At 40.3% G+C, this 144,179-nt stretch overlaps 4 protein-coding genes across 4 annotated transcripts; 2 read left to right on the top strand and 2 right to left on the bottom strand.

Annotated features, from left to right (window-relative positions):
* Positions 1–24,759: 24,759 nt before the first annotated feature.
* On the bottom strand, positions 24,760–32,214 carry TSPAN6 (tetraspanin 6). The gene is made up of 8 exons (XM_012464050.3): positions 31,803–32,214; positions 30,752–30,940; positions 30,372–30,446; positions 29,160–29,258; positions 28,645–28,779; positions 28,072–28,155; positions 26,343–26,450; positions 24,760–25,578 (listed from the first exon to the last, which is right to left on the bottom strand). Exons 1-7 carry the CDS (start codon positions 31,887–31,889, stop codon positions 26,382–26,384), a joined length of 738 nt encoding a protein of 245 aa, XP_012319473.1. The 5' UTR covers positions 31,890–32,214; the 3' UTR covers positions 24,760–25,578; positions 26,343–26,381.
* A 6,872-nt stretch (positions 32,215–39,086) lies between these two features.
* Positions 39,087–66,882, top strand: SRPX2 (sushi repeat containing protein X-linked 2). The gene is made up of 11 exons (XM_012464049.3): positions 39,087–39,439; positions 41,130–41,341; positions 46,063–46,143; positions 56,932–57,123; positions 59,536–59,712; positions 60,004–60,130; positions 60,297–60,418; positions 61,555–61,734; positions 62,076–62,209; positions 64,322–64,443; positions 65,834–66,882. Exons 2-11 carry the CDS (start codon positions 41,260–41,262, stop codon positions 66,012–66,014), a joined length of 1,398 nt encoding a protein of 465 aa, XP_012319472.2. The 5' UTR covers positions 39,087–39,439; positions 41,130–41,259; the 3' UTR covers positions 66,015–66,882.
* Positions 66,883–68,835: 1,953 nt separating this feature from the next.
* Positions 68,836–123,309, bottom strand: SYTL4 (synaptotagmin like 4). The gene is made up of 18 exons (XM_064362608.1): positions 123,206–123,309; positions 122,608–122,707; positions 95,723–95,902; positions 95,254–95,469; positions 95,016–95,125; positions 94,698–94,797; positions 85,404–85,499; positions 84,855–84,936; positions 84,359–84,449; positions 84,155–84,243; positions 83,197–83,298; positions 81,958–82,136; positions 81,570–81,672; positions 80,880–81,041; positions 76,144–76,252; positions 74,265–74,364; positions 73,330–73,538; positions 68,836–71,117 (listed from the first exon to the last, which is right to left on the bottom strand). Exons 3-18 carry the CDS (start codon positions 95,830–95,832, stop codon positions 70,969–70,971), a joined length of 2,007 nt encoding a protein of 668 aa, XP_064218678.1. The 5' UTR covers positions 95,833–95,902; positions 122,608–122,707; positions 123,206–123,309; the 3' UTR covers positions 68,836–70,968.
* A 13,038-nt stretch (positions 123,310–136,347) lies between these two features.
* Positions 136,348–136,777, top strand: LOC105725111 (small ribosomal subunit protein eS26). The gene has a single exon (XM_012464051.3). It carries the CDS (start codon positions 136,370–136,372, stop codon positions 136,715–136,717), a length of 348 nt encoding a protein of 115 aa, XP_012319474.2. The 5' UTR covers positions 136,348–136,369; the 3' UTR covers positions 136,718–136,777.
* Positions 136,778–144,179: the final 7,402 nt, after the last annotated feature.

Raw genomic sequence — 144,179 nt, 5'->3', positions numbered from 1 at the left:
GCCTTCTAAAACACAATTAAGGCTCACACCCATATCAGTCATCAATGAGCCGAAAGCAAGACACCTGCCAAGGGCAAGGGATTTAGGGTACAGGCCCTAGCCATAGTTGAGTTGCTGAAGTAGAGAGTAAAAAAGCAACAGTGCGACTATTTAGAAATAAAGCACAAGGATTTGAACTTGTTTATTTTGCAAAGGAGCCATGTTGCATGTCAATTCACAAATTCACTGTGTCCACTGAAATTTGTTCTTAAAGGTGGGGGTTTTTTCTACACAGCAATATTGCTCCAGCCATGTGTATCTGGTGAGCCACTATGATGTAAATCTTCCATGTTCCCAATAATAGCTTTTGATGTTTGGGTTATGCTAAATAATATCATGCTGAATCAGAATGGTTTGTGGTTGACCTTTTATATTTCCTGTTCCTCCAAACTACTTCTCTTTTTGAGAGTTTCTTCTTACCAGGGCATGTCAATCTAGGGAAATTGTTAAACTAACATGATCAAAAGGATATGAAGAATCCAGAAACCTGCTACAAACTGTGATATGGCAAATAGAAAATAGGTTATCCTCTGTTACTAGTCATTTACAAAATATTTTGCATGATAAAATCTGCGCATTTTAAACAATTGGAAAGTATCAGCCGGGTGCAGTGGCTCACACCTGTAATTAATCCCAGCACTTCGGGAAGCCAAGGCTGGTGAATCAGAAGGTCAGGAGTTCAAGACCAGCCTGGCCAATATGGTGAAACCCTGTCTCTACTAAAAATACAAAAATTAGCCAGGCGTGGTGGCGTGCGCCTGTAGTCCCAGCTACTCGGCAGGCTGAGGCAGAAAAATCACTTGAACCCGGGAGGCAGAGGTTGCAGTGAGCCAAGATCATGCCACTGCATTCCAGCCTGGATGACAGAACAAGATCCTGTTTCAAAAAAGAAAAAGAAAGAAAGAACAAAAGTGAAAGAGAGAGAGAGAAAGAGAGAAAGAAAGAGAAAAAGAAAGAAAGAGAAAGAGAAAGAAAGAAAGAAAGAGAGAAAGAGAAAGAAAGAAAGAAAGAAAGAAAGAAAGAAAGAAAGAAAGAAAGAAAGAAAGAAAGAAAGAAAGAAAGAAACCAAATTCTTTTCAGAAGGATTCAGGAGAGCAAGAATTCTTCATGTGCTCTCAGAGACCAAGAACTTCTGTCCCTCAATAACCAACAGTGATGGTTTTCTCAGAATCAGCCTATCAGTTATGCTCAGAGATCTGCAAAGCCTTGATTTCCCAAAGATATTTGTCTTACTGTTAAAATTAAGTTTAGCTGCATATGAAAGGAAATCCCAAAATGATGTAACTTAAACAAAGTAGTAGATAGTCTAGGTTGTCCAGTCAACTGACCCATGTACCTATCTGTCTGTTCTACCATCCTCAATATGTAGTTTCCATCCTCAAGGTCACCTAATGGTCAAAGATAACTCTAGTTCTAACCATCAAGTCTACATTCTAGATTGGCTTCAGAAAGAAGTTGGACACCACGAAAGCACACCACCTAACTTTTAGGGAGACTTCCACTTAAACGTCACAAGCCTGAACTTAGTCATATGGCCAAACATAGCTTCAAAGGAGACTGGTAGTATTCTTTGTTCTGGGTGCATTATCACTTCAAATGAAATCAAGATTCCGTCACTGAGGAAGAAGGTGAGAAGACATGGTGGAGAAGGTAATTGGCAATCTTGACATCTAGTAACCTGTCACAGGATTTAGAAACCCTACTATTAAAAAGTCATCCTTTTTGTATTAAGTTGCTGTCTCTCAAATTCTCTGTTAAATGTAAATACATTACTTGGAAAGTGATAAAATATTAACAAATTAGGGCCCATTCTCACATGATTACAAACCATTCAATGAGATGACCTTTTCTCTGAAGAATTAGAGCATAAATAAAAAGAACTAAAAATCCTAATTGAAAAATAAATAAAGGATAGGTTAATGGAAAGCATCTAGAGGACTCTGTAAAGTCAAGACACTACAGGTCAAAAGGCTGAGGGTGGGGAAAAGGCCAAAACCAATTTTGTTTACATCACAATTTTGCTGTAGACAAGCCACACACATTTGATTTGATATAATGGTATGGAATTGCTACAGTCTGCAGATATTACCCAAAGATAGTATATCACAAGGCAAACAATTCCACTTATTATCTTTTGCAAGATTTTTGTGTTTTTAATTTTTACCAACCAAGGGGGAAAAGTGGTACTAGTAGATATAGAACTGATTGGATAAGGGAGAGAAACAAAACTTTCTAATAACTATAGCTCTTGCTCTTGAATCAAATAGAGCACCATTTTGAAGAAGAGTACGAGGACAGGCTTTTCTTTTCAAAAATCCCTGTTAGTTTTTGGAGTAAGGCCTTTATAAAATGAATATTATTCATGATAAGGGTTTTGATTTGACAGACTTGAATTGACTAGAGAAAGTTCAAGTTCTACATTATGAGGGATCAAAATGTGTCTAGTAGAACAGAGTAAATTTCATGACACATCATACACAGCGCAGATGTGAGAATCTTAGGCCAGAAAAAACAAGTTCTATTTTACTGTCACCCAGGGAAATTTCCCTTTTCCTTCAAGTAGCCAGTAATCCACACTTCTTTTTCTAAATCTTCATTTTTTTGCACCATCAGTGGATCCCATCAGTCATGGCAATGAATATGGCTTTGGAGATAATAAAAGGCTGTAACCAATTTATAGACCAATCCCAAAAGCATAAACGTTTATATTCAGAGAAACTACAATGCCTATTTAGGCCACTAGAGAAAAAAATAAAGAAAAAAAATACTAGTTTGAAATGTGTTCACAGTTTTCAGGCCAACCAACAGAAACTGATTCCCTACAGCACATTCATTCTGAGCACTCAATAAACATTAACCAACATTCCCCAGTGTTTTGATCCAGTATTACATTTAGGCATCATAAGAATGAAGACTACTTTAAGTACTGAAATTTTGCTTCACAGAAATTCTATTTGTCTTGATATTTAATCAAATTCTTTTTACGCTAAACCTTCTTTTCCCAGTGCCTACATTTTATTAATCAACTGGTCCTTTACTTTAAGCTTATGAGAAGTTGTTCAGAAAACAGTGAGAAAAGTTTTCTTTCATTTGAGGGTATTATTATCATGGTCTCAGATATTTTAACTTTGGGGACTTGAGGGAAGGTTAAAAAAAAGCTAATCCATGTTTTAGCTGTTCCCCAAACCCTCCGAACTATTGCCTGTCCAATTTCCTTTTAGATGATAATTAAGCAGTCTGCTGGAGCTGAGAAAAAAGCACCTCAAACTGCAGAAAATTGAAATCTATGTTTTATCAGGCATGCAAGTATTTCCTTTCGGGTGTCTAATTCCACATGTCAAAGCACGTTGTTTTCAAAAATAGAGTAATTCAACATCTCACAATTTTTCCTACACATTTCTGTACATTTCATACCCTATTCCAAAGTGTTCAATTGGAGTGCAGTTTACTCATGAAAGAAGTGCTCTATTTCACTTTATGGAGTGACATGTCTAGGAGACCATATTTTTCAGTTATAAAAGTTTTAGATGGGTTTCATTCTACGTCATCTTTGAAAAATGAGTAATCCCACCCCGAGGGTCACATTCCTACCCCACACAGAAGTGGCCCTTGTCTCTAATCATCCAACCAGAAGGATAAGATTTCCATACTAAAGAGAAAAAAGACCATCTCAGACTTCTTTGTTATACAAAGCTTATCATCAATAGACTGACTGTGCTCTCTACTGGTAAAATCAAGAGCTACAACTAGTATCAAAAATTTACAAAACCCTTACGGAATTGGGAATTCAAAAATTGTTTACTGTGCCCAGAAATAGGATATCTTGTCAATTGAGTTCAAAAATTACAAGAAAAGATTATTCTTTAGCCTGAGAGCAGAAGCAAGTATAGTCAGAGCAGCTCCAGGATCAAGGTGAATACAGATTCATATACTCGTACCATTTGATATCATTGTCAGTATGTTACTAGTTGCTTAATGTGTTCTGACCAAACACAGTGGTCCAGTGGTTCTCAAACTTTAGTCTGTATCAGAAGCTCCTGGGTTGCCTGTGAAAATACACAGACTTAGATCTGAAGTCCAGAAATTCTGATCCTGCAGCTTTGGGATGAAGCTCTAGAATTTGCATTTTATTAATTCTTCCCTCCCCTGGTGATTCTGGTGCAAGTGGCCCAAGGAATACATTTTGAATAACATTTATAGATTTTGCAAAACACCCTTGTCAGAGGCGTTTGAACAAGAGGAGTTCCATCTTGAATAGGGACTGCGTAAAATAAGGCTAAAACCTACTGGGTGGCATTCCCAGACGGTTAAGTCATTTTTAGTCACAGGATGAGACAGGTGGTCGGCACAAGATACAGGTCATAAAGACCTTGCTGATAAAACAGGTTACAGTAAAGAAGCGGGTCAGAACCCACCAAAAACAAGATGGCAACGAGAGTGAACGCTGGTCATCCTCACTGCTACATTCTCACCAGCGCCGTGACAGTTTACAAATGCCATGGCAACGTCAGGAAGTTACCCTGTATGGTCTAAAAGGGGAGGCATGAATAATCCACCCCTTGTTTAGCACATAATCAAGAAACAACCATGAAAATGGGCAACCAGCAGCCCTTGAGGCTGCTCTGCCTATGGAGTAGCCATTCTTTATTCCTTTACTTTCTTAAACTTGCTTTCACTTTAATCTATGGATTTGTTACAGCAAAGGGGTCCCAATCCAGCCCCCAAGAGAGGATTCTTGGATCTTATGCAAGAAAGAATTCAGGGCGAGTCTGCAGTGCAAAGTGAAAGCAAGTTTATTAAGAAAGTAAAGAAATAAAAGAATGGCTACTCCATAGACAGAGCAGCCCCAAGGGTGGGTGGTTGCCCATTTTTATGGTTATTTCTTGATATGTTAAACAAGGGGTGGATTATTCATGCCTCCCCTTATTAGACCATATAGGGTAACTTCCTGACGTTGTCATGGCATTTGTAAACTATCATGATGTTGGCAGGAGTGTAGCAGTGAGGACGACCAGTGGTCACCCTCATCGCCATTTTGGTTTTGGTGGGTTTTGGTCAGCTCCTTTACTGCAACCTGTTTTATCAGCAAGGTCCTTATGACCTATATTTTGTGTTGACCTCCTATCTCATGCTGTGACTTAGAATGCCTTAACCGTCTGGGAATGCAGCCCAGTAGGTTTCAGCCTCATTTTACACAGCTCCTATTTAAGATGGAGTTACTCTGGTTCAGACGCCTATGACAGATTCACCTCAAATTATTTATTGTGCAAGATCCAAGAACTCTCTCTTGGGGTCCAGATCAGGACCCCTTTCCAGGAACACCCTGATAGTGTGGTCAGAATAATTACAAACTAGTATGTCAGCAATATTATCTTCGGAACTATGATCTCTCTGGTGGGACTGAAGGAAAGCCTTTCGTTTCCTTGGTCTCATAGTTGCCAGCTCTCTGCCTCTACCTGTTTTACTGACTCCTGTTTGCTGTTTGAGCAAAGGAGAGTATTTTTAGTTAATAATAATAACTAACACTTATTGAATGCTTACTATTTGCCTAGTACTAAGTGGTTTTCTTACATTAATTTAATCCTTATAGCAATCCTATGGATGAGGTAGAACTATTATTATTACTATTTTACAAATAAAGAAACAGAGACATTGCCCAAGATTACACACCCTGTTAAGTGGCAAAGCCAGGATATGAAGGCAAGTAGTCTTCTCCAGAGCTCATGTACCTAACCATTCTCTATACTAACTATATGCATTTCAAAGGGAAAATACTAGCCTTCTTCTCTTTGTGATTATATTTTGACTTTACCCACTAAGGTACAAAATTATTGTGAGTAGAAAAAAGGTTTTAAAATTTAGTCCTTTATCAGTGGCTTACTTGATCAAGTTCAGTTTCCCTGAAAAGTATGTGATCACAACAATATCCACTATGTCAGAGGCATTCAAACCAGAGTAACTCCATCTTGAATAGGGGAATGGGTAAAATAAGACTGAGACCTACAGGGCTGCGTTCTCAGGAGGTTAGGTAGTCTTTGTCACAGGATGAGATAGGAGGTCAGCAGGACTGGTATCCTGCTGATAAAACAGCATGCAATGAAGAAGCAGGCCAAAACCCACCAAAACCAAGATGGCAACAAAAGTGACCTCTTGTCATTCTCATTGCTTGTTATACATTAATTATAATACATTAGCATGCTAAGAGACATTTCCAGCAGCACCATGATCATTTACAAATGCCATGGGAACGTTCATAAGTTACCCTATATATTTAGAAGCAAGATGTAGTCAGAAAAAAAAGAAGTTACCCTATATAGTCTAAAAAGGGGAGGACTCAGCTCAAGGAATTGCTTGCCCTTTCCCTGGAAAACTCATAAATGATCCACCCGTTGTTTAGCATATAATCACGAAATAACAGTAAGCATAGTCAGTCAAGCAGTTTATGCTGCTGCTCTGTTTATGGAGAAGCCATTCTTTTTTTTTTTTTTTTTTTTTTTTTTTGAGTCTTGAATTGTCACTGGGGCTGGAGTGCAATGGTGAGATCTTGGCTCACTGCAACCTCCACCTCCCGGGTTCATGCGATTCTCCTGCCTCAGCTTCCCAAATAGCTGGGATTACAGGCGCACACTACCATGTCTGCCTAATTTTTTGTATTTTTAGTAAAGACGGGGTTTCACTATGTTGGCCAGGCTGGTCTCAAACTTCTGACCTCATGATCCGCCCTCCTCAGGCTCCCAAAGTGTTGGGATTACAGGCGTGAGCCACTGCGCCCGGCTTTATTTTACTATTTTATTTTATTTTATTTTTTTATTTTTTGAGATGGATTTTTTGTTTCTTTACTTCTCTAATAAACTTGCTTTCACTTTACTCTGTGGACTCGCCCCAAATTATTTCTTGTGTAAGCTCCAAAAACTCTCTCTTGGGGTTTGAATCAGGACCCCTTTCTGGTGGCAACTACAATGCTTTTATAATGCTTTCTGTGTTCCCTGCAAATTCATTGCCAAGACATTGAAGCAACATTTCTAAAGTCACCAAGGAGTTGATGGCAACAGTGAAAGAGCCCAGGGAATTTCACTTCAAAATATGTCACCCTGCTGTGTTGATTATTTTAAATTAAAGGCCCTTGAAGGTCAGTAGATACTGGAAGAGGTTTTAATCCTTCATCTGCATTAAGACAGAACCTGCAAAAAAGAACACAATTGCCTTCCATTTCTTCCCTGAAATTTCATTATCTATCCCAGGAAAGAAGACGGAGGAATACAGCCACACCTGGCCAGACTTTTTACAAAATGTCTGTTTCTCAGGCTGATTCAAATTCCAAAGAGTCATTTACAAGTTAATTTCTGTCTCCCAGGCCCATTTATTCTCCCTAATAGTTATTTACTACCCCTCAAAAGAATTGCCTATGTTCCCCATCTCCTGCTCCCTTATGAAGAAGGGTATATACGTCTCTGGTCCTCATAGGTTACTGGGTAATCACACTTCGGTGATTTCCCCACCCTCTCGTGCATGTTAAAGAAATTCTATATGCCCTTTTTTCCCATTAATCTGTCTTTTGTCAGTTCATTTTCTACGGCCCTTCAGATGGCTTTCTCTCTTTAACCCTACAGCAGTGTAGTAATATCTCTACTCATCCTCCTTTTTTCCCCTCCCCACCCAATCCTTGCATATTCAATCCCTTTACATACGAGTTTGATTTGAGTAGCATAATATGCATAGCCCAGGAATGGCCATGCATATGATATAAAAGAACAAGCTGTGTATTAAGCAAACTTGTCATGACTTTTGAAAACCATGCTAGTAGTGCCCAATAGACAAACAACATAGTTGAAGACGTCAGGCTAGACAAAAGAAGTGTTCTCTTTACTGTTGTCATAATAAATCTCTCTCTGAACTTTACTTGGCATTTAGGTATATTAGGCCTTCAAGTGCAGACCTTTAATTTCTTCCCCGTCTTTTTAAACCTCACATTAAATATCACTATTTTCTTCTCTATACCCCCCTCAAAAATACTTTTAAAGCAACTTGGACACAATAGTATTCTTCTCCTGCCCTCTACAAACAGCTCACGAGCCCAAAGCATATGCAGGTCTTTCTAGTTGCAACTATGAAAGAAAAAGGTTAGCAGTAGCTAGCTAAAATATTTGTGAGCAACTGTTAAGTTCCAGAGCAATTTGCAAGAAGGGGCTGCATTTATATCCTGAGTCATCATGCCAAATTCCAAGGTGTAGAACTTCATATTTCCATCAATTGCCATGAGTCTTGCGAGTGTGAAGTTACCCAAATTCATGAAGCAATGGTAATAAAAGGGATTGATTGTTAGCTTTATCCCCAGACTGGCTTTTATAAACCACTGGAAAAACCATGTTGGTAACAGGGTATGCTCTGTGATGGTCCCACATCTAAAACCGTTTTTTTTTCTCTCTCCTCTTGCTGTAGCAAAGCCTCAATTCAAAGTAGTTTTCAAATCATGTGTAAGGTAAATAGATATCCTTATCCTAAGGTAAGTAAGTGAATTGATGGAATAAGGCACTATTATTTATTTATTTATTTATTTATTTTGAGACAGAGTCTCACTCTGTCGCCAGGTTGGAGTGCACTGGCTCCATCTCGGCTCACTGCAACCTCCACCTCCCAGGTTCAAGTGACTCTCCTGCCTCAGCCTCCCAAGTAGCTGGAAATACAGGCATGCATCACCACTCCCAGCTAATTTTTGAATTTTTTAATAGAGTCAGGGTTTCACCATGTTGGTCAGGATGGTCTCGATCTCTTGACCTCGTGATCTGCCCGCCTCGGCCTCCCAAAGTGCTGGGATTACAGGCGTGAGCCACCATGCCCGGCCATGAGGCACAATTTTATGAACTATTGAATTAGCAAAAATTAAGATTTTTAGTGCTGGTAAATATAGGTTAAGAAAGACACTTTGATATAGTAGTAACAGGAGTGTAATTAGTGTAGCTATCTTGAAGGCAATTTGGGAATATCAGTCAAAATTAGAACTGCATATACTCTTTGACCAGCTATTATTCTTCAATTGGGAATCTAATCTAAAGATATATACTTTCAATATATAAAAAAATATAATTCTAAGGGTGTTCATTGCATTGATTGTGACACACACAAAAAAAAAAAAACTGGGAAAAAACTAAGTTGCATTGATTGTGATAGAAAAAAAAAACCTGGTCTAATAATAGGGCATGGTTACATAAGTTATGTTGTGTCCCTACTCTGGACCACTACAGAAGATCAGCATGACCAGGTATTAAGAAATTTTTAAGAGGCATTTTTAAATGTGAAAAAAGCAAGGCAAGGAATGGCTTGTATAATAAAATAATAGCTAACCAGGTGGGACTTCTGAAATGGCAGACTGAAGATCTCTATAAATCCACTCCTCCATAAAATCAATGAAAATGCTGGCAAAACTAGAAAAATCAACTTCTTTTGTACAAAACTGGAAATTAACCAAAGGTCTAAAGCAATCTGAGGAGGATTTATTCAAGAAAAAACACTGTACCTATGTAAGAAAACTTTACAACATTTTTAACTTGGCCTACTCCCATGTTCCTCTCCCGTACTCCACAGTTCCCTTGAAAACCAGCCAACTCCAGCCAGAGGAGCTGTAAAAACAAAGCAAAACAAAACCAAAAATCAAAACCAAAAAAACAGCAGCCTTACAGCCACTAGAGGGGGCAGACTGCGTTTGGAGCGCCTCAAAAAACTTGTATCCCACAGCATTGTTACTGTTTGACTTGTCTCATATCTCTCTGGGAAAGCCCCATTTATGCAGTGCTTTCATACGTGACCTGACTCAGCTTGCTCAACAAGAAAAGCCCTATCTGTAGTGCATTTATCAAAAATAATCAGCACAACTGTTTAACATCACAACTGCCTGTGGTGACTATACCAGTTTGGGCAAGCCAGGGCCTGTCCAAAAACCTAAAAGAAAGATCTAAGGAATGCAATGTTTGTAGTGGGCTTTAAAGAGCTTGAGGCTGGCCTGGCCAACATGGCAAAACCCTATCTCTACTAAAATTAGCCAGGTGTGGTGATGCATGCCTGTAATCCCGGCTACTCCAGAGGATGAGGCAGGAGAATCACTTGAACCCGGGAGGCTGAGGTTGCAGTGAGCCAAGATCATGCCACTGCACTCCGGCCTGGGTGACAGAGCAAAACTCCATCTTAAAAAAAAAAAGGATTTACAAAATGCAAACAGAAATTACGAGTTGCAAAGTACATTAATTGCAATGAAAGATTCACTACAATTATTTAATAGCAGATTTGAGCTGGCAGAAAAAAAGAATCAGAGAACCCAAACATAAGTTAATTTAGGAAATTCAGTCTGAGTAATAGCAAAAAGAACAGTGCTTCAGAGACCTGTAGTATACCATCAAGCATACCAATAGACATACAATGTAAGTCCGAGGTAGGTGGGTGTTGAACAATGAGAACACATGGACACGGGTGGGGAGCATCACACACTGGGGTCTGTCGGAGGGGGGGAAATAGGGGAGGGACAGCGGGGGATGGGGAGTTGGGGAGAGATAGCATGGGGAGAAATGCCAGATATAGGTGATGGGGAGGAAGGCAGCACATCACACTGCCATGTGTGTACCTATGCAACAATCTTGCATGTTCTTCACATGTACCCCAAAACCTAAAATGCAATTAAAAAATTGAAGAAATAATAGCCAGAAATTTCTCAAATTTTATGAAAATCTTTGCTCTACACAGCTAAAAGAGCAACAAACTTTAGGGTCAACACAAGGATATCTACATCCAGTCACATCATAGTCAAGCTGTTGAAAGACAAAGACTCTTTAAAGCACCAAGAGAAAAGCAACTCATCATATATAAGGGACTCTCAATGAGATTAACAGTGGACTTTTCATCAAAAAGGACAGAATGCCTTCTTGCCTCCAAGGAGGACAGAATGCATTGGGATGGCATCCTCAAAGTCCTGAAAGGAAAAAATTGTCAACTAAAAATTCTGTATTTGGCAAAACTATCCTTCAAAACTGAAGGAGAAATTAACAAATTTCCAGAGGAACAATAACAAAGATTTTTTCACTAGCAGATCTGACCTATAAGAAATACTAAAGTCCTTCAGTCTAAAGTGAAAGAACTATACAGTAACTCAAGTCCACACAAAGAAATAAATAGTACCAGTAAAGGTAACTGTGTAGGTAAACATAAAAGACAGTATAAATGTATTTTTGCAACTTTTGTCTTATCCTATCTTATTTAAAATGTAATTGCGTAAAGAAATAATTATAAAATTGTGTTGACAGACTAATAATATAATAATTTCTATGACAATAATAAAAAAACAGAGAGGGAATGGAGCTATATTGGACAATGATTCTGTATACTATTAAAATTACATTTCTATTAAACTGAACTAGATTTTTTTTTGAGACAGAGTCTCACTCTGTCACCAGGCTGGAGTGTAGTGGCAGGATCTCTGCTCACTGCAACCTCTGCCTCCTGGGTTCAAGCGATTCTTCTGCCTCAGCCTCGCAAGTAGCTGGGACTACAGGCACGCATCACCATGCCTAGCTAATTTTTGTATTTTTAGTAAAGACGGGATTTCACCATGTTGGCCAGGATGGTCTCGATCTCTTGACCTCATGATCTGCCCGCCTTGGCCTCCCATAGTGCTGGGATTACAGGCGTGAGCCACCTTGCCTGGCCTGGATTTTTTTTTTTTTTAGACGGAGTTTCACTCTTGTTGCCCAGGCTGGAGTGCAATGGCTCTACCTCAGCTCACCACAACCTCCTCCTCCCGGGTTCAAGCGATTCTCCTGCCTCAGCCTCCCGAGTAGCTGGGATTATAGGCATGTGTCACCACGCCAGGCTAATTTTGTATTTTTAATAGAGACAGGGTTTCGTCATGTTGGCCGGGCTGGTCTTCAATTCTTGACCTCAGGTGATCCCTCAGCCTCCCAAAGTGCTGAGATTACAGATGTGAGCCACTGCACCTGGCCTAGGGTTTCCAATTTTTTTTTTTTTTTTGAGATAGAGTCTTGCTCTGTTGCCCAGGCTGAAGTGTGGTGGTACAATCTTGGCTCACTGCAACCTCCGCCTCCTGGGTTCAAGCGATTCTCCTGCCTTGGCCTCCTGAGTAGCTGGGACTACAGGTGCATGCTACTATGCCAGGCTAATTTTTGTATTTTTAGTAGAGACAGGGTTTCACCATATTGGCCAGGCTGGTTTCTAACTCCTGAACTTGTGATCCACCTGCCTCGGCCTCCCAACGTGTTGGGATTACAGGAGTGAGCCATCGTGCACGGCCTTAGATTGTTTTAAGATAATAATTGTAATTCTCAGAGCAACCACTAAGAAAATAACACAAATGGGCTGGGCGCAGTGGCTCATGCCTGTAATCCCAGCACTTAGGGAGGCCGAGGTGGGTGGATCACCTGAGGTCAGGAGTTCAAGATCAGCCTGGCCAGCATGGCAAAACCCCATCTCTACTAAAAATACAAAAATTAGCCAGGTGTGGTGGCGTGTGCCTGTAATCCCAGCTACTAGAGAGGCTGAGCCAGGAGAATCACTTGAACCTGGGAGACAGAGGTTGCAGTGAGCCAAGATCTCACTATTGCACTCCAGCCTGGGTGACAGAGCGAGTCTGTCTGAGGAAAATAAAAGAAAGAAAGAAAGAAAAGAGAATAACACAAAGGATAAAAGGATATATGGTAAAAGAAATGACCAATTAATTAAAACAGGACATTAGAAGATGCATATTTGTTACAAAGTAAGGAAGTAATGGGAAAACGGAGGTACAAAAATGATATGACATACAGAAAACAAATAGAAAAATGGCAGATGCCAGTCCTTTTTTAAAAATCAGTAATTACATTACATGTAAATGGAGTAAACTCTCCAATAAAACATAGAGATTGACAGAGTGGATAAAACAAACACAATTCAACTATATACTATATATGAAAAAAATACTTTAAATTTCATATGGAACCAAAAAAGAGCTCATATAGCCAAGACAATCCTAAGCAAAAAGAACAAATCTGGAGGCATCATGCTACCTGACTTCAAACTATACTACATGGCTACAGTAACCAAAACAGCATGGTACTGGTATAAAAACAGACACACAGACCAGTGGAACAGAACAGAGATTTCAGAAATAAGACCAAGATGAATTAAAGACTTAAATGTAAAATGTATAATTATAAAAACCCTAGAAGAAAATCTAGGTCATATCATTGAGGGCATAGACACAGGCAACGATTTCATAACGAAACTGCCAAAAGCAATTGCAACCAAAGCAAAAATTGACAAATGGGATCTAATTAAACTAAAGAGCTTCTGCACAGCAAAAGAAACTATCATGAGAGTGAACAGGCAACCTACAGAATGGAAGAAAATTTTTGCAATCTATTCTTCTGACAAAGGTCTAATATCCAGACTCTCCAAGGAATTTAAACAAGTTTACAAGAAAAAAACCCCATTAACAAGTGGGCAAAGGGGACATGAAAAAAAACTTCTCAAAAGAAGACATACATGGGGTCAGCAAACACATTCAAAAAAGCTCAACATCACTGATCATTAGAGAAATGCAAATCAAAACCACAATGAGATAGCATTTCACACCCATCAGAATGGTGATTATTAAAAAGTCAAAGAACAACAGATGCTGGTGAAGTTGCAGAGAAAAAGGAACACTTTTATGCCATTGGTGGGTGTATGAATTAGTTCAACCACTGTGGAAGACAGTGTGGTGATTCCTCAAAGACCTACAGAAAGAAATGCCATTTGATCCAGCAATGTCATTACTGAGTATATACCCAAAGGAATATAAATCCTTCTATTATAAAGATACGTGCACACATATGTTCACTGCAGCACTATTCACAACAGCAAAGATAAGGAATCAACCTAAATGTCCATCAATGATAGACTGGATAAAGAAAATGCAGTACATATACACAATGGAATACTTTGTTGCCATAAAAAATAACAAGATCATGTCCTTTGCAGGGACATGGATGGAGCTGGAAGCCATTATCCTCAACAAACTAACTTGGAAACAGAAAATCAAACACTGCATGTTCTCATTTATAAGTGGGAGCTAAACAATGAGAACACATTGACACATTGGGGGAAACAATACACACTGGGGCCTGTTGGGGAGTTGGGGGAGGGAGTGAGAACATCAGGAAGAATAGCTCACAGATACTGGGCTTAAAACCTAGGTGATGGGATGATCTGTGCAGCAAACTACCTTGGCATACATTTACATATGTAACAAACCTGCACATCCTGCACAGGTACCCCAGAACTTAAAATAAAAGTTGAGGGGAAAACAAGAAAGCATTCTTATTGTCAATTATGAATTCATCAAATATATCAACTATAAATTATATTTTTAGATTAATGTCAAACAGAACATGTAACATGTATAATGTAAAAAGGGTACGTGAGGAAAGATGAGTAAGTAACCACTTCTAATAAATATGCTGGTTTAAAAAATAGTGTGGAACTCATTACCTTAGAAAACAGAAAATCAATAAAATCAACAAAATCCAAGCTGGCTTTCTGAAAGGATCAACAAAATTAATAAACCTTTAGCTAGACTGACAAAGAAAAAAGAGAGAAGATTCAGATTGCTAAAATTATAAATGAGAGCACAGGCATCACTACCAACTTTAGAGAAATAAAAACATTATAAGGGAATACTATGGACAATTGCATGGAATCAAATTAGATAATCTACATGAAATGAACAAATTACTAGAATAACACACAAACTACCAAAACTAATTCAAAAAGAAACAAAAAAAAACACAGGTTCAGATGGCTTCACTGGTTAATGCTATCAAATGTTTAAAGAAGAATTAATACAAATCCTTCATAAACTCCTCCAAAATTGGAATGGGAGAAAACACTTCACAATTCATTCTGAGGCAAATATTACCCTGATGCCAAATTAAAACAAAGACATAACGCGAAAGCTACAGACCAACATCCCTTATAAATATACGCACAAAAACCCTCAACAAAATACCAAGAAGTCAAATCCAGCAATATAAAGAAAAGTTTATACATCATAACCAATTGGAATGTATTCTGGGAATGCAAGGTTGGGTCAACATATAAAAATCAATCAACATATTATATCTAAAATAATCAATTAGACTATTTTAAAAGACAAAAACCACATCATCATTTTAGTAGACACAGAAAAAGCTTTTAACAATGTACAATACCTTTTCATGATAAAAATATCCAACAAACTAGGAATAAAAGGGAACTTACTAAACCCGATAAAAGGTATTTACAAAAAACCCACAGCTAAAATCAGACTTAAATGTAAAAGACTGAAAATGTTCCTCTAAAATCAAGAACAAGACAAAAATATCTGCGCTCACCACTTTTGTTCAACATTTTACTGGAAGTTCTATCAGGAGAATTAAGCCAGAAAAAGAAATATAAATCATCCAGACTGAAAAGGTAGAAGTTCAATAACTATTTGCATATGACATAGTCTTGTATATTGAAAATTCAGGCCAGGCGCTGTGACTCACACCTGTAATCCCAGCACTTTGGAAGGCCGAGGTCAGGAGTTCAAGACCAGCCTGGCTAATATGACAAAACCCCGTCTCTACTAAAAATACAAAATTTAGCTGGGTGTGGTGGTGCGTGCCTATAATCCCAGCTATTTGGGAGGCTGAGGTAGAATCGTTAGAACCCGGGAGTGGGAGGTTGCAGTGAGCTGAGATCGTGCCATTGCACTCCAGCCTGGGAGACAGTGCAAGACTCCATCTCAAAATAAAATAAAATAAAATAAAATAATATCCAGAGAAATCCACAAAACAAACAAAAACTATTAGAGGTACAACAAGGCCATAGGATATATGATCAGTGTATGGAAAAGATTATATTAGACCCTCATCTCACACCACACAGGAAAATTTATTGAGAATTTTTCATAGACTCAAATGTAAGAGCTAAAAACAATAAGATTTTTAGAAGAAAACATAGGATGAAATCTATAAGACCTTGAGTTAGGTAAAGGTTTCTTAGATATGACACCAAAAGCACAGTCCATCAAAAAAAAGAATTGATAAATTGGGCCTTAGGAAAATTCAAAACTTTTGCACTTCAAAATGACACTATTAAGAGAACAAAGAACAAAAAGACTGGAATAAATATTTGGAAGAACAAAAAGACTGGAATAAATATTTGCAAAACATATGCAATAAAGGATTTCTATTCAGAATACAGAAAGAACGCTTGCAATTTAATAAGCAAACAACCCAATTTTAAAAATGGACAAAACCTACAAGCATACTTTTCATCAAAGAAGATCTACAAATGGTTAATAAGCACAGCACAAGATGCTCAACATCAGCCATTAGGATAATGCAAATTAAAACCACAATTAATACCATTTTGTACTTGTTAGAATGAGTATGAAAAGTAAAACAAACAACAACAAATGTTAGTGAGAATGTGCAAGAATAGAAACCCTCATGAAATGCTGACAGGACTGTAAAATGGTACAGCCACTTTGAAAACAATTTGGCAGTTCCTCAAAATGTTAAACATATAACTTCCATACAACCCAGCAATTTCATACCTAGATAGCTATCCAAGAAAAATTAAAACATATGACTACACAAAGACTTGCAAGGAAATGTTCACAGCAGCATTATTCATAGTAGTCATATTTTGGAAACAATCTGAATGTCTATCAACTGGCAAACTGACAAAGTACGGTATAATAGAATGCTACTCAGCAATAAAAATCACAGACTACTAACACATGCTATGTCATAGATGAACCTAACAAATATTTTGTGACCTGAAAGAAGCCAGGCAAAAGAAACCACATATTGTATGGATTCCATTTACATGAAGTGTCTATAAAAGACAAATCTTTGGAAATGGAAAGTAGACTAATGCTTGCCTAGGGTTGAGGGTGAGAACAGAGATTAACTATAAATGAGCAGGAGGGATCTTTATTAGGAAGGTGAAAATGTTATAAAACTGATTGATGGTGATGATTGTACACTCAGTAACGTTACTAAAAATCACTGAATTACACACTTAAAAGGGGTGAATTTGGCTGGACACAGTTGCTCATACCTGTAATCCCTGCACTTTGAGAGGCCAAGGCAAGTAGATCCCTTGAGCCCAGGGGTTCAAGACTAGCTTGGGCAACATCGTGAAACTCCATGTTTACAAAAAATACAAAATATTAGCTGGGCATGGTGGCGCTTGCCTGTACTCCCAGCTACTGGAGGGGTGAAGTGGGAGGATCACCTGAGCCTTGGAGGTCGAGGCTGCAGTGAACTGTGATTGTGTCACTGCACTTCAGCCTGGGTGACAGAGTAAGATGGTCTCAAAAAAAAGGAGGGGCTGAATTCTATAATATGTAAAATATATCTCAATAAAGACCCTTTAAATATTAGACTGACACTTATATAACACTGTTTAAAGTGCCTGGAATATAAGCAACTCATTTAATCCTTATAACACCCCTATAAAGCAAGTAATATTATTTATCTTTTCATAAATGAGGAAGCTGAGGCACAGATTAAGTGACTTGCCAAAGTGGTCACAACCAGTAATTGGTAGAGATGGAACTATCCCAGACAGTCTGGCTCTAGAGTCTGTGATCTTAACCATGGCTTCCATTTGTGAGAATAAAAAAAAAAGACTGTACAAATACACATGCATATGACAATGTATGAAAGGAATCATAAGGCACTTTTTTTTTTTTGAGATGGAGTTTCCCTTTTCTTGCCCAGGCTGGAGTGGAATGGCACAATCTCAGCTCACTGCAACCTTCGCCTCCCAGGTTCAAGCAATTCTGCCTCGGCCTCCAGAGTAGTTGGGATTACAGGCATACGCCACCACACCCAGCTAATTTTTTTTTCTTTTTTTTGAGGAGTTTCGCTCTCATTGCCCAGGCTGGAGTGCAATGGCGTGATCTTGGCTCACTGCAACCTCTGCCTTCCAGTTTCAAGTGATTCTCCTGCCTCAGCCTCCCGAGTAGCTGGGGACTACAGGCGCGTGCCACCACACCCGGCTAATTTTTGTATTTTTAGTCGAGACGGGGTTTCACCATGTTGGCCAGGCTGGTCTTGAACTCCTGACCTCAGGTTATCCACTCGCCTCAGCCTCCCAAAGTGCTGGGATTAAAAAGTGCGTGAGCCACCGCGCCTGGCCCAAAAGGCACTTTAATCAGTGATTCTCTCTGGAGAGTGGGAATGAGGATGGGCAGCAAATCAAGACTTTCACTTATTACTTTATATTTCTTTGAACTCTGATTTTTTTATACATTCATTTTCCATGTTCTTTGGGATATGTGTGTCTTCGGGCCAAGTTCTCAAATAATCACCATGGCATGTTTTCTGCTACATTTTGTCTTGCCAGTGTCAGAGTCCCAGGATGGGACTGAGGCCAAAAAGGGTTGGGTAAAAGGCTAAGGAAAACTTCATGAAAGAAGGGCCTGTGTTGCTTGCTCTGCTTGGGCAAGACTGTGATTGGGCTGGATTCAAGGCTGCACTGAGCTGTAATGTGCAGCTCTGAACTCCCTGGATCCCCTGGGGCACTCTAAGCAGGGCTGGTTGCTTCGGAAATTGCTTCTGTTCTGTAGGGGACTAGATTATCTGCATGCATGTGCACATGTGCGAACAAATCCATTAAATGAAAGCAGGTGTTTGGACTTGTGCCTAAAGGGTAGGAGTGATTCTACCCCCATGTGTGAGTGTGTAGCCTAGGTATTTTTGTTCTTGTTTGTTTCACTTAGTATTTAAAGATACTGACAAGGGAATATGTTGTGAAAGCAACTAAGGGTGGAATATCTTTACTAACATAGGAAATGCCAGTTTATAAACTTCCTAAAGTTTATAAACATTAGACTGTCAAGATGCTTAAAAGAAAATCAGAAGGGTTGATGTTTAGACTGTGACTAATTCTTTGTAATCATTCCCTTGGTTCGATAACCAAGGGAATGGGGTTTGTTATGGGGCTGAGGAGTGATAACGGGGTTTGTTGGTTTTTTCATATGTACTTATTGTATGCTAACACCCTACAAAGGGCATATTGTGAGAGAATAGGATATTCTTTCACGAAGGTTTTCTCTTTAAAGATTTCATAGTAAATGAAGACTAATTAAAAGATATTTGGACAGGTCAGGCAGTGCTTCACGCCTGTAATCCCAGCACTTTGGAAGGCTGAGGTGGTCAGGAGTTCGAGACCAGTCTGGCCAACATGGCAAAACCCCCAACTCTACTAAAAATACAAAAGGTTAGCTGGGGGTGGTGGCATGCGCCTGTAATCCCAGCTACTTGGGATTACTGCTGAGGGACGAGAATTGCTTGAACCTGGGAGGCAGAGGTTGCAGTAAGCCAAGATTGCACCACTGCACTCCAGGCTGGGCAACAGAGTGAAACTGTCTCAAAAAAAAAAAGAAAAGAAAAGAAAAAAGATATTTGGAGGAGAAGAGAATCTTTTTGTTTCTTCCTTCCATTTTCTGGCTATGGGCCAGTGTCACATAATCCCCTTTGCTAGCAAGATGCACCAAAATCCAATAAAAGAAGCATGGGCTTCAGAGTCAGATTTCAGTTCAAATCTCAGATCTGCCACTCATTAGCTGTGTGACTTTGGGAATGTTATTTAATCAAATCCTCAACTTGTTTGCTTTTGGGGAAAGTGAGGATGAGAGTACCTCCCCATACAAGGTAGTCTATTGAAGCAATTAGTAAATGCTCAATACACATTAGTTATCTTACCTCCCCCCATAGGAAAAGAAACCGAAAAGGGGCTGGGCTCGGTAGCTCATGCCCGTTATCCCAGCAATTTGGGAGGCCGATCACCTAAGGTCAGGAGTTCAAGATCAGCCTGGCCAACATGGTGAAACCCTGTCTTTACTAAAAATACAAAAATTAGCTGGGCATAGTGGTGCATGCCTGTAGTCCCAGCTACTCTGGAGGCTGAGGCAGGGAGAATTACTTGAACCCGGGAGGCGGAGGTTGCAGTGAGCCAAGATTGAGCCACTGCACTCCAGCCTGGGTGACAGAGCGAGACTCCATCTCAAAAAAAAAAAGACACAGAAGAGGGGAAAAAAGGTCTTTGTTCAAATGTCCTACCTTCTTTTATATGCCACTTTCCTGATGAGGAAGTACATGGCCTTTCTAGACAGGAAAATGTGTGCAGAACCTCTTATGCTGTACCCTACGTTGCCCTGTGTACATAATGTAGCTACTTTACCTTTCTAGTCATGATTCTGAGTAGTTGTCTACTCTGCTATACACTGTATACACCCATTGGTGAATTGTCTATATCCTGGCAAGTGCCATATCAGTTTTATTTGCTTTGTGGATGGTGCTAATAATTTTGTTTTCCCCGAAAAAAGGTGGTGAGAAACTTCGGCTGGAAGAAACGAGCCTTTGCAACTCACCACTTCATTTTTTTAATGAAAATTTTGAGGCTATGGTAATAAGCACACCATCAGATGAAGTATGACACTCCCAAAGAACTGATGTGTACCTGATAAATGCTGGTGGTTGGAACAGCTGACTCATTTTCCCCATATCCCACACAGCATGTCATTCCTGGTGAAAGAGCCAGGTAGGTCAATGTCAAATAAGTACTTACTGTTCATACACTAGATGTTATAGGAGGAATATTTTTAAATGTTTAAGTGTTCAGAATACTACTAAACTTTTAGGTATTAGAGAAGGTAGGAATATAAGCAAGCTGCTATGACCAACACACAACTAAAGTGCATGACCCAAGAATAAGAGTTAGGCCTGATGATCATGCACATTTAATTCCTTAAGGTAAGGTCAGCATAATCTAACAGCAAAATGCCAAACATAAGCCCTTGGGGTCAGTCACATTTGAAAAGGAGGAGGAAATTCAAACAACAAAGTAAACTAGAAAGAACAGTAAAAGGGAAGAAAATCAGGATGTTACACAGTCAAAACAAAAAAGAAAAATATTTTTAGTGGTACCAAATGCAGCAAAGAGTTCAAGAAAGAGAAGCAGCAAAAAGTGATTTGACCAGGAGGAAGTTAGCAGTGGTTTCCGAGGTTAAGTGGTTTCTGACTGGGCAGGTGGTTTCTATTATATAAATGGTGGCTTATATAGAATGAGATGTTTAGATCATCTATCTCATACAGAACTTTAAAGAGCCATTGTAATTAGACTCACTCATTCATTCATTTATTCCATTAGCATTTACTGTGCTCTTACAAGTGCCCGACGCAACTAAGCTCCATGGGGTCAGGGTACCTAATAGAAAAACCATAATTAAATCATAATGGCTTCTCTTTCACAAGCAATCTGGGTGAAGTTTTAAAGCAATGACTTAAAAATGAAAGTCTTATTTCCCTATAGCTGTTTCAGTTTATATATTCTTTTCTGACACATTAGCCTTTTGTTTTCCTTTTTAAATTAGTAAGGTTTGGTTTGCCACATCACAAAGTGTTAACCAAGAAAAGTAGCAAACTGAAAAAAAAAAAATCAAATCTCAAACTATCTTATATATGCTGTAAGGAAAAGTAGAAATGGTATTAATATCTTAGGTTATTTTTTTTTCTACAAACACAAAGCCCTCACAGAATAGTCCAAAGGAACCAAAGTTTACTGTTTCATGAGAAAAATGCATATATTGGCTGGGTGCGGTGGTGCTGGGCTCCCAAAGTGCTGGCAGGCAGAGGTGGGCAGATCACGAGGTCAAGAAATCGAGACCATCCTGGCCAACATGGTGAAACACCGTCTCTACTAAAAAAATACAAAAATTAGCTGAGCGTGGCGGCATGCACTTGTAATCCCAGCTACTCGGGAGGCTGAGGCAGGAGAATCACTTGAACCCGGGAGGCAGAGATTGCAGTGAGTAGAGATCATGCCACTCCATTCTAGCCTGGTGACAGAGCAAGACTCTATCTAAAAAAAAGAAAAGAAAATGTATACATTTCTTTGTGTCTCATATTTTAACAGGTTTGTTTGGGTGCGTCACCAACTTGGATTCTGATGGGAGATTAAAAACATCAAGTCTCAAAGATTCTTTTATGAGCTCTGAGGAAAACCAGAAATGGTATTTATGTCTTGTGTTAGTTATTTATTTCCCCAAAAGTTTGATGCGTACAACGTAAACCCAACAACCCACCTGGAATAGGCCATGGAAATCTCCCAAGCTTTCCGCACTTTCAGAAAATATACCTAGAGATCTCTGCTTCTCAAAATGTCACCTTGCAGTGAGCAACCTAGTCCGTGGAAATAAGGCAACCCACAGGATACATTTGGGACATCAAAAATGAATTATTTTAAACATGGATATACAGTGAAGTAAAATGTAAAATTCTCAGATTCCTATAAAACAAAACTTAAAAGCTCAGAACCCCCCGCCTGCGCCACTAAGGGAACTCACTCACTCTGCCATTAGGATTGTAGTCGTGGAAACGAGCAAACGTACTGCCGCCAGTGGAAACTGCATCTCTCTCAATCTAGCGATCCCTTTTTCTACCCAGCTAGGCTAATTAGCAAAGTATTAAAGACACGTGAACTTTCCTTTGTACCAGTTATCATCAGGTGAAATGTTTCCTCATTACTTTCAGAATTAAGTATACAATTCAGTATGCACATACACACATCAGCTGTAAGAGACTTTTCTAAGTGGCTATCCAAAATAAACCCATCTTAAAAAAAAAAACCAATCCACCTGAAGAGTGATGTGTGATGCTTTTCCTCTTTCTACATTCTATATTTTAATTTTCTATAGTTTTTCCTTTTTAATAATGAGGGAAAACTTTTTTTTTTTTGAGACGTTTCATTCTTGTCGCCCACGTTGGAGTGGGTGACTCCACTTGGCTCACTGCAACCTCCGCCTCCCGGGTTCAAGGGATTCTCCTGCCTCAGCCTCCCAGGTAGCTGGGGTTACAGGTGCTAGCCACCATGCCCAGCTAATTTTTGCATTTTTAGTAGAGACGGGGTTTCACCATTTGGCCAGGCTGGTCTAGAATTCCTGACCTCAGGTGATCTGCCTACTTCAGCCTCCCAAATTGCTGGAATTACAGACGTGAGCCACTGTTTCCAGCCGAGGGAAAACATTTTTTAAAACTCTAAATATAACCTTAAAAGATTATTCAAAACCATTGCAGTGAAAAATACGTATTTGAAAATTGCTCTGATAATCCTTTAAATACTTGCTTCTTCAATCTCAGTAGCAAAAAATCTGACTTGCTGTACTTAAGAGTCACTATTTTTCAACTTAATTTTATTTTATTATTATTATTTTTTTTTTTTGAGACAGAGTTTCGTCTTGTTGCCCAGGATGGAGTGCAATGTCGCAATCTTGGCTCACTGCAACCTCTGCCTCCCAGGTTCAAGCGACTCTCCTGCCTTAGCTTCCCAAGTAGCTGGGATTAAAGGCATGTGTCACCACGCCCGGCTAATTTTGTATTTTTAGTAGAGACAGGGTTTCTCCATGTTGGTCAGGTTGGTCTTCAACTCCCAACCTCAGGTGATCCACCTGCCTCAGCCTCCCAAAGTGCTGGGATTACAGGCGTGAGCTACTATGCCTGGCCTCAACTTAATTTTCCTATCACCTTATGTCAAAAGCTACCCATTAAATGTTCTAATGGAGAATATCCTTTTTCTCAAATGACTCCAAGCATTTTAAAACACATACTCAAAATTCATGATTATTTAACTAGTAGTTTTTGACCGTTTTTTTTTTTTTGTACTTTAGGTTCTGGGGTACATGTGCAGATCATACAGGATTGTTGCATATGTACATACATGGCAAGGTGGTTTGCTGCCTCCATCCCCCTGCCACCTATATCGTCATTTCTCCCCATGTTATCCCTCCCCAATCTCTCCAACCCCACTGTCCCTCCCTTAGCCCCCCACAACAGACCCCAGTGTGTGATGCTCCCCTCCCTGTGTCCATGTGTTCTCACTGTTCAACACCTGCCTGAGTGAGAACATGTGGTGTTTGTTTGGTTTTCTGTTCTTGTGTCAGTTTGCTGAGAATGCCCAGTTTTTTTCTAGCTGTAACTGACGTCCCCTTACCATCAATTCAAGGACTGTGGCAATCAGAGACTAGATAGGTTCTACTAATGGATGTATAAAGAGACCCAAAACCAAAGAAATGATTATCTGACTTCAACTCAAATTTTAATAATTATTATTTTCCTTATTAATTTCCTTATTATCCTGAAGATACAGGTTACATCCCTCCCTATGCAACTTTTCAATGCAAACTATACAATCAAAAGAGTCTGATCTCTAGGAGAACACTAATCATATGCTATTTTATAACATGGAATGTAATTTTTTCACAGGGAACTTTTTTTTTATATTTGCACTTTAAGATTTTTTTTTTTACATTAAGTTATGGGATACATGTGCAGAACGTGCAGGTTTGTTACACAGGTATACATGTGCCATGGTGGTTTGCTGCACCTATGGAACAGTTTTTTAAACAAGAACATTAAATTTTTAATAAAGGCCTCAGCCTTATATTTCACATCTAAAAACAGTACTCTGAGTAGAAATGTAGGGCTTAGCTTTCTCAGTGGAAAACAACCACCATCCCAGCGGATTTTTTACAAGTTAATTTAAACACGATCTTTTTAGAGGAAAACAGTATTTATTGCATACGAGTTATACTTGTTAATCAAAGGCACAAACCAAAACTAAGACTTCAAGTTGACCATAATATTGACAATTAAGTCATATAAACCCGGTACCAGCTAAGTTTAATGAAGATAAGTTCCACTAAATTCCTAAGGAAAATACAGTAATTCCGACACAATTGAATAATTAGAAACTTTCAAACAAGAGGGAAAATATGAACATCATAATAAATGTCCCAATTGGGAGGCGAAGAAATGTAAAGTGTGTGCTGAAACCTGATGTATCACAGAACATCAATAGTCCCTCTCAGTCTTGGATGCCTCAGACCCAAGGCCTTAGACTGTTATCACCATCTGGCAACCCTGATGAGGGAGGCCATCTAATGACTGACTGAAATTAAACTACACAATGCAACTCTCTGCTTGTCAGCAGAACAGCAAGTGATAAAACATTTTAACTTCTTGGTGCAAATTATACAATCAAACCAGATAACCTTGACTGGGAAGGAGCCAGTTCAGAGAGGTCAATTTTCTATCACACTACATCAATAGCAAAGTCAGAGGAATCAATTTTCCATCTTGTAACACTACATCAAAATAGCAAATTCACAGTGCCTTCCAAAGGCCCCCAACTAAGAAAAATAACAGTCAAGAGTAACACAGTATTCATTTACAATTTACTAGCTCTTCCAGTGTTTCAGAGGGATACAGGGTTTCAATGATCTAACATGAATGGGACAGAAGGTGGACTCAGAACATAGCAAACACGCATCTTGATTGAATCAGCCTATTGGTGTAGTTTCTTGTTCCACATACATCTTGATTGAATCAGTCTACGGGTGTACTTTTTCGGTCTATCAGTAAGTAGTGTCGTCAGTTCTCCAGCCAGGCAATTTTCTAATTCACGGGGGGAACTCTAAATGTCCTAAAATTAAAGAAAAAAAGTTAATTTACTTGTTACACATATTTCAACATCTGTATTTGTTTGCATACATTCTAATCTATTCCTGCTAATGAAGACCTTCCTATGTGTTCCCAGTCAGTGGCTCAATTAAAATGCAAAGTGTGCCCTAGGGATCAATTCAGCCAACAACAGTTCTCACAGTATTTTACCACTTAAATACTAAAGCCATTGAAACACACGTCTTCCCAAAATCTGGTTCCTATTAGACCAGATGAGTTTAAGACTTTAACGATAGCCCACCAAAAACAGTTTTTACCAAGAAAGCAACGCTCTCAATGACTGACTAAAACTGTGGTAAATGAAAACTAGGTAAAGGACTATGGAAAATGTCAATATTGGTGAGGAACAGAGTGCACCTGCCAGGGAACCTCACAAATAAGGTCATTATTGGGATTCTTTGTTTCCCCTCTCTGTAGGCTGAAATATGTTAGAAAAGGGACCACTTACGATCTTTAGGCTGACATGTGTATGTAAATATATAAACTCACACAGGTACTCTTCTGTTGCATAACTTTAGAGAGTATGCACAGATAAGCTATAGCTAAGTCAGTACTTTCTGACCATGCCTTGTGTATAGAGACCTAATCTGCCTACACAGGGCTTATATAGCACCAGCTAGATTTAAATATACTAAAGACATTCTTGACTAACTTAGTTCATGTATCACATACACAGGCTGGAGCAGACATCAACACTAACAGAGTTGAGGACCAAAATGAACGTACCTTAAAGGTAGAGAGGAACAGCCCCGAAGATCAACTGAGTTACACTATCTCATACTGGTTATTTGTTATGGCACGAGAGAGGCAGTAGGCGAGAAAGATTCCAATCAGCTAGAAATAAAATAGAAACAAAATTAAATACTACACAAAAGAGCTTGAAGACCTCAGACTATATTCTCCTCTCACCTGTAATTCGCTTATAATTTTCTTCCTGGAGTTTTTCTAGACAGTTATGTTTAATACTCTGCAGCATCTAGATCACATTCAAAGAATGTAAGTGAAGTTTTATTGCTACTATGACCCAGAATTTCACAACTCTCACCAAAGGAAAATCCAGCAAACTGTCAATCAAGGAAAATTCGGTCGCAAATTTTGGAGAAACTTTTCTTACTCTCAGTTCCCAGAAAAAACAAAGACATCGTTTTGAATAAGTATCTTAACAAGTTAAATCTCTATCAAGGAGGGCAGAGATTTTCCTGGAAAGATCCAGAGCAGTGCTACAATAATGAAAATGTTCTAGAACCCCTGTACTGTATGACATAGTAGGCAGCAGCCACATGGCTACTGAGTATTTCAAACCTCCAGCAAACTGAGGTTTTAATTTTATTTAATAATTATAACCATTCAAAGGTGGCTAGTGGCTACTGCACTAGCATAGATTTAGATATAGCTATGCTTGCTACTTTAAAAATATATTCAGACTAAACTTGAATTAGTCTTATTTCTAGTGTTTAATATAAACAAAAAATCCCCTGAAAAAAAAAAATCGTTCAGAGCCACAAAACAAATGTCATGCTACAGTGAGAAACACAACTTGCGAAACACAATTTGACCTACTACATGGAATCTACCCAAAACAACTGGTGCATAATGAATCTCCCAATCACAAATCAAAATCAGTATTACATATACAAAGTAAGTCCAATCAAAACTCCACTATAAGAAAAATGAAGTATTTTCTCTTTTTTTGAGATGGAGTTTCACTCTTGTTGCCCAGGCTGGAGTGCAATGGCACGATCTTGGCTCACTGCAACCTCCAACTCCCAGGTTCAAGCGATTCTCGTCCCTCAGCCTCTCGAGTAGCTGGGATTACAGGCGCCCACCACCACGCTCAGCTAATTTCATATTTTTACTAGAGATAGTATTTTCACTATGTTAGTCAGGCTGGTCTCAAACTCCTGACCCTAGGTGATCTGCCTACCTTGGTGTCCCAAAGTGCTGGGATTACAGGTGTGCAACACTGCGCCCAGCCCAAATATTTTTGTACTGTGACCAGTAACTGAGTTTTATGAAAATGCGACTTCTCTAAAAATGTCCTCACTATCCAGGCCCCTGAAGCAAAAACTTTAAGCCTTAAAAGTGAAAATCTTGCCAGGCACGGTGGGTCCTGCCTGTAATCCCAGCACTTTGGGAGGCCGAGGCGGGCGGGTCACTTGAGGTCAGGTGTTCGAGACCAGCCTGGCCAACACGGTGAAACCCCATCTCTATTAAAAATACAAAAAAAATTAGCCAGGCATGGTGGAGCACGCCTGTAACCCTAGCTACACATGAGGCTGAGGTGGGAGGACTGCTTGAACCTGGGAGGTGGAGGCTGCAGTGAGCCTATATTGCACCACTGCATTCCAGCCTGGGTGACAGAGTGAGAGTCCATCTCAAAAAAAAGTGAAAATCTTCTAGCTTACACCTACAAGATGTAGGATGAAATATTTCTTAAGTAACTACAAAGACTTACCTGAAAGCAAGCAACTCCAAACGAAATTCCTGCAACGACTCCCATTTCTGACTCTATAATGGTCATCACCTTTATAAAACAACCCTAATGGGAGGAAAAAAAGATTAAGTAGAGCACAAGCAGCATGTACTTTTCTTTATGGTAATAAGCACTTTGATCATACACCTCTGCAGAAAGATGTATGTATCATAGCCTTTGGTTGTCATTTTATTGAAATCTACTCTCTTCCGTATGTTCTCAAAAGAACAAATAATTATTCCCAACTATTTCCACCTTTTGGATCATACATTTAAAAGTGTTACTTTACTGGAACCAAGGAGTTCAAGGCTGCAGTGAGCTACAATCACACTACTGCACTCCAGACTGGGTGACAGAGACAGACACTGTCTTAAAAAAAATACTAAATACTAAATAAACAAAAAGTGTTACTTGCTAGCTGTCTGAACTCAAGTCTTACCCACCCTATCTCAGCTTACATTTATTAATATGAGGAAAAATTAAAAACTGAGTCAATTTTGCATTCAGTTAAGTCCTCAAACACTGTGAAACAGAAAGTTTTAAAAGGCACCTTACTTCACTGTTTACTTTATCTGCATCTCTCTGTGGAGTACAATCTTCAAGTTTACAGCAACTCTTGGGAAATCCTTTTTCTGCGTAATAATTAGTATCTGTCCAATCTCTATAATCGGTGACACCACAACAATGCAACTGAAAAACCCAACAAAAGCATTTACAGTTCATATTACAACTTTGTAAGCAAACATTTAACCTAATATCCTCTATTGCAATTTGTGCTCAAAACATTTACTATACTCAATGATCTCTCTCCTGAATTGATTCAAAAGATCAGCACTGGGTCCTTGATTACCACCATGCATTACAGTTTTGTACTGGCCTATTGTTAGTTGGTACTAACAATACTTGGACTATGATATAAGTGGGGAGGGAAGAGGACAGGTGCACATGTGAGGAAAATGAAACGTGTCACTTCTTTCCTCTATAAGTGGATAACATCTAGTACCAGGCTCTACTCTTTTCTCTGAGGCAACAGGGAGCGTGTTCTCCTCTAGGTGGTGGTTGCCACTTACCGTATTTTGGATCTTGTCTACTGCATTGCTTCTGTAATCTCCTGTAGAGTTATACTGCTTCAAAGCCTTCTCATAATTATTCTTAAAGCTGTTCTTAATCTATAGCAAATAAACATAATGTCAGTAAGAAAATCCTCTAGAAAGTTCTTTTGGTTTCAGGTAAAAAAAGTTCTTAAATCTGACCAATGGTCATATCTTTGCCAGCAGCAACACGTACGGTAATTAACTTCCATGGTACAATCTTGTCCTCTAAGGGATATGGGTTTGCTGAGGGGACTAGTAAGCAAAGCATTAAAATATAGGATGAGAACCACTACAAGTTCAAAGTGCTGTGGGAATATGTATTTATCTGTGTGGCAATGCAGTATTGCTGTATTCTGCACCCTGCTAATTTTTCTCTACTTTAAACTAAGTACAAATTCGATGCCTATGGAATTTGTAAGCTACAAAACCTTACTTTGGGAGACTGTGCTACCACTTTATAAGAACTCTCATTGATGAGCCTTCGTTACTCACCGAATGATATTTGAACAACCCCAAGTTTACCTGATTTTTAATTCAATATTAAACTTTTGATGATTTGCATTAAGTATATCCAATCTTTTCAAAATGCAAGGCATAAGTGAAGAAGGTTATCAATTTTGTGCTTTGAACATTTTCCTATCAGTAAAGTTATAAATTGTACTATTTCCATTTTAATAGGTATTTACACACAGAAAAATGACAGGAAATACAAGTAAATAATTTTCTTCTGGTGACTGTCAGTCTTTACAATCTTCTAAATTATTTGGTAGGCTAAGGCGGGCAGATCACCTGAGGTGAGGAGTTCAAGATCAGCCTGGCCAACATGGTGAAACCCCATCACAACCAAAAATACAAAAAATTAGCAGAGCGTGGTGTCGGGCACCTATAATCCCAGCTACTCGGGAGGCTGAGGCAGGAGAATTGCTTGAACCCAGGAAGTGGAGGTTGCAGGGAGCCGAGATCCCACCACTGCACTCCAACCTGGGCAACAAGAACAAAACTCCGTCTCAAAAAAAAAAAATTCTAAACTTTATTTTAAATTAGAAGTGGGCCAGAATTTTTACAAGACGGCCATTATTGTCAGCTACAGGTTTAAGTACAGAGGTCTAACTCTTCTACTTAAATAAATCCATTTTTATCTCTTGGAGGATAAATTTAACATGCTAAGCTTCCCTAATTCAGGCTTACCTCATGTCTGAAAACAAATCCTACGATGGCAGCGACCAGTTCGACCAAAAAAATGAGAGTCAGAAACATTGCATACTGCAGGATAAGAAAGAAAGGCCAAGTCAGCATAAATAAGATACAGCACAGCTGCAAAGGAAGTCAAAGAAAAAATAATGGTCGTCTTCTCAATTAGTTCATCATGTTTTCATTGAAAACGGCAGGGAAAATAATAACATGTCAATTTTGAAAGTGGTAACTGGCCACTGAACTGTTACTTGGTAAGTTTTCATAGGCAACAAGAAAAATTGTAAAGGGCCATGACCAATTTCAAGAAAGGATTCCTACAACATACAAAACTTTTCTAAAACCAAGAATCAATTCTAATGAAAACAAGGACTCACCAATTTTAGCATCCATGCAGAAACTCGGCAGGTAGCAAAACAACCAAACGTGCCCAAAAGAATAATGACGGTACCAGTACCAATGAGCACGAAGGGGACGTTGGTGGCCTTCTCATTTAAAAGAGAAAAGTAATTCTCCAGGCTCACCTTGCCCCAAATGCCAACTGCGAGAAGGATAACGCCAGTGATCTATGTGGGAAATTAGAAAACAGAAACAGTTATGCACTGTGTACAGCAGCATCTTCAAATCACAAAGCATGAGGTTATATTTAAGGCATAATAGGCGTGATATGCTGGAACATGGCAGACAAGGGGGAAGAGTAGAAGGGGTTAGGAGGGATCTGCACACAAGAGTAGGCTGTGGACAAGGTATCTTTTCAAAATTCTTAGAATTCATCTTTTGTGTGTAAACACAAGCCCATGGCATATTTGCCCTACAGATCAAAACTTCCTTAATTGTCTTACTCCAGCCTTAGGAAGAAAACCTTGAAGAGAAACAAAAAGTGTTTTTATGTGTTCCAGAAACTTTCCCCGTCCTCTCCAGTTAGGGATGAGCACAGGGTACAAAGCAATGGTACACAAAAGCAAGCCCAAGGATAGACTGGCGGGAGTGGAGGCATACCATACTTACCTGCGAAAAACTCCTCTCTTATGAAGCAGTGAAAAGAAAGACACTATTATGCAAGAGTGCTCTCAAAGGGGCCGGGCAAGCCTTGCTTGCCTCTGTAAAGGTCCTGGGTCACCGTCTGCGTGCTATAGGGGCTTAACGCCCCAGCTCGCCTCCTGCATCGAATTCAAACGCTGGCACGTCTGGGTCCCAGCTCAGCCTCTCGGCTGCCTTCGTCCCGCACTCCGACCCCAGCGCCGGCGAGATGCCTGAGCATTTAGCTCGGGGCCCAGTACCTCGTCGCCGGCGTTGGGGTCCCAGGCACGATGGCCGCCCAAACCCCACCCCATCCCCGACCTGAACTCCCGCCGTTCAGGGTCACACCCCCCCACACACCTAAAAGCCCGGGATCCCCTGCCGGCCCCAGGCGCCTCAGTCTCTCACCCAGAAAATGAAAGTGTAGATTATTAGGACGCTCTTGAAACAAGTAATGACTGGTTTAGTCTGCAGTCTCCGAGACGGGGACGCCATGACCAGCCCGAGACCCTGCACCACCGCACTGGGCGATCAGAACAGAGGGAGCGAGACGCGGAATTCCCGAGTCTCCCCGGAAACTGCCGAAAACTTACGAGCGTCCACAACTGAGAAGGGCCGGAAACACTGTACAATTTTCTAGAGGGTAAAGTCCGGGAGGCTGTCCGGAAAGTGGCGACAATTTCCGAGCGCCCCCTGCCGAAGGTTACCGAAAACTATATACAAAGGTTCTAGTGTCGGAAATTTCATAGGTCTTTAAGTGGAGCTTGCTTCATTGTTTTGTTTTGTTTTTTTTTTCTAAGCTAAGGAATTTTTCCCGCCTCCCACCCCTCCCCTCCCCTTATAACTTCACCACATTGTTTCTATCACCAGCAGAGCCCGCAGCGCTCTGCGACTGGGCTTCCCTGGCCCCTGGTGCCCTAGAGAGAAGGAAAAGAATGAAGAGGTTAAAAGTGACCTAAGAAAATACATGGGAAAATACCCACAAGAAATACATTTGCAAAAAGAAAGCTGATTGCAAAGCAATACATACAATCACATATGCTTAGACAAAAACTGAAAGGAACAGTGAAATTTACCTCTGGTGGAATTAGACTGATTTTTTTTTTTTCTCACTTGTCTGCTTTTCAGTTTGTGAACATTGTTTTATGGGGTGGAGAGGGGAGATATGAACGAATTGAGGGAAAATAGTCACCACGTGTTGAAAGAATTTCTAAGGTAGGTATTAAAGATGATAATGACTTTTAGAATTTCCCTGCAGGGCTTTGCAAAACCCCAGTATTCCTCTACTCTTTTATCTCCTAAGTAATTTGGAAAGTGGAGGAAAAGTATTTTAACATAATAGTGAAATGTAAGTTCAGCTATTCGCTGCGAACTTTTAAAAAGGGTGCTATGGAAAATGCCTGGTGAGTGTGACCTCTAAAATGTTAAAACGGAGAGTCACTGTATATTCCAGCCACCTGTTTTTTCCCATCAAAACCCAGCTGATCACAGAGAGGTTAAAACCTAATGTTATGTATTATGAACATATTGGTCTATGTTGTTACAGCACAGAAGGTGTGTTAAGGTCTGATTTCTCAACTAAAGTGTCAGCTCTTTGATGGCAGAGACTGAGTGTTAAGTGAGTATGTGTTATCTCTAGAGGAATGGGGTTAGAAGGCTATATCAGTTCCCTATGCAACCCAACACTTTGTCATTGACACAAACTTGACACAAGTGGCTATTTACTCTGTTGCCATTGCAAAAAGACCTGCATTTGTGGAGGAGAGAGGAATACTCAAACTTTTCTGCTTGAAACATTGCTTTAAACATACACCTCAGGACCAGAATGCAGGAAAGTTCCATTGACTTGGTCATACAGAGCTTCCCTGTGCTTCAAATATTGACCTAGGACCAGTTCCTATAACATCTCGCCAGACGTCTGAGGTGCAAGACAGCAACTATTGGAAAATGAATTATTGCACTGCCAGGCTTTATTCTAAAATTTTTTACTCAAATTTGAAAGGCCTAATGCACAAATATATAGAGAGAATAGATAAATAATACATCTATATACAACTACAAACAGTTTGAAGTCATCAGGAAATAGCCGATAGTCAACATTTAAAGTACCACATAAGCCATAGTCACATGATGTGAGGTGGAGAGGGGTGTCTAAGTATATGCAAAGATTTCTCCCTAGGCTAAATGACCCCAACTGAGGGGTTCGTATACTAAAAACAAGGATCAAGGAAAGTCTTGCTAACTTCTTGTCATCTTAAAAAGAGGTTTCTCTGAAACTTAGATTTGTACTGTGTCCTGCAAGGGATTTACAATGTGAGCCCAAGAGCAAAGAAATATATCTGTAGCTGAAGGAAAAATAAAATAGCAAAGCAAAAGCCACATCTTATTTCCAAGAATATGTTGACTTTCCTCCTCACCCTTCCTCTGCCACTCACAACGCTGCTTTGTTTGAACAACACTCGGTGCCAAATTCAACCAAATGCTGACATGGAAACTCATATTTCTATGGCCACAACACCTTGCACCATTGCCTCCTACTCTGGTACACCCACTTCCACCTCCCCACCCCCACCATGCCACCAAACCCAGAAACTAAACTTAGTTCAAACCTAGGCCTGGGTCTGTGTACAAACCCAGACCAAAGGGGCATCTAATCCCATTTAAGGCAATTTAAGAAATGTTTCCCTAGGCCATTAGATAAATGTATTATTTTAAGTATTAATAATGACTGTGATAATGAGCATTGACTATGTACCAACCACTATTGCTAAGAGCTTAATACACGTTACCTCATATGCATGCATCACAAAGACCCTATTATGAGGTTGACACACCTAGCACCTTCATTTTACAGATGAAGAAACAGGTTGAAAGAGGCCAAGTAAGCTGCCTAGGACTAAACCTGGGCAACTTCTGTGTCCTTCATCAGAAATGGGGCCCACTTTGTGATGAGACATAGCTGCTGTTGTACACACAGCTGTCTCGGCCCAGAGTAATCCAAGTAAAGACTGCTGTTGCACAGACATTTAACCACAAACATTGGCTCCTTGGAGCCCCTGAAGCTTAAGAACCTCAATGATTGCCACAGTTCTGCCTTGCACTTGGGTTTTTGGGTTGAGTTTGACTTTTGCCTTCACTCCAATAGCCCAGTCACTTAGGAAGTAACCCTATCTGCCCCAGAGTGATGAGGTAGAGAGTTCAGTACTTTTTTTGGTCCAACCTCTTAATTTCTACCTCTTTCTGAGCACAGAAACACAATATGATGCCAACAATGTAGGGAAAAACGAAAATACTTTAAGTGTTGTTACTGCTTGTTTTACATTGAACATTGAGTAGTCTCCCTTCCCAATTAACTTCCTGCAACCCTCAAGATTAGGTATAAATGTTTTTCATTGCCAGACATCAGGCAAGGGAAATGATATAAACAAGGGCTCACTGTTAAGTCAGACCTCCCCTGTGCCACCTCCAACCTCCCCCCATACCTGCCAATCTCCTTATCCCAATACAATCCCAACTAATTTCTTACTGCTTTTCCAAAGTGAATTTTCTGCTCCATACCAAGTCAGCATGATCACCCCCCCAATAAACAAGTACTATTCCCTAGTCCCTGCCCACCCTCAACTTCACTCAAAATTTCTGCTTCTACTGAATATCCAGCTCAATCCCAGCTCAGTGAAAACGTCCCTCCTCCCTCATCTCTTTCTTTAACACCGTAACTGTCTTAACTACACACTCACTCCCATTAAGTCAGACCTTTAGTCAATTCCTGCAGTATCTGCTTTGCATTTCTACTTACCTATTCTACATCCTACCATCTAGATGTTCAGAAACTACTGAAGAGCTAGTGTGACAGGGCCCCTACACTCCTCTTTTATACTCTCCTCAGTACCCTAGGACATAATGCCCAATTGATGAGTTCATTTGCTGCTTGGCCAATCCCTGTTAAGCTGATTGCTCAATGAGATCATAATTGGTCTCTGGGGGTAACCACATAGCAGTTACTCAGGATTGATTGCAGAAATTAAATAAAAAATTAAATATCTAAGCCATCCCAGTATCATACTATCATAAAACAGAAAAAATTAAATTGAGCACCTAGATAATGTCTAGGGACATTCCTACTCTCTCTTAGGAACCACTAAAAATAAATAAATAAATAAATAAACTGTATCACTCAGAATACATCTTATCTCTTATTCACATGATAACTACCATTTTCATTTTCTAATCCCTTTTCTAGCATCCTTTCAATTACCTTTGGCTAAGTGACTATCATAGAATTTAAAGGCACATCCTACTTATTTTTTTAATATCTCATATTTTGTATTACAGCCATCAGATACCTCACTATTTAAACAGTTAATTCATATGTACAGTTTTAAAAATCCATTTCCTTAATAGACTATCTCTTTATTCCTATTGTCTCTTGTGCATTCCCATTCTCCTTTTCTGAAATCCTATTTTGTCTATTTTTATTCATTTTTTTCATCCACTCCTTTCAGATGCTCTGTGAATCCTTTCCCTCCCTTTACTTATCTCTGACTCCAACTAGACTATGAGTGCTTAGAGGGCAAGAATCCTCTTTCCTTCTTCAAAAAAGCTCATAATATACAGTTTGGGACACATAGACATGAGAAATATTTTTAAATGGTGTTAAACTTCACGATTCTATGTCCGTTTTCTAAGAAAGTTGTTTCTAGTCTAGCCTTATTGAGCTTTGCTGAGATCTCAACTAGGGAAGTCAGCTTCCATATCTAATATTTCTTAAAACAATACCTTATTGACTGCTGAGGGGCTTCATATTGAAAGTCTTAAAGCTGAAAATGGTACTGAACTTTAAGAAACAAGAAATTGAGTATGCCTGGATGCTATCAGTCACCTTATCTACCTTGCTCTTATCTTCCCCACCAAACCATGGGGAGAGGTGTTTTATTTCACTTTATATCCTCACAGTGTCTAACATTGTGTTTTACACACTGAGTACGTGCTGCAGAAATGTTAGGGTTATTATAATTAACCTTACTTGTTTTGTGTGAGCTCTTTATATTATTAATCCCAATGCTTCACAAGAATACTGTCCCCATCCTTGGACATATCCCCTTACTTTGATCTCCCTATGATTTCCATATTCTCCCCCTTCACTTTCTTCTTTAACCTCTCTCTGCAACCCCTCTGTCCCACTCCTTCCAGTTTTCAGTGGGATTGAGGCCTTATGCAGCATCTTCACCCTGGCATGTGCTAGGCTTTGTGTTGGATGGCTGGGGATATGAAGAAAACTAGGATAAGGTTCTTGCCCTCTTAAGTACTCATAGTCTAGTAGGAGTCAGACATAAGTAAAGAACAACTCCAATAAGTGTGACAAGTCCTAAAATTGAGATGTGTACCAAGTGCTGTGAGAGAAAAGGAAGGCAAAGTTAACCATCTTGGGCTGGGATGGGCTGGGGGAAGCTTCTTAGCAGCAAGGATGGATAGAGTTTCAACAAGTCAAGAAAGGAGGGAAGGGACTACAGAGCAGAGTGAACATGTCTGTGCAGAGGGACCAAGGTGCTAAAGGAAGAAGAAGCTCAAGGAAGAGCAAGAGGCTGAATGTGTCCAGAATGAGGAGGCATGGGGTGAGTGTTTAAAACTAGGCTAAGGACATAGGTGGGGCTTGCTTGTGAAGAACATGGTATGCAATGCTAAGGAGTTCAGACTGTACTCTATGCAAAGAGGGAGCCAGTGTGGGGGTTTTTAAGAAAGAAAAAACTACGGTAGAATGTATTACTTTGCTTGTTCCCTGTCTCTCATATTCCAGCCCCCCACTCTCTCCCTCTGTCTCTCTCTCTCTCACACACACACACAGACACACACATTTAATATATTCACTATTTTCTCACACACGAGTTTAAAATAAACTCCTATATCTTATTTTCTGGCCCTACCCTATTTATTCAACTTTGTTTCCTATCTCTCCCTGAAACCTCTTAGCACTCACCCCCTCCCTGTCTGACCTAACAGTGAGCTCTTGTTGATGACATTTCCTATGCCTGAGACTAGACCAAAGCCCCCTCTTCCCAAGTGCCCCTTCTCCTCTGACCTCCTCCTAGAGTCCTTAAAGTCTGTAACAGACTTGTGGCAGTTTATCAGCATAGGGAGTTGTACTGTTTTCTAATTAATTGTGTCCCTCTTTTCTCCCCCTACTAAACATAAACTCTGTGGGAGCTGTAGAGTAAGCTCCATAAGATCAAGAATCACACATTACTTGCTCACCACTGTATCCGAAGTGCTTAGGTTATAGTAGATGACCAATAAAGTTTCCCTAAACACACACAATTGTAATTAAGAACATGCTTGTTTCATGTCTGTTTCTTCCATTCCATGAGAGCAGGGATTTTTGTCCATGTGTTCACTGGTGTTTCTCAAATATGTAGATCCATGTGTGGCACACAGCAAATGCTCAATAAGTATTCATTGAATTAATTATGGATTACAATGCCAGGGATTTTGTCTGTCTTGTTCACCACTACATCCACCACTCTTGACATGGTAGATGCTTGATAAATTTATGGAATGAATAAGGCCACCATCATGTCTTCTTTACATAGCTATTACACTGTTAAGCACATGGTGGATACTCAATACATATTTGTCACAGGTGGATTGGAAATGAAGCAGACTCAAGCTTGCTTTTGAACTTTGTATTCTCATAAGTACAATTCTTCCCCTGATGACTGAGAAGGGGTTACCAATTTGCTTGCATACACAGGAGAAACACCCTTTCTACAACAGCTTAAAATTTTTCCTTCTCTAACCACTGATTTTCCAAGAGGTGGAAATGTCAACAGTGAGGGGAGGGAGATTGTAAGTAGCTGGTCTGTACTATGACAGAATAGTCTCATTATCAGATCTAAAATGAAAAAAAAGCTTGCTGAGTGAAATGTAGCCCTCCATCAGAGACCACTGGGAAACAGCTAGATTTGCTCAAACAGCCTCCCACTAAAGCCTCTCCAGGCATGCTTTCCCTCCATTGTTAGTATGGGAAATCAGTCTTGATTCTCCAGGCAAGAAACACATGATTTTTTTGTAAACAATATAATCTTTTTTTTTCTTTTTCTTTTTTTTTTTTTTGTCTTTTTTTTTTGAGACAGAGTCTCTGTCGACCAGGCTTGAGTGCAGTGGCACGATCTCGGCTCACTGCAACCTCTGCCTCTCAGGTTCCAGCGATCCTCGTGCCTCAGCCTTCTGAGTAGCTGGGACCATAGGCACATGCCACCATGCCTGGCTAATTTTTTGTATTTTAGTAGATACAGGGTTTCACCATGTTAGCCAGGATGGTCTCGATCTCCTGACCTTGTGATCCGCTTGCCACAGCCTCCCAAAGTGCTGGGATTACAGGCGTGAGCCACCGTACCAGGCCAACAATATAATCTTAACAGAAACTGAAGTCCTGAGAAGTTAGGTTACTGGCATGAGGTGAAAGTGTATCTGACCCTGTACCATATAGATTGCAAGATAGGTCAGAGTTGGGAGTCTAAGGAATTACAGGCGAAATTTTAGGGAATGTCAAAGTCAGCTACAGTCTTCCCCTCTCTTTGGTGTTTGTGAAATTCCTTTTCATTCAATCCTGATGTAATGCTGAGTCATAAAAAGAAGTGTTCTTCAGTGCAACACATCTCTGGAGGCTGCTTAAGCCAGCCTCTGTGTTAGTCATCACTATACTCACAGGCTTGGAGCCAGTGCCATTCACATTTCCCCCTGTTCTACAGCAGACGGACTGAATGAGTTCCTCTAATCCCTGTGTTCCTTATCCCCCATCTCTCTAAAACCCTTCTCTGAAAGAAGAATAACTATAGCTTCGGGGATAATATAGCTTTAAGGAAACTTTTGGCAGATGCGGACGTCGTAACATCTGGGCAGTGTTAACAGAATCCCGGAGGCCGGGACAGACCAGGAGCCACTCGTTCTAGGAATGTTAAAGTAGAAGGTTTTTTCCAACTGATGAGAGGAGCAGAGAGGAAAGAAAAAGAGGAGGAGAGAGAAAAAGGGCACAAAATACCATAAAACAGGTAAGATCTGCAACTAACCCCTCCACACTCCACTACCCCAATTCACAATTGTGAAGGGGATAAGGAGATCCAGGACTTGGGCAACATGGCTGGGGGTGGAGGTCGGGGGAGAAGTTCTCTTATGAAGCTGGATCATATGCTGCTTTTCATTTGTGCTGTGACGTGACTGCAAACACATGTTCCCACCACCTTCTCAGCCCACAGCAGAAGGATGGTTGACTCTCGTGAGTCAAGTATTCAGCCTGAGATTGGGGAGAAGCTGGGCAGGTAAGAGGTCACAGGTTCAGAGTATTGGGTCTGAAAAAGGAATGCCCCTGATCCAGAACAAAGGAACTGGTTGGAGGCTAGATGTGGGAGAGGGGTCAGTGATTAGTTATCTAACTGTTCATTTTCCTGGAGCTCTCTTTAGTCTCCTCTTTCTCCTCTTTTTGTTGCCTCTTTTTGCTTTGATCCATCTCTTTCCTTCAGCTCTGTCAGATCTTCTTTCCTTCCTAGCTTCCTTCCCACATCTTTCTACTTCCCTTGCCTCCTTCGCTTACTCTCACTTTTTTCCATCCAGCTTCCCTGTCACTTTCTAGACAAAATCTGAAGCCAAGTAGCAATTAATTAGAAAATGATTTTTTCCCTTTCTTGGGCTTTGCATGTCCCTTAGGGACTCTGGCCAGAATCTACCACCTTTTTTTCCCTCTATTTCTGGGACTGACTCCTCCCCTGAGCATGGCATTTCATTGAAAGCATGTGAGTGAATGTGTGCTTGCTGAAATGGCCAGCGGCCAGTTTATACCAATGGGCAGCAAGTTTTAATAGTGTCATTTATAAATAATTTGCCCACTGGGAACCACAAAACCCTCATCCCATTAGAGTGAGGACAGGGCATGAAGTGAGAGGGCAATTAGAGATTGTTCGCCCTCTCCTCATGTACCTTAGTAGGTCCTCCTCTACCTTGCTGACTTCCTGCTGGCTCGGCAGGGTAAAACTAGAGGTTTAGGCTGAACTTGAAAGCCAGAAGCCACTACCAAACCACTAAGCCTTAAAACCCAAAGCTAAGAAGAGAGTCAAAGTATAGTCACTGCCTGGGAGACTAGAGAAGGGAAACATTCAGTCCTGTCCAATACAAAGTTGGTAATAATATTGTCTAATATATAAATTACTTCCCTATATGACAGGCAATAATCAATTCTATGAAGTGGACAGTATTATTATTCCCATTCTATAGATGAGGAAATGGAGGCTCAGATAAATTAAGAAATTTGTCCAAGACCCCATAGCTAATAGGTGACAGAATTGAATTCACATCCAGACCTGTGTAACTTCAGTGTTCAAATTCTTAGACCATATGTGCTAATGCTTTCCCAGATTAGTGGCTAGGAAATGTTAGTTGAATGAACGAAACCTAATGGCAGCCTTTAGACTGTCAAATAGAACCACGTACCCTCCTGGTTCTATTTGACTTTATGTTGGCCTTTTCCTTTCTCAGTGTCCCTCTCTGTAACTTGGACCATGAAGCATTTGCATCTGATCCCACCAGGGTTAATTGAAGATTGGTTGTTTTATGTCCTCCTCCTCCTGGGAGGAAAAGGGACCATAAATAACAAAGAGAGTCTTGTTATTCAATGACGTGAAAGATCCTTATGAGGGAGATAATATAAAAGGCATTCATTAATTATAAAATCTCTCTTCTTCCTCACAGATCCGATATTTCTGCCTCCCCTCATTTTTGGAAGTTAACTGATGGCTGACTTCTGAAAGTCACTTTCCTTTGCCCTGGTACTTCAGGCCATATACATCTTTTTTTGTCTCCATAATCCTCCCTTTCAAGGATGGCCAGTCAACTAACTCAAAGAGGAGTTCTCTCTCTGCTGCTCTTCCTAACTCCGGCAGTGACACCAACGTGGTATGCAGGTAAGTTCTAGGAGCTGTTGTCTATTATTTCCAGGAAGGGTAGGTCCTAGACCAAGACTTCGAGAAGGAAGAGTTAGAGCACAAAAAGAGACTCTTATTTTCTATACAGAGAAGTATTAAAGAACAAACAAGATAGTTAAACTTTGCAACAGACTACCAAGGGAGGCTTTTAAGGCAGCCTAACAAGAGCTATCTGAAATAGGTCACACTAGTGCAAACGTGGGGAGGTTGGACAACATCACCGTTGAGGCCATTGTCACGCCTGTTTGTGCACTTACCTTCCTGAAAACCATTTTCTAATATGAAATCCTTTATGAGTCAAATCGTTATGAATATTAATTCTTTTATGAGTCAAATACCCTTGTCAAGACCACAAAAATGGACTTAGACCACATATCTCATTTGGAAAAAATAAGGGGGGTAGGCAATCTATTCAAGTGAAACAAAAATCCATCAGACTTCTTCCCTCCCTCCCTTCCTGAACTTATTTATAAAATGAGATTTTTATAGCCCTTTTCTGCCAAAGCTGTTAATGGCAATACAGATCACATCCTTTTAATCAGGAATTTCCCAGTTTCTTCTCATTTGTTCTTTACTTCAGAAGGGATGGGGATTTCTGGATTCCTGAACATTTCACTCTTCACCCAGGGAGCCAAAGAGAACGAACTCAGTGAGAAGAGGGAAAGGGGAGGGGGAAGGGATGAGGGCAGGATAATGAAGTGGCATACAGAGGTTTTATATGAGGCCCAGCTGGCATTCCAAGTCCTAAGAATATTCTGTGGCCTGCAGTGTCTGCCCTCACAGGGGCCGGTGGGGAGGAGTGCGGGAAGGAGACAGGCCCAACCAATGGGGTTAGGAAAATATCCAAAGATAAGTAAATAACAAACTGCTCCCATCAGAGCCACAGTCATTGCAGCTAAAATTTTCCACATGCCCTTAGCTCCTGGTGGAGGCCTTTGGCAGTAGCTCTGTTTGTCTGGAACAGCTGCATCAAGCTTTAAAACAAATATGCAAACTTCTTCCCCTTTTTGGCTTAACCTGGCTTTGTAGGGGGTGAAGCACAAGGGCTGACATTGAGATGAAAAAATTCAAGTCAAGCCCTTGGCAGAGCATATCCTGTTTGGGGTTAAAGGCACCCCAAGTCTCCAGGAAATAAATATGCAACTGTCCTCCCCAACCTCCACTAGCTTCAGTTCAAGTACAGAGACCAAAATCCAGCTAAAGACCACAGGACTAAAGGAGTGGAGATCAGATGGCTTGAAGCCCAATTCTGAACACCTGTATGAAACCTCATGGCATGCAATGGTCTTTACCTTTCCCAAAACAGAAGCCTGAGCTGTTGGAGTCCTGAGGACAGAGCAGTGTTTTAAAACTTAGATTCAACTGAGGTTCTCAAAGGGCTATTTGCAAAGGTGGAACTCCCCACTTCCACGTGAATCACGAGTCACCAGTCCTGAGGAGCTCAGGTTGGTGAGGTCTCTGCCAGCCCTACAATCCCTCTCATTCTTCCCTCTTCTATGCTTAGGAGGTCACATAATGAGAGACATTTCCCCTACATTGCTAGCTCAGCTGTTGGGCTTGCCTTCCTGCATTTGTTCATTCATTCCTTCAACAAATATTTATTAAGCATTCTTTATGCATCTAGGACTGTTTTGTTCACTTCTACAGCCTTGTCTTCAAATGGGCATGGCACAGGAAAGCAGTCAAATGTGGATCCAGAACTGATCAGAAAAAGGGTCCAGAAATAATCAGCAGGTGTTGGGAAAGGATAAGAATATAAATGAGGCCAGGCACAGTTGCTCAGGCCTGTAATTCCTGCACTTGGGAAGTCCAAGGCGGGCGGATCACAAGGTCAAGAGATGGAGACCAGCCTGGCCAACATGGTGAAACCCTGTCTCTACTAAATATACAAAAATTAGCCAGGCATGGTGGCACATGCCTGTGTCCCAGCTACTCAGCAAGCTGAGGCAAAAGAATTGCTTGAACCTGGGAGGCAGAGGTTGCAGTGAGCCGAGATCGTGCTACTGCACTCCAGTCTGGTGAGAGAGTAAGACTCCGTCTCAAAAAAAAAAAAAAACAAAAATAAGAATATAAATGAAGCAAAGAATGGGTTAAAAGTGTATGTTGGCATATATGTGCAGCCCAGAAAGTCAGACTGCATTTCTCATCATAAGCCAAGGATTAATATGAATCTTAAAATAGTCTTTTAACTATCAATTACATTTCAAACTATACTTTTGTGAAGGGCAGTGCTTAGTGGGCCTGACTGTGCTGTAGAGGTTGGAAGAACCCAGTAAAAGACCACACAGTAACCAAGCGCTGATTGATCTAAAGGAACTGAGGAATGATCCCCAAGTCCTTCCCCTAGGGCTGAAGAGGGACAAGCAGACGGAATAATTTAAGGAGTGTTCACCTTTAATTTCATTCTTATACCCATCTTAGTATTCCACCATTTGCAAAAAAGAAAAAATACTCAGAGATAGACAAAGAGGGGAAATGGAAAAATGGAAAGGTTTAAAGTGGCAAGGTGGTCTGAACCCTTTCTCCAACAAAGCATAGTTGGCACTGGTCCAGCTACTTCCACGTCTTGATGGAGGCTGTAATTATCTTATTGAGTCTTCCCCACAGTTTTCCTACATCCCCTGTAATTTTGGCATGATGTAAAATGCTAGGTGGTCTTCAACGCCCCCCCACCGCCCCCACGCACAAAGTAAAAAAGCTGTATTACAAAAAAGATTTTGGACTTTTACCCCAGTTGGATATTGTCAAAAGCTCTCCCCTAACCACAATCTTCAGTGGAGTGTCTGAGTTTGGTATCTAGCGGGTCAAGCAGACCTGGGCTGGAATGCCCACTCTGCTACTTACTAGCTGGGAGACCTTGGACAACTCCCTTGGTTCCTCAAGCCTGTTTCTTCAGCTTTATATTTGAGAACATTAGTAAAGCCTATCCTGCCGACATGTTATGGTGACATAATGAGCTAATATATGTAATGTGCTTAACACAGAAGATGAGCGGAGTGATGTTAGCCGTCATTGTCATAGTTGTTGTTGTTACTGTTATCTAGCTGCAGGGCTCTGACACTCCTGTTTTCTTTTCTGGTAAACAGTCCTTTGCCCCCTGCTGAGCATTTCTTCACAAGCTGGACTCTGTAACCGGAGCAGGGAGACCTAATACTTTAGGGAATCACACACATCTGGCCTCCTGTTTACAGGACCTATAAGGCTTTGAGGCTAATACTGAACTGAAACAGCTGACGAAAATTCCATGACCGCCCCCCTCCTCCCCCATGACCGCCCCCCTCCTCCCCCACGCCCACCAAAGAAACTCCCATTAGGGGAAAAGAGAGAGCAAGGGAGACGAGGCCTGAGGAGAAATAAATCAGTTAGATTGGAAGCCAGAAGAAGAACTGAAACTGGAAAACAGAAAAAAAGAAAAAGGGAAAAAAGAAAAAATGAACTCTTTCCTCTGGAATGAGGGCAAACCAACGAGGACATGATTTCATAAGGCAAACTTTCAATTGATTCATTCCCTTGTTCACCAAGTTGGACTGGTTTACCAATACCTCACCTCCCCCACCCCCAGTCTGGACTTGTGGGGAACAGAGGAGCTTCGTCATCCAGCTTTTTGCTCCACCCTTTAGTACAGGGGGCCCTGTGCCTCTTCCCAAGAGGAGGCAGGTGAGCTTGTGGCCTGAGTGTTTATATGGGCCAAAGGGCTCCAGCACTAAACCCAGCCCTGTCCTGGAAGCACACCCTCTCCTGGAAATGGGGAATTGTCTCTTGACTCCAACACAGCTGGCTACCCTATTCTTGTGCGTGCATGAGGTCTCAGGGAGGCTGGAAGGAGGGCTTCCGGAAACTTCACTCCGGAAAGGACCAAGTTGTTTTCTAATTAGTTCGTATTCATGACCGATTTCCTGCCGTCTGGTGGAACATACTGTTTAGTCTCCCAGACAGCCGCAGACCTGCCTTCATTATGGACTGGGCCACTTAAGTGGATGGAGGTAGATTAGGAATGTTCTCTAGCTCAGCAGCTCCCTGTTGAAGTTTCTTCTGATTAGAGAAGCAGGAAATTTATCTAAAGGACTCTGCCTGCCTTTTCTGTTCTCCAAACCAGGACATCGTGCTCACAAAACTGCTCTCATTTCCTCTTGCCTTTAAGTCATTCCTCTCGGCCTTGGCATGCCACCCCCTGCAATAGTAATTTGATAGCAAAAAGACGTGTGCCCTGTGGGCTAGTGGAAGCCTGAGTAATTGTTTCTCTTTGAGGGCTGTGAGCAGGCCTGTCACTAGGGGAAAGACACAGGTTCTGTTTTTTTCCTCCTATCTGGAACCACAGTCCATTCTCAGAGCTTAGTCCCCAGTGTCTTACCAAGACTCATGTGTTGCTTCAAGGAAATGGGTCATTTATAGTCCAGATTGACAGGATTGATGTATGGTCAGGTTCAATTTTTTTTTTTAGGTGGAGTCCATTAGTGCTCCCAGTAACTGGCCCCCACAACCATGAGCCTGCCCCGCTGTGCAACTGAGGTGCTGAGATTCACCCGTAATAGTTCTGCTGCCTTACAATGCAGGGTTTTTCCCACTAAATATCCACCTGGCTCCCCACCCATGGAGTGCCATGTCCTAAGGAAGTGACAGAGCTGTATGAGAGGGGAAACTTGGGAAGGACTTGAGTAAGAAATCAAGACACCATCTTGATATTGTCTTCCTTATTCTAGGTTCTGGCTACTATCCGGATGAAAGCTACAATGAAGTATATGCAGAGGAGGTCCCACGGGCCCCTGCCCTAGACTACCGAGGTAATGTACCCTGCTTCTCAAGCCCAGAAAAGTTCTTTTCTGGCCTCAGACCTAGGCCCTTCCCTGAAGCATCTCCATCAGGCTTGGCTCACATGTGCCAAAACTGCAGCACAGGGAATCAGGGGCTATGATTTCGAATCATGAACTGGGTTACTGACTTACTGTGTGACCTCACCTCTCCAGCCCAAAGGTTGCCCGTGCATTATTAATCATTAAATATTGACTAGTTACTCTCTATGCCTAATCCTGTGCAAGGTAAGCCTGTGGGTGACATAAGGTCTCAGATAGGGTTTTGTCCCCATCAAGTAGCTTACGTTCTGTTGGGGGTGATGCGGGGGTTATAAAATCAGCACATGTAGGGCAAGTAAGTGTGAAGCTATGTCATGGCAGTAAATGCAATAAGGTTTAAGAAAAAGATGTCGGGAAAGGGGTCATAAAAGATGACATTTAGACTATGCTCCTGGATGGGATTCTGAGAACTGGAAAGTGGAGGGGAGAGCATTCGGCAAAGCAGATGGCTAAAAATATGAAAGTAAGAACAAAGCTGGTAGAGGAGGGAGCTAAGAAGAAACCAGCCTGATTGCAGGAGATAAAATGTGGAGGGAGTAGTATAAAAGAAAGCTAAATATAGGCCGGTTGCAGTGGCTCATGCCTTTAAACCCAGCACTTTGGGAGGTCAAGGCAGGCAGATCACCTGAGGCCAGGAGTTTGAGACCAGCCTGGCCAACATGGTGAAACCCCACCTCTACTAAAAATACAAAAAATTAGCCGGGCATAGTGGCACGTGCCTGTAATCCCAGCTACTTAGGTGGCTGAGGCAGGAGAATTGCTTAAACCCTGGAGGTGGAGGTTGCAGTGAGCCAACATGGCACCACTGCACTCCAACTTGGGTGATAGAGCAAGGCTCTGTCTCAAAAAAAAAGGGTTAAATATAAAGAGTGAAGCCAAATTAGGGAAGACTCCATGATATAGGGACAATTCTAATGAGAAACAGGAAAACTATCTGTGATGAATGCTGAATAGTGACTGATTCCTGCATTAAAAGGGAAGTTAGGCCAGGTGATATCTAATAGCCCTTCTATTTCTGATTCTTTGTTTCTTTGCTTTTCAAGCCATGCAGAAGTTTAGCTGTTGTACTAGGAGCTATAGGGAGCCCATCACATGTTTTTGCACAGGGGCATGACACAGTAAATTGTCATTTTAGAACATTATCCTGATTATTCTATGCAGAAGTAGAGGTTCAGTGGTAAACCTGAGTCAGGGAGACTCTCCAGGAACCAGTTACATTAATGTTGGCTAGAGATGACTAAGGGTGGTAGCAAAGAAATGTAGGGTACAGATTAACCCCATAGATGTTTCAAAGAAAGAGATGACAAGACTTGGTACAGACTTGATGTACCAAGAGTGAAGAAACAAACATGTCTGAAAGCACTCAGACTGTACACCTGAAAGAACCGTAAGACCCCTCTCAGAAAGACAATGTTAAAAAAGAAAACTGGTTTGGTAAAGATGCTCTACAGGCAGTTGGAAGTGGAGATGAAGCTGTGTGAGTTATCAGCTTAGATAGATGGGTTGTCTGAGGGAGCAGAAAGCCAGGGTCACTGCTTTAGAAGACATCTGTAGACATGAGTAGGAGAAGAGGAACCAGCAAGGGAATAAAAGGGAATTCGTGGTCAGTTATGTACAAGGATATCTGGACAGTACCTGTCATATTATAGAAGTCACAGGAGAAGAGAGTATTAAGGAAAGGAAGGGGTAAGAGATCAATTGTATCAAATATTCAAAGAGATCAAATTGAGGGTAGAGGAAAGATTTTATTTGGCAAGAAGGAGGTAATTGGTGACCTCTGAGAGAAACAGTTTCAATTGAGACATTATCAGAGCTTTGGGCTCCTCTAAGCTCCTTTGTAGCTACCTTCTACTCATGTTCTTCTCACTGCCAAATGGTCTGTCCATACTCACTGCCTGTCTCTCTCAGCACCCACTAACTCCTAAACTCTCTATAGTGTGTTTCTTTCCCACTCACATATCTACAACCTGAAATGACATCTCTTGAAGAAAACAGTTCTCATTCCCATGACCTTGAGCTTGTCTGTCAGTTTCTAGCAGCAGTGAGCACCTTCCTTTCTTGTTAATCCCCCTTCCTTGGGCTCCATGGCATCTTACAATTCTGGTTAGAGCTGAAACTGGGAAAGGAGATGGACTCTCTGGTGGTGACAATAGAGAGAATGAGGCTGGGATCTGGGATCTGAACTTGGGTCAACCCAGACCTGTCTCCTGAGCTGGTGGAGTACATCTCCAACTACTGCTACACACATCCATTTGGAGATGTCTAAAACAAAAGTATTTCATCTCTCCTGAAAAAGGTTCTACCCACTGACCTTCCTACTTCTGATAATACTACCATCATTCTCTTAGTTACTTGGACTTCAAAATACTTCAGTCACCTCTAATCGGCCCTGTCACCTTTTCCTCATCACTTCCTGCTAGTCAGTCACCAAGACCTGTCATTTCTTTATTAAACCATGGGATTAAAACTTTGACCTCACACATGGATAATACAGTTGCCTCTAACTGGATTATCTGACTCATATTTCCCCCTCCCCCACACGTAGTGGCCCACAATGACCATTTTAAATCACAATCTGGTCTCAGTCTAGCTTCACAGACTGACAACCTCCTACCAGTTCTCCCCACATGAAATCTGTGCTTCAGTCAGGCTGTGTTCAGTACTGTGTTCCCAACTGCTTTAGCCCACACTGAGCTTGCCCTCACCCATTTATTCTTTCATTGAATATTTATTGAGTACTTACTAGGTACCTCTTCTGAAATAAATGTTTACTGTCTAGACACACTCATTTGGCCTTCATTATGTACTGCCCGTTTGGTTTACTTTTTATTAGCCTCAACAAAATAGTTCTGTGTTTAACTGTATTTAACTTATTTAACTATATTTCTGTATTTAACTGTTTTTACCTGTATCCAACTGTATTTCTGTATTTAACTGTTTTAACTGTATTTAACTATATTTCTATAGTTAACTGTTTTTAACTGTATTTACTGTATTTCTGTATTTAACTGTTTTAACTGTATTTAACTGTATTTAAGGAGTCATGTGTGTTACTCTCACAGAGCCATGGCAGAAAGTAGATCATGACCACTAGCATCCTGGGGGCAGAAGCCAGATTATGGGAGATTGTATATTGGAGAGGTGGTTAGTAAAAAGCAACAGATGCAGAAGGTACTTTCACAGAGTCTGGCAGCCCTATTATTAACATTAAGCTTCTTCATTGGTCCTTCTTAAATGAGCATAAAGCCCTTTAGAGAAATATAAGCTGCATAGGGGCCTTTGGTTTGGAGGTCTAGTGTCTCATAGCTCTTTTTAGGACTTAGTCTCAGGGCATAAAATGAATTGAATGAAGTTAGCAAGCATGAGGGGGATGGAGTGGCCAGAAAAAGTACAACCTGAGGCCCCAGCCTGCCATGTAAAGTCTTTGTGACCTTATTATCAATAACTGCGCAACTGTAGTGCTGAAGAACTTTCTGTAATTTGGAAATGGTGTTTCCAGATGGCAGTTGTGTGTCTCAGTCACATGCTCGAAACTAATGCTGAGAACCACAGCGTTTTGCTGCTTTACGAAAGATGGGACACTGGCTCAAACCCAGATACTGACTTAGGGAAAATCATTCACAGGGTTGAATATTTTACACATGAAATTTCATTTGGTTCTCACAACAGCCCTATGGAACAGTTTATTATCCCCCATTTTACCGACCAGGAAACTAAGCTCAGGGAAGTTTTAGATTCAGAGAGTCACAGAGAATTTAAACTCAGATCTGTCTGACTCTGAAGTCATGCTTAATCCATCTCTTTCATCAAAAATATAACTCATTGTTCGAGAAAAGAAGAGCAAACCAGAAAAAAAACAACCAAATCATTATTTTAGAATAAATTGGCATGTCATTTGCTATCATTTTCACTCATCTTGCACTTTCTGTCAGTCCCTCATCCCGACTCCTAGCTTGGAGTCAGCTGGGCTGCTGCTTTGCTTGCAGCTTGCCTCATCCCCGAGGAAGCTAGTCACACTGCCAGGGTTAGCTGAAGAAAATAGAAGATAACGGAGAAGGCCCTTTCAAACCTGTTGTCAGCACTTTATTTTCTGTATACGCCCTAAAAAGAGATAGATGAATAGCTACAGAAAGCAGAGACAATGGGCCTGAGTTCAAATCTCAGCTTCTCCCCCTTCCAGCTCTTGGACTCTGCACAAACACCTATTATGTGCCAGTCACTATGCTGTGTATTCTATAAATGTTATTTCATTTAAATGAATTACATGCTTGCTATGTAGTGATATGGAACGACATCTAAATACACTGTTATGTTTACCAAAAAAGCAATGGAGGGAAGAGTGAGCATAATATGCTATTCTATGTATTAAAAAGGAAGGAAAAATAAGAAGCTATACCAACATTTGCTTTAAACGCACAAAGAAACTACTAAAAGTAGTTCTTTGGGACGGGACTAAGTGGTGGTGGGTATAGGAGCAGGGGTTGGGGGAAGACATTTTACTTTGTAACTTTTTATACTTTTGAGGTTTTGAGTCATGTAGATATATTACCTATTCAATGAGGTCAGTGTTTACTTCAAAATAGTAGCCTATTTTATATCTGCAGTGGCAGACATTGTGGTTAAAAAGGACATGGGGTTTGAAGCAGACAAAGCTTGGGTTCAAATTTCAGCTCTACCCGCTACTTGCTTAGGGATCCTGGGCAATCTGCAAAAGAGGGATGAACACCTACATACCTGACAGGGCTGTTGGGAGAACTGTATGAGATGATATATGTGAAAATGAAAACATGTAGCATGGTGCCTAGAACACAGGATATACAAAATAAAGACTTACACGTTTCCTACCAGAAAATTTTGCCATACAGTATTTTTGGGGTTTTTTATTTGGTGGTGGTGGGGGTTTGTTTGTTTGTTTTAAGACAAAGTTTCGCTCTTGTTGCCCAGGCTGTAGTGCAATAGCATGATCTTGGCTCACTGCAACTTCTGCCTCCCAGGTTTAAGCAATTCTCCTGCCTCAGTCTTCCAAGTAGCTTGGATTACACGCGCGCACCACCACACACAGCTAATTTTGTATTTTTAGTAGAGACGGGGTTTCACCATGTTGGCCAGGCTGGTCTTCAATTCCTGACCTCAGGTGATCCACCCACCTTGACCTCCCAAAGTGCTGGGATTACAGGAGTGAGCCACCACGCCCAGCCTGCTATACAGTATTTAACCACATTCTTTTTTTTAATCGATACATAATATTTTACATATTTATGGGGCACATGTGAGTGTTACATGTATAGACTGTGGAGTGATCAAGTCAGGGTATTTGCGGTATCCATCACCTTGAGTATTTATTATTTTTATGTGTTGGTGTCATTTCAAGTCCTCTCTTCTACTTACTTTGAAATATATAAAACATTGTTGTTAAGTAGAGTCACCCTATTCTGCTATCAAACTTTAGAATTTATTTCTTCTAACTATAGATTTGTATCCATAACCAACCTCTCTTCATCCCCACTGCCACCCACTTACCCCTCCAGTCTCTGATATCTATCATTCTATTTTGTATGTCTACGAGATTAACTTTTTTAGCACCCACAAATAAGTGAGAACATGTAGTATTTATCTTTCTGTGCCTGGCTTATTTCACTTAATATAATGTCCTCCAGTTTCATCCATGTTGCTGCAAATGACAAGATTTCATTCTTCATTATGGCCAAATACTATTCTGTTATGTATATGTACAACATTTTCTTTATCCATTAGTCCACCAATGGATACTTAGGTTGATTCCATATCTTTGCTATTGTGAATAGTACTGTGATAAACACATGAATGCAGATCCCTTTGAGATATTGATTTCTTTTCCTTTAAATAGATACCCAGTTGTGGGACTGCTGAATCATATGGTAGTGCTAGTTTTCTTTCTTTTTTCTTTTTTTTTTTTTTTTTGAGATGGAGTCTTCCTCTTGTTGCCCAGGCTAGAGTTCAGTGGCACAATCTCGGCTCACTGCAACCTCTGCCTCCCAGGTTGAAGCAATTCTCCTGACTCAGCCTCCCCAGTAGCTGGGATTACAGGTGCCCACCACCATGCCTGGCTAATTTTTGTATATTTAGTAGAGATGGGGTTTCACCATGTTGGCCAGGCTGGTCTCAAACTCCTGACCTCAGGTGATCCACCCGCCTCGGCATCCCAAAGTGCTAGGATTATAGGCGTGAGCTGCCCTGCCCAGCTAGTTTTCATTTTCTAAGAAATCTCCATAGTGTTTTCCATAGTGGATATTAATTTACATTCCCATCAACAATGTATGCTTCCCTTTTCTCTGCATCCTCACCAGCATCTGTTATTTTTCTTTCTCTTTTTTTTTTTTTTTTTTTTGAGACAGAGTATCACTCTGTCCCCCAGAATGGAGCGCAGTGGCACGATCTCAGCTCATTGCAACCTCCATCTCCTGGGTTCAAGCGATTCTTGTGCCTCAGCCACCAGAGTAGCTGGGTTTACATGTGCCACTGCCATGCCTAGCTAAGTTTTGTATTTTTAGTAGAGATGGGATTTCACCATGTTGGCCAGGCTGGTCTCGAACTCCTGACCTCAAGTGATCCGCCTGCCTTGGCCTCCCAAAGTGCTGGGATTACAGGCATGAGCCACCACGCCTAGTCTGTCTCTTTAATAATAGCCATTTTAACAGCAGTGAGATGATATCTCTTTGTGTGGTTTTGATTTGCATTTCACTGATGATTAGTGATGTTGAGCATTTTTTCATACATCTCTTGGCCATTTGTGTGTCCTCTTTTGAGAAATGTCTATTCATGTCCTTTGCCCAATTTTTTAGTGAATTGTTTGTTTTTCTACTGTTGAGTTGAGTTCCTTGTATATACAGGACATTATTAGTCCCCTGATGGATAAGTAGTTTGCAAATATTTTCTCCCATTCAAGAGGTTGTCTCTTCACTCGGTTGCCTGTTTATTGTTGTTGTTTTGCTGTGCAGGAGCTTTTTAGTTTAATATAGCCCTCTTGGTCTATTTTTGTTTCTGTTTCCTGTGCTTTTGAGGTCTTAACCATAAAATCGTTGCCTAAATCAGTATCATGAGGAGCTTTCCCTATGTTTTCTTCTAGTAATTTTATACTTCTGGGTCTTACATTTAAGTTTTTTTTTTTTTTTTTTTGAGACGGAGTTTTGCTCTTGTTACCCAGGCTGGAGTGCAATGGCGTGATCTCGGCTCACCGCAACCTCCGCCTCCTGTGTTCAGGCAATTCTCCTGCCTCAGCCTCCTGAGTAGCTGGGATAACAGGCACGTGCCACCATGCCCAGCTAATTTTTTGTATTAGTAGAGACGGGGTTTCACCACGTTGACCAGGATGGTCTCGATCTCTTGACCTCGTGATCCACCCGCCTCGGCCTCCCAAAGTGCTGGGATTACAGGCTTGAGCCACTGCGCCCGGCCCACATTTAAGTTTTTAATACATCCTGAGTAAATTTTTGGATATGAGGAGAGATGGGGGTCCAATTTCATCATTCTGTATATGATTATCTAGTTTTCTCAGCACTATTTACTGAAGAGTGTCCTTTCCCTAATGTATGTTTTTGATGGCCTTCTCAAAGATCAGTTGGCTATAAATATATGAATTTATTTCTGGGTTTGCTATTCTGTTCCATTGATCTATATATCTATTTTTATACCAATACCATGTTGTTTTGGTTACTATAGCTTTATAATATATTTTGAAGTCAGGTAATGTGATGCCTCTAGCTTTGTTCTTTTTTTGCTCAGGATTGCTTTGGCTATTCTGACTCTTTTTTAGTTCCATATGAATTTTATAATTGTTTTTTCTATTTCTGTGAAAAATGATGTTGGTATTTTGATAGAAATTGCATTGAATCTGTAGATTGCTTTGAGCAATATGGTCATTTTAACAATATTAGTTCTTCTGATTCATGAACACGGCATGTCTATTTTTTGTGTCCTTTGTAATCCTTTCATCAATGTTTTCTAGTTTTCAGTGTATAGATTTTCACTTCCTTGGTTAAGTTTATTTCTAGATTTCTTTGTAGCTATTGTAAATGGGATTGCCTTCTTGATCTCTTTTAACCACATCCTTGTTTCAGTTTCCCATGGGCATTCTTTGGGTACAGTTGCTCAGCCAATTATGAATCTTTAACCATATTGTCACCTCTCCTGTATGTCATCTCATCCACATCAATGGCATGAAAAGCATTGTCACATGCCTCACTTACTTCCACATAGCGCATCCACCATTTCCCCTGCTCTACCAGTCTAGTGACCCTACCCAAACAGGAAATCAGGTCTATCTGGAATTACTTGTTCCAGAGGGTTCTTGGAGATCACTACTTCTCTGTGTAACTGCCATAGCCTTATGTCTAAATATTCTAGCACACTATGCTATCAGTGCTGTCAGTGTCACCAGGCTATAGCTCCCAGAGGCTACCTTCTTCCTTATTTGAAAACTGAGATTGTGTTTGCTCTTCCCTAGCCTTTCAACATTTTTGTCTTTATGCCAGGATTCTTCTGAGTCAGAAAATTTGAACTTATTTACGATAGTTGGGGCCTCTCCTACTGTCTTAGAATTTATCCTGACCTTTATATTTCCCTTTACCGTTCTTACTTATTCTACCCATTCTAATCTGATGTGTATTTTCTTTGACAGACTATGGGAGAGATATAGAATGGGAGTGATTGTTGAGGTCCCAGTCTCCCAAATAAGGTCTTTGTGATATGTGTTGTGGCCTTATAATCAATAGCTCTGCAACTGGACTGCTTAAAAGACTTTCTATAATTTGGAGATGGTGTGTCCAGATGGCAGCCATGTGTCACTGCCAGAGGCTCAAAACTAATGCTGGAAGCCCCAAGCGTGGTGTTTACTGAAGAAAAGATTTCTCACTGTCATCAATCTTCGTTCTCCAGTTGCACTCAGACAGAGGCTCTAGCCTTTCTTTGTTCCTTTGGTGCCCCATTTACCTTTTTTTTTCAAAGCTTTCTTTCTTTCTTTTTTTTTTTTTTTTTTTTTTTTGTCCCTTAGGATGTAGGAACTGAATCAGCTCACATGGGGCTTTTTAGCCTTCCCAACCCTAGGCTAACAGACCTGTGCCATGCCGTGTGTGTGCATCCTTGGGCAGGTAGCCCTCTACTTATTTATACATGTCCCTTTAAACTCTGAACCCACTAAAGAGTCATTTATTTTGTACAGCCTGTGAGGCATCTTTATGATGTCATTATGATTTAATGGCCCTTTAACCTTTTGTGCTCAGTACTGAACTGGGATTGGACTTTTATTCCTAAGAAGCCTTCTTTGATGTCACATTCCTTCCTCTCTCTAGTTTACATTTTTGTATTATCCTTTAAATTTCTATTTTAAACGTACATACAGAAAAATTCACTCGTTTTGGTGTATAGTTCTGTGAGTTTTGACAAATGCATACAGTCGCAGAACTCCCACCACAGCATGAGACAGTTCCATCACCTCAAAAACTTGCCCATTGCTTCCCCTTTCATGTTATCCCTTACCTCTACCCCTAATCTCTGGCAACCACTTATCTGTACTCTGTCACTGTATTTTTGCTGATGTCCCTATTATTTTTGTTATATAAATGTAATTCTAAAGTATGTAGTTTTTTTGAGTCTGGCTTCTTTGAACTTCCCAAAATACATTTGAGATTGACTGATGCTGTTGCATGTATCAGCACTTCATTCTTTTGTATGAATACACCACAGTTAGCTTAGCCATTCACCCACAGAAAGACATTTGAGTTGTTTCCAGGTTTTTGGCAATTATGAATAGAGCTACTTTAAACTTTCATGTACAGGATTTTGTGTGGGCACAGGTTTTTATTTCACTGGCATAAATACCTTTAAGTGAGATTGCAGAGTCATATGGTAAGTGTACCTTTCTTTAAAAGAAGGTATGGTATTACCTTTATAAGAAATAGCCAAAATATTTTCCAAAGTGGCTGTATTTTTGCAATTCAACCAGCCATGTGTGAGAATTCCAGTTTCGCTCCATCTTCACAAGCACTTGGTATTGCCAGTATTTTTTTAAAGGTTAGATATTCTGATGGACAGATATATAAATAGTATCTCATTATGATTTTAATTTGCATTTCTCAAATGATTAATGATGCTAAAAACTTTTCACGTGCTTATTTGCCATTAGTATATCCTCTTCAGTGACATATGTGTTTATATCTTTTGTCCATGTTCTAACTAAATTGTTTGCTTTTTCAATGTTTTGAGAGTTCTTTTTATATTTTAGATACTAGTCCCAGTTTATGGCTTTGTCTTTATGCAGAGCAAAAATTTTTAATTTTGACAAGGTCTATTTTAATAATTTTTCTTTTATGAATTATGCTGTTGGTGTCATACCTAAGACCACTTTGCTTAGCCCTAAATCCCAGTGACTTTCTCCTGTTTCTTTCAAGTCAATGATCTCTCTTGAGTTAATTTTGTATAAGGTGTGAGACTTAAGTCGAGGTGGTTTTTGTTTGTTTGTTTGTTTGTTTTTGCATGTGGAAGTACAAGTGCTCCAGCACCATTTGTTTGAAGGCTATTATCCATTGAATTGTCTTTGCACTTCTGTCAAAAATCATTTTAACACACCTGTGTGGGTTTACTTCTGGGCTATTTTTTTCCCTTGGCCTATTTGTCTGTCTTTTCACCAACACCACACTGTGTTGATTATGGTACTTCTAGCTTGCCTTTCTTCTATTGCTACAGTCCCCCGATGGTGTTACACATTAAATATCCAGGATGGAGAAGCCACGTGCTACTCACCGAGGGGAGGAAATTATCACAGCAGCCTGGGCACGCGTTGTGAGCTCTCCTGTGACCGGGGCTTTCGACTGATTGGAAGGAGGTCTGTGCAATGCCTGCCAAGCCGTCGTTGGTCTGGAACTGCCTACTGCAGGCGTAAGTTGTATATGTGTATATGCTGATGCACGTATGCGAGAGAAGCCAGCCAGCCAGCCACTGAGGGTATATGACCGGAGGTGTTACTAATAAGCCCTTCCCTCAAGTACAAATTGAGAATATTCCACAAGCCACCCAGCAGGGCCTTTCCTTTTCCTCATCCTAACATTCTAGTTCATTTTCTCTCCCTGTGGTTACTTCCCAAGCAATATAAGCATTTAAGTAGCAACCAGCTCTTCTGACTCAGGGAGGCCGGGAGTGCACAGACAGAGCTAAAGCTTGGGCATGAGGTCTGATGTGGACCTAGATCTTCTGAAGCACCTAAGAATGTGTGGTCTTAGCCTCTTTTCCACTTGTGGTCAACTGCTGTACTTCCTGGCCTACAACCTTAGAAGAACTTGGCAGGGAAGCTGTGAGACATCCTATTCTTCATTTTCTTCTGAAAGTCAGAAGAAAAATCCCTACGTCTAGAATGTGAAAATGCTAATATACACACATTCCAAGCCATTTTCCCCCTTCAGCTTCCAAATCTCTACCTCTTACTCAAGCTCCACAGCCTTTTAGCAGCTGAGCTTTTTCTGTCCATATGTCCATGGCAGAACATCATTTGTAGGACATCCATGTATACACAGGCCTGTACTGGTAACTTCCTGTATTACTCAATTCCTCAAGTACCTCCAGGCTGCTTATAGATGAATGAGATAGAAACACAAATGTGTACACATGAATGTCGTATAACTGGATACGGAAGTGCTGAGCATTCACAGAGAAGTGGGGCTGGTCAGAGAAGACGCTGTGGAGGAGGGGAGAAGCTTGATAGCCAGAAAGCAGGCAGTCACCACACCTCTTTAGGTCACTGGAATTAAATTTGTTTCAGGACTTAGATCCCATCATTTTCAACAGGAATTTGAATCGGTCTGACACAATTAGAAAATATAGGGCTGTAAAGTACAAGTGAACATAAAACCAATTAAAAGAATGGTGACATACGTATTTCCAGGTGACTACAATGAGTCAATTACTACATTTGAGCACTGAATCCAGTTTTGATTTTCCTTGTAAGAGACAAAAGGGCACAAGCTTTGGATCTATCATTTTTCCTGTCATATGATACTAAGCAAACAAATTGATCTGAAGAGACAAATCTTTTCTCTTTACCCTGATTTCAAGAAGGTCATTTTTGCATAGGTCTTTACAAAGGGACACTGGAAAATAGAAAATGCAATAATCTTTAAGTCTGGATTGGCCAAGAAACAGAATGAACATAGCTTATACAGATCTTTATTCAAAGCTTCAACAACTGAACTTAGGCAGGATCCGAATTTAGATAACCTAAAGGAATATATGGCCTCTTTCTCTTAAGTATCAGGTATCTCCCACAGACTTTGGCAAGCATAGGCTCACAATTAATCCAAGATGACAGGCTCTACCTCTGCTACATGTAGTGTCCAACGCACATGGATTCCTCTTTTTACCAAATACCACCACACCTGGCCCTCCATGCACTGGTCTGACTTGTATTCTTGCCCAGAGAGCCAGCCCAAGCTGGCATGTAAGTTGAGCCTTAGCTGAGCAGTGCCTATGAGAGCCACAAAATTATGAGTATGTCTGGAGAAGAAAAGAAGCTTTGAATGTGCTCAAGTGCATCTAGCATTTGAGGAATAAGAGACAAAAACTAACAGTTGCCGAGGCCCTAAATGAACCCAGAGGTTATATGCATTGTCTCTTTTAATTTATACAATGATCCTATGAGGTATCCACATTTTACTGAAGAAAACACTGAAATTCAAAGAGATAAGGTAACTTCTTAAAGTTACAGAGCTAGTAAGAGGTAGAACTGGGATGAAAATTCAGATCCGGGTTTTTTTCCTCTTGATAAGTTGTTTTACTTCCCCTTTTAAAATAGATCCTATTTGTTTAGAGAAGTTTTAAGTTCACAGCAAAACTGAATGAAAGACATAGATATTTCCCATTTATCCCCTGAACCTACACATGTACAGCCTCCCCCATTATCAATATCCCCCACCAGAGTGGTTCCTTTTTTTACAGTTGATGAACATCCATTAATACATCATCATCACCTGAGTTCCATAGTTTACCTTAGGGCCCACTCTTGTTGTATATTCTATGGATTTTGACAACGTACAATGTTAGGTCTGATTTTGAAGTCCATATGCTTGGACAAGTAATTTATTTTTTTGACACCCCCCTGCCCAAGGGTGCTGCTTACTTTATGAAAATACAAAGACAATTAGGGAAAAAGGCAGTTAGGCACAAAAATGTAAGGGCAGTTCAGGTAGCGTTTCTGTATTTTCTGCTATCTCTGATATGGTTCTCCCTGTGCTAGATGCCCAGGCATCACCTCCAGATAGGTGCACAAGCCACTGAGCTTGACACTTGGTTTTCTCTTAGAGATGAGATGCCATGCACTGCCATTCATCACGAGTGGCACTTACACCTGCACAAATGGAGTGCTTCTTGACTCTCGCTGTGACTACAGCTGTTCCAGTGGCTACCACCTGGAAGGTGACCGCAGCCGAATCTGCATGGAAGATGGGAGATGGAGTGGAGGCGAGCCTGTATGTGTAGGTAAATGCTGGTTGCTCCTAGTTGTCCTGCTGCAAAGAGCCACTCTAGCATTATATCGACAAAAGATGTGGAATTCTCACCACAGAAGGCACTCCCCATAGCTATGAGGGTGGCACCCTCGGTATTTGCTAAACAAAATGATCTTTTCCCCTGCAGTTGGGCTTCCTTCCCCAGTTTCCTTGAGCACCTTGAACTTTTTACCTACCCAGTGGTGTGTGTTATTGCTTCAATGGATCCCCTACAGGGAAAGCAGGGGGCCCACAAGTCAGTACTTGATTTTCACCTTGGCAGACATAGATCCCCCCAAGATCCGCTGTCCCCACTCACGTGAGAAGATGGCAGAGCCAGAGAAACTGACTGCTCGAGTATACTGGGACCCACCATTGGTGAAAGATTCTGCTGATGGTACCATCACCAGGTGAGTCTGAATAATGGATGCTCCTTATGCCTTCCCTCGGCTTCTCTCAGTCATTCAAGCTGGTCACAGTGAAACTGCACAGGCTAAGGTGACAGTGAGGATGTGCCTCAGTTGTCAATTCTAAGGGTCTCTTTGCTCAGTGTTTCTTTCATCCTGTCCCATGCAGGGTGAAGCTTCGGGGCCCTGAGCCTGGTTCTCAATTTCCCGAAGGAGAACATGTAATTCGTTACACTGCCTATGATCGAGCCTACAACCGGGCCAGCTGCAAGTTCATTGTGAAAGTACAAGGTCAGAAAGAATTCTTTAGTTTCCATATTGTTCATTAATCCTGCTCTACCCTGACCTACCCCATGGCTCTCCTCTCTATGTCTGGAAGAGACACACCTCATTTATACTGGGAGAAGAAAAAAACAAGTTCACCAAACAGGCTTATTTAGGAAGCCACCATTACGTGTGCATACACGTTTCTGAAACCTTGACTCCTCAACAAGACTCTCATCAACAAGACTCTCATTCTCCTAAATCCAGATAAAATTCACAAGGATACTCTTTATCCATTTCTTTTCTTAGACTTCAAAATGATCACAGGTAATCAGCCTTCACTCTGTCATTCACCTCTGCTAAAATTGGTGGTGTTGGCTTATTCTTCCTCTTTGCTTTGTGTTGTATTGTTTTGTTTTGCTTTTCTCATTATAAAGATAATACATGCTTATTGTTGAACATTTGATAAATGAGGAAATATATAAAGGGGAAATATATAAGGGGAAATATATATAAATGGGAAATATATAAAGGGGATCTATTACCCCATCATCCAGAGGCACCTGCTATTAACTTTTTGGTATTTTCCTTCCAGTCTTTTTACTATACATACTTTAAAATATATATACTTGAGATTATACTGTATATCCAATCATAAATCATCCTTTTTCACTTTTCATTAACAAAGTAATTTTCTCATGTTATTTTAAAATTCTTCAGAAATATTTGTAATGATAGCATAATATTCTACTCTAAGAATATATCATAATTTGCTTAACCCTTCTCCCACTAATGAACATTTAAGATTCCTCCAAATTGTTTCTGCTACTATGAGGAATTCTGCAGGGTAGTCATCTTACATAGCATGTCCATAAAGTCTGGAAACAGATGGCAATATTTTCTTTTAAAGATTGACAGTCTTTTGATGACAACATGTATATTAACCTATGCTTCCAAACTTTACAAACCTTTGTCTGCATTTCAGATTTAATTCCTTAAGAAAGGAAAATTCTAGCTCCATCTCCAGCCACTGGAAATATAGAAAAGCCATTTTTCTGATCATCCTAAGTCTTCTGGTCTAGAAAGCCCAGCATGGGCACCCTCTTAGCCTTTCCTTCTTATGAGAAACACCGTAACTTCTAACTTGAGCTCCTCCCTGACAGTGAGACGCTGCCCAACTCTGAAACCTCCACAGCATGGCTACCTCACCTGCACCTCAGCGGGGGACAACTATGGGGCCACCTGTGAATACCACTGTGATGGCGGTTATGAGCGCCAGGGGACCCCCTCCCGGGTCTGTCAGTCCAGCCGCCAGTGGTCAGGTTCACCACCAATCTGTGCTCGTGAGTGAAATCAGGGAATGAGGCACATGGATATGGTGATCAGGGGAACTTGGGAGGATCTTCCTCATGGCACAGGGGTCTAATAACAATGTATATGATGTGGGAATGGGGAGTTCTGGGATGTGTCTAATTTAAAGGCCAACGTTATCCCTTAGAATACTCCTACCCCAAGAAGAAGGGTTTAAAATCTCCAAGTGCTCTTTCAGGATTTCCCACAAGGGATGGGAGAAATAGCCAGAGACGGGTAACCTGAAAGACTGGAACACCTCAAGATGTGAGGTTACCTAAGCTGGGATGGAGGAGAAAGCTATACTCTGATTGGTCACCTGCTTCTGCTCTAGCTATGAAGATTAATGTCAATGTCAACTCAGCTGCTGGTCTTCTGGATCAATTCTATGAGAAACAGCGACTCCTCATCATCTCAGCTCCTGATCCCTCCAACCGGTATTATAAAATGCAGATCTCTATGCTACAGGTAACGCCCACTCCCCTAATGACGGCTTAGCTCCTATAAATTACCGCTTACCTTTTCCAAATCAGAGTTGCTCTTTGCAGCACAAACCCTACCTACTTCCTGAAACTTTTTGTGGATAGAATTTGATCAGTTTTACCGTAGACATATTTAGCACATTTTAAAAATTGCTTGGTTTTTACTGAAAAGGCGATAAAGTCACTGGAGTAGTGGCTGTGACTTGCAGGGAGCTGGGTGAAAGATGGGAAGGGAATGTGGCAAAGCACTCTGAAGAGACTTACAAGACAGCTATGATCAAATGTAAATGTTGGGAATTAACTACGTTTATGTTTTCAAGGAATAATAGCACTAACAAATACTTATGCAGTAAGTGCTATGTAGGTATTCAGTACTGATCTGTGGGCTTGCTTTACACATATTCATCTAATTCTCACAACAACCCTTTGAAGGTAGGTACTATCATTATCCCCACTGAAAAGGTGAGGAAACTGATGCAGAGAGATTAAGTCACTTGCCTAAGGTCACTAGCTAGTAAGTGGTGGAGCTGGGATTGAACACAGGGAGTCTGGTCGCAGAATCTGTGCTCTTAGCCACTACCAGTACCAGACAAAAAGGAAAAGTATTGTGATATCTCAGAGTAACATGAGAGAGTTGCATGGTAGTTTTTAACATAAGAGATACCTAGCCAAAGCCACTGGTGGGGGAGGGAGAGGACGATAGGACAGAACAGATATGACTATGGGCACTTAAAAAAGAACAGGCTACATTACTGAAGATAATTCAGGGTGTGCTGACAAGACTAAGAGAAGCAGCTCTGGGGAACTGCATGGGGCTGGATACCCATGTGGGAGAAAAAGCTACGTAGGAGGTTTCTAAAGGTTGAATCTTAGAACTTGCCAAGTGAATACTCAGAGGCCCAGAATGGAAGCAGTTTTACAAAAAAAAAAAAAAAAAAAAAAAAAAAAAGCTCTTGCCTGTACTCCCAGCACCTTAGGAGGCCGAGGGGGATGGATCACGAGGTCAGGAGTTGAAGAGCCTGGCCAAGATGGTGAAACCTTATCTCTACTAAAAATACAAAAATTAGCCAGGCGTGGTGGCAGGTGCCTGTACTCCCAGCTACTCTGGGGGCTGAGGCAAGGAATTGCTTGAACCTGGGAGGCAGAGGTTTCAGTGAGCCAAGATTGTGCCACTGCACCCCAGCCTGGGTGACAGAGTGAGACCGTCTCAAAAAAAAAAAAAAAAGAACCATTGAGGGTCTAGACTTTATTCGTCCAGAGATCCCAAAAAGCAGGCAAAGGCAACAGTTCAACTGGAAGCAAGGGAGTAAGAACAGGAACAGGAACCTGCCAGCAAGCATAGTGACTCTGAGGGTGAGGACTAGAGGGGAAGCCCAAGGAGGAAACAAAGGTGGGGTTCTGGGGAGTATTCAAGGCCTTTTTAAACCTCACTCTGGTAACTGGCTTGTAGGTGATCCTGCAAGACAAGGCAGGACAGCAATCTGGGGTAGGACTGCAAGCTGCGCTGCCCAGTGCAAGGAAGGTAACGAGGGTAATGAAAAGAGCACTGGGCACAATTTCGGAGAAATCCTGGAGACCAAGTGAAGGCCCTGGCTAAGCAGCCTAGTGGTAAAGAGCACATGCCTGGGCAGAGGGCATCAGCCCTCAGTTTGAATCTTGGCTCAGCATGTTATTGTCACTAGCTTTTGAGGCATGTTGTAAGGATTAGATTATGTCTACAAAGCATTAGGTTTGTGTATTCAATAAACAACAGCCATTACCATATCACATTGGCCATCCATTAAGAACTTGTGTAATTTAAAACCTATGCAAAGCTAAGCAATAATTATGTTCCTGCAATTTAGTCACTGAATTTCTCTTTTCTACCCCACATTGTGTAAGTGGTCTCAGTAGAATGAAGGAAACACTGTTGGGGTGAGTACTTTGGGAATGACAGAGGGAACAGGTTGTTGTAGACCCCACAGTGTGATCGTGTGATCACTGGGGAGAAGGGGCTCCTTTCCCACACTGCTTCATGTGGTCCCAGGAGGAATCAGCCAGGTACCCTTAGGTTTGAATGCACAGGCCTGTTGTGTAAAATGTTTTCTCTCCCTCCCAGCAATCCACCTGTGGACTGGATTTGCGGCATGTGACCATCATTGAGCTAGTGGGACAGCCACCACAGGAGGTGGGGCGCATCCGGGAGCAACAGCTGTCAGCCAACATCATCGAGGAGCTCAGGTCCAGGCTGGGAGGCTACTGAACAGGGGTGGGGCAGAAACCCGAAGCAGGACACTGGCAAAAGCGGGCTGTGGGGGAACCATCAGATACTACTCTCTTGGGGCACTTCTTGCATTTGAACTCTTATGGATGTATTAGGTAAGACCAGAGAGTCCTTCTTTACTTTGGCAGAACATCAGAATCAAATAAGGGCTTAAACTACAGATGACCAGACCCCACCCTAAACCACCTTAGGAATGTGCTTTTATAAAGACACCTGATGGGGCTCTGAAGCACAGCCAGGGCTGAGACAGTTAAACCCAAACTTGACTCAGATAAGCCCCTGCTCTTGATTTCTGGCCTCATCTCTTTGCCTTCATTCTCCAAAGGAGCAAAAGTCATCTTTTTTTTTTTTTTTTTTGAGATGGAGTTTCGCTCTTGTCACCCAGGCTGGAGTGCAATAGCACTATCTTGGCTTATTGCAACCTCCGCCTCCCGAGTTCAAGGCGATTCTCCTGCCTCAGCCTCCCAAGTAGCTGGAATTATAGGTGCGCGCCACCATGCCTGGCTACTTTTTGTATTTTTAGTGGAGACGAGTTTCACCATATTGGCCAGGCTGGTCTGAAACTCCTGACCTCAGGTGATGTGCCCGCCTTGGCCTCTCAAAGTACTGCGATTACAGGTGTGAGCCATTGTGCCCAGCTGTAAAAGGCATCTTTAGGCACCGAAATCTGAATACTATCTATCAACTCCTGGGGAAGAGAACATTAGAGGTGACAGGTGGTGGAAGAAGCTGGTCTTTTCATTATCTATCCAGTATCACCATTCTAATGCCTTCACATATACTCAGGGCCAAGAAAGCCATCACTGCTCTCTGTTCTAGAAACAACACCTGCCTCTAGAGCGCAGTCTCAATGGGGACAGAAAGATTCAGTCCCAGTTAGGGAAGACACTAGAAAACACTCAGAGGAAGGAGACTGCAGACTTGCAGCTACAAATGGAAGAGTTAACCAGATGGTATTTATTTATCAACCTAAGGGCTTCCATGTATGATGTGCATACACAGCATAGTCTCTGCAGCGGGTGGCCCCTGGAGTCACCCTGCACAGCCTGCACAGCAATATGTAATAGCTCTGCTTAAAGGGGCCTACAAGGAAAGCACTGCCTGTTAATAACAAAGCTGTCACAGCTGAGATGAGGAAGGGACAGCTTAGCAGTACTAGATGTATAGGGGCAGCAAGAATAGAAAAACAAAGGAACTTGAGATAGGAAGTGGAGGGGATGGGGACCAGGGATGAGGTGGGCAAGGAATTAGTCCATGAGTGGAGCTGCAAAAAGTCAGAGAGTAGTAGAGCCCGGGGGGATGGGTGCCCAGACAAGGTCTCATACCTCCCTGGGCTGCTCTCTCTAGGCAATTTCAGCGCCTCACTCGCTCCTACTTCAACATGGTGTTGATTGACAAGCAGGGTATTGACCGAGACCGCTACATGGAACCTGTCACCCCTGAGGAAATCTTCACATTCATTGATGACTACCTACTGAGCAATCAGGAATTGACCCAGCGCCGGGAGCAAAGGGACATATGCGAGTGAACTTGTTAGGGCATAGTTGAAGTCAAGGGAAAAGCTCCTCTAGTTAGCTGCAACTGGGGCCTAATGAAAGGAAGAAATGGTTTCCCACAGTTCCAGGGACAGGACTGGGGTGGGTGAGTTTGCCGAATCCTACAATGTTTCCAGGCATCCTTTTAGGGCTGTTGAATAGTTTCCCTAGAAGCTAGGCAGGGACCGAGGACAGGCCCTGCCTGGGTTGGGGGTAGAAGTTCTTCCTTTCCTACCTGGGCCTCTGCCCAACTCTCCAAAGTCTTTCAGAAAAGTAAATCCTAAATTCACTCATGAACTGGCTGTTTTAACTGGTTCCTCTACCCTGAGGTGACAGCAGAGGGCAGCACCAGCACAACAGACAACCAACTTACACTTTAACCAAGTGTAGCTGGATTTTCCTTATAGGATGGGGGGTAGGTAGCAGGGTACAAAACATTCTTGAACTTGCTTGTCATTTCCCCTTCTAGGGCATTGGGTAGCAAATGTTATCTGAACCATTGCTTCACTGTTAGGAAAACACTGCAGTGGGAGGATGTATCCAATCAGAGCAGAAAGGGACCCTCCAGCTGGCTCATGGGAGTCCTTCTTCCTAAGGCCTCCAGTTTCTGTAGCAAAAGGCAAACAATTCTCTCCTTCATCAGAGGGACCCCCAACTTGTTACTTAGGAAACTTCAAAACCACTGCTGCAGGTCGTAGGGAAAGAAAAGAAAAACAGACTCAGCCTCCTGTATTAACTTTTTCAGATACTCATCCCCTTATGAGAGATGGCACAGAGCAGGTGGAAGTTATAAAAGCACAAAAGCCTTACCAGGCCTAAAAATAAATTCAAGGTGGAGCGACACACAGATCCCTGCTCTGACTTCAGTCTCTTTCAATGGTGTGCCAGTGTCTGAAAGCAAAGTGTTCTCTCCCTTGCTGCTGAGAACCTTCTTTCATACAGTCATGGAACCTGGAGTCATAGCTAAGATTCAGCAGCCTCTCTCCTTCAGCTTTACTCAGGGGGTCATCAGTGGATGACTTGAGGGCAGAAGGAAGCAGGCTGGGTGGGGAAGCAGAACTTATAATGCTAGAGCAGTCACTGTGTGCCAGGTGCAGTTCTAAACACTCTACTGATTAACTCTGAAGTCTTCACAAGAACCCTATGAGGTAGGTACTGTTATTAACCCCATTTTACAGATGAGTAAATTGAAGCTGAATGAGATTAGGCAATTTACCTAAGATCAGACAGCTAGTAAGGGGCAGAGTCAGGATTTCAACACCAGCAGCCTGGCTCTGGGGGCAATGTACTTAGACATTATGCCATCCTGACGCTACTTCTTTTCCTACTTTCCATTTAAAGACAACTGAAAGCTGTAAGCAAGGAGAACGTTTCCATGTTCTATAATCCCACCAGAAACAAGGCTCAGAGTGGGCTCAGGACGAAAGAGGGAAATGAAAAGCTCTCAACCTGAGAAAATTCAGTCTTTAAAAAGAGTGATGGGGCATAAATCATGAGCCCAGAACAAATGGGGAGAGCAGTGAGTCAGACAGAAGCTGCTTCCACTGGAGTTTTAGTGGAAATACCATTTTTTAAATGCAAAGTAAAAAATTAGGGAGTTGCTGGGTAGACTAGAACATGGAGGATATGTTCAAAGTTGGAGCAAAAAGGTCGTGTCTCCCTCTTCCCTCTAGGGAAATATGGGAGCTGTGAGAGGCAGCAGGTAAGTTACGGGCAGAAGACAGATACAATGAGTTCATGTGGGAAATTTCTGGTCAGACTAGGTCTGTGGTTCCAAAGGCAAAGACTGCACCTTGGGTGAGATGAATGCCCTTCCTTCTCTTTATCACTAACACTTCAAGTGGCAAACCAGGACATGCTAGCAAGTCAAAGGCCCAAAGAGAGGAGGCCTACTACCTCCTGAACAGAGCTCCACCTGGGCCTGACTCAAGGAACATGTATATGCAACTGAGGAGCCTTTGTTTAATTTCATTTTGAACAGTCAAGTCAATCTTGCTTTCTTTAGGTAAAGTTTTACAGTAACCTCCTTTGTAGTCCTTTGAAGATGAGGATTTGAGAAATCCCAACTCCTAAAGTAGGGGAGAGACAGCAGCAGAATAAGGCCCACAGTCAGACCCAAAGAGGCTAGCCCAATCCCTGTATATATTGTATCTCTCGCTTTCTGCCCACCTCTGCCCCACTTCTCCTCCCTACACCACTCTTTCTTCTCCTGCCTGTCCCTCCTGTTTCTCCCTTTCTCCCTCTCTCTCTCTCTCTCTCACACACACACACACACACACACAAACACACACACACACACTCACTCACAAGCCATACAGTCACTAAGTTGGCTAGGTAATGTCCAAAGCATTCTGATTGTCCTACGTTTTGTAAATTAAACTTATTTCTTTAAGAAATTTTAGATGAGTCATCTCTTCCTTTGACTCTTCACTCATAACACACATATCATTCTCACAGGAGGCCTCATGGTGCAGTAGAGTCAGACTTTGGTTCAAAGCCCAACTCTGTCATGTGATAGTGGGCTTGAGTTTCCTCATCTGTAAAAAGAGAAGATTTCCTACTTCATAAGGTTGTTGGAGAAATTAAAGAAATAGTATATGAAGCCTTGTACATGAAAAGCATTTGGTATATATTAATGCTCTTTTGCATAAGAGGTCAAGAATTGCTCGGGTTCTACCTAGAAATCAAAAGCCTTATTTCTGAGCTAGGTTACTTGGCACCTGTGTTATTTCTCTCTCAAAACTACATAATGGTAGAAGGAGTGAAAGAAAAAGTCCCCGCCTCCCAGAGAAACTGAAGGATCCAGAAAGAAGTGCTTATAGCAGGGAATGTTCTCCCTCACCTCCTGTATGAACATCTCTCTCCTTCCTCCAGCATAGGAGAGTCTACAAAGCTAAAAAAGGTAGATACCAAACACAAAGGACGAGGGATGTGAGCTCAGCAAAGGTATCAGGCATTTAAGGTATCAGAGAGCAATGTGGGCAAAAGCGAATTTTCTTCAATCAGCACAGGATGGTTAGGGAACAGCATTTATCACTTTGGTTCTTATCCTTCAAGCCATGGGAAAAGCAACAGTGAGTTAGGACATCAGAGACAAAAGCATTTATAGAACTAACACATGCAAACATTTGACAAGTGAGAAAGCTTTATTAAAGCACACATACATGTCAGGGGGGCGGGAAACAAAAGAGCAAGTTACAGCCCAGGATCCCAAGTTATGCCTTCCATTACAATAGCAATCCACACCAAATCAATCTTTGAAAACATTCCTCCATTCAGTTCATAAATACAATAGAAACCATTGTAGCTGCCCTTAATCCAGTGTCTTTATAGGAAATCAGCTAGCAGCTGACTCTGTTGAAAGTGATTTCCTCTCTGCTATACACTCCTTCCACATACAACTTTGGGTAGAAATGCTTATCAGAATAAAAAGGTCAGTTTGGATCAATGAGTACCAGAAGATGAAACTTAGCTCACCAGACCCTTCTTTGAAAAGCCTCTCAACACACTAAGCCCATATAATATGTAGGTCAAATTTCGGAAACCATAGGAATTGAAAGCTCACCAGGCAGGAAGTCAGAATAACAGGAAGACTCTGCCTACATTCCCTTAGAGCCCTAACGGTCCCCAGCCTGGAGAAACACTGTGCCAGTTTAGATAACACTTGGTTCTTCTGGCTGATACAGTGGGATGTAGACAATGCTCTGTGTGACATAAACACTAAGGTATGGTGCATGAGGGTGAATATATCTCATCTTTCATTAGCGAAATGAGGAGCTCTCTCTCCAATGACTGCAATATCAGTTTAAAATGCAGAAAATTCAGCACAGGCTGTGAGACACTTTACCCTCAGTCACTGAGGTCCTCTGAGATCAACTAGAAGCTCTCACTGGGCATGCCCATGACTTAGTCGAAATCCATTATCTAACTAAAGTGCTTTTCTAAAGCAGCTCCATTATAAGTGTCCCCCAAAGGTTTAGTAAAGATGTCTAGAACTGGAAAAAGCTTGGGAATTCTGTTGGTATTTCAAAGAAAAGCATTAGGCCAAAGCAAGGTGGAAACAGCTTAAAAACTAGAAAAATTAAATTTAAAAGCCAAGCTCCAGAAGTTTATCAAGGAAGAACATAAGTTAAAAGCATAAATTGGAGAGGAGAAAGAGGGAGGAACTACTCTCCTCTCCCCTACATTCCTCTGTCTTTAGTAACTCAACCCTGTTTCCCAGAGCCTTAAAACCCAGACTGGTCCTAATGCCAAAGGTAGCCAGGGCTTCCTAGGGAAGTAGGAACAATGATAGCAAGACAGAAGATAAAAAGTTGTTTTAAAATATGTTTTTAAGGCCGGGCGCATTGGCTCATGCCTGTAATCCCAGCACTTTGGGAGGCCGAGGTGGGTGGATCACGAGGTCAAGAAATTGAGACCATCCCGGTCAACATGGTGGAACCCTGTCTCTACTAAAAATACAAAAAATTAGCTGGGCATGGTGGCGCGTGCCTGTAATCCCAGTTACTAAGGAGGCTGAGGCAGGAGAATTGCCTGAACCCAGGAGGCGGAGATTGCGGTGAGCCGAGATCACGCCATTGCACTCCAGCCTGGGTAACGAGAGCGAAACTCCCTCTCAAAAAAAAAAAAAAAAAAAAAATCAAAAATCAAAATCAAAATATGTTTTTAACTAAACCTTATAAAGACATAAGAAACAATGGACTCTGAAAATATACTAGATTATACACAGAAACATTTTGAAGAGATGCTTATTCTTGAGACTGCTTTAAAAAGAACAAGTCTGCATCACTCTAGCCAGCATAATGAGATTTGCAGAAAATACATGTTTGTACACATACACACAAACACTCGCACACACACAATTAAATTATAAAGCTTTGCTCTTGGTTTCTTCACTTCCTCTGACTTGCCCCTCCCAGGGCTGGACCTGCAGAAGAGGACAGGGACTCATAAACCCAGCTTCTGCTTGGCCATCGAGGAACGGAGCTGCAGAGTCCCTTCTGCCCAAGACCCTGGGTACTGTCGCATCTTCTGCCACAGGCTCACTTCTTCCCCAGTCGAGTCCATCCAGTCCACCACTTCCCCATTACTGATCCCTGAGGAGAAACACCAGAGGACGCTAAAGAGGGGCCCCACTCAGCCCACCAGGGAAGATGGGTTGTACACAAGAGTAGCCACCCCATAACAGGCAGTTTCCTATGAAGATGGCCTGATGGGCACAGCAGTCTGGGAACTGCTTCCTGTTGATTCTGTACATGTATTTCTGTACTCCTGAGACTCTGTCAAGAGACTCTGGTTTTATGAAATCAGACTCCAAATGGCACACAGTCACTAGAGACTTCCTGTTCTGAGGCTGTTACAGAATTGTAGTGCCTGACACCTCATGCCAGAGTTATTGCCAACCGTATTTAAACTTTTTTCTTTTTATTTATTATTATTTTTTTGAGACGGAGTCTCGCTCTGTCACCAGGCTGGCGTGCACTGGCGCAATCTTGGCTCGCTGCAGCCTCCGCCTCCCAGGTTCAAGCAATTCTCCTGCCTCAGCCTCCCAAGTAGCTGGGACCACAGGCACGTGCCACCATGCCCAGCTAACTTTTTTGTATTTTTAGTAGAGACGGGGTTTCACCATGTTGGCCAGGATGGGCTCGATCTCTTGACCTCGTGATCTCCCTGCCTCAGCCTCCCAAAGCTGGGATTACAGGCGTGAGCCACCACACCTGGCCAACTTTTTTCTTTTAAAGGTAAACACCTTTCCTCTAGCTGCAGACTCCAGGCCAGAATTGAGGATCATATGTGGCCCCATTCCTATTCTTTTATATCACCCATTAATTCAGCAAACATTTATTGAGTGCCTACTGTATGCCAGGTACTCTTTTAGGCTCTGGAGACACTAGTAAACAAAGCAGAAAAAGTTCCTGTCCTCAGACAACTTCCATTTGAATAGAGAAGACAGAAAATATACAAGTAAACCACTAAGACTATTTCAGGTAGTGAGATTAACATTATGAAGTAAATAAATAAGGTGATGTGTAGTGCCTGGATCAGGACCTACTGTGCAGATGGAGCAGTCTAAGGGACTCTCTGAGAAGGTGATATTTGAGCCAAGACCTGAAGGGTAAGAAGAAACCAGAATTTCCATTCAGAGAAAACAATAATTTCAAAAGTTCTGAAGTAGGAATGAGCTTGGTATATTTGGAGAGCAGAAAGTCATTGTGATTGAAGCATGGTGAACAAGGGGAAGAGTGATACGAGACGGATCAGAAAGGAATAGAGGGCCCAGGTTACACAGGGGCCTGTAGGCATGGTAAGAACTTTGGATCATTTTCTAAGCACAATAGAAAGCCACTGAGGGATTTTAACAGGGAACTGACAAGAATCGGCTTACATGTGTGAAAACATAGGTCTAGATGCTTCATGTTAAATGCTCTGTGTGATTATTAAGTATATTAATATACAAGTGCAAAGACTGGCAGAGAGGGCAAAGAAGAGGATCCGAGACTAAGCTCTGCAAAACACCAACATTTAGAGTTTGGGTACAGAATGAAGCACCTACGAAGAAAACTGAGAAGGGGTGAGCAGGGACTTAAAAGGGAATCACAGTACAGTGTCAATAGAAGCTCAGTGTTTCAAGCAAAGAGGAGTGATCCACTATGTTAAATAATGCTGAAAATTCTAGTGAGATTAGAACATTTTGGCAAGAGCAACTGCTCAGCAGAATGGTGGGACAAAAGCCAGAACACAGTGAAGGAGAGCTGAAGGAGAAGTGAGAAGTGGAGACAATTCTTTTTAAGAAACTAGAGTGTGGTCAAGGGAAGGTTTATTTTTGTTTCATAAGATTGGAAATGCCAGAGCATATCTGTATTCACCCCTGGTAGGTAGGGAGGATAAAACTGAGACATGAAGATTATAGAAGTGAGGTCATTGAGAAGGGGGAGAGAGGTGGTCCAGAGGACTTGCAGAGAGCTTAGCTTTTGCTAGCAAGGACCCTTCTTTCATTATTAACAGGATGGAGGATGGAATGTATAGGTATATACATATAGTTAGGTTTGTAGATTTTTTTTGGTGGGAAGATGATGGAGTTCCTGGCAATCAGGGTCACATTTATCTGTACACATATCAGTGCATGAGCTCAGCCTTCCCCTAGGCCTGGCACGTAGTAGGCACTCAATAAGCATTGTTGAATGTTAACTGAAAGGAAAGAAGACAACTGTCATTACAGAGGAGCTTTGTGTGTTGAGGGGAGGGGTGGTATTAGGAGTAAAATAGACAAGCCTTTCAAACAAGTAAGGATAGGGGAGGGGATCTCACCAGTGCCAACACCCAGCCTGACCCCTCCCAGGAAGTCATTGCTGGCCAGGGGCTCCCGGTCCCACACAGTCAGTTCCAGGCACATGTGTTGTAGATCTTCCAGCCTCACACCATTGTAGACAAATGTGTGGTTGTAGTGAGGATTCAGGGTCTTCTTCATCACAGGAGTTTTACGTTTACTGGCCTTGTTCCTCATGGGAAGGAGGTATCTGGCAGAGGGTGGGGAGTAATCAACAGCCTACCCAAAGCCGGCAGTATCTCTCTAAATTCCCCTTTCCCCTACCACAGGCCTAGCCCAGGAAGATGAACCCACACCCCCAGATCCTAGTACACAAGCCCCTCATTGAATCTGCTGAAGCAGAGTTCCCACTACCTCTACTAGATCATTCACCTGATTCAATTCCTTTAACCTAGAGAGAAAATGAATATAAGAGTATTAGTGAGGCTATTCTGTGCTCCACTAAAAACGGGTTTTAAATATTTGGCTCTGTTTCTACTAGACAATTTATCTCTTTAAATAAAACCAACAGTAATATCTATAAGCTCAGCCAAACATGATTTCTAGATAAATTAAGTCAGTGGGTGATCTGTAATTTGGGGAAAGGTTAAAAATTGTGGGGGGAAAAAGCCCTGAGTTCCCAAATCTAGACAGTCAGAACACACAGATTTTTACCCAGAATTAAGAGCATGAGTCAGACAAAAGTCAGAACCTGTCTACAACCCTCGGGTTATCAACACTACAGCCCAGTCAAAACTGGGCTCAGACCAGTGCAAAGGTGGTGGAGGTTTCACCATTACCTAATTTCAGTAACAAATTTGGTCGCTGGGAGTGGTAGGACACACGGGATAATATCCACAGAGAAAGTTAAATTGAGTTCTTCCCTTAGCTCTCTTGTTCTGAAACTGGTTAGTTTGAGGCTGGTCTAGGGACTCACCCCTTGACAAAGCTGTCTGAAGTCCCTCCTGCTTTGGCAGCCGTCAAGTTCTTGGCTTCTTTGATCCACACCTGGAGCTCTCCCCCTTCCCCACCTTTACCTGTAAGGGATGTCAGCCATAGCAAGTGAGCCCTTTACACCTCTAGATTCACTTTGAGCCTTCTTTATGCAACACTTTCTTTCCTTGCTCCTAAAGACAGCAAGCTCCATAACAGAACCATGCCTGTCCTGTCTCCTCAGTGCCTAGCACAGTGCCCGCCAGTAAGCAATGGGTGCTCTACTAATAACAACCACAATATCAAGAAATGCCTATTGAAAACTGGCTATGTGCCAGATACTATGTTAAGCATTTAATTCTCAAAACAACTCTATGAGAATCACACTATTTTATTCCTCACTTTATGGATGAGGAAATTGAGGCTTAGAGACATAAAGTTGCCTGATATTGGTTTAATGATTTAAAAAAGAGGGAACTCCTCCATTTGAGTTCTTGATTCCATCTCCACTTCACAGGACTCATCAGGCATCATCAATTTCAATCCCCACCTCCCAATTTAAATATCTCTCCACTAGTCCCTTCCCCTCAGTCTAAATATATACTAATCTCATCTCTTAAAAAAAAAAATACTTCTAAAAGAAAATCTCCCTTTAATCTTATCTCTTCTTCAAGCTATTCTCCATGTCTCTACCTTCTTTCACCATCAATTACCCTGAGGAAAACCAAAGTCTACACTTAACAGCTCTACTTCTTTGTCCATTCACTCAGCCTAGTTTATAGTGAAATCTGGTTTCTGCTTTCACTGATCCACTGAAAATGCAATCTAATGCCAATTAGCCATGTCTTCTCAGACCTCATCTGGTCTGACCTCCCTCTAGTATATCAATACTGTTGATAACCCCCGCCCCTTCTTGAAGCTTTCTCCTGATAACCTTTTACGTCACTGATGTTTCTTTCTCTCCTCATCTATTAACATGTTCCTGATCTCTCTGGTTCTATACTTGCCTCTCTTCTCTAGTCATCCCACATACCCTCATTGGGGGATCTCATTGATTCCCCCAAACCTTCTAGATGTGACTCTGCTGAAGGCATATATTTTCAAAGAACTTGGGCTACACATTGCCAATGGATCAAGCGAAACTCTTTAAGTTCAAGGCCCTCTTCAGTCAGGCTCCCACCTCATGTCACACTCCAGCCCCACACCCACATCTAGCGTACCAAAAAACTCCAATCCCACTAAGAGACACACTCACATACAACCCCACATTTATCATGCCTTTTTAAAACTTTTGCTCATGTTAACCTCTTCTGAAAATGCTCTTCTCTCCTCACCCTCCTTTTGTGTCTGGTAAAGTTTTAAGGTCCAGTTTTAATGTGACTTCTTCTTCAAAGCTCTCCCAAATGTAACCAGACATAATTCACCACTCCTATATTTGTATCCTTTTAGCACATGACTGTCTTTCTTGCAAAACTTAAGCTCCTCAAGGGAAAGCAAATATGGTTTACTCATCTACACAACTGTAGTCACTAACACAGTGCCTGGCACGTTGAATTACTCTTCCTCAGCCTGCAACTTCCTGTCCTTTATACTTTACCACCAGCCACCCTTCTCAGCCCCAAAGTTTCTGTAGCTTGCCACAGCTGGACCAAGACCAAGTCCATTTAATAGCCTAAAAAAAGAAAAGAATGCCAACTCTAAGGCATTCCCTTCTGGTTGAAAAAACACCAAGAGGCTTCCCTAGTAAAGCAATCTCCCTAGCAGATCCAGGGAACATCCCAATCTGATCTCTCCAATAGTGCTGGCCAGTAGTCAGCACCAGCCTTGCACAGATCCTATGCAGAAGACTAAGAGGTAAATCCAGGGCCCCAAAGAAAACTCACTCTTTTTCCGGTCACCTCCAACAGGGGGTTTGGAGGCTGGGATGTATTTCAACGAAACCACCAACTCGCCTTTGTGTGATGGCAAGCCAGTCTGGGACTCAGCACTGATCTGAAACATAGGGAAACCCAACAGGTCAAGCTGGGCTTCTCAGGAATTGTTGGGACCTCTCCCTGAGAAAATTCTAAAATTATCCCCCAAGAACAGCATCAGGGCAAAAGAGGATACTTCTTCATATGAATATAATCCAGGGTCCCTAGGCCATGGCAGCCACAGGTTTCTAAGGCAGTTTCGTTAGAAGGAGAACCAACAAAGAGTCTTCTGCAATACCCACTATTATGCCACTTTGGGGGTATAGTTACTAAATTCCAAATACTCTCAAAGATCTTCAAGCAAGGCTGCCATACAAACTCACAAAGGACTGACGCCATGATGGAGAATCTTGCTACCAGCATTGTTAGTAATAGCCAAAAAGTGAAAACAACCTAAATGGCAATCAATATAGAAAGAGTTAAATGAATAATTGTAGTGTCCTTGTATGGCATATGGCTTACAGTCATCAAAAAGAATGCAGTGAATCAGTACATGCTGACATGGAAAGATATCCAAGATGTAGGGTTAAGTCAACAAAGCAAGAGGCAGAAAAATATCCCACTTATATTAAAATATATTCATATTTGTACATGCAAATATATATGTATATAAATAATGATTATCATTATCACTTATATTGGCCCTTACTATGTGGTAGGCACTGTTATAAGCACATTAAATGTATCATTTTGTTTGATGACTGTCTCTGAGATAGGTACTATTATCCCCATTTTACAACTGATGGAAGAGAGGAACAGAGAAGTTAAGTAACTTGCTCAAGGTCACACAGTAATTGGCAGAGCCAGGATTCAAATTCAGACAGACTGGTTCCAGAGTCCATGCTTTTGAAGACTATACTACACTGCAAAGAAAAACCCAAGATTCAGACAAATTTATCCTCACTTCCTCTAGGAAGGGGAACAGAATAGGGAAAGGAAAGAAGGCTTTTACTTTTTTACTCTATATTCACATTTGGTGTCTTTTTTAATGAGAATAGTTTATATCATTTGTATGATTTTTAAAAACACAAAGTATTTTTAAAAAGAGGGCTTGCAAAAAAAAAAAAAAAAAAAAAAGAGGGCGTTCAGCCAGGTGCAGTGGCTCACATTTGTAATCCCAGCAGTTTGGGAGGCTGAGGTGGGCAAATGCTTGAGTCCAGGAGTTCGAGACCAGCCCAGGCAACATGGCAAAACCCCGATTCTACAAAAAATACAAAAATTAGCTGACGTAGTGGTGTGGGCCTGTAATCCCAGCTACTTGGGAGGCTGAGTCATGAGAATCACTTGAACCCAGGAGGCAGAGGTTGCAGTGAGCCAAGATCACACCACTGCACTCCAGCCCGAGAAACAGAGCCAGAACCTGTCCCTCCCCATCAAAAAGAAAAAAAGAGGGCTTGCAAAGATTTGAAGGCCAGGTGAAACTCTGTTACACGAATTTGAATATGCCACAATTATAAATTTTACATTTATTTATCTTTGATCAATGTCTGTCTCTACCATTACAGTCGAAGTGCCAGGAGACAGGAATGAAGCCTATTTTTGTTCATCCAAGTATGCCCAACACTTAGCAAAGTACCTGGCACAGGTGCTTCACAAATATTTACTGAATGAATGTAAGAGTGAATGAATGGATGTCTGGGATGAGTAGCAGGTGGCCTATTGTCTTTGGCTTTGGTTGGCAGAACTGCTTCACTCTATTGGCTCTCTCTGCATGACTTTGTTCCTTATGCTTTAGTATCCAGAGCACGAGCTGGTGCAGACTAGAGATGCCCTTTTACCTGCTTGGTTTTTTTTTTTGTTTTTTTTTTTTGTGTTTTTTTTTTTGAGACAGTATTTTACTCCCACAGCCCAGGCAGGCTGGAATGCAATGGCGCAATCTCAGCTCACTGCAACCTGAGAACTCAAGTGATTCTCCAGTGTCAGCCTCCTGAGCAGCTGGGACTACAGGTGCACGCCACCGCACCCAGCTAATTTTTGTAGCGATGGGGTTTCGCCACGTTGCCCAGGCTGGTCCTGAACTCCTGAGCTCAAGCGATCCGCCCACCTCAGCCTCCCAAAGTGCTGGAATTACAGGCGTGAGCCACCATGCCTGGCCTTGCCTGTGTTAATTGGGGCTCCTCTAGCCTAGGTCCTCACCAATGCTAGGAAGCCAATAATCCCATAGGTCTGGATCAATGTACCATACTCAAGAAGATATAGTTTAATATATGTGAGAGACACAAAAGAATCAGGAGGTTGATCCAGGCAAGGGAAAACTGCATGGGAGCAAATGGATTGCTAGGGAAAAAACAAAAAGAAAACCAGAAACAACAAATGTAGAAATTAAAATCGACACATAATATGGGGATGGCTTTTTTGGTTGTTTCTAAAATGTCTACACAATTTATTCATTTCTAGAAAATGTTTTAGAAAATTTCTGTGAGTTTCAGTGGGCTCTCACTGGAGTTTAGCATTAGCTAGAAACTGGTATATTTGTTTCAGTAGCACATTTTTATTCTGGCTCCAAATATTTGCAAAGAGCAAATATCTCCATGTTAATGTGGTTTCTTCTCTTTATATAAAGCAGTTTTATTTGCAGTAGTTCATGATGGTTTACAGCGACATTTCCAATATAATTATATTGACTGTAGAGAATGACTTGGGTGCCAAATGGTTAAGAAATTCTAAATTTGTAATAATATGTTATAGTTTGGTAATAATTTCTTTCCTGTCTTTTTATTGATATATAATGCTAGTATGTATTTATGGGGTACATGTGATATTTTGTTACATCCATCATTTTGAACATTTATCATTTCTTTGCATTGGAAACATTTCAAATTTTCTAGCTATTCTGAAATACACATATTTTTGTTGACTATCGTCATCTTACTGTGCTATTGAACGCATTCCTGTTTTTATTAGTATTTAAAGGGAAAATTTAATGTTGTCACTATTTTTTTTTGCAAGGGCAACAGGTATCAAAATATTAGATGTATATTTCCTTTCACTCAGCAATTCCACCAACAGGAATTTCTCTGACAGTTACATTCACAAAAGAAGACCAAAATATATTATACCATAGTTTTAAGAGCAAAAAAGAATTCACACAATTTAAATGTCTATTAGTGGGGGAATGGTAAATAAATCGTAATACAGGCACATGAAAAAATACCATGCAGCGGCAATTAAAATGAGATATATCTGTAAGTGATGGCACAAAAGGATGTCCATGATATACTGTTAAATGAAAAAAAAAGAGATGTGTACAATGAGGTTCATGTGAGACCATTTGTGTAAAAAAAAAAATATATATATATATATAAATACACGGATGCATATTTGGGCTGCTTAATACAACATTTCTTTTTTTTTTTTTTTTGAGACAGAGTTTTGCTCTCTTGCCCAAGCTGGAGTGCAATGGTGCAATCTTGGCTCAGTGCAACCTCCACCTCCCGGGTTCAAGCGATTCTCCTGCCTCAGCCTCCCAAGTAGCTGGGATTACAGGCATGCGCCACCACACCCAGCATTTTTTTTTTTTTTTAATTTAGTAGAGACGGGGTTTCACCATGTTGGTCAGGCTGGTCTCGAACTCCCGACCTCAGGTGATCCACCTGCCTCCGCCTCCCAAAGTGCTGGGATTTCAGGCATGAGCCACTGCACCCGGCCATACAAAATTTCTAGAAAGATACACAAGTAGCTGTTAACAGTGATTATTTCTAGGGAATGGAACCTACTTTCCTTTTAATATACTTTACATTGTTTTAATTTTGAACATTGTGTACATAAGTCCATTTTTGCTTAATTTTCTTAACATGGTAAAAAGTTCAAATGCTTAAAAAGGAGATATAGAGAAAACTAAATATTCCTTTTACCTCAGTCTCCATTCCTAGAGGCAGCCACCATGACTAGTTTCTCATCTAACTTCCCAAAGATAGTTTATGCACCATGTATTGTTTTAAACATTTAAAATGCTAGCCTAAAAAAAACTAAAAATGGACTTTGTCATGTCATTATATAGTTCTGATAATCAAGAAGTTGCTGAATAAGTCCCCTGTTTTAGTAACTTCATCTTAACCAGATGATTTCCCTACCTTATTTTATAAGTTAAGTGACTCATCTAGTTGGCAAGTGACAGAACCAGGATTCCAATACAGGTCTGCACTCAGATCACAGGCATGATTATGCCATATTGCTACGCTGTGGCCCGAAGTGCCATCTCCAAAGTCATATTTTCCCTGGCCTCCGTGACCAAGAGTATAGCAATTGGAGCTCCATGAATTGCTTTACTGCCCCCTTGGAAGTAAAGCTGTAGCTTGGCAAAAGGGTGTAGATTAGGATATACACTTAGAAGGTTAGCTTGGAGAAGAGGTGCGAGTTAGGATGTTAGGATACACCCACATTCTGGAAAGTTAGGAGGCAAAGCTTAGGACACATATGAACATTTTTTCAAAGCAAAACCATGGCTTCATACTTTGCCTGGTTTACACAGCTCACTGGATATACAAATGCCTCTGAAATTGCTGTCAAACTCAGAAACACCAGCAGGGGGCACTAGAACTCCAGAGAAGACTACATTCAAAGACGCTACCAACATAGACCAGCAGAGGCTACTGCAGACAATTCTACCTCAAATCCAAACTGCATGAGTTGTTAAAGCAGACTACCTTTCCATGTAAAGGGAGGCAATGATCCAGTTTCTTATCAAGCTTCCAGGAATCCATCTGGATCTCTGCCTCTCCAAGGAAAGTGTTTCTGCCAAAACGGCCGTGATGCCAAACTGAGAACTGCAGGGTCCTCCGGGCCAGGAGAGATTCTGGGATCTCATACTGGGAAGGGAAAGTAGAAGCCCAAGATGATTAGTTTAGGGTAATTCCTCAGAGAAGAATATTCCAAAACCTGAGCAACCATTCCTGAAGTCACTAGTCCTGAATACCAAATTCCTTTATATTCCCTAAGCACTTTGAGTTTCCTCACTCAAAGCCTCAACTTACCTCATTTTATTAAAAACCTACCATATTCCATAGGAAGATCTGGAAAATTAGATTTTCCTTGAGTAGGTGAGAGAATACTGAGTCGTCCAAAAAGAACTGACAAGGAGACTCCTTATCTCAAATGTCTTTTTAAAATGAGATTTGTGGCCATGTGAATCTCCAACTTCACAACAATCCAGGAAAGGCGGAGCACCTTTGTTCTCTTCACTGGGAAATCAGGATGTGAACAGGTACCCAATGTATCCTCAGACACAGACATGGCCCACTGAAACTCATGTCACCTGGCCGTGTTGCAGAGGAATAGTTACAGCCTAGGGCACAAGACAAAACAGGTTCTCCTACCCTTGGGGTCTAGATACTTACCCTGAGGGTCTCATCATATAGTGGATTAATGGTATCCCGCTTGATGCTAGTTTTTCTTTTTCCTTGGCGGGACTTGTCAGGCAGAAGGTAAGTCTTCACATATCTAGAAACCAAAGAGTGTACTGAGTAATTTGCTGGCGTTTCTCAAGCCTGCTCTTCACTTTCCTGCTCTCCATATGAATATGGCATGATGATATGTGATGTCAAAAATGTCACCTCAAGCCCTCTTAGACATGCCATTCTTGCTTTTTCCCAATCCTGGTTCCTTTCCTACATCACACCTCCCTGCTCCCCAGGAAAGGGATAAGCTCTGTTCAAGAGTGCCCAGACAGATGCTGGGATCTGGTCTCTGGTCTCAGAGCATCAGTCAGGTTCCAGAAGCACTCACGGGTTAGAGCGCTTCTTGGCTTCATCAGCATAGGCCAGCTGGTGGCACTCCTTCACATGGACGACCAGACTCTGTGTTTGCTGCTCATACTTCAGGGAAAAGGCAATCCTGCCAGTCACAGAGACGTTCCCGAAGTCACCAGCTTCACTGTAGATGCTCATCATGCTGCCGATTGTACTCTGAAGAAAAAGCACTCACGAACATCTGGGGAAGGCACACTCCCCCGCCCACATTGTTCATACCTTCCCTCATGATAAAGCCACAGTCACTGAACAGAAGTTTCAGAAGTCCCTGCAATGATCCAGTGCTGCCCATACTCCTTGACCCAGAGGGTAAAAGAGAACTACCAGGACTCATAACTGTTCAGGTGAATAAATCAGTTCATGGCTCACCTAGCCTCTTAGCTTCTCTTCCTCTCCTGTTTGTACAAATTTTAGTGTTCATTTTCACCTGCCCCAGGAGGTGGGCAGGGGGCAGAGGCAACGTGCATGTAAGTCCATTTGGGGTTAGTCACTAACTAAAACAAGGTGGGTTTCTCTTATCCACCTTATGTCTATCAGGGCCTATAGAGAAAAGAGATTCAGCCAGAATTGGGAGTGAGTGGAGGGGAGGAAACCCCACCAGAAGTGAAAAGGCACCTTCCTTTCTTGTAGTAATTGGTCGTGTGAGCTGACCTTCTCTTCCTGTGAATGTGAACAAACTCTGTTTACTCTTGTTCTTGACTCTTTCCCTAAATATCAATCTCCATGCTTATGACAGAACCAGGCCCTGATTCATAAATGTTCCTTTAACTTCATTATCCTGACTGGTGTTGTTGATTGTTAACCATACCCTGATGTCGACTAACCCTGCCAGAGCCCCTCTCATGACACTCACTTTCCTTTAATGTTGGGAATTTAGAGTGCGCTATGATGAAGAAATCTGATCTTGCTTACTTCACAGCCTGGGTACTCCTTTAGAGGATAAGTTAAGGTTATTGCTCACAAAGCTGTGATGAAGAATGCCCCCAGCCTTAATTATCTAATGTAATAATCTCCAGGATGGGGACTCAGGAAGTCACCTAGATGTACACTAAGCACCTATAGTCTAAACTGAGGAGAGGAACAAACAAATGCATCTTAATTACCTGAAAAGAGTGACTAGGATGGTTTCCCCAGGTCCTGAGTCTGCTCTAGGGAGATGCTTCTTTTCTTCCTAGTACCCCAATATGCCTATAACCACAGATCTAATAGAACTTACCATGGAGGAGCCACTTTGCATGCTGCTTCTGGCTAACTTCTGGCGATGTAACTTCACTAAGTAGTCAATGTCTTCTTCTTCTTCTTCTTCTTCTTCCTCTTCCTAGTACAATATAGATTGAGAATTAATAAAAGAAATACCTTTCTTTAGCTTCAAAGACTAATATCTTTCCTTTAGTGGGAGCCATAATTGTCACAAAGCTCTGAGCTGCATGTGTATGCACATACTCTTCTTTTTATATGTCTTCCCATTTCAGCCTTCCCAGCTCTATTCCAACCATCCTTCTCATATCTCAAAGAATAAGATAAGAATATTTAATGTTTTTCATAGAAGCTAAAACTCTTTTCCATTAGACTTTCCCCAACCCAGCTATCACTTTACATTTTAATCAAGAGAAGTATTTATTTGAGCCCCAGCCATATATCCAGCAATTTATTAGAAAATAAAAGAGATGGCCAGGCATGGTTGCTCATGCCTGTAATTCCAGCACTTTGGGAGGCAGAGGAGGGTAGATTACTTGAGCCCAGGAATTCGAGACTAGGCTGGGCAATATAGTGAAACACCCATCTCTCCCTCGCCCAAAAAAAAAGAATGAAAGAAATTAGCCAGGTATGATGATTCATGCCTAAAGTCCCAGCTAGTCAGGAGGCTGAGGTGAGAGGACAGCTTGAGTCCAGGAGTTCAAGGCGGCACTGAGCTATAATTGTGCCACTACACTCCAGCCGGGGCAACAGAGTGAGACACTGTGAAAGAGAAAGAAAGAAAAGAGATAGCAAAGACAGTCCTTTCCTTTAAGCAAATCAGGAACCAGATTTACTTTAGAAATTTGGGGGTATCAAGTTTCATGTTGCCTTTTCCTAAAGAATTAAATAGGTTGATTGAGAATATCAGGTACTAAAGCCAAATCTAGATAAATAAGATTTCATATAGTGACAAAGTGAAATACAAGGGCACTTACCATATCCACATTGAGGCCTGGGACAGATTTGCTTCTGTCTCCCAAGGGGCCACTTTCTGGGCGAAGATCTATCGCAGATTTAGTGTACTCTGAGGAGAAGACCAAAAAACCAAATCAAAAGAGACCTATTCTTCTCCATACCAAGAGCCCATCAAGGGTACTCAGAACTTTAGTTCCAAAAGACCAGTAAGGGAAACCAGTTACCTGAAGGCCTGAGGATTTTCCTGGTGTTCTTCTTAAATATCATCTCACCCTCATCCACAAATACCACATTTTGACCTCCAGGCTGAGTTTCCTAGAAAGGAACAAGGGCACGAAAATGGAAAACGACAGATGGACAGGTAGAAGGAGTGAGTAAGGAAGGATAGCCTTGAGAATAATGAGGCGCAGATTTTCCCGAAACTATGACAAACTTAAAGGAAAGATTATGTGCCTAGGAATAGTACAAAACCTATTTTCTCGCACATTTCAACCAAAACCTTAGAAAATGCTCCCAGGTGACTCTGAACTGAAATTTGTCTAGTTGAATTCCTGATTTAAATTCTGCCTAAGAGAATGGAGGGAGGGAGGGAGGAAGGGAAGAAAGAGGAAGAGAAGAATGAGAGGGAGGGAGGAAGGGAAAGATGGAGGGAGACAGGGAGGTAAAGGAGGAAGGGAAGGAAGGGAGGGAAGGAAGGTGGCTCAGTAACCTGAAGCTTACCTTTTCCACTTGAGATTTGGGAACAGACATCTTCTTCCATTCTGGAAAGAGGCCAGATTTATCCAGAGAGTCTCTCCTGGAGGTAGATTCACAAGTTATAACTAAGTCACCTCCTCCCCTTCCCCTTGCACCAGAGATCAAAGCTCTATGGAAGGAAAGCCAGTGGCTTGGATCATGGTAATACCAAATTCATAAGGTATACTTCACATCTCATTTACCTGGAAGGAATGCAGAAGATCAGATAGACAACTTTGCACAAACACAAACACTCATATCCCTCATTCTTAAAGGACAGCAGTATCAGTTGCTACAGGGCTAAGAAGAATACTCCAAGGTACTGGGGGAATCGACTGGGGAAGCCAATATGATCCAGGAAGCTGTGCTCAGAGCCAAATCAGTACACGTGCTACCGAAAAGACTTCTGGTGAGGTCAGAGGAAATACTTCATTCAACTTCCTGAGGACAGAAGTCAGGAACACTGATGCTGCAGAACAAAATCGCAACTTGGATTGCATGGAGATGAGGGAAATGTGGGAACCTCACCTGGAGGTGCTATCCGAGTCAGCTGTGAAGCTATCCAGACTCTCACTCTCAGTTTCCAATGCACTCTTTCCACTTTTCAGCTTTGGCACTTCAAATAGCACACTACAATAAAAACCAAGAGCCAATATTGAAAGGAAGCAGGTTCTGCCTCTAGTCAGGCCTCTTTCCAATCCATTCACAATTGTAGCCTGAGCGATTTTTCTAAAATAAACATGGGTGTACTTTAAACATATAATAAATTTAATTAAGAAATAGGGTCTCGCAATGTTGCCCAGGCTCGAGTGCTGTGGCTATTTACAGGTGCCATCATAGTGCACTATAGTCTCTAATTCCTAGGCTCAAGTGATCCTCCTGCCTCAGCCTTCCGAGTAGCTGGGAGTACAGGCATGCACCATGGTGCCCAGCTGAGAATACTTCTTTTTTTTTGAGATTAAGTTTCACTCTTGTTGCCCAGGCTGGAGTGCAGTGACGCGATCTCAGCTCACTGCAACCTCTGCCTCCCAGGTTTAAGCAATTGTCCTGCCTCAGCCTCCTGAGTAGCTGGGATTACAGGCATGTACCACCACACCCTGCTAATTTTTTGTATTTTTAGTAGAGATGGAGTTTCACCATGTTCCAGGCTGGTCTTGAACTCCTGACCTCAGGTGATCCACTTGCCCTGGCCTCCCAAAGTGCTGGGATTACAGGCGTGAGCCACTGTGCCCAGCCTCAGTATACTTTTAAAACTCCTCAGTGGTTTTCCATTGCTGTTGGGATTTAGCTGAAACTCCTTAGCATGGCAAGAATATCCACATGATTTGGTCCCTGCCACCCTTCTCCACCCTCATCTTTCACTCCCCACTCCTCCTCAAACTTTCTATTTTAGAAAGATGAAGTTATTTAGGTTCTTTGAATATCCTAAAGCTCTCCATCTTCTCTCTTTTATCTGCCTAGGATGTTCTTTTCACAATGGCCACTTTTCTTCACCTGGGTAAATCTACTCCTTCTTCAGATCTCTCCTTATATGTCAATTCCTCCATGTCTCTCAGGCCACGCCCCTACCCTAAGTCTGGATAAATAAGCTTCCTCTGTGTTCCCATAGCATCCTGATTTCTTAGCAACAGTCACCACATATGTAAGTATTTGTTTATGTCTTTTAAACAAATTATTTAATTTGTTCAATAATTAAAACAAATTAATGTCTTTCTCCTCCATTCGACAAAGTTCCATGAGATCAGTGACCACATATCTTATTTACCAATGTGTTCCCAATGCCTTGAAGAGAGACTAGCATAGAGTATGTACCCAAGTATTTTTATTGACTGAATTCTTGAATAAATGCCCTCAGTGGGACTGAGATACAACCATAAATAAGCAGTATGTCTAGAAGACAGTATTCAAGTGACCAGAATTCTTTTTTAGCTTAATTGCCTTCATGAAGGATGACTCTGGGAATTCAAAACAGCAGTTCTCATCTTTCAAGGAAAGAACACTGTTCCTGGGCCCCTTACCTCAAAGAATTAGTGAGAGAAGTAGGAAAAGGAAAAAAAAAATCCATTCTTCTTCGAATATCTCAAATAACTTCCCCTGGCTCCCAGGACACCACATTCTCCTGGTTTCCTCTTCCAACCTCCCTGGCTGCTGCTTCTCAGTCTCCTTTGCTAGTCCATCCTCCTCCTGTAGACCTCTAATATTTAGATTGTGTCCAAACTTCTTCCTCGGGCTGCTCCTCCTCTCTATTTAGAATTATCCCTAAATGATCTCATCTAGTCTCATGGCTTTAAATATCCTCGATAAATGAATAACTCAATTTTATTTATTTTTACTTATTTTTTATGTTTTTTAAGATGGAGTCTCTGTCACCCAGGCTGGAGTGCAGTGGTACAGTCTCAGCTCACTGCAACCTCCATCTCCTGAATTCAAGCGATTCTCCTGCCTCAGCCTTTTGAGTACCTGGAATTACAGACTTGTGCCACCACACCCAGCTAATTTTTGTATTTTTAGTAGAGACAGGGTTTCACCATGTTGGCCAGGCTGGTCTTGAACTCCTGACCTCAGGTGATCCACCAGCCTCAGCCTCCCAAAGTGCTGGAATTACAGGTGTGGGCCACCGTGTCCAGCCTCAAATTTTCTCTTACTCAAACTCCAGACTTGTTTTTCCAATGGCCTACTCAATGTCTCCACTTGGATGTCTCAAACACAGCAAACCCAAAACCAAAGCCCTAACCCTCCTCCAAAGCTGTTCTTTGCTCTGTCTCATCAAATGGCAAATTTCTCCTTTCATTTCTCAAGTCAAAAACATTAAGAATCATCCGTTACTCTTTTTCCCACAATACAAATCAAACCTGTTGGCAAATCCCCTTCAATGTATACCTAGACTCTGATCCATTCTCACTGCCTCCACTGCCATTACTCTGCTCCAAACCACCATCGTCTAGCTCCTGGACGGTTGTAGCAGCCTCCTAACTAATCCTGCTTCTTCCCTTGTCCCTATACAATCTATCCAGAACACAACAGCCAGAATGAGCTTTTAAAATATAAATCAGACATAGAACTATTATATGACCCAGCAATTCCACTCCTGGGTACCTACACAACAGAACTGAACAATAAATGTCCACACAAAAATGTTACGTGAATGTTCATAGCAGCATTATTCATAATAGCGAAAAGGTGGAAATGTCCTAAATGTCCATCAATGCATGACTAGACAAACAAAATGTGGCATATTCATATAACGGATTATTCATCAATAAAAGAAAATGAAATTCAGATACATGCTACAACATGGATGAACTTTGAAATCATTATGCTACTTGGAAGAAGCCAGCCACAAAAGGCCACATATTGCATGACTGAATTTATAGGCAATGTCTAGATTAGGCAAATCCATCAAGACAGAAAGCAGATTAGGGGTTGGGGTAAATAGAGGTGATTACTTAATGGCTATGGGGTTTCTATTTGGGGTGGTGAAAATGTTCTGAAATTAGATCATGGTGATGATTGCACAATGTTCTCAAAGTACTAACAACCACAGAATTTTATATTTTTTAAATGGTTAAAATGATGATTTTATGTTATATAAATTTTACCTCCATTTTTCATAAGAAGACAATATAAGGCTGTGTCCCTCAGAGCCATCCTTCTTACTTGGAGTAAAAGACAGAATGCTTACAAGTGCCACCAAAGTCTTAACATGATCTGCTTCTCACCCCATCTCTGTCCTCATCTCCTTCCATGGCCTCCCTTGCTCACTCAGTTTCAGATCACTCAAAGGTGCCAAACAAAAACTTACCCAAGAGTTTTTATACCTCCTGCTTTCTCTATCTACATGCTCTTCCTTGAGATACCCTAAGGGTTTGCTCCCTCATTTGCTTCATGTCTTTGCTCAAATGTTACCTTGTTATTAAGACTTGCCCTGGCTATCCTAATGAAAATAGTATATGTACACACATTCATTCCTGGCACTCCCTATACCTTTGGTCTACTTCATTTTCTCCACAGCACTTGTCAACATCTGATACATTAACTTGATTATCTGTTTATCTCCACCCTCCAAATCTAAGCCCCACAAACAACAGGCCTTTTTGTATTCAGAAGTGTATCCCAGGGCCTAAAACAATGCCTGGCAAATAGTAGGCATTCATAGATATTTGTCAATCAAACAAACTAATAGATGAACAAAGAATGAGGTAACCAAAATCCAGTAAAGAATAAACTCTCCAAATTGTCACATGACGTTTGTGACAGTTCTGTGAAAATAGACAGCAGGGTTGAAATCTAGGACTTGCAAGAGGTGAAATGTTGGTCATTCCTTGAAAGATGTATTAACTGTATAGTACAAGACATAGCAGGGAGCTTGATTTCATTTTTTACTTCAGAATCGTCCTTTTTCCCCTTTTGTCCCCCATATCCCTGCCAAAAAACTCAAGCAGAACCATTCCTCCAGAGGAGTAGTTTTAATCATGGCCCATGGAGAGTGGTTTTTGCTTGTATTTTTTTCCTAAAGATTAATATATACCAATCCAGAGCTAATACAAACAGCCCAAGGGCAAAAAGGCAATTATTTGACATCTGTGTAGTAAAAAATAGATTAAGAGATGGGAGCCCTGGGCTCTAACTATCTGTATGATCTCAGGTAAATCACTTATCCTGCTTTATTTTCTGCAAAAATAAGGGGGTTGAATTAAATTATCTCTGAGGCTCCATAATTTCATGGGAAAGATCATTTATGGTCACTTAATCTGTTTTCATATTTAGGATAAATAAGAGTGTTCTGGGTCCAATGAGACAAGAGATCACAGACAACCAGCAGCAGTAGATTTCAGAAATTACATTCTGACTGATGATGTCAGATGTGTTAATCAGGTTCAGCAAATAAAAGCCATTCTTATCCTTAACCAACAAAGAAAAAAGGGGGCCTCATCACCTGGAACAGATGAGTCACCCACCCAAGGCTGTGTAGATAAAAATCACAGTACACATATACCATGAAACACCATACGGATGTCAAAAAAATAAAACAGATCCTTGGTGCTGACACAGAAAGACGTTCTACAATTTTTTTCTTTTACACTTAGAGTAATAATTGACATAAATAAGCTGCACATGTTTAAGTGTGCAACCTGACATTTTGCCATATGTAGACATCCGTAAAACTATCACCACAATTAAGTTAATGAACACATCTATCACTCCCAAAGGTTTCCTCCTGCCCCTTTCTGTCACTGCTTTCTAGTTTGTATTTTCTAAAGTTTTATATAAACAGAACCATACAGTATGTACTCTTTATTGCTTGGCTTCTTTCACTCGGCATGATTATTTTGAGATTCATCCATGCTGTTGCATGTATCAATAGTTCATTTCTTTCCATTGCTGAGTAGTATTCCATCATACAAACAAATCAGTATATCCATTCACCTGCTGATGGACATTTGGGTTATTTTCAGGGTTGGGCTATTACAAATAAAGCTGCTATGAACATTCACATATGAGTGTTTGTATAAACATACGCTTTCCCTTCTCTTGAGTAAATACCCAGAAATGAAATGACTTAATCACAAGGTAGGTGCACAATGAACTTTTTAAGATACTGCTAAACAGCTTTACAAAGTAATCATGCCATTGTACAATCCCACCAGCAGTGTATAAGAATTCCAATTGTTTATAATAGCAAGAAAGAAATGTAGAAAAGAATTTTTTTTAATCCAGTTGTTTTACATCCTTACCAACAACTGGCATGGTCAGTCTTTTTAATTTTAGTCATTCTAGTGGGTATGTAGTAGCATCTTATTGTGATTTTTAGTTCAAATTTATTTAATGACTAAAGATGTTGAGCATCTTTTCGTGTGCCTGACATCTCTATATTGTCTTTGGTGAAATGTCTTTTGTGCATTTTCTATGGGATTGTCTGTATTGTTGAGTTTTTAAAGTTCTTTTTCTTTCGCTTTTTCACTTAACATGCATATAGTATCATCCTTTAAAAAAAAAGAAATTAAAACTTAGGAACCCAACCCACATATGTATATTTAGACAGTTTGGTAGTCCATATGCCAAAACTATTCACAACTATTAACGATAATTATCTAGGGAAGAAGCAGTGAGGTTACTGGAGGACTTAGTTATATATTTCTATATTATTTTTCAATGATCATATAAAATATGATAAAGTCATTTCCCTTTGGGTGAGTGAAAGTTAGGGAAAAACAACACACACCATACAAAAGCCAAAAATTAGCCGCCGCAAACGAATGGTTCAAAAATAAAGCCTCACAGTCATAGACTTCAAAAATTCATGACTAAGAAAATAGAAAATTGTGTTTAGCAAAGCTCCTTAACTAATCCCTTCGAATGTGGCAATTTGTAGATTAAGCGAATGAGTAGTCAAGAAAAACAGAAGTCCTCAAGATTTGTATCCCCAGGTACCACTGTAGAACCCCAACAGAGACAGTTAAGACTGCTGGAAAATGTCATATCCCAGGGCACCTGTATGAGCTAGGGGATTAACCCAGATCTGGGACAAATAAGTCCTGAACCAAGACATTTAAGAGAATTTCAAGAGACCAAAACCCAGGACCCCAAGTTGCCTTTTGCACCACTCACTCAGGTTTCAAGAAAAGAAATATAGAAAGCAATATTCAGTTCTTAAAGTATACTTAAGAATGAGGAAAAGATAAATTGTTTCAAGTTGAGGTGAGAAGAAAAATTCACATATACTGTATCAGAGGAAACAAAAGATACAGACAAAACTTCCCATATTAAAGTTGAGTAAAATGAAATAATCTAGCAGATATATAAATAGCCATGGGGTGGAAAGAAATGAAAACAATTTGCAAGATGGACAAAGAACCGAGTCTGGAGAAGAATTTAACCCTAGGAAAACAAGTAGGTTTCTTGTGAGTGCTTTACACTACAGGGAAACTAATAACATAAATTCAATGAAATGCAAGAATTCAAATACAAGATGATAAAATAACAAAATAAGAGAAAGAAGATTAGAGCAAAGAACAAATTGAAACCTAAATAAGATAATTCATTCGAATAAATAAATTAGAAGCAGCAAAAAGTAAGGAAGGGAGGAGAAAAAGGGGAGGGGAGGGAAAATAAACTGAAAACCAAATTAATAGCATGGAGGAATGGGTTGGGCTAATCATGGTTAATTGCTTTCACCATTTTTCCTATTGCATTCAATAGTAAAAGAAAATTACAAAAATAGAGGATAAGAAAATCCAGTGTCTCCGAGGTGAAGAACTTAACTAATAAAACAGAAAGAAAAATAGTTCAGGGATATGATACAGAAAAATTTTCCAGCAATGAAGAAAGAACTCATCAAGGGTATATTGCATATAGGGGAAAATGATACAGAATGATCACCATTGAATCACAACCTTGTTAAGTTACTAAACTTCAAGAAAAAGAAAAGAAAATTTTCAGGTAAGTCTAATTTCTCTTTCTCTCTCTCATCCATAAGAAAGAAAAACAAGAGTGAAGGTATCCTCAGACTTCTTCACGGTTACATTCAATGGAAGAAGACAATGGAATAATCTCCACAACATTCTGAGGGAAAAAAAAATGTGGCCCGAGAATATATCCAGCCAAGATACCATTCAAGTATAAAGGCACCTGGCATACATTCTTAACATATAAGAATACAATAAACATAGCACCTGCAAAGTCTTTTTGAGGGAACTCCTCAATGATGAAATCCAGACAACCAAGAAATAAATCAGAAATAAAGAAGTTACGGTATAAGGCCTGGTTGTAAGCATACAATCCTTTTAAGTATAAAACTAAAAGTAAACAGATAAAACAAGCAGATGCTTTATGGTTATATAAAAGAATGTAAATATTATAAACTCTGACAAAGAAAAAATAATTTGAGTAACAAGTAGGGAAGATAGAAGGAAATAATTGAGGGGAAGTGTAAGAAAGCTAACTGCGGGGCCGGGTGCGGTGGCTCACGCCTGTAATCCCAGCACTTTGGGAGGCCGAGGCGGGTGGATCACGAGGTCAAGAGATTGAGACCATCCTGGTCAACATGGTGAAACCCCGTCTCTACTAAAAATACAAAAAATTAGCTGGGCATGGTGGCGCATGCCTGTAATCCCAGCTACTCGGGAGGCTGAGGCAGGAGAATTGCCTGAACCCAGGAGGCGGAGGTTGCGGTAAGCAGAGATCGCACTGTTGCACTCCAGCCTGGGTAACAAGAGCGAAACTGCGTCTCAAAAAAAAAGAAAACTAACTGCTTCCTCTTTCACAGCAAAGCATCCACTAATAACGTTAAATATTGAAACAGGTAGATTTTTTAAATGACCACTAACTCCTCTCCTAAGTATCTACCTTAGAAAAATGAAAACAGGCCAGGTGTGGTGGCTCACGCCTGTAATCCCAACATTTTAGGAGACCAAGGTGAGCAAATCACTTGAAGTCAGGAGTTCAGGACCAGCCTGGCCAACATGGTGAAACCCCATCTTTACTAAAAATACAAAAATTAGCTGGGCTTGGTGGCACGTGCCTGTAATCCCAGCTACTTGAGAGGCTGAGGCAGGAGAATCGCTTGAACCCAGGAGGTGGAGGTTGCAGTGAGCCAAGATGGCACCACTGCACTCCAGCCTGGGCAACAAGAGCGAAACTCCATTTCAAAAAGAAAAGCAAACAAAATAAAACATACATCCACACAAAACACTTAATGAATGTTCATAGCAGCATTACTCTTACTAACCAAAAAGTGGAAACAATCCAAATGTTCTTCAACAGATGAACAAATAAACAAAATGTGATAAATACATATCATGGGGTATTATTTGGCTATAAAAAGGAATGAAGTTCTGATACATGCTACGACATGGATGAACCTTGAAAACATTATGTTAAGTGAAAGAGGCCAGTCAAAAAGGACCATATATTGAACCCAGATATATGGTCCTTTACATTTGTCTATACCCAGGATAGACAAATATAGAGAGACAAAGTAGATCAGTGATTGCTTAGGGATTGGGGAGGGTGACAGCTAAAAGGGTAAAGGGTTTCTTCTTTCTGAGGTGATGAAAATTTTCTAAAGTTGATTCAGGGGATAGTCATGCAACTCAGTGAATATGCTAAAAGATATTGCATTGTACATCAAAAATACAAAAATAGGCAAATTGTATAGTATGTGAATTATATCTCAATAAGGCTGTTACCAAAAAAACCCACTAAAAAAGTGACCAACTGCTCAATGGCTTTCATAATAATTTTTCTTAAGCTTAGAGGAATGTTAACAACTAATACCTTTTACATTAAAAAAATTCATCTGAAGATTAGCTATTCTTTCATTTTATTTCAGTGTTTTATTCTGTTCAATTCAAGTAAAATTAAACAGGATTATTTTAATTTATTATACTATGATCCCAATATTAAAAAGATTTTTCAGTTCATCCGTCTAGTCAGCCCATTATGGATATGCATAGAAGATATATGAAATAATTTTCACATAATGTGAAAACGGGGGTAGTAGGAATGTGGATGATTTGTTGCTTAATAATGAGTATGTGTTATTTCTATTTGTCTTCAAATTGTTCTTATAAAGTACAAACTATTCAACCTGAGAAAGCTGACTGTAAAATATAAAAAACAAAGTAAATATACCAAAATGTTAAAGTCTACATACAAGCAATGGGATTAGGAATGATTTTTTTACCTCCTTCTTTACTATTTTCTGTACTTTCCAAGTTTTCCTATAATGAACATCTATTATTTTATAAACAGAAGAAAGTAAAATGAATAGCAAAAGAATTAAAGAGATATTGTAAGTATTTCTTTAAACAATTACTTGATTCTTACCTGGGGTCCCTCTGCTGCTCCTGAATGATCTTTCTTCCCGGCCAGATGTCACCAATCTGCATCTGACGGTGGGACTGTTGCACTGCCTCTCTTTTACTCACTTCAAGACAAACAAAAGTATGCCAGGGTGGTGGTTATGAGTAAGGGAAAAATGAAACAACCCTCATAGCAAATCCCCTGAAATACACCATGCTTGCAGAAGGGATGACAATATAATCTTCCATTCCCCACAAACTGGCTGAGCCCATGGAGTTAAGATAACCAGTCAGAATACACCAGGATTCCATACCAAGAACTATCTCTAGACAGGTCCAGTACCTGCGGGTTTGTAGCGCAGGGACATCCTGATTATCTCACTACCTGTGCGAGAACCAAAGCGATTCACTGTCTGGTCATAAAACCACTCCCCAGTTGCTTTCTTCAACTCTCTGGGAAGAAATAAAAGAAAATAACAGATGGATAAAGAATGGTTCTTGTCTAATAAAGGCTGAGGAAAGAAATTCTCATCATAGCCAGGGCCTCATCTCCTCTCTACTCAGCCATAGGAGACACTCACATTTCCTTGGCGCACACCTTGCACCTCCAGGTACCATTGCTTTCTTGTATGCGGCAGTCCTGACACACCAGATGATTACAACCCCGACAAGTATTGGTTTTGGGACTCAAACGGCCCAGGCTCTCCTGGCACCGGGCACAGGTCCGATCACTGTAGTGTTGGCTGCCCCTCTTGGCCCCTTTCCTTTTCATCTCCAGTAACTCATTCTTTAGTCGCCTGTCAAGACCCAAAAGAGAAGCACAAGTGGATTCAGGACATACATAGATTGGATGGAGAAGAGTTGAGAGGTAAATACAGTAGACTATTTGGTTCTGTGAAAGCAACCAACTCAGAGCCCAATGTGACCCAATAAGTAGTGGTAAACATCACATACACAAATTCCTATGAAAGTCAGGTGGGAGACATAAGGAAAAGCTCAGATATTATTGGCCGAAGGCCTGGGACCCTATGTGTTTTGAGGAACTCTTACCTAATCCTTTTCTCATCTGCTTTTTGGACCTCCTCATCTCGCTGTAGAACATTGAGAATCACATTCTTTTCCTCCTCAGACAGAAAAGAAAGGTCCAGTAACTCTGACATGATTTATTCAACTTTTTCTTCTACTCTTCTTTCTTCAAGGCAACCAGACAAGGAGAGCTACCAGAGTTGCCTGAAATGACAAAAGAACTAATTTAACACAGATGATTGACTCAAGAATATGCCCACAGCCCTAAAACCTTTCAATAGGCTACTTCCCCCTTGAGCCAAGCTAAAAAGACAAAGTAGAAGTATCTGACCTATTTACTCTTCCTACTCCCATCCAAATCATGGTCTGAAAATGAAGAACCTTTGATTTTTCAGAAAGAAAAAGTTATTCATGACTCTGGGAAAAGGATTGATTATTCAGTATATGCATCTTAGTCTGTAAAGAACATAAACAGCTGAGTCAATCTCCCCCTCCACCAAGTGAGTCCTCAATCATCCAATTTTTAATACTTTAAATGTTCTCAAATCTTAAGCCTATTAACCCAAATAACCAGGCAGCTGGTCTCTGCACTGAAGGAGCACATGAAGGCTCCTGCCACTTTAGGCCCAGTTCTCTACTTTTGAGCAGCTTCCATTCTCCCAGAAGTCAGTCAGCTTTCTGCCATGCTTCAAAACTTCTACCACCTACTCTATCTCTCAAAGTTCTCATCGTACTAGCAGACTACCTCCAGGATATCTTTCCCAAATTTGTGAACGTTTGTTGAGCACTACTCTGACACGCATTGTGTAAAGTGCTGGGGATACAGAGATGAATAAGACACAGTTCCTTCCCTTAAGAAATTCACAGAGTAGCAGGGGAGACAGACATACATAAATATAATACGACACACTAAATGCTATCAGAGGGATTATAAATTAAGTGCTATGAGAACTTAGGGAAGAAAGTAACTCATTCTATCTTGCATAGAGAGAAGAAAGAGAGCGGTATACATGGGAAATTTTACAGAAGAGGTGGATTTTGCCTTATCAGAGGACAAATTTCCTGGTAGGGAAGAATGGTAGGAAAGATAGTTTGGGACCAAACTATATAACTCTTAAAAACTTTTTTAAAAATTTAAGAATTTTGGCTCAGCATGGAGGCTCTCACCTCCCAGCACTTTGGGAGGCCCAGGCAGGAAGATTGCTTGAGCCCAGGAGTTCAAGACCAGCCTGGGCAACACAGGGAGACTGAGTCTCTACAAAAAAACAAAAATCAAAACTTTGCTGGGTGTGATAGTACGTGTCTGTATTCCCAGCTACTCAGGAGGCTGAAGTGGGAGGATTGTTTGAGCCTGTGAGATTAAGGCTACAGTGAGCCAACATCATGCCATCACGTGTGGCCCACTCTAGCCTGTCTGAAAAAAAAAGTTAATTTTAAAATTTATTGCATAGACAATAGAAATCCATCAAACATCTCTGATGTTGCTTTTTGATGCTGGGAAATCTCATGATGAAATTCATTTTACAAAGACATATTATAGCTATATCACTCTAGCTATAATATGAAAGACTGATTTAGAGGACAAATCAGAGGACAATTTAGTAGTACATACATTTTTAAATAGGCATACTACTTAACCAAGCAATATGACTTCTAAGAATCTACCTAATAGAAATATTCACACAAATGTGCAAAAGCATATGCACAAGAATGCTACTGTAACATTATTTGTAAGAACAGAAACAATTATTTAACAGAGGAATCATTAAACAATATAATCCAAATAATATGTCCACATAATAAAACATTATGTTGCCATTAAAAATGTGATAGATACATACATATTGACATAAAAAGTATGAGTGAAAAAGTAGTTGAAGGACAATAACAAACGATCTATCATAAAGTATTTATCTGAATATTTGGATATACAAAGAGAAAGGTCTAGAACAAAAGCCACTATCATTGATTTCTTTTGGAGAGTAGATTTGGGAAAGGGCAACTTTCACTTTTTACTTTATATAGTTCTAATTTGTTTTTACATATATCTTCCATTTATATCTCAAAAAAGAGAACAATGCAAATGAGGCAGAGAAATTATTACAATACTCCAGCAAAAGACAACATAGATTTACTAACTGTGCCTCTAAACAATTATACCTGTCATTTTATTTTTCATTTCATTTTATTTTTCATTTTTAGAGACAGAGTTTCACTATGTTGCCCAGTCTGGACTCAAATTCCTGGGCTCAAGCGATCCTCCTGCCTCAGCCTCCCAAGTAGCTGGAACTATAGACAGAGCCACTGTGCCCAGCAGAACAAGTCATTTTATATCTGATCCTTTGGTTTCTCATCTACAAAATGACCCACCTCAAATGTTGCTAAGAAAATTAAATAATGTGTGTTAAAGGGCCAATCACAATGTTTGCAGTACAAATACTTGCTGAATCTGCTAAAATGATAAAGGCTTGAGCCAGGCAGCAAGAAAAAACAGAATAGGTTTGAAAGTAGAATTGACAGAATAGAGAGACTGACTGAGTAGAGAGGATGAAGAAGGTAAACTCAAAGATACCTAGTTCACATTAAACAACTGACTGGCTAGTGACAGCCCTCATAGCAATAGGAGATATAAGAAAAGAAACAGGTTTGGAACTAAGGCAAAAATTTTTCTGCTCTCCTTTGAAACTAGACAGCAAGCCCCTTTCATTTTTTTATTTTTCTTTTTTTTCTTTACTAATTGCCTACAAGACAGTAGAAAACATAAACATGGCAAATCTATATAGGTTCCTGAAACCTCAATATTTCCTCAACTTATATACTTCCTGGTCTTTATTGAATTATAAGATGTTAAGCCTCTTTCACATACCCTTTCTTAGATAGTCTTGGGGAAGTCTTCTTAGTTCTCATTCCCAAGGAGAATATATATTCTCTATGAAAACAAAGACTTTTTCAGCCGGGTGTGGTGGCTCACGCTTGTAATCCCAACACTTTGGGAGGCTGAGGTGGGCGAATCACAAGGTCAGGAGATCGAGACCATCCTGGCCATGGTGAAACCCGGTCTCTACTAAAATACAAAAAATTAGCTGGGTGTGGTGGCACGCACCTGTAGTCCCAGCTACTCAGGAGGCTGAGGCAAGGGAATTGCTTGAACCTGGGAAATGGAGGTTGCAATGAGCTGAGATCATGCCAGTGAACTTCAGCCTGGCGACAGAGCTAGACTCCATCTCCAGAAAAAAAAAAAAGAAAAGAAAACAAAGACTTTTTCAGTCTTCTCCTCTGCATCTGTCCTATCACTTAATGCAATATCTGGTATGTAGTTTTGCATATGCTGCCAATATTGCTGATCACTGTCATTATCACCCCCAACAGTATCCTTTAATGAGAATTGACTATATGCCAAACAAGTATCTTACATATATTAACTAATTTAATCCTTGCCACAACACCAAGAGTGAGTGACTATTATTACCCCCATTGTATAGGTGAGAATTTAGAAGAGGTTAGGCTAACTTGCCCAAGAATAAAGGGCAAGTAAATGAAATTGCAGGGACTCAAGCCCAGGCAATCTGATACTAGAGTTGGTGCTCTACGGGCTCAGTCCAGGCAGAATTATAACCAAAGCAATTAGAAAATACTAAACAGACAAATCAAAAGCATTGTGGAAATGAATTCCCATATGTGTGATTACGGCTGAAACACTGGGCAAAAAAATAAGTGGCTCCTAGATAAAAGAGGTATTATCAGTTACCTGTAAAAACCAAGGCTAGCACAGGTACACTAGAAATGAGAACAATACCAGATGAGAAATCTGGTGCTTGTGGAGAGGCAGCAGAATATTGTGATGAGAAAGGCACGTTGGCATAATAATGAGACCAAGTAATATCAAAATCCAGGGAAGTAAGAAGATCCTTGAGGAAACAAAGATAGTACCTTAAGAAAATGGAACTACTAACATTGTACATCTTCCCTTTCTTTTTCATTTATGGACCTGACCAACCAGAACTGTCCCCTCTGAAATCTTAAATTCAAGAATTCCCACTTTCCTACCATAGCTTACTCCTGCTGTATCTGTTCTTCAACCTTATTAAGACCACAATCTCTTGTGCCCCACATTTTCTCTTGGTCCACTTGCCTCCTGCTGATCTATCTTCCTTCCATACCCATCCTGGTCTCCAGATGGCTTAACGTTTGAACCACTCTCACCAGTACCTTCTACATCCATATACCTTCATCCTTCTGCCACAACTGCCCATGAAAATCCCAAACCTGTGCTAATGCTATAGCCTGCTTTGTCTGCTCCCATGCCCAGGTTCTACATAATTCCTGGTCTATAACCTCAGCTGAACCCTCACTGTCACCCATAAATCCTGTTACTTATACTTGTTCAATTCCTTTACCTAGTCCCTTTGGGTTCTATTTAAGCCTTCATTCATCTCACACTCCTACTTCCTTTCCCTCCAGTCCCATCAGACATGCTTGTCTCATACTCATAAAAAGATTTTTGTAAGACCATCAGCCATGTACTCTATCAGCTCCCTGCCACCTCCTCCCCATCACTTGCCAATCTGACTCCTTTCAGAAAAGTAATATCCCACCCCGATTCCCACCTTCCACCATAGGTTGCTGTTGTTTCCAACACTGACCCTGTTAACAACCAGCTTGCTTGCAATGGGATCTTGCAGAATCAGTAATGAGGAGAAGAAAACAAATTAAGAACAAAAATTAAAAGGCAAGAAGCAAAAGTAAGTGCAGAAAAAACTGAGACAAAGAGAAAACAAAAGGTAAAATGGTAAAAACAAGCTCAAGTATATCAATGAATATGAAATTCATATACGAGCAAAATTTACCTTTGAAATACAGGGATTAACAGACTGGATAAAAGAAAAAATCCAGTTATGTGCCATTTATGAGAGACACATCTAAAACATAAATTGAAGGGAAAATTGAAAGTAAAAAGATGGGAAAATATATACCAGGTAAATGCTAGCCAAAAAAAAACTGAGGTAGCTATATCAATATCTATAAGTAAAAAAGACAATAAAAGCATTATAAAGGATAGATAAGATCACTACATAGAGATAATAAACATGCATGCACTAACAAAACATCACTAAATATACAAAGGAATAAGAGAGAAATTTAAAAATCAACCATCAAAATAAGAGGTTAACATATACCTCTTTGTTGTTCCAATTATTCATGGTACAAGCAGATACAAACTAGTAAACATATAGACAAGTTGAACAACAAAATGAGCTTGATTTAATGGAAATATAAAAAATTCTATATCCAAGTGGAGAATTACATTCTTTTCAAGCACATATAGAATATTTACCCCCAAAACTGACTATGTACTAGGCTATACTGCAAGTCTCCATAATTTTTTTAAAATCCTTCTCATACAGACCACAGTCTTTAACTTCAAGGAAATTAAACAGCAAATCAATTTAAAATAAGATAATTTCTTATCACAATACTTTTTGAAAATTTAAAAAGACATTTCTAAATAACCCACGTGTCAAAGAAGAGATCATAATGGTACTAAATCTATCCTTAGCATCTTAGAGAAAAAACCTGCCTCCTGCCTTACTACCATCACTATTCCCCATTCTATGGCATAGAATGTTCTCTAGAAATTCAAAAGGAAAATATGAAAGAAAAATACAGCTTTCATATGCAGTAAACTAAGTGATATATTTTTATGGTAAATAGTACATCATATTTTGAAAACTAGAACTCAGGAAAACAATGGAGGCACAAATACAGTTATAATAAGAAAACCAGACAGTTGTGAAGTTAGAAAAGCTATGACTATTCAGATATTCCCAATTTATGGGTACTAGGGTTTAATAGAGAAACCAAAGCCCAAGAAAACTTGTTAAGACACTTCATTACATTCAGTCCTAGGTGTACAGTAAAAAAGGCAAGATTATCTATTGAGAAGACCATGGCTCAGGTAACATAAATGTGAGAATCTGAGCTCAGATGGACAACTTGTTCTGTGTTAGTCCTGAGGTGTCAAGACTCAGATGAAGTATTTTAATATAGCATCCTTGTGGGACCCATGCCCATAAAAAGATGTTTTAGAAAAGGTGGTTTGTTTGCTTAGCAATTATATATACTTACTGCTTAAAAAAAAAATCAGTATGTTAATGCAAATACTTACAAAACTAAGGGAAAAACTAAATCTACCATCAAAATGAGAAGTTAACATATCTCTCTCAATTACTGATACTACAACAGATGAAAAATTGGTAAATATGTAGACAAGTTGAACAACACAATAAGCTTGATTTAATGGACATATGTAGAATTCCATATCCAATTAGATATATCCAGTCTATATCCTAATCCTAATGATTGAGAAATAACAACAATGAATGAAAATAAACACTAACACACCTGGTTTTCAAGAAGGGGATGGGAAAGCTATGTCAAATTATTTCAAATTCTGAAGACCAGTTTTAAAAATGAAAAACTGGGCTAAACTTGACAGGAAACAAAAAATATACAAATAGTGGTGGAAGACAGACTTGGGTTCAAATCCTAGCTCTGCTGTTTTTTGCTATATGACCTTGGGCACAAGGCTCAAATATTAAAAAGATGACTAAAAATATAGAATTCCTTGTAAGAATAGTACTCAGATTAAAAATAATAATTGGTGTTCCCAAAATGAAAACTGATGTGAATTAGGAAAACATCAAGTAATGTCCCTAGCCTGGGCAGCAAATACAACAGATTTTGCTGTGTTACATGCCGGCCACACATAAACATGAAGATGGTAATACACTGTACTTATGCTCAAACTAGAAACACCTACCAGATGTAACCTCTTTGAAGGTAGGCACTATATCTGGATATCATATCCCCAGGAGCTTGGCACAGTGCGTGACACGTGACATACAGTATGAGTTCAACAAAAGTCTAGTGACGGTCTTCACCCAGAAATCTATTTGTGTTTACCTATTTAAACTTAAACCCATGGAAATTGAAGAGCTGTAATAGAGCTGAGAGAAAAATGTTTTTGTTTTCCTGAGGCAGTGTGTGAGCTGTGCTTAACAGCTTGAACTCTGGGCCGGGCATGGTTGCTCACGCCTGTAATCCCAACATTTTGGGAGACTAAGGCGGGTGGATCACTTGAGGCCAGGAGCTCGAGACCAGCCTGGTCAACATGGTGAAACTGTATCTCTACAAAAAATACAAAAAAAAAAAAAAATTAGCCAGTCATGGTGGCTCATGCCTGTAGTCCCAGTTACTCGGGAGGCTGAGTCGAGAATGACTTCAACCTGGGAGGTGGAGGTTGCAGTGAGCCAAGATCATGCAACTGCACTCTAGCCTGTGCATCAGAGTGAGACGCTGTGTCAAAAAAAACAAAAACCAAAAAGCTTGGACTTGAGCCAGACTGCCTGAATTTGAATCCCAACTTCCCCATTTACTGGCTGTGTGATCTTGGGTAAGTTACTAAACTTCTCAGTACCTCAATTTCCTCACTTGTAAAATGAAGATAAAAATTGTTCCTACCCTTTGGGGCTTGTTTTTATAAAGGCTAAATGAGTTTTTAAAATATGTAAAGTGCTTAAAGTAATGAGAACACAAAGAATGCTAAGTGTTACCTATTTTTGTCAGTTTATATATGTTCATTCGTGCTTTCAGACTTAACTAGGTCTTAGAAAATGACATGTATTTTCTTTTAAAGGATACAGATGAATTGTGAGTTAAACTGTCTAGACATCAGTTAAAGTTTCAGGCTATTGTTTTTGTTATTTAATTTTTTTTATTTCAATAGCTTTTGGGGTACAAGTAGTTTTTGGTTACATGGATGAATTCATAGTGATTAATTCTGAAATTTTAATGCACTTGTCACAGGCCACTATTTTTGAAGTGAAGACCTATGCTGACAGCCTTATAGATGACAGAAGATTTTCTTACAAATTGACCCATGCTCAAGGGCCAAAAGGCTGAACTGGTATTAAATTATTCTTCTAAAGTTATACGTAGTAATTATATGATGGTTTTGCAAATACATTCTAATAAATTACCATATCCTGCCGAAGTGATATAATAAAGTATTTTGCTGTTTAGGCTAAGGACAATGGATAATTTTGGTGAAATTTGTGTCTCATTGAACATGAAAAAGTGAACCAGAGGCTTTCAAAATATATTTATTTAACCAAGAGGCCTGAATTAAACTGCTCTTGTTAAACCAATGATACTATGTTTTACAGAAAAACTGATGAGTTTTATACTGATATGAGATTTATACTGCTGCATGCCAGATTCTATATACTTTTGAACTGATTTAGCTATGTCAAGAAATGTGAGGGTGTCTACACTTTTTTCTAAAGATGAGAATTTAAATTAGGCTACAAATTATAATTGGTCATAATTGGGGATTATAAAATGTCATGGTAGAATGAATTTCTACCCTGCCTGAAACAATAACAGCAACAACAAATGTACAAAATACATGAAACAATGGTTTTAAAATCACTGAACATCAGGCAATGAAGGACTATGATCTCTGAGATGGGAAACAAATAAGGTGAGCATTTTGATTTTCCCAGCTTACAAGAGAATTTCCAGACAATGGTACAAAAAGGAAGAACCCAAGTAGAGCCTAGTGAACTCTCTGAGTTCAGGAGGCAGAGCTGAGAGTCTGGCAAAACCCAAGTAACTGGAGTTCATAGGACAGAGGACCTGAGAGAGCTGCACAGAAAGAGAAAGAGATCTTTAGAGGCCTGCAAAAGGTTTCACTCAAGTATTTAGCAAAGGACTAATCAGTACATGGTATGCCTGTGGGGAAATTACTCTAGGCCAGGGAAAGAACTACCTGAAAGGATTCAAAAGAACAATGCCTGTCACTCACACAGGGATAGGAATAGTGCCTGTTTCTGCCAGCCAAATTGGAAGACCTCATGATTCACAGGACACTAGCTGAAGGACTCAGAAGGATCTTGACTCAGTAGTGGGAAATAGCCCAGACTGTTCTGGCCCTGCCTGACAAATCTAAACAGCAAAACCTAAAAGGGTCACTCTGTATCCAAGTAATTTAAGTGCATGCCAGAATAGAGCTCAAGTATATTTGTAATAATACAAAAATATGTAGTACTCAACGAGGTCAAATTCATAACATTTGGTTCCCAGTAAAAAAACAGGCATACAAAAAAGCTAAAATATATGATCCACAATAATGAGAAAAATCTATCAAAATGACCAAGAACTGACACACGTTAGAATTAGTAAACAAAGTCATTAAAGCAGTTATTATAGTTGCATTCTATATGTTCAAAAAGTTAGGTAGGGGACATGGAAGATGTAAAAAGACTCAAATCAAACCTATGGATAAAAGCTACAATGTCTGAGATGAAAATACTCTAGGTGGGATTAACAGCAAATTGGACATCACAGTAGAAAAGAGTTATGAACTTGAAGGCATTGCAATAGAAATTATTCAAGATGGAACACAGAAAGAAAAAACTGAAAAAAAAAAGAAAAGGGAATTAATGAGCTGTGGTACAACTTCAAGCTACCTTCTATACATGTCATTGGTGTCAACCAAAGGAAGTGGGGGCAGTGAAAAAACATTTTTAAAAATAATGGCCCAATTTTGGTGAATACTATAAACTCACAGGTCCAAGAAGCTCTATGAACATTAAGCACCAGAAACATAAAGAAAAATACACCATATGGCACACCATAAATGGCTTAAAACCAGAAATAATGGGAAAATCTTAACCTAGAGTGGTGGGATGGGGTGGGGTTGGGGTCTTGGGGAAGGACACATTTTATATATATATAGATGAACAAAGATAATGATAAAAGCAAATTTATCATTGGAAACAACACAAGTGTAAAGACAGAATGACCGCTCTAAAATACTGAAAGGAAAAAAACCCCATCAACCTAGATAGAATTCTACACCCAGCAAGATATCATTCAAAAACAGAGGTAAAATAAAGATATTTTCAGACATGCAAAAGTTGAAAGAATTAATCACCAGCAGATCTGCAATATAAAAAGTGTTAAAGGAACTCCTTCAGGCAGAAAGAAAATATATACTGCACAGAAATATAGGTCTACAAAAAGAAATACAGAGCACATGCAATGGTAACAATGTAGGTAAAAATACTTTTTCTTATTATTTAAATCTCTTAAAATATAATTGACTCTTTAAAGGAAAAATAATGATATATTGTGAGGTTCAAACCATATGGTAGAACAAAGCTGGAACTTAACCTGATTTCAAGAGAGACTATAAATCCACAGTAATCAAGTCAATGTGGTGTTGGGCATGAAGATAGACAAATAGATAAAAGGAACAGAATAGAGAGTACGGAAATAAGCCCTTATGTTTATAGTCATTTGATTTTTTAAAATAAAGGTTAAGGGCAGTTTAGTGGAGAAATGGCAGTCTTCTCAACAAGGAGTGCTGGAAAAACCAGATATCCATATGAAAAAAAAAGCAAAGATTTCTGACATGACACGTAAAACATGATCCAGAACTTGATAAATTAGGCTTTGTCAAAATTTAAAACTTCTGCTTTGTAAGAACTTTATTAGAAAATAAAAAGATAAGCCATATACTGGAAGAAAATATTTGCAACTTGTATATCTGATAAGGACTTATATCCAGAATATATAAAGAACCCTTCAGAACTCTATAATTAAACACACACACACACACACACACACACACAAATTTTAAAAATAGATGAAAGATATGAACAAACATGTCACCAAAGAAGATATACAAATAGCAACTAAACACATGAAAACATGCTCAATATCATTAATTATTAGGGAAATGCAAACTAAAACTATGATGAGATATCACCATACACTTCTTAGAATGACCAAAATTTTAAATGAACCAAATGTTGGCCAGCATTTGAAGCAACTGGAACTCTCATACACTATAGTGGGAATGTGAAATGGTACAATCATATTGGAAAACAGTTTAGCAGTTTCTTAAAAAGTTAAACATATATCTCTCATATGACCCAGGCTTACCACCTTTGGTATTTACCCAGGAAAAGCAAAAGTATATGTAGGCCCCGTGCAGTGGCTGACACCCGTAATCCCAGCACTTTGGGAGGCTGAGGTGGGCAGATCACTTGAGGTCAGGAATTTGAAACCAGCCTGACCAACATGGTGAAACCCCATCTCTACTAAAAATACAAAAAATTAGCTGGGCGTGGTGGCAGGCACGGATAATCCCAGCTATGTGGGAGGCTGAGGCAGGAGAATAGCTTGAACAGGGGAGGCAGAGTTTGCAGTAAGCCGAGATCGTGCCACTGTACTCCAGCCTGGGCAACAAGAGCGAAAACTCCGTCTTAAAAAAAAACAAAAACAAAAATTAGCGAGTCATGGTGATACACGCCTGTAAACCAGCTACTTGGGAGACTGAGGCAGGTGAATTCCTTGAACCTGGGAGGTGGAGGTTGCAGTGAGCCGAGATTGCGCCACTGCACTCCAGCCTGGGCAACAAATTGAGACTCCATTTCAAAAACAAACAAACAAAAAACCAAGCATATGCCCACACAGATTTGCATGGAAATATTAACAGCATTATTGGTAATAGCCCAAATCTGGAAACAACCCAAATGCCCACTAAGAGGTAAATGAATAAACAAACTGTAGTATACCCATGCAATGGAATACTACTTAGCAATAGAGAAGAATGAACTACTGATACACACAGCAATATGAATAAATCTGAAAATAATTATGCTTACTGAAATAAGGCAGGCAAAAATAACACTGTATGATTTCATTTATATAAAACTCTAGAAAATGCAGTTATCTATAGTGACAGAAAACGGAATCAATGGTTTCAGGAGTTGACGGGGGTAAGAAGGGTAAAAGTACAGACGGGCGAGAAGGAAGGTTTAAAACATGACACAAGGAAATTTTTGGCAGTGACAGGTGTTCAATATCTTGATTCTAGTGATATTTTCATGGATATATACAGATGTCAAAATTTGTCAAATTGTGTACTTTAAATATATATAATTTGCCAATCATAGTTCAATAAAATGTTTTTAAACATTTTAATATTATATGTAACTAAACTTTCTTCTTGTAATCGATAAGTTTTCTAATCCCAGAATACCTTTAAGACACTAGGAACCTTTAAATGAATTGAAACAGTAAAATATTTTGTGTCAAGGTATTTTTTTAAATAGAGAATAAACAATGTAGAGTAGGTCTGAAATATTTCTCTTACTATACAGTTTTTTTAATCTAAAAGATGTGTTTCACCTTTTAACCTTTCCAAATGAAGAATTTCAGTGAATTTTGAGCAATTTGTTAAAAATGTAAAAGACAGCATGTTCAGGAACAGCAATAAAATGTTTGCATAACTGGTGCCTGGAACTATGAGTATGATTATTTAGTAAGTGCATCCAAACAATATACTTCTTTTATTTTAAAATGTATATAGTTTGTGAGGCATCAGTCATTAAAATCAAGTGTAAAAATAAACAGAAGTTAGAATCAGATGTTCAAGCAGCTGTATCACAAACCAAAATTTTGTTTAAATGAAGCATACTTAATGTCACTGGTCTCATCAAAATGAGAGCAAAGGTTATTGTACCGTTAATAAATATTAAAATTAATTTTTAAAAGTTCATTTACTCTCTCATTCTTCTTTATTTCTATTTTTGTGCTTTTTCTTTGAGACAGAGGCACTCAGTCTCCCAGGCTGGAGTGCAGCAGCACAACCATAGCTCACTGTAGCCTTGACCTCCTGGACTCAAGCAATTCTTCCATGTTAGCCTTCCCAGTAGCTGGGACCACAGGCACAAGCCACCATGCCTAGCTAATTTATTTTTATTTTTTGTAGAGATGGGGTTTCACCATGTTGCCTAGGCTGGTCTCGAACCCAAGTGATCCTCCTGCTCAGCCTCCCAAAGTGCTGGGATTACAGGCATGAGACACCACAGCTGGCCTGTACATCCTTTATAATATATGACCAATGCAGTAGTAAATATGTAGTTTATAAATACTTATTTTAGTAGTGATAAAAATTTTGGGTTACAAAGGTGAGCAATCAAAAATGCTGGGAAAGTCTTTGCTTAAAGTCTGGTTAATGGAAAACCATTCTACAAATTGCCGTATGTTTTCATGATTCTGCTTGCATAGAGATATGATGTATGTTAATTAGGAAAGAATAAATCATTCTGATGATTGTAATGCAGTTGCTTTTATGGAAGTAGTATAGCATAATGAATAAGAATTTTTGCTGCCATCAGGCACATTCAAAAGTGGACTCTAGGCTGGGTGAGGTGGCTCATGCCTGTAATCCTAGCACTTTGGAAAGCTGAGATGGGACGATCGCTTGAGCCCAGGAGTTTGAGACCAGCCTGGGCAAATGGTGAAACCCCATCTCAACAAACACACACACACACACACACACACACACACACACACACACACACAAGCCAGGTGTGGTGGTGCGTGCCTGTAATCCCAGCTACTTGGAAGGCTGAGGTGGGAGGATCTCCTGAGTCTGGGAGACTGAGGCTGCAGTGAGCCGACATTGGGCCACTGCACTCCAGCCTGGGCGACAGAGTAAGACCTTTTCTCTCAAAAAAAAAAAAAAAAAAAAAAAGTGGACTCTATTAACTAACTGTGACAAAGACAATGATAGTATTTAAAGCAGATCAATCTAAAGTACTGTCAAAACTAACACTATTTGTGTGGGTTTCCAGAACATGGGGGAAGCATAGCCCTAAAGGGTACCAAAATCCAGTATCCATGGGCAGGGGACTATTTATTTGATAATCTAAAGGTAAAAGAGTTGATTTTAGAGCACGAAAAAATGAGACCAAATCCAGGGTATATGGTGGTCTTCAAAACTTAAAAAAAAAAAAAAATTCCAGTAGAAAAGAAAGCTTCCAGGGATGCAGGGCTTCCTAAAATCCCCTTGTCTGGATCCAGCCACCTATGTAGAAAAACACCAATGGATAACATCTTACCAGTAACATTTGCATGAGTATACAACATTGCTTACAATCAATAATATTTGCATTAGGATACTGTGTTGGTTATTGTATCAACTGCCCCTTTCAATTTTAGGGTTCTCTCCTAGAAAACTATAAATATGCTTATTAAAATGTATCTGTCTCAGATACCTATTCCAGGCTACTGAGGCAAATGCAGGGACAATTTAAATTACAAAGCTGCTAAGTCTGGCTTCTTAAAAGTTTCAAAGTTCCCTTTGGATTCAGACCCCCAACTCCCATCTCCCCAAATCCTCTCTGGCTCTTGAGTTAAATAATATAAATTATCTGGCCCCGAAGACTTTTCTGTAAGACTGCCCTCTGCTGCCCTGGTAAGATGCTGTCCCTCTTAATGTGTGCATAGTTTTAGGCCTTCCAAATCCTACTTCTTTCCCTTTCATGGAGCTCTGTATTCTGCACTGTTTACAGAATGCTCACTAGTTAGGAGGGCCAACTATGTGCTAAGCAGTACAGGAGCTGGCTAAGAATAAAAGAAAAGAGTGTAGACCATGTGCACCGAGTTCACAGTTTAGTAACAGAGACAGTTAAATAATCATTAAAAAAAAACATGGTAACCAAAGAAATACATGCATGAGATATTATAAGACTACTAAAGGAGGGCACATAATTCAGCTTGGGAAAAGGGAACTAGAAAGAGAATATCCAGCAGTAGCACATGAACTGATTGTAAATTAATGTGTATCAGCTGGATAAGCAGGAGAAAGAGGGCTTTCCAGGCAAAGTGCATAGCATTTACAAAAGCATGGAGACATAAAGCAATGTGGTATGAGCAAGTAGTGCAATGATGCTGTTTGGTTTAAATTGTAAGGGAGAATGCAGAAAAGGCAGGTGGGGAATCACATTGTATGTGGCTGGCAGGTACTCCCTATGCTATGCTCAAAAATACAGCTAATTAGCCATTGACAACAGAAATCATTGAAGCGTTTTAGGTAAGGCAAGGACTTGTTAGGGCACTCTGACAATTTTGCAGAATGTGGATTTGAGGGATTTGAGGAGGCTGTGACATAAATCCAGGGCAAAGATAACTAACGAGAGCCAAGAGTAGAGGGCAGAGCAGCTCTAGAGATGGAAAGGGGCATATTAAAGACATAATATGGAGAGAAAATCTGCAGGACCTGTGAATGTTCTATAACGCAAGTACGGCCTCTTCTACTAGGACTTGGAGTTCTGATGTTCTAGATTTTTAATTAAGGACAGCATAGCATAGAATTGTGATTAAAGGCACTGGATCTGAGCTGCCTGGGTTCAAATCGCAGCTTTGGTTTTCCCTGAGTTAACTCTGGGCAAGTTATTTAACCTCCTCGAGTCTGTGTCCCCATTTGTAAAAATGAGGATTAATAATAAGAGCTTCTGCCTATGGCTGTGAGGATTCGAGCACGCATCACGAGTAATAGGCATAGCATACTGCCTGGCCTAGAGTAAGTGCCCAATATTGGTAGCTGTTTAGTCTTAATTATTATTAACCATATGCTTTGGAAAATATATGAGCATATGGCTGTTTTGACATCTTTCTATGAAATTTGAGAAATCTAATCAGCATTCTTGCCTAGATGTAAGGTCACCGTACCTCTCTGCATGGAGGGAGGCTGACAAGCATAAATATGAAGCAAATGTTAGTAATTAGATATGATCAGTTTAAAGGATATTTATTTATACACTGTTCCAGACAGGATTTAAAGTGACTTACAAAGATTCATAAAACATCAAAAAATAGCATAAATTTTAAAAATAGTATCAAAAAGAAGAAAAATAGAGGTGGAGACAAAGTGGTGGAGTCAGTATCAAGACTCCAAAACCAAAGGGCAACTGAGGCTTCTTAGGAGTCAGCTGGGGTCTAGACACCCCAACTGTCCATCCATGGAGCACATCTATGCCTCACATAAAGTGCCCTAGGGCCTACCTTCACTGAGTCCATTCTCAAAAGTTGCATGGGTGCAAAGCTGGATTTTTCCCCTAACAATGAGAAATTTACAACTAGCTCTTAATTTTACAAGATTCTGATTTTGTACTAAGGTTTTGGCTCCCTACAATCCTTTTCAAAATAGATTCTACAAAAGTCGAGTTTGCATGTGCTGAAGCATTTTGTTGGTTTCACTCCTTTTTTTTTCTTTTTTGAGATGGAGTCTCACTCTGTTGCCCAGTCTGGAGTGCAGTGGCATGATTTCAGCTCACCATAACCTCCACCTCCTGGTTTCAAGTGATTCTCCTGCCTCAGCCTCCCCAGTAGCTGGGATTACAGGCACGTGCCAGTATGCCTGGTTAATTTTTGTATTTTTAATATAGACAAGGTTTCACCATGTTGGCCAGACTGGTCTTGAACTCCTGACCTTGTAATCTGCCTGCCTCAGCCTCCCAAAGTGCTGGGATAACAGGTGTGAGCCACCGTGCCTGGCCGGTTTTCACTCCTTTTAAGATATCTATCAACTGACAAAGATAACGAAGATGATAACAATGATAGCTAACACTTCTATAATGTTTATTATGTACCAGGCACTTTTCTAAGCACTTTATTTAGTCCTCACAATCACACTATGAGGTAGGTACTATATTATTATGTTCTACAAATGAGGAAAGTGAGGCACAGATTGAGCAAATAACTAGCTCAAGGTCACATGCCCTGTAAGTGACAGTCTGGTTTTTGGACCCAGGCAGTCTGGTTCCAGAGTCCAAGCTCTTAACTGCTACATTATATTATATTGTCTCTTCATATTCTGGCAATATTGCTCTATATGGTGATTTTTGGAAAAGGGGACATCAACCTCAGGAACTTGAGGTGGTGTTTCTAAAAGTCTTCAGCTAATAACAAACACAATGCTTGAGAGGCCCTTTGTCTCGCTTACTTTCTCAGTCCCCTGACCTTCTCCTGCAATATATGTAACAGGCTCAGAGCAACTGTAGCTCAAAGCAACATGATACACAAGAAAATAATTCATTCCCCTCATCCAGGGCATCCCTTCTAAAAGATAGCAGGCACATAATGGTGGGGCAGGGGGTGGGGGTAGGCAGCAGGGTGGAAGAAGGCAGTGGTAGTAACTAAAATATCTCTTTTGTTAGCTCTTAGAATCATATGTGGGGACAATTTCCTCCAGATGGAATCCATATAGCTACCTTTCAATACCAACAAATTCTATTCATAAATGCTTTGAAGAAATTCCCACTTAAAATAATATATACTACTCTAAAAGCAAGCCCCAGAGGGAAGTCAGATATCTTAGTACTATATATTCATTTCTCCCTCAGAGTAGTTGTTTTGGATACGTGGAAATGTGGTCTTTCATGATTTCCCACTTTTTTCCCCTGCTCCTCAGCAACTCTAGAAGGTGCCTTAAACCCACCACCAATCCTAGAAGGCAGATCTCCATAAATGTGGTACATAGATGTAAGTCTAAAATATTATAAAAACAAGATCATGTGTCCAAACACCCTACTTGGCAAGAGGAAAAATACACATATTAAAACAAATCGCATTTAGCTACATTTGAAGCTTCCTCTAACAAGAGCCAGGCACAAGAGCCTCATAGGTTGATGAGTGTAGGATGGCCAGTTTACCCTCTTCTCTGCCAAAGACCCCTTCCTTAACAGCCCATTTTTTAGAATTTTTAAAAATCTAAAATCCCCAACTAAAAGAATGGACTGTTTTAAAATCTAGGTCATTTATATGTATAAAACATTTTAAGTCCAGTAAGAGCTGACACATTGTTATTTTTCAATAAGCCTCATCACCTCCCACGCAGAACGCTATTACCTTTCCTTAGTCAACAAGCTTTGATAATGCATCACCCCCGCAGGGAAGACCCTCTTCTCCTGCCAGGATCACAGATGGTGGGGATTTCTAAACTGAACTCTAGCTGGCATCTGATTATTTCTTGCAGACCATGTCACCTAAAACTTACCCACACAGTCCCCTTAAATGTGAAATCATCATCGTTCATGACTAATCCAGCCCATGTTCACACATAACTGTGATTTCATGCATTTGGTTTCTTTTTAATTTTAGGGATGCTGTGATCTGGCTATGGCCACAGAAACCTTAAAACAATAAAAAATAACCTGTAGTTGAATTTAAATTGTGACAGGTAATTTTAAACTGTTATAAGATGCCAAATGCTCATTTCTTTCAAATAAAATATTAATAAATATATACATGAGCATATGTACATTAAAAGATAGGTATAGAGAATATAAAAATAAATGTGAAATATTAACTTATTACAAGCCCTTTTTCCCTCCTAAACTGCTTAACCATAATTACTTTACACATTACATCAAATCCCTAGAGCAAGATTAGTACATGCATTATCAACATCTGGTCTACAGCTAGAAGCAATATCTTAATATTTTTAAAAAATAAAGTATAAAAAATTAAAACCATTGAAATGTTCAAATTAGATTTGTATATATTTGTTTATTTTCAATATTGACACAGTAAATAAAAGTATCTTAAAAAGTTATAAGGGGAAAAGAGGTATGAGTTTTCATAATTCAGTTAGTATAACTTGAGATAAAGCAAGATACTCAAAATGTCTAGATGGACCTTCTTAGCCCCATACATGTAAATATTTGATCCTGGTATTATTATTAGTTACGAAGAGAGCTACACATACAGGAATCAGCACATCAATGAGGATGTTCTTTTAGTTTATAAAAATAAATAATGTCCCCCACTAGATTGTAAGCTGTATGAGAGAAGGAACTTTGTTTTGTTCATCTCTGAACCTTTGGTGCCTAGAGCACAGCCTGGCTCATAATATGCACAAAATAAATATTTGTTGAATAAATGAGCTGGCATCAAGAATACCATATATCATACTCAGCCACACCCAAGAGCTTATCATCCAGGACTTCTCCACCTTTGATATCATTGATTCAACACCCCCTCTCTGACCACAATCTGTTATGCTTCTAGCCTATTCAGTCAATGAGTCCCCTCACTAGCCCCATTCCTATTCTCAGATTTCTTGAGGTGGGGGACAGTCTTCCATAGACCCTTCTGCTTTCACCTTGTCAGTTCCTTCCCATCCTTACTTCCTTTCCTAAAAAATTTAAATTCTATTGGTTTTTTCTGTTTTATTTTTACTTTATTTTATTTTTCTGAGACGTTTTCTCTCTCTGTCACCCAGGCTGGAGTGCAGTGGTGTGATCTCAGTTCACTGCAACCTCTGCCTCCTGGGTTCAAGTGATTCTCCTGCCTCAGCCTCCCAAGTATCTGGGATTACAGGTGTGGGCCACCACACCCAGTTAATTTCTGTGTTTTTAGTAGAGATGGGGTTTCACTATGTTGGCCAGGCTGGGTTTGAACTCCTGACCTCAGGTGATCCACCTGCCTCCCAAAGTGCTGGGATTACAGGTGTGAGCCACTGCACCTAGACAATTCTATTGTTTCAACTGAACTCTTGTCAATAACCTAAATAATGCATAATATCACTGCAAATATCTGATTTAAAAAAAAACATAGCTCTTCTAAGCCCAACTGTTATATTTTATGCCTGCACAAGGACTCCTGAGGTCTACCGGAGGAAAAAAAATCACTCTGGTAGATTATTATCCATATGAATCCTTGGTCACCAAGCTCACCTTAACACTGCCTGGCACTGCAACTATGCTTCCCTAGGCTGCTCTCCTGTTCTCCACCATAACTATTTCAAAACTTCTTCAAACACTACAAATATCTAACTCAAACTTTATCCCATCTCAACCCCTGTCCCATCACAACCCCTGCTCTAAGAGGTTGGCCTTAACTATTATATCATAGAGAAATAGAAGCGCAATCAGACAAGTTCCTGCTGCCAAATCTATGAACCTACTTTCATCTATGCCTATTGAGGATAATCCTCTACCTCATTCTGGATCCCTTTCCATCTGGTGTAAGGACTTTGTCCTCCAAGAACTTTGCTTTATTAAGTATTCCCTCCTTCCCACCAGCCTTTAAAGAAACTTAAGCCCCTCCTAAATAAATAAATAAATAAATAACTGCCTCCACTTCCTCATCTCCCCAATCATTTCTCAGCCCACCATAGTTTAGCTTTCTGCCTCACAGTTCTCTGAAATTGCTCTAAGGACACCAAGAACTTCCTAAATCCAACAGACAGTTCTTGGTCTTCCTAGATTTCTCTGGATCTTTAGTACCACTGACCACATTTTTAACAGAACCATTCCATTTTGGGAAACTTATTCTACTTATATTCGAGTAAATTCACAAGTATATATTGTGAGGATGCTCAATATTTGAAACAGCAAAAAAAAATAGAGAACATAAACATCCATCAATAGGAAACTGACTAGTTATGGTACACACATATTAGGGAATATTGTGCCTTTGTTAAAAAGAAGGGGGTGCTGTAGTTCTATATATACTGACACTGAAATCATAATAAGTTTAAAAAATGCAAATTAGACATATTATGATTCCATTTTTATTTTTTTACATTGTAGACAGATTGGATCATGGATGAATGGAAAAATATCTGGAAAGAAATACAATCTTAACTTTGTTACCTCTGGAGAGTGGGATAAACAGGAACAGAAGATTTGTATGTTACCTTTTATTGGGATAAGTGATAAAAATGTAGTCCCATCCCTAAGCACAGTAACACTTCTAAACTAGGTAAGAAAAAAATTTCACAGGAGATCAAAAGGGAATGGCTGTAGAGACTAGGGGAAGATATTTTAAGTTCGCCAGGGCTAAGAGAGGAAGGAGAGAAGTGTAGCTAATGGTTTCAAACATGGAACGAGAGATCTATTAAAAACAAGAAGAGGTAAATATCCGATACAGAGTGTGAACAGATAATTCTTAAAGGGGAAAAATCAGATGGCAAATAGATATCAAAAAGAAAAAGTTTCACTCCTACTGGCAATAAAGATTTCTTATGTTTGCTTATTGATTCAGCAAAATTTTAGAAAGACTATTTTCAATTTTTAAAAAGGATCTAAGAGATACTCTCATATTTCATTGGCAAATATAAACTGGTAAGACCTGTTAAAAAGCAATGTGACAATTTGATTTCTAAAAAACTGAACTTCACAGAACTTATCACAATTGTAATTAAGCAATTTTGTGAGACAATATTTAACACATGATTCTCCTGCTGAAATCAGTTCCAGGAGCAAAAAAAGGCCATCATCTACCTTCTTCTCAGCTGTATTTCATGCATCTAGCTGGATGGATGGATGGACAGATAGATGGATGGATGGATGGATAAATCCATCTTAGGATCCTGGCTGTAGGCTTGCAGTTGGTGCAATGTAAATCCTCAGTAAAACAACACAGAGTATGGACACACATTGTAGGCCCTCAGTAAATCAAATCATGCTTTCTGATAAGTTTCAAGACACTGATACTAAAGGTATTCTGATGCTTGAATTGACAGAGCTACAATCAAGAAGCAGTGTAGATGCCATTGAAATTTTCCATCTCTTAAAACTTACTCAAGTTCTGTAATCCCAGCACTTTGGGAGGCCGAGGCGGGTGGATCACGAGGTCAAGAGATCGAGACCATCCTGGTCAACATGGTGAAACCCCGTCTCTACTAATACAAAAAATTAGCTGGGCACGGTGGCGCGTGCCTGTAATCCCAGCTACTCAGGAGGCTGAGGCAGGAGAATTGCCTGAACCCAGGAGGCGGAGATTGCGGTGAGTCGCGCCATTGCGCTCCAGCCTGGGTATCAAGAGCGAAACTCCGTCTCAAAAAAAAAAAAAAAAAAAAAAAAACTTACTCAAGTTCAAGTTAGGTTTAGATAGCCACAGATATGAATATGAAAGCCACAGTGGTCCATCAATTAAACTATTCTTCTACCGGGGCCATCCAATCTCTGGCCCTCTCCCTATTTCTGTCACAGTCACCCCAAAAAATCCCCCATATTAGATTGTCCACATTCTGTTTCTATACCTGGTCTGATGAGTACTTCCAGAGAGAATGGATACAGGGCTCTGTGACTTGAAGCAGAGACCAATTCAAGTTACCCAAGCCATTTTTAAATTTTTTTCCAGTTTTATGGAAGTATACTTGACAAAAACTGTACATATTTATGGTACACAGCATGATATTTTGAAATACATATAGATAACCTGGATAATATGCCCCTAAAGAACTCCTCTTTTCATCTCTCTCTCAAATGCTATTCCAACCCTTCACCATTCTTCTCTTCACTCTCTGGTCAACCTTTTACTCTTTTGTTGTGGGGAGTGGGGGGCGGCTCTCTCAAAATAGTGTCCCTCCACAGCTCCTTCTTTCTTCATAGTTTTCACTAAGAGGATCAGTGAATCTTCTTGTCTCAATGGAAGAGCCACCACTCTTTCTCTAAGGCTAGTCTTTTCCCTCCTATCACTCTGGCACTCCCACCTTCTGACTTTCTCAGGGACCTTGCATCATCAAGCTGTATGCCATCTGCACATAAGTGAGTTCATCTATCTCTTATATTTAAAGTAAAACAAAAGTAAATAAAACAGCCTCTGTTGTCCCCCGAGTCTTACTGTCTACTTAACTGTCTATAAAGAACACCCTCTCCTTCCCATCATAGCCAAGCTTCTTCAATGTATTATACTACATTTTTTTAAATAATATAAATTTATGAGGTACACATGCAATTCTGTTACATATGCAGTGGTTAAGTCAGAGACTTTAGGGTATCTATCACCTGAATAATATACATTGTACCCATTAAGAAATTTCTCATCATCTACCCTTCTCCCACCCCTCACCCTTCTGAGTCTCCACTGTCTATCATCCCACTCTCCATGTCCATGTGTATATACCATATGTTTTATCAGTCCTTCTCAGTCCTCACTGCCCAACCCTCTACAATCTGGCTTCACTCCTCCTGCTGCACTGATGTTGTCACTGGCCTCCTAATTGCCAAATCTAATGAACATGTTTTTAAAATGTTTTATAGTGGGCTTTATCTGATTACAAGAGGGGTACGCATCATGAACAAAGTTATGACATATGGCAGACTAGAGAAGAAAAACTTGTACTATATAACAGGCAATAGGTAAATATACCGAATAAATAGTGTTCTTACAAACAAATCAAATATATAAACCAAAAGATAAATTGCAAAGGATATAAAGGAGCAAGTCTCGGAAAAATACAAACAGCTAACACACATGAAGAGATGCTCAGCCACACTAGCGATCAGAGAAATGCCAAGTTAAATCAGTTAGACACTATTTTTCACCTATCAGATTGGCAAAAATTAAAAGCATCATCCATCCTCAGCAAGGCCATGAGGAAAACCACTTGCAATGGTGAAAGGGTAAACCTTCTTGGATGTCACTCTGGTGATGCCTATTTAAATTGTTTAATGTATATATCCTTTGACCTAATAATTCTTCTACTAGAAAGCTATCCCACAAAAACACTTGTATATATAGATCCTTGAGCATTATGAAAAGATGTTTGTAGTAGCCTTGTGGTGGCTTGGACTAGGGCGATAGTCAGAGGAGATGGAGATACATGGCAGAATACATGATACAGTCTGAAGATCAGGTCAGCAGGACTCCCTAATGAATTAAATTAGGTGGAGGGAAGTGAGAGAAAAAGAAGAATCAAGGGTAATCTTAGGTTCTTGGTTTGAGCAACTGAATGGATGATGGTGACATTTTACTAAGACAGGGAGTGCTGAGGGAAGAAGGTGGGAATACCAGGGCAATTGGGAGTGCTGTTTTGGCCCCGTTACATTTGAGAGGTCTGATAGACAAGCAGAGATGTCAAATAGGTCATTGGATATATGAGGCTGCGGCTTAGAAGAAAGGCCTGAGTCACAAACATAACTTTGGGAGTGATAAGTGTCTAGATAGATGTTCTTTAAAGCCATGTGGCTGGATGAGAGCCTCTGTGAAGATTTTGGATGGAGAAAAGTCCAGGGACTGAACCCTGCGTCACTGCGATATTCAAAGGCTTGGGAGACAAATTTAGTAGAAAAAGAAACTGGTCAGTTTTTTGTACAAATTTGAGTTTCAAAGAAGTTAGCATACATTAAATGATGAGAATAACATATTTACCACCTTATGAAGGGCCCAACTTTTTCCAAGTCTGTCTTCAAAGAGATTCTGGTCTCTTCCTTTCTGAACATTTCAAAGCACTTTTAAACAGAATAGCACTTTTTTCATTTATGTTACATAGTGGTTTCTTCATACTGCACAATCGTCCTAGTAGAAAAGTAGTTAAGTACAACACAAACAGCACTCAGCTATGGCTTTTCCATGAAGTTCCATAATCCAATAACCACCTCACACCAAAAAGGCTATGGGTGACTTGAAACCGGAAGCCTAATTTGTGGCATCCGTTATTCTTTTGAGCTGTTCACTTCCCCATCGCACAGTAATTTTCTCCAGCCTCTTACTGAGCTTGCAAAAAACCTGAAAGGCCTCAAGACATCTGACAATCCACACCCCTTCCTCCCAGTGCAGCCCCCCTTCCTACCAACAAGAAGCACAACACTTTTATATTTCCACTTTTAAACTTTAGAGATTTCCAACCAGAGACCCATACTTTTAAAAAGTAAGAGAGAGGAAGTACTTCTAACTAGGTCAAAGTTGGCATCAGGAATGAAATGTCAAAGCAAAACTCAGCAGAAATAAAGCTGAGTTCTGGGCCTGGGGCAAACTTACACATGTAGGGTGACAAACTGGGTAGGCTTTCAGGTCCAGAAGTGCCTAATTCCAAGAGTGCCAAATTCCTAGAATGGTAATGTCATTCATTCATTAACAAATATTAGTATGCACCTATGATGTACCAAGGACTGTTCTGGGTCCCAGAGTCTACCGGTGAATACAACAGACAGTAATCCCTACCCACAGGGTGTTTATGCTATGGTGGGTGAGGGAGTAGGAGGGCAGACAATAAGCAAGAAAGATATAATAAGGTAGGGAAAGGGCATATGGAATGTTCAGGGAAGGGATTACACGTTGAAATAGGGCAGTCAGGGCAAACTCCTTAGCTGTGGCATTTCAAATACCTCAGAAAGGTGTCTTCTGTACCTCAACCCCACCATCACCAGACCTCAGCCCCTTGAAGGCATGGCATGGTATGTCCAGTTACTGGCACAAATATTTGCCAGTATCTTACGTTTAAGACAAAGGGAGCTCCAAGATCCAGACCTTGCCTTTAGAGAAGTTACAATCTTCCAGGTTGTTTTTCTACCTGAGCAGTGTTAAGGGCTTTACTGAGGTGTAAACAAAGTGCTTTAGGACACAGAATAACTGGCAATTCTGCTTGGGGGAAGAAGTATGTGTTCAGTAAGGCCTTCCAAAGGAGGTGACTTTAGAACTCAATCTTGAGGGATGGATAGGAATTAATGTTAGAGGAGAGAGTGTGGGGGAAGAAAGTTAGCTTTTGAGGAAGAAAAAATAAGAACAGTTTCAGCAAAGTCCGAGAGATGGGAATAGGGAGGACATTTTCTTCCTATCCCTGCCTATGGTACTCCATCCGATGACAAAACTAGCACACGATCACTCTCAGGCTTTCTGGTATGGCTGACGGGAAATCTATATCACTTACCACTTTCTCATTTGTCCCCTAGCCAGTAGGAGAGGAAGAAGTTGAGTCAGGCACACATCCCTAGAATCCAGGGTTACCCTCTCCTAACTTCAGGACAATTACCACAAAGCCGAGAACCCAGGAGATTTCATTCATCCAAGTACACTCACATGTGTACTTATAGTGGTAATATGGCAACTGGTCCATGTTGGAAATGAAATGGGTAAGACATCAGTGAGGTAAGTGGTCCATAGTCTCTGCAGTGCATCTAGGGTGGAATCAAGGAGCAAAACATATACTTGGGCTTCGAAGGAAAATTTTTAATCACTTAGTCTTCATCCATGAGCTATTCAGTGTTTCCAACATTCAAGACAATAGAGGTGATGTGACAGGATAGGAACACAAGCTCTGCCTCCATTTGAGATTTTGGGGCAAGGCACTTAACCTCTGAGTCTCTTTTTCATCATAATATGGTTATAACAGTAGCACCTACTGTATAGATTTATTGTGAGGATTGCATAATTATGTAAAGAACTTATCACCATGTCTGGCTCAATGGCTAACGACCATTACTAGTAGCAGCCTTTAAGGGGAAAAGCTCAGAGAGCCAGAATGCTACATGCACTCACAGATCAGTTACCCCAGAAAAAGCCTCCAAGCTCCATTTCACTGCTCTGACCAAGAGTGAAACACCTGAAATTGTGTCACCAGAAATGTTCACGCCCTGCCCAAAAAGAGCCTCACAAGCCAAGTTGGTGGTGCTTTTCTACTACGGTTTCCAACAGGTGCTAAAAACCAAACCACCAAAAAAATCAGAAAACTTCATCAAGGCCACAATTCTGCATTAAACATTGTTCCCACAGCGACAAAAGTCTAAGTCATTAATACCTCAATATTAATAGATTTATGAGAGGTGAGGAGCTTAAAGAGCAGAAATGAAACCAGTTAAATATAGGAGGTCCAGGATGTACAGAAGACTAATTTTTGCCACAAATATAGAAAGTCTAGGGTCAACCCTGCCAAGAACAGTATTCTGGAAGGCTAGGTCCTCTAGTCCTGAAGAAGCAGGGAACCGGGAGAAGAAAAGCTTTGTTACTTAGAAACTCACCACTTTTCAAGCCACCAGATTTCTAACCAAATGATTTCACCACCAAAAATCCTATCTCATTCAATGTTAAGGGTTGGAGGTACATCTTTTTCTGCCCCATCACAAACCATCACAGCAGACAGAAGCATTCTGCGCCCCTTCTGAGATCTCGGGGACCCTACTCCAGGACCAGATCTCCCACACCCTGCTTGAAGAGCAGTGAGATAAAGCAGCTCCAGAGCACACAGCCCTGTCCCCAGCCCCAAGCGCAGACGGAGCCCACTGAGGCAGGACTCCAGCCAAACAGCCTCCAGCCCTTACCTGTGACTGACTGGCCGATGCTGATGTCGGAGAAGCCAACGCAGCGTTGTCGAAAGTCCGAAGAGAGTGCGAATTAGCGACCCCGTTCGATGGCCAAGCCCTGCGAGAGGAACCCACAAAAAGGTGACTGGACGCCTTGTACAGCGCATTTCCCGCTAGGAGTTCAGCCCCGCCCCCGCCCCCCAGGGCCAGCTCTCGAGAGGGACACCAGCTCCGGCTGGCGGGAAAAGCCCGGGCAATCAGCTCGAGGGGAGCTGGAGAGGAGAGGGGAGGCGACTCCCAGAGGGGCACAGCCCGCTTTCGTGTCAGGTGGGTCAGGGAAGGGGCCAGAAGAGACTCTGGAAAAAGAAAAGTGGCCAGGAGGGACCGCCCAACCAGACGGGATTCCAAGCCTGGGGGGTGCGGTCCGGAGAGGCAGACGGGGAGAGGGGAGACGTAGTCAGCTAGGGAGAAGGAAAAACTGGGGGAGCAAAGAGCGGGTAGGGAATACGCAAGACCCCGAGATGGGGGTGGGGGCGCTTCAGCAGCTAAAAAGAGCTGGGAGCCCAGAAGGAGCCCCGGACCGAAGGCGAGGGGTAGCCGCTGGCTGCGGACCTACCTGTCACCTGCAACAGGTGCCTCCAGAGAGCGAGAATTCCTAGTGTCGAAATTCAGGGAGGGTCTCCGGCTCCGGGAAGACTGCAACCCAGCTCTGGCGGCCGGCCCTTCTCACCCTCCCGGGAGGCGGAAAAAGCTGCAACTTTCCCTGGAGCGGGGAGGAGCTGGACTCTTAAAGGGGCCGCACAGCACCCCCGGGCTCCTTAGTAGGGGGCCGCTCAGCTCGAAGGGGAGCTCTGAGACCCAAAGCCTTGAGACACTAGAGGAATGTCCTCCCAGGTTAGGAATGGGAGCCTGCGGACTGAGGATAGGGGTCTAACACTAGACGTGCCTCCCCACCCCCTTACTTCCATCTGTTGGTCACTCTCTTAGATGGTGAAATCACCTGCCTCTTTCCTTCAGCTGAGCCAAAAGTTGTCAAATTGTCTCACACTTCTAAGAAGATAAAGAGTATGAACTATCTAATTTGAGTAAGTAAGATATAATACTATTCTGATCCTTTGACTTACGGCCTTTTATGGCAAATAAATGTCTGTCTAAAATAGAAACGTTTTGGGCAAAGGACTAAATTCACACGTACACACTCAAGGACACAACTGGTTAAGATATTCAACTCACTAGTAATCGAAGAAAAGCAAATTAGAACAATAATGATATTATTTGGCAAAGAGTTTTTTTTTTTTTTTAATGATACTTAATGACGACAAAGTGGCCACCAAACAAGCTCTCATAATTGCCAATAGGATCATATGTTGGTGTTAAAAACCCTTTTAGAAAGCATGTGAGCAATATATATCAATAGACTTTTAAATGTTTATATCTACCCAGTAATTGCAGATTCCTCTCCCTCCCTCTCCCATTCTTCTCTCCTTCATTTCACATCAGCAATTAAACATGCTCAAGTCTCTACTATCTTAAAAAAAAAAATCTTTTCTACACAGGAGGTCCCTCTTCAGGTTCTCTTTATGGGCAAATGTATTGAAAATGTACTTTACAGGTGAAATTGCAATTTTTATTCCCTTACTTCTCATTCATTTCTCAGCTCTCAACAATCTGGCTACCTTTCCCCACTGAAACTTCTCAATGAGATACCCAGCCAATGGCCCTCAGTGTCAATAAATCCATAACTAAATAAGGTATTTTGGGTCCTTATTTTGCTTTACTTCTCCCCTACATTTAACACTGTTAACCATTTGCTCCTCCTTGAAACTTTCTATGGCATCTGTGACATTGTACTCTTTTGCTTTTCCTCCTACTCCTTTACCCTCTCTTCAGTGACCTACAAAGGTCACTCTTCTGCTATTTGACCTCTGGAAGTCAGACATTTTCAGGGCTAGGATACATATACTCCCTCCCTAAATAATCTTTTTCACTCACTTGGCTTTAATTACCATTTATATGGCCACAACTGTAATTCTATAACTCTACCCAGACTGCTTTACTGAGTTCTGTTTTCTTGACATCTCCACTTGAATGTCCTGCAGGCACCTCAAATTCAACACATCCAAAGTTAAACCTACCATCTTTTCTCTTAAATTTGTTCCTCCTCCAGTATTTCCTATATCAGTAAACGACAACATGCCACTCAAGGCAGAAACCTGGCACCTACCATGCTACCTGGCACATGGTAGGCCCTGAGTAACATTTGTGTAATGAATGAATATGTCCTAAGAAAAAAGAGATGTACACAATGTTTTTGTTTACCTGTATTAATCCCAGTATTACACAGAATAATAATATACCAAAAAAAGTTAATGATTCAATGATTAGGTAAATTATGGTATACTTAGTTATACAATGAAATATAGCCAATCAAACTGACATTTACACATAGTTTATAATGACACACAAATGCTTATGCTATAATATCAATTGAAAGTAGGGCCGGGCGTAGTGGCTCATGCCTATAATCCCAAAACTTTGGGAGGCCGAGGCTGGTGGATCACGAGGTCAGGAGTTCAAGACCAGCCTAACCAACACAGTGAAACCCCATCTCTACTAAAAATACAAAAATTAGCCAGGTGTGCTGGTGCGCGTCTGTAATCCCAGCTACTCAGGAAGCTGAGGCAGGCAGGAGAATCACTTGAATCAGGCAGCAGAGGTTGCATTGAACTGAGATAGCACCACTGCACTCCAGTCTGGGCAACAGAGTGAGACTCTGTCTCAAAAAAAAAAAAAAAGAAAGAAAGAAAAGAAAGTAGGGTACCACATTTACTGTAAAATATCATAATTAATGGAAACAGGATATGCATGAAAAAAGATTAGAAGGAAAAATAGGCATACCTCATCTTACTGCATTTTGCATTATTGTACATTGCAGACATTGTGTTTTCAGAAACTGAAAGTTTGCAGCAACCGTGTTTCAAGCGAGTCTATTGGTGCCATTTTTCCAACAGCATGTGCTCACTTCATGTTTCTGTTTCACATTTTGCTAATTCTCATATTTCAAACTTTTTATTTTTATATCACTATTCTAGTGACTTGTGATCTTTGATATGATTGTCGTAACTGTTTTGCCACACCATGAACCATGCCTATATAAGATGACAAACTTAATTGATAAATGTTTTATATGTTCCTACTGCTCCACCAATTGGCTGTTCCCTCATCTCTCTCCCTCTTTGCAGGCTTCCCTAGTCCCTGAGACACAACAATATTAAAATTAATTCAACTAATAACTCCACAGTGGCCTCTACAAGTGTTCCAATGAAAGGAAGAGTCTCCTTAAATCACTTTAAATCAAAAGCTACAAATGACAGAGCTCACTGAGGAAGGCATGTCAAAAGCTGAGATAGGCCAAAAGCTAGGCCTCTTGCACCAAACAATCAGCCAAGTTGTGAACGCAAAAGAAAAGTTCTTGAAAAAAATGAAAAGTGCTACTCCAGTGAACACACAGATGATAAGAAAGTGAAACAACCTTATTACCAATATAGAGACAATTTTAGTGGTCTGGATAGATCAAACCAGCCATAACATTCCTTTAAGCCAAAGCCTAATTGAAAGGAAGGCCTCAACTATCTTCAATTCTGTAAAGGCTAAGACAGGTGAGGAAACTGCAGGAGAAAAGTTTGAAGCTAACAGAGGTTGTTTCATGAAATTTAAGGATAGAAGCCATCTCACTAACATAAAAGTGCAAAGTGAAGCAGCAAGTACTAATGGAGAAGCTGCAGCAAGTTATCCAGAAAATCTAGCTAAGATAATTGATGAAGGTGGCTACACAAAACAATAGATTTTCAATGTAGACAAAACATGATTATATTAGAAGATGCCATCTAGAACTTCCATAGCTAGAGAGTAGTCAATGCCTGGCTTCAAAGCTTCAAAGGACAGGCTGACTTTCTTATGAGGGGCTAATGTAGCTAGTGACCTTAAGTTGAAACCAATGCTCATTGATCATTCTGAAAATTCTAGGGCCCATAAGAATTATGCTAAGTCTTCTCTGCCTGTGCTCCATAAATGAAATAAAGCCTGGATATCAGCACATCTGTTTACAGTTTATTGAATATTTTAAGCCAACTGTTGAGGGACGCTGCCCAGAAAAAGACATTCTTTTCAAAATATTATTGTTGACAATGCACCTAGTCACTGAAGAGCTCAGTACCAGAAGATTAGTGTTGTTTTCATGCCTGCTAACACAACATCCATTCTTCAGGCCATGATCAAAGAGTAGTTTTGACTTTCAGACATTATTATTTGGGAAATAAATTTTATAAGGCTATAGCTACCATTAATAGTGATTCCTCTGATGGATCTGAGCAAAGTAAATTGAAAACCTTCTGCAGTGGATTCAACATTCTAGATGCCATTAAGAATATTCATGATTCACCAGAGAAGGGTAAAATACCAACATTAACAGGAGTTTGGAAGAAATTGATTCCAATCCTCATGGATGACTTTAAGGGGTTCAAGACTTCAGTAAAGGAAGTCACTACACATGTGGTGGAAATAGCAAGAGAACTAGAATTAGAAGTGGAATCCAGAGATGTGACTGAATTGCTGAAATCTCATGATAAAACTTGACTGACCGAGGAGTTGCTTCTCTTGAGTGAATAAAGAAAGTAACTTCTTGAAATGGAATCTACTCCCGGTGAAGATGATGTGAACACTGTTGAAACAACAACAAAGGATTTAGAATGTGACATAAACCTAGTTGACAAAGCAGCAGCAGGGTATCAGAGGATTGACTCCAATTTTGGAAGAAGTTCTACTGTGATTAAATGCAATCAAATAGCATTGCATGCTACAGAAAATCTTTTGTGAAAGAAGAGTCGATCAATATAGCAATCTTCATTGTTGCCTTATTTTAAGAAATTGCTATAGCCTCCCCAACCTTCAGGAACCATTACCCTGATCAGTCAGCAGCTATCAACATCAAGGCAAGACCTCCCACCAGCAAAAAAAATTACAAGTCACTGAAGGCTCAAAGGATCATTTGCATTTTTTAACAATAAAGATTTTCTTTTTGTGAGACAAGGTATCTCTCTGTCACCCACCCTGGAGGGCAGTGGCACTTGTAGCTCACTGTAGACTCTATCTCCCAGGCTCAAACGATACTCCCACCTCAGCCTCTGAATTGCTGGGACTATAGGCACACACCACCGTGTCCAGTTTTTTTTGTTGTTATTGTTGTTGTTGTTAATATTTTTATTAGAGACAGGTCTCACTGTGTTGCCCAGGCTGGTCTCAAACTGAACTCAAGTGATTCTTCTGCCTTGGCCTCCCAAAGTGCTAGGATTACAGGCATGAGCCACTGTGCCTGGCCTAAAATATTCTTCAATTAAGGTCATTGGTTTTTTAGACATAATGCTATTTCACACTTAATAGACTACAGTATAGGGTAAATATAATATGTATCGGGAAACCAAAAAATGCATGCAACTTGCTTTATTGTGGTGGTCTAGAACCAAACCCACAATATCTTCAAGGTATACCTGTATACAAGAATTTTTATTAAAATATTGATAGTGGGTGTCTCTAGGTGATAAAACTAAACAAGTTTTTAGTTTTACTCCTATGTTTCTGTCTTTTTCAAATTTCTTTTAATGAGCATGTATGGCTTTGATAATATTTTTTAAATTTTCTTGAAATATCTTTAAAAGCTAAAAAAAAAAATTTAATTCTAGCAGACAAAACAGTAAAAATCCATCTCCCAGGCTCTACCCAGAGTTTTTTTTTTCTTCTATGCTTTAGCCCTTCAATACACCACCCCACCCTGAAGTGCGAAGCCACTTTAAAAAGAAAATCCTTCGCCTAGATGATAGATTGATAGGTGCAGCGAACCACCATGGCACATGTATGCCTATGTAACAAACCTGCATGTTCTGCACATGTATCCCAGAACTTAAAATAAAATTTAAGAAAAAAAAAGGAAAGGAAATCATTTTGTTCTGTCTAGCTTTGCTAATTCAGCTCTCCCTCCGGAGCCCTCTACTCAGCCTTGGACTTTGAATGTGTTCCATCCCCCAAATCTTGTGTGCGAGAACTCAGACCACATACTTCTCTGCATCTTCTTTGCAGGTGGTGCTTGGCAGGAGCTGTAAACACTTGCAGCCAGAAGTAACTTAGGAAACATTCTGTCCAACTCCCTTATACCTCAGCAAAATTTTAAGCTTTTACTTCTTTCTGTGTGTTCAGTTTCTCACTGTCCAAGATACACCTCACTAAAGAGGAGGTACAGATCTGACCCCTCTTCTCTAAGACAGTCTCACTGTCCAGCTGCAAATACACAGAGAGACAAACATAAATAATGAAACTAAGCAAAGTTAGTCAATGGCCTGTTTACATATATTCTGTGCTTTGCAAACTGCTGCCCATTTCTATTTTATCCCCCTTGTCTGCCACAAGTTCAAATTCTTATACTAAATTTTGAAAGAGGTCTAATGCAAGCAAACCCAGGCTCTAACCTGGCAAAAATGTAAACAGGAATGTATGAATTATCACCCTATGTATAGTACATAATCTCCTGGAAAATTGTGAATGATTGAATTCAATGAGTCGATTTTACCATGTTGAGAGAGTTTGGACCAGTGCAAACTTTAAAAGATGAAGATTTTCCTCAGCCCTGGGTGACAGGATACCTCAGTATTGAGCAAGTACTCTTTTGAAACACTTGTAAATATTTCAAAAATATATAAACATATAAAGTAATATAACAACAAGGACATGCCCACTGCCCAGCTTAGGAAATAAGGCATTACCAAAACAATCAAAACTCCCTGTGTCCTCCTCCATCCTAAGGCTTTCACAATCTCAGATTTGGTCTTGATTATTTCCATGAAATCTGATTTTGCCACACTGAGCAAGCTCTGACCACCACAAACCTAAAAAGATGGAGATTTTCCTCAGCCCCAGGTGACAGGATACCATGAAATTCCTTGTATGTCTATACACATTTACTACATATATGTCTATCTCTAAACATTACGTAGTACTTTACAGAAATATCATCTTTCTGTATGTACCTTCTGCAATTTGCTTTCCTCACTCAATATTATTTTTATGAGATTTACCCCTGTTGATGGGGTAAATTTATTTTCACTGCTCTAGAGCATTCCAGGGCATAACAAGATTGCAATTTATATATCTGTTCTGCCATTGATCAGGTACCTTTCAATTGCCAAAGTTTTAATTCTGGTTGCCAGGGCACTCCCTTTCATCTCATGTTGAGTTTGCTTTTGTAAAAATCAAAATTAAAAAAAAAAAAAACAGGCTTCCTAACAAAGCAAATTTAGTACACCAGTGGTCTACTGTGAGTATAGCGTGTAAAAAGTAAATTCAAATCTCTCATTCAGTCAAGACTGAGGTTTCTCATTCTCTACACTATTGATATTTTGGAATGGATATTTCTTGGGGTGGGGGAAGGTGCTATCCTGTACACTGCAAGATGTTTAGCAATGTATCTGACCTCCATCCACTAGATGCCTCTATCCACTGGATCACTTTCCAAGTTATGACAACCAACAATGTCTCCAGATACTGACCCCAGCTGAGAACCACTGGTCAAGATGTACTGCAAGATGTGCTTCCCACTACGTGGGAAGCACTTAAATAGATAAACACACAAAAAAATCCATTTGTTCAAATATAAGTATATTGTGCTAATTAGGCACTGGAATTTTTGTGACTCTCCTCTGGGAATTGGTTTATTGAATGGTGTAGGGGAAGGCAGGCAAACTAAAAACCTAAAATTATAATACAGTGTGGAAAGTGCAAAGCTGGGGAGATGCTTAGGATATGGGAGAATGTCTCAGAAGGCCATTTACATTAGCCTGATTGGAGAGTGGTCAGTAAAGGGTCCCTGGAAGAAGAAATTGCTTCTCTGGATCTTACAGGATGAGTAGGAATTAGCTAGACCAAAAAGGTAGAAAGGCATTCCAGGCAGAAGAAGAGCATAAGCAAAAATGAAAAGGCTAGAAACACTGGATATTTGCAAAGGAAGTGCAAAGAAGCTGCTGTTGCTGGAGCATAGGTGAAAGGAAAAAGTGATGATAGATGAGGTTAAAAGGATGATGTATTAGTTTATAAGAAAGTACCAAAAACTGAGTGGATTAAATATCAGAAACTTGTTTTCTCACAGTTCTGGAGGGTGGAAATCTGAGATCAAGCTATCTGCAGGGTTGGTTCCCTCTGAGGGATGTGAGGAAAATTAGTTCCATGCCTCTCTCCTAGCTACTAGTGCTGTGCTGGAAATCTCTGCTATTTCTTGGCTTGTAGAAGCATCATCCCAACCTCTGCCCTGATCATCACATGACATTCTTCTTGTGCATGTGTCTCTGTGCCAAATTTCCCCTTCTTATAAGGATACCAATCATGTTGAATTAGGGTCCATCCTAATGACCTCATCTTGACTAACTACATCTGCAATGACCTTATTTCCAAATTAGAGTACATTATAAGGTACTGGGGATTAGAACTTCAACAGATGAATTTGGGGGTACATGACTCAACCCCTAACAGGTAGGTAGGTACTAGAACAACAGAGGCCTTTTGAGTCATGTTAAAGAATTTGAACTTATCCAGTAGCTAATTACAGCCATTGAGGAGCCCTGGGATTCCCTACTCCATCATTTTGGTGACATCACTCAAATAATTTTACATTCCTTTTTTGACTAAATAATATTCCACTATATGGATATACCACATTTTGTTTATCCCCTCAGAAGTTGATAGGCAATTGAGATTTTCCCATGTTTTGGCTACTACAAATAATGCTACCATAAATATTCATGCATGAGGTTTTCGCGATCATATGTTTTCAAAATGCTTGTGTATCTACCTAGGATTGGAATTGTGGATCATGTGGTAACTCTATGTTTAATCTTTTCAGGGATCGCCAGACTACTTTCCAAAATGACTGCACCATTTTACATTCCCATCAGCAATATGTGAGGGTTCCAATGTCTCCACATCCTCAATAGCACTTGTTATTATCAGTCTTTTTGATTACAGACATCCCTGTGGGTGGAAATTGGTATCCCATTGTGGTTTTGATTAGCATTTTCCTCATAGCTAATACTTTTGAGCATCTTTTCATGTACCTGTTAGCTGTTAGTATATTTTCTTTGAAGAAATGTTTACTCAGACCCCTTGTTCATTTTTAATTATGTTGTGTTATAAGAGTTCTTTAAATATCTTATTTATACTTTTGAAAAGAGAGGAGTAGGAGAAAAGAAGAAAGACATTCTTATGAGGGGAAGTCTGATGGAGTTGTATGCAGACATAAACATCAGGTTTTATGGTTTGATTCAAGAGGAGAGTTCAAGTCAGAAGAAAACATCCTAAATTGTATTAGTACAATTTTAAAGATGGGTCCTTTAAGGTTATGGCCAAGACTAAGTGCAGGACTGGTTTGTTCTCTGGAGGTTGGTAATGCAGGGCTCAAAACTTTTAAGTCAAATTTTCAAAGATTTACTTTGGTCAGTAATTCATTTTAATAAAAGCATCTTTCAGGGAAAGAAAGCCAATATTTACCAGGCTATGAAAGCAAAAATTGGGGCTGCTTGTTAGACAATGCAAAGACTTTTTTTAGTTTTATTTTTCTTTCCCCCTCTAGCAATATTTAACACCATTGCCCACGCCTGCCTTATTAAAATCGCCTCTCCTGTGGTTTCTGGACATCGTGACCTCCTTGTTTTCCTGTTTCTCTGACTGTCTTTCTTAATATTTTTGGACTCTACTTTTTCTGCCAATATCTTAACACTGAACGCTTAAATGTCATATTAATTTTTTCGGGGAACATCTGAGGGCACAAACATTTACTAGTGCCTGTTATGTGCACTGTTTTTAGGAGTTAGAACTATAGCAGTAAAGCCTTGCACACATGGAACTTATATTCTAAGTCAGAGAAAAATAAAAGCACTAATAGCAAAGGCATATAGCACTACTATTCTAAGGTACTAATCTAAGCTATACAAACATACACACATACACACACAAATTTAGTCCTCACAAAAATCCTTTGATGCAGATACTATTATTAACCCCATTTTACAGATAAGGAAACTAAGTCACAGAGATGTCAAATGGTTAACTCAGTATTTGAAGCCAGACACTGTGGCTTCAGATTCCATAGTCTTAACTAGTAGTCTTCCTTGTCTCTCAGTAATAAAAAAATACATCATATTCATGTGTATGTGTATATATAATACATATACACACATATACACAAGATATATATTTTTATGTATATGGGGTTATGTGTATATTACTACATATATTTGGAAAAGGATGTTAAATGGGACTTTTTCTGTTGTTTCCCAAAGTTTTGACTGAGGCTTCAAGGTTAAAGACATACATTCTAGGGGTAGTTATGCATTATAAAGAGGGGTGTTAGATTCCTGCAGGATTTGCTAAGAGGCAACCAAACTGGTATTTCAATTACTTATCCCCACCACTCAACTCCAGAATTATTATAAGATAATTCTAGAGATTAATTTAAATCAACAAAGAGGATTTTTTAAAGGGACTCATTGGAGTAGAAAGCACTATGGTTCCCCTGCTCAAGCCAAGCAAAAAAAATCCCAATTAAACCTTTTGAAGAGAGACTGGCATCTTATTCCCAGGCTGGAGGCTTGCTGCACTACAGAAATTTTAGTCTTTGTTGCTACTGAAACAGGATGAGTTCATGAGAGAACCTCACATATGTCCTCTAGTGCTATGAAAAGATAGAAAATTATACTTGACTTTCACCTGAAATCTGAAGGTGGAAGGCTGGTTTAAATTGCTCATAATGGCAGAGCAAAAAAGAGATCTAGATTTCCAAAGAACCATGTTTGCTGTGGACCAGGTAGTTTCTTTTGAGCATAGCTGGCAACTGCTGCATAAAAATGAGGATCCCATGAAAAGAAAGTTGTGGGGGCAACAGCCAAGGGGGAAGACAGTCAGATGGTACATTGTTCCTATCAGGGAATGGTGTAGGGAAGAGGTCTGTGCTAGTGGGAAGAGGAGTGAGATGATCCCTGAATAAACCAGGAAAGCCCACTACAAGAAGAGGCAGTATTTGGGCATCTCCATCACAAAGGATATTCATAGCCAGATTAGACCAGCACCAATCAATTCAGCTTCTCACTGTCCCTTTAAGACTCCCCTCTCTTTGCCCACCCCACCCCTAAGCCCTGGGAGAGACAGAAGCAGTAGAACAAGTAGGGGAGGAGGTAGAGCAAGGAGAATGAAAGAACAGACCAAGTCACTTTTCTCACTAGAGATCTGTGGGACTGCCAGTCAAGCTGCACTGGAGGTTGGGGACGGGAAGAGATTTAAAGTGCATGTGAGATGGAAGTTTTGATTTGATTGAACTTTAAGTGCCTACAAGTTAAACTACTGTAAATATCTGAGAGTAACCAAAAAGCTAATGGGTTAAATACATAGCATAATATGGGGTATTGAAACATTACCCAAAAAATCAGAGTAAAGGAATAGAGTGATATTTTATATATGTTAGTCAAGCAAAGCCTCTCTAAATAGGTGACACTAATGAAGTAAAGAAGCAAGCCCTGGGAATATCTTTGGCCCTCATCTCTCTTCAGTATACTCATTCTCCTTGGATTATCTTAGAATAGAAGCTTGTAAGATAGACAGTGAGCAGGTCGTGAAAGTCTTTCTAAGTCATGTATGTATAAGATTCAATTCTGAGAACCACCGAGAGCCACTGAGTTTCTCCATGATCCAATTTGGATTTGGGGAAGACTACTTTGCCAGTGGTGTGGAAAATAGATTGGAAGTAGAGTAACTATTCCAATGGCTTCAGTTTTCCCCTGCTGACTCTCAATCTTGAATCTCTACCCTACATTTTCTCCTAATCTACAGACTCATATATTTATGGCTACCAGCCATCCTTACCTGAATGATCACAGCCACTTCAAATTCAACTTTTCCAAACTTAAACTTCTTCTTTCTTACACATCTTTTCTGTCTCTAGTGTTTTCTATCCCAGTGAATAGCACTACCATCTACCTAGTAGCACAAACCAGAAACTGTCCCCACGCCTAACTAGTCCCTAGATCCTGTTGTTCTCACCACCTAAGACCTTGAATTCCTTCCTACTGTCACTGCCTTAACTCAGGCCATAATCATCTCTCACCTGAACTACACAGCCTCCTGACTGGTTACCCTACTTCCAATCTATTTTCCACACCACTGACAAAGTAATCTTCCCCAAATCCAAATTGGATCATGGAGAAACTCAGTGGCTCTTGGTGGTTCTCAGAATTGAGTCTTACACACACATGACTTCGAAAGACTTTCATGATCTGCTCCCTGTCTACCTTACAAGCTTCTATTCTACCACTCTTTGTTCTTGGCCATTCTGCTTCTAGGCAACCTAAATGATTTTCATTTTCCTCCAAACACCAAGTTCTATCATGGCTCTTCCATCCTCCTTTTATCTTCTCCAGGCTAAGCCTTACTTATACTTTGACTCAGTTATGATCTCTTCTGGAAAGCCTTTCCTGTACCTAGCTAGTGTGGGTGCCCCTCCCCTGTGCTCCCATTATTCCATAACACTCTTTATATATTTCTGACAGTACTCACTATACAGTATTTGCATTGTGTTTCCAAGTGGTTGCCTTTACCACTAAAACATGAGCTCTTCGAGAGCAAGATCTATGTCTTATTCACCTCTGTATTCATAAGGCCTGAATATGAAATAGGTTCTCTTCTGCCCAGACTCTTCTTTCCTTCACTACCCTTTGCCCTTTCAATTTCCAGTCACTCCTAAAGATTCAATTTATGTACCCCTATAGGGTGTTTGTATGCCAAACAACTAGCTGATTTGTTTCTTTTAGGGCTTATTCTCAACCAAAAACCATATTGTTTCCCCCTGTCCAGGGGACATTTGGCAATATCTGGGGACATTTTTGGTAGTCACAAACAAAAAAGAGAAGTGCTATCAGCATCTAGTGGGTGGAGACCCAGGATGCTATTAAACATCCTATAATCCACAGGACAGCTTCCCACAACAAAGAAGTGTCCAGCCCCAAGCTCAGTAGTACTGAGGCTAAGAAACCTTGCCCCTTAGCTATGGTGTACTTTTCAGCCTTGTTTCTCTTGTACTGAATTACAGCATTTCCTGTGAAATTCAGTCCTGCATTCTGGAGTCTAAGATAATAAGAGGAAAAAGGAGTCATAAAGATAAAATTCTTGCGGGCTGGGGTTTCATTTGGTCTTGCTGATGAGCAAAACACATTTGTACATAAGCTAAAACCCATATTTGGGAAAACATTCACTTACAGAGAGATGGCCATTGTAAGATGGGGCTTTAACTAAATTCAGAGAACACTTTAGAGCCACTATTTTTGACTCAAACTAAGCACACTAGACAAGCTCCTGTACAAGTGGAAAAAGAAAGGAAGATAATTATTTGTTGAGCTATTTCTATAATACATTATCTCTTTTAATCATCACACTAGCACCATAAATTAGGCACTATTATTATCTCCATTTTACAGATGAGAAAACTGTGGCTCCGAGAAGTTAGGTAACACATTAATGCTAAATGAAGAAACGGGGACTTAAATCCAAGGTCTTTCTATTATACCATGCAAGGATGATTCAGTGTTCAAGGCACAAAAAAACTGAAATGTTTTCTAATACATGCAACATTTTGTTTGTGCTGTCAAACTTTGAGAATCAAAAAGCAGTTTGGCTTTCTCCGCTGCGAGCTTCCAAAATGACAAAGAAAAGAAGGAACAACGGTCGTGCCAAAAAGGGCCGCGGCCATGTTCAGCCTATTCGCTGCACGAACTGTGCCCGATGCATACCCAAGGACAAGGCCATTAAGAAATTCGTCATTCGAAACATAGTGGAGGCCGCATCTGTCAGGGATATTTCTGAAGCGAGCGTCTTCGATGCTTATGTACTTCCCAAGCTCTATGTGAAGCTACATTACTGTGTGAGTTGTGCAATTCACAGCAAAGTAGTCAGGAATCGATCTCGTGAAGCCCGCAAGGACCGAACACCCCCACCCCGATTTAGACCTGCGGGAGCTGCCCCACGACCCCCACCAAAACCCATGTAAGGAGCTGAGTAAAAGATTGAAGACAACTATTCTCTGGAGAAAAATAAAATGGAAATTGTACTTAAAAAAAAAAAAAAAAAAAAAAAAAAGCAGTTTGGCATTCACTCCAAGTCCAGTTAATGCTTTGTTTGAGTCTCCACACTTGAGTAGGACTCATCTCCCTTTGGTATATTTCCATTGAAGGGCACTGTATTCCAATAGGATCTTGCCTGGGCTGGGAATCAGAAGATGTGAACTTGTTCAATTTTTTTTTAAATGACTGTGGCAACTATCTCATTATTCCTTGGTTTCTCATCTGCAAAATGATAATGTTTTATTATGATAATAATAGACTATGATAAATATGATAAATCCCACATATAGGCCTTTCTAATATGCAACTTCAGAGTCCCTTTTCAGGCCAAGACTCACTACCCAAAGGCCCCTAGGATTCAGTCTTCTTTTCTCTTTCTGAAAGTACTGCCACCCCCTCTATCCTTTTGGGGTTCTTCTCAATACTCCCCTTCCCCCATTCTGTGAAGTGGGACGTGGTCTCAATGCTCCAGAAGACAATCACAGGAAATCTTTTACTGTAACTGGTTATAGCACTACTAAGTTATATTTCCCTTTCAGGGAGTAACTATTGCATTAGCCAGAATCAGAGAAAAATATGGACCGTGCAACTTTTCTGTTGTTATTAGGAATACCACCAAAGACTGCTCTAGTACCATATATAATGCTTCATAGGAATGGTGGTCATTGTAAGAGGAGTGTACATATCTTATAATGCCTCAATTACCCAATTGTCAACAGCTGCCTCAATGCAAAGGGCGTTTGGGCTGATGCTGCAGCATATAAGCAGACCATTGAACACTATAATTTGCATTAATAGCCTTTCCATCCACTCTGCTTTTATCTACTCTAATATCACAAGCTTCATCTTTAAGGATCTTGAGGTCACATCTCCACTGCCTTGCTGTTGCCATTCCATTTTTCATAATGCAGCTCAAAATTTGTCTCTTCAGACTTACAAGGAAGAGCTATCTGCAATTTGCTTCATCTGGGTTTAATCCCTGCTTCCTTTTCCTAAAATTTTCTTTATGATTCCTCTTGTATTCTGACTTGACAATCTTAAAATTGTTCTTACTATGTATATAAAGGTATGTGAGAATGAGACTTGACACAAATAAACTGCAATCAGATATAAAGGCAGTTACTAGGGAGCTTCTGCAAATTTGTCAAGTCCTGGCACTTGTTTTGAGCAAACAAACAAGTATATTGAGAGTTCACCCTGCCCAGATACCTTTCTATTTGAAGCTCAGTAAACGTACAACTAACTCGCCTCAGCATGAACTGAAAAGTTACAATAAGATTTCCAAAAGAAAAGTATTTGACTAGCAGAGTTAAAGTGAAAATTAGTCTTTTCTTTAAAAAAAATAAGAAGATTGAGTTCCTCTGTGCTCCAAGTTCTATGACTGCACTTTGGCAAATTTTTCACATTGTTATCTCTTTTGTTAGATCTTCAAAAAAGCAGACTCACAAACAAGATATTTTAAAAATGAAAACTATGGGCTTTTAGAATAATAGAAATAACAAGCAAGAAGGATAATGTACAAATTCCATCCTTATGTTGCTACTGCTAATTGTGCAAAAAAGGGAACCAGTAGACAGTTGATGCTTCAGTTGCTGTGAAATAGTGAGATATATAATAATGTGGTCAGCCCCTAGGAAGAAAGACTATGCATTAACATCAAATCAGCCAGCATAGAATAGCCTCTACTCTGTACATGTCTCTGCCTGTATAAATTCCTTCTCTCCGGAGTCTATTTTCCCAGCCTAATTTATAAACATTATGACAAAAGAGTTGGTTATTTGGGGTCAGCATAACACCGGGCATTGGAAAAGCAAATACAGAGGACAAGATGTTCTACACGTACATAATAGTGCCATTTCTTTTGAGGAGACACAGGAATCAAATAACAGGGATTTTTGGCTCTTCAGATTCTGAAGGAAAACAAAATGACCTTGGCATCTAGCAAATAAGCTCAAATTCAGAAGACTCAAGTTATTACCCACAATAAGATTAGATTCTGCCCTGTGGGGACACATTTGTATTCCACAGTCAATTTGGGATTAACCTGTTAAGGGCTGGTGGAGAATTAATTGGTTCTTTACTTCTCTCTCTGGACTGCCTCAGGCTCTAGAGGTTTCTACGTATTCCAAAGGAGCTTTGTGCAGGGCAGCCAGCTGTGCAACTGTAACTTATTTACTCATGCTTCTGGCGTAGATTCCTCTGAGTATGAGAACTGGAGAAGGCACCCCTCCCAGAGAGCACACAAGCCCAACCCAGTGCAGCAGGACTTTGTGTGGGTGGGGTCCATCCAGTGCATCAATTATGACAGTCCAGAAAGGGACGGATCTATGAAACCTCCCCAGGTCAGCTTCCTCCTTCATGGTTCTTCTCTTTTCTGCAGTTGCTCCTGCTTTGTCCACGCTTTGTCCACACCACCACAGATGGGGCAGTTATGGTAATTCCAAAAGCCCAAAAATTCAAGCTGGCACTACCTCAGGAACTGTTTTTTAAAAGAAGTATAGAAGTTCAACATGCATAGTTTAAAAAGATATTCATCAAAATGTTAACCGTGATTACTTCTGTGGAGTGGAATTATTGAAAATTTTTATTTACCTCTTTGTGGTTTCCTAAATTTTCTGTTTTGATCATGTATTATGTATGTAGATTTTTAAAATTTCTTTTTTTAAAAAGGTAAGCTTCCCAGATGAATCATTTGTATTTTCCTAGTGCTCTATCTCCAAGCACGGTAGAACAGCCCTGAAAGTGTACAGAAAAACACCCAAGTGGGGAGTTTTCACTTCCAGCATTATTGTTCTTTAACATCACGGAGATAAGACAAAGGATGAAGATATGAACACATTTTATCAACAGGGCCTCAGCAAAAAAATATAATAATAATAATAATTCACTCCAAATGTCTCAAATGAAGAGAATTTGTGAAAAACTATTTATAGGAAGTGATCAGGGTTACAGACCTTGTTACAGAAGAAACAAGGGATAGTGAGGTTTCAGTGGAAAACTATTACCACCCCTACAGCCAAGGGGTTGTAAGCGAAGAAACAGTTACCAGAGCCCAGTGAGTGCTGGATCTATGGAGGAGGAGTTGGCCAGTAGGTGCTCTAGTTGTGCAGGAATGCAGCTACTGCCAGGGATGCAGTGCACAGCAGAGAGAGTAGGGAAGAAATACCCCTAACCCCGCTCTCCTTCCACTCTCTGATCTCCTATTATTTCTACCCCTTTACCAAACCCAATGCAAGTCAACAGTCAAGGGAACCAAGAATATGCAAGCCATAGGAGCAAACCTCCTAAGACAGAAAGAGGGACTAGGAAGACTAACAAATGGATGAAGATAGAAATATCTAGCAGTCTACCCCTTTTATTTGAAAAACCACTTTATTGAGAAATAATTGACAGAAAAAAACAATGAGACATATTAATGTCTACAACTTGAAGAGTTTGGAGAAAAGTATACACAGGTGAAAAAATAACCACAATCTATGTCATAAACACATCCATCACCTCTAAAACTTTCCTCCTGCTCTCTTCATTTATTATTTTTTACAAGAACACAACATAAGATCTCTCTTAGCAAATTTTTAAGTACATAATACAGTATTGTTAACTGTAGGCACTATGCTACACAGGAAATGTCTAGGACTTACTCATCTTGCATAACTAAAGCCTTCCCATTTCCTAATACCTTCCCATTTCCTCCTCACCCTAGCCCCTGATAACCACTATTCTACTCTCTGCTTCTATGAGTTTGACTATTTTAGATTCCACATAAGTGGTATCATGTGGTATTTGTCCTTCTGTGTCTAGATTATTTTATTTAGTATAATGTCTTCCATGTTCATCCATGTGTTACAAGTGGTAGGATCCTGCTCTTTGTAAAGGCTGAATAATGCTCCATTTTATGTATATGCAGTAGTCCCCCCTTATCTATGGTTTTACTTTCCACAGTTTCATTTACCCCTGGTCAATTGTGGTCATAGAATATTACATGGAAGACTTCAGAAATAAACAATCCATAAGTTTCACATTTTGTGTCATTCAGAGTAGTATGATAAGATCTCATGCTGTCCCACTCTGTCCCACCCGGGATATGAATCATCCCTTTGTCCAGTGTATCCACGCTGTATATGTTCCCAGCCTGGGAGTCACTTAGGAGCCATCTAGGTTATCAGATCAACAGTGGCAGCATCACAGTGCTTTTGTTAAAGGAACCCTTATTTTGTTTAATAATGGCCCCAAAGCACAAGAATAGTGATGCTGGCAATTCAGATATGCCAAAGATAAGTTGTAAAGTGTTTGCTTTAAGTGAAAAACTGAAAGTTTCTGATTTAATAAGGGAAAAAAATCACATGCTGAGGTTGCTAACATGAATCTTCTATCCATGAAACTGAAAAAGGAAAAAGAAATTCCTGCTAGTTTTGCTGTTGCACCTCAAACTGTAAAAATTATGGCCACAGTGCATGTTAAGTGCTTAGTTAAGGTAGAAAAGGCATCAAATTTGTGGGTGGAAGACATCAATAAAACACGTTCTGGCCAGGCACAGTGGCTCACGCCTGTAATCCCAGCACTTTGTGAGGCTGAAGCAGGCAGATCACCTGAGCTCAGGAGTTCGAGACCAGCCTGGGCAACATGGTGAAACCCCAACTCTACTGAAAATACAAAAATTAGTTGGGCATGGTGGCGGGTGTCTGTAATCCCAGCTACTTGGGAGGCTGAGCCAGGAGAATCACTTGAACCTGGGAGGCAGAGGTTGCAGTGAGCTGATATCGTGTCATTGCACTCCAGCCTGGGAGACAAAGGGAGAGTCCACCTTAAAAAAAAAAAAAAAGAAAAAAGAAACGTGTTCTGATTGGCAGCAATGTGTTGCTCCAGAAAACATTGAGTCTATAGAAGACTTAGCAAGAAATCTCCTGAAATGAGTATCAGCAAGCCATTTACTGTAAGGGATAGTTGTACAGATTCAGGAATAGGTTTAGACTGAAAATATAAAAATTACTGGGGAGACTGTGTCTGCCAATGAAGAAATTGCTGCCACATGAGTACAGTACAAGAAAATATTTTACAAGAGCAATCACAGTCACATAACTTTTATTACAGTATATTATAATTGTTCTATTTTATTAGTTATTGTTGCTCATTTCTTATTGTGCCTAATTTATAAGTTAAATTTTATAATAGGTATGTATGTATAGGAAAGAACATAGGATATATAGGGTTTGGTACTATCTACAGTTTCAGGGATCTACTGGGGGTCTTGTAAAGTTATCTCCTGAAGATGAGGGAGAGACCACTATACCACTTTTCTTTATCCATTTGTCCATCCACAGACATTTAGGTTGCTTTCATGTCCTGTCTATTGTGAATAATGCTGCAGTGCAATGAACATGTGAGTGCAGATCTCTTCCAGATCCTGATTTCAGTTCCCTTGGCTATATAACCGGAAGTGGGATTTCCGAATCATCTGGTAGGTCTGTTTTTAAGTTTTAAGGAACTTTCATACTATTTTCTATAGTATCTGCACCAATTTACATTTCCATTAACAGTGTTCAAGGGTTTCCTTTTCTCTACATCCTCATCAACATTCATCATTATTATTTTTTTTTTTTTGAGATGCAGTCTCACTTTCTTGCCCAGGCTGGACTGTAGTGGTGCAATCTTGGCTCACTGCAACCTCCGCCTCCCAGGTTCAAGCAATTCTCCCGCCTCTGCCTCATGATTAGCTGGGACTACAGGCACATGTCGCCATGCCCAGCTAATTTTTGTATTTTTGTAGAGATGGGGTTTCACCATATTGTTTAGGCTGTTCTTGAACTCCTGACCTCAAGTGATCTGTCTGCCTCAGCCACCCAAAGTGCTAGGATTACAGGTGTGAGCCACTGTACCCAGCAATACATTATCTTTTATTGTTTTATAGTAGCCATCCTAACAGGTGAGAGGTGAGATCTCATTGTGGTTTTGATTTGCATTTCCCTGATGATTGGTGATATTGAGCACCTTTTCATATATCAGTTGGCCATTTGTATGTCTTCCTTGAATAAACGTCTATTTAGTTTATTTTTAAGTCAGGTATTTTTTGCTATTGAGTTGTATGAGCCCCTTATATATTTTGGATATTAACCCTTTATCAAATGCATGGTTGGCAAATATTTTTCTCCATTTCGTAGGTTGCCTTTTCACTCCTAATTGTTTCCTTTGCAGTACAGAAGCTTTTAAGTTTGAGGTAGTCCCACTTGTTTATTTTTGCTTTTGTTGTCTGTGTCTTTGGTGTCATATGGTGTCTTGTCAAGAAATTATTGCCAAGATGAACGTTAAAAACTCATAGGCAGGTGTTGAACAATGAGAACACTTGGACACAAAGAGGGGAGCATCACACACTGGGGTCTGTTGTGGGGGGCTACAGGACGGATAGTGGGAGGGAGGGAAGGTGGGGAGGGATAACGTGGGGAGAAATGTCAGGTATAGGTGATGGGGGGATGGTGGCAACAAACCATCTTGCCATGAATGTATCTATGCAACAATCTTGCATGATCTGCACATATACCCCAAAATCTAAAGTACAATTTTTAAAAAAAATTAAAAAAAAGTTTTCTCTATATTTTCTTCTAGGAACTGTACAGTTTCAGGTTTTATGTTTAATTCTTTAATCCATTTTGAGTTGATTTTTGTGTATAGTGTAAGATAAGGGTTCATTTTCATTATTTTTAATGAGGGTAGCCCATTTTCCCAACACTTTATTATAGAGACCATTACCCCTTTTGTCACTCAGAAGCCATTCTTGTCCTTTGTTCAAAGGAAGAACTCTTATCTATAATACAGAGGAGACACAAAATTCTATAAGCTACCATACCATCATGTGATGGTGTTGATTAATTACATTCCTATCTGGGACCTAAATTATAATGTTAGCCACCATCAGACTGTTCATCAAAGAAGCAAGAAGAGGAGAGCAAGAAAAAGAAATAGTTGATTAACATAAAATATGCATAGCTGTTACAGTACCCAATTGCTGAAATGGGAAATGAATCCCCTCATCTCCCTCCCCCTTCACACAGGGAATCAGCCCTCCTCAGCATACAATCTTTAAAATAAACACCCCTAGGGCAGTTACCAGGCAAGCTAGTGTTGAGCCTCTTCTGGATTCACACTCTCATCTGCTTCAAGTCCATATAGAGAGTTGGACCCAACATAGCATGAATTAGAGAAAGAACAAGGCCTGGCCCAAGAGAGAGAGCTTTTATCCCAAACGAGTCATAAGACCTTACCAGTCTGTATTGACTGGAGCACAGGAAGCATGTTCAGAAGTGAGTTCCAAGGGTATGAGAGAGACCAGCAAGGAAGGAATGTAAGACTTGATAGGGATTAATTCTTCAGCATAGGTGTATTCATCCAGAATTC

Source organism: Aotus nancymaae, unplaced genomic scaffold, assembly GCF_030222135.1.
Source record: "Aotus nancymaae isolate 86718 unplaced genomic scaffold, 86718_ANA_hifiasm-v0.15.2.pri h1tg000004l, whole genome shotgun sequence".
In the NCBI taxonomy this organism is placed as follows: Eukaryota; Metazoa; Chordata; class Mammalia; order Primates; family Aotidae; genus Aotus; species Aotus nancymaae.
The sequence above is the reverse complement of the archived record's forward strand: the minus strand, read 5'-3'. Positions and strand labels throughout refer to the sequence as shown.

Bases quoted from the DNA above. Each gene is read 5' to 3' on its own strand.
- TSPAN6 (XM_012464050.3), bottom strand. From the start codon at position 31,889: ATGGCGTCCCCGTCTCGGAGACTGCAGACTAAACCAGTCATTACTTGT. The intron at 30,941-31,802 runs GTGAGAGACTGA...TTTCCCACATAG, and splicing joins TCTACACTTTCATTTTCTGG to ATCACTGGCGTTATCCTTCT. The intron at 28,156-28,644 runs GTAAGGTGCCTT...TCCTCCCATTAG, and splicing joins CAGATAAAGTAAACAGTGAA to GGTTGTTTTATAAAGGTGAT.
- SRPX2 (XM_012464049.3), top strand. From the start codon at position 41,260: ATGGCCAGTCAACTAACTCAAAGAGGAGTTCTCTCTCTGCTGCTCTTC. The intron at 60,131-60,296 runs GTGAGTCTGAAT...TGTCCCATGCAG, and splicing joins GCTGATGGTACCATCACCAG to GGTGAAGCTTCGGGGCCCTG. The intron at 64,444-65,833 runs GTCCAGGCTGGG...TGCTCTCTCTAG, and splicing joins AACATCATCGAGGAGCTCAG to GCAATTTCAGCGCCTCACTC.
- SYTL4 (XM_064362608.1), bottom strand. From the start codon at position 95,832: ATGTCAGAGTTACTGGACCTTTCTTTTCTGTCTGAGGAGGAAAAGAAT. The intron at 94,798-95,015 runs GTACTGGACCTG...TTTGTCTTGAAG, and splicing joins CCTGCGCTACAAACCCGCAG to TGAGTAAAAGAGAGGCAGTG. The intron at 81,673-81,957 runs GTGAGTGCTTCT...TTTGGTTTCTAG, and splicing joins GCCAAGAAGCGCTCTAACCC to ATATGTGAAGACTTACCTTC.
- LOC105725111 (XM_012464051.3), top strand. From the start codon at position 136,370: ATGACAAAGAAAAGAAGGAACAACGGTCGTGCCAAAAAGGGCCGCGGC.